The 122,252-nt window shown below is 47.1% G+C and overlaps 19 protein-coding genes, 1 long non-coding RNA gene, 1 other non-coding gene and 1 pseudogene across 21 annotated transcripts; 17 read left to right on the top strand and 5 right to left on the bottom strand.

Moving 5' to 3' along the window:
* Nucleotides 1-12,663: 12,663 nt before the first annotated feature.
* Nucleotides 12,664-13,881, top strand: LOC4349192 (probable glutathione S-transferase GSTU6). The gene is made up of 2 exons (XM_015758596.3): nt 12,664-13,199; nt 13,283-13,881. Exons 1-2 carry the CDS (start codon nt 12,864-12,866, stop codon nt 13,676-13,678), a joined length of 732 nt encoding a protein of 243 aa, XP_015614082.1. The 5' UTR covers nt 12,664-12,863; the 3' UTR covers nt 13,679-13,881.
* A 1,744-nt stretch (nt 13,882-15,625) lies between these two features.
* LOC4349193 (uncharacterized) lies at nt 15,626-19,237 on the top strand. The gene is made up of 4 exons (XM_066304579.1): nt 15,626-16,094; nt 16,177-16,566; nt 18,139-18,558; nt 18,673-19,237. The coding sequence occupies exons 1-4, from the start codon at nt 15,765-15,767 to the stop codon at nt 19,054-19,056; spliced, it is 1,524 nt and encodes a 507-aa protein (XP_066160676.1). The 5' UTR covers nt 15,626-15,764; the 3' UTR covers nt 19,057-19,237.
* A 956-nt stretch (nt 19,238-20,193) lies between these two features.
* Nucleotides 20,194-21,390, top strand: LOC4349196 (probable glutathione S-transferase GSTU6). Its single transcript, XM_015759217.3, has 2 exons — nt 20,194-20,585; nt 20,729-21,390. Exons 1-2 carry the CDS (start codon nt 20,262-20,264, stop codon nt 21,107-21,109), a joined length of 705 nt encoding a protein of 234 aa, XP_015614703.1. The 5' UTR covers nt 20,194-20,261; the 3' UTR covers nt 21,110-21,390.
* Nucleotides 21,391-22,990: 1,600 nt separating this feature from the next.
* LOC4349197 (probable glutathione S-transferase GSTU6) lies at nt 22,991-24,998 on the top strand. The gene is made up of 3 exons (XM_066304981.1): nt 22,991-23,296; nt 24,086-24,425; nt 24,500-24,998. Exons 2-3 carry the CDS (start codon nt 24,096-24,098, stop codon nt 24,890-24,892), a joined length of 723 nt encoding a protein of 240 aa, XP_066161078.1. The 5' UTR covers nt 22,991-23,296; nt 24,086-24,095; the 3' UTR covers nt 24,893-24,998.
* Nucleotides 24,999-26,803: 1,805 nt separating this feature from the next.
* LOC136353765 (probable glutathione S-transferase GSTU6) lies at nt 26,804-28,304 on the top strand. The gene is made up of 2 exons (XM_066304982.1): nt 26,804-27,207; nt 27,325-28,304. Exons 1-2 carry the CDS (start codon nt 26,881-26,883, stop codon nt 27,709-27,711), a joined length of 714 nt encoding a protein of 237 aa, XP_066161079.1. The 5' UTR covers nt 26,804-26,880; the 3' UTR covers nt 27,712-28,304.
* A 2,236-nt stretch (nt 28,305-30,540) lies between these two features.
* LOC4349198 (probable glutathione S-transferase GSTU6) lies at nt 30,541-31,632 on the top strand. The gene is made up of 2 exons (XM_026020658.2): nt 30,541-30,932; nt 31,025-31,632. The coding sequence occupies exons 1-2, from the start codon at nt 30,606-30,608 to the stop codon at nt 31,400-31,402; spliced, it is 705 nt and encodes a 234-aa protein (XP_025876443.2). The 5' UTR covers nt 30,541-30,605; the 3' UTR covers nt 31,403-31,632.
* A 1,433-nt stretch (nt 31,633-33,065) lies between these two features.
* On the top strand, nt 33,066-34,350 carry LOC4349200 (probable glutathione S-transferase GSTU6). Its single transcript, XM_015759043.3, has 2 exons — nt 33,066-33,623; nt 33,722-34,350. Exons 1-2 carry the CDS (start codon nt 33,297-33,299, stop codon nt 34,100-34,102), a joined length of 708 nt encoding a protein of 235 aa, XP_015614529.1. The 5' UTR covers nt 33,066-33,296; the 3' UTR covers nt 34,103-34,350.
* Nucleotides 34,351-39,934: 5,584 nt separating this feature from the next.
* Nucleotides 39,935-40,706, top strand: LOC4349201 (probable glutathione S-transferase GSTU6). Its single transcript, XM_066304580.1, has 2 exons — nt 39,935-40,264; nt 40,314-40,706. Exons 1-2 carry the CDS (start codon nt 39,935-39,937, stop codon nt 40,704-40,706), a joined length of 723 nt encoding a protein of 240 aa, XP_066160677.1.
* A 1,790-nt stretch (nt 40,707-42,496) lies between these two features.
* Nucleotides 42,497-43,890, bottom strand: LOC4349202 (probable glutathione S-transferase GSTU6). Its single transcript, XM_015759042.3, has 2 exons — nt 43,213-43,890; nt 42,497-43,094 (listed from the first exon to the last, which is right to left on the bottom strand). Exons 1-2 carry the CDS (start codon nt 43,543-43,545, stop codon nt 42,702-42,704), a joined length of 726 nt encoding a protein of 241 aa, XP_015614528.1. The 5' UTR covers nt 43,546-43,890; the 3' UTR covers nt 42,497-42,701.
* A 1,683-nt stretch (nt 43,891-45,573) lies between these two features.
* On the bottom strand, nt 45,574-46,732 carry LOC4349203 (probable glutathione S-transferase GSTU6). The gene is made up of 2 exons (XM_015759044.3): nt 46,257-46,732; nt 45,574-46,163 (listed from the first exon to the last, which is right to left on the bottom strand). Exons 1-2 carry the CDS (start codon nt 46,578-46,580, stop codon nt 45,786-45,788), a joined length of 702 nt encoding a protein of 233 aa, XP_015614530.1. The 5' UTR covers nt 46,581-46,732; the 3' UTR covers nt 45,574-45,785.
* A 5,384-nt stretch (nt 46,733-52,116) lies between these two features.
* LOC4349204 (probable glutathione S-transferase GSTU6) lies at nt 52,117-53,121 on the top strand. The gene has a single exon (XM_015759041.3). It carries the CDS (start codon nt 52,254-52,256, stop codon nt 52,983-52,985), a length of 732 nt encoding a protein of 243 aa, XP_015614527.1. The 5' UTR covers nt 52,117-52,253; the 3' UTR covers nt 52,986-53,121.
* A 1,041-nt stretch (nt 53,122-54,162) lies between these two features.
* Nucleotides 54,163-55,351, top strand: LOC4349205 (probable glutathione S-transferase GSTU6). Its single transcript, XM_015758869.3, has one exon. The coding sequence runs from the start codon at nt 54,270-54,272 to the stop codon at nt 54,999-55,001; it is 732 nt and encodes a 243-aa protein (XP_015614355.1). The 5' UTR covers nt 54,163-54,269; the 3' UTR covers nt 55,002-55,351.
* Nucleotides 55,352-57,013: 1,662 nt separating this feature from the next.
* LOC4349207 (probable glutathione S-transferase GSTU6) lies at nt 57,014-58,077 on the top strand. The gene has a single exon (NM_001404053.1). The coding sequence runs from the start codon at nt 57,093-57,095 to the stop codon at nt 57,801-57,803; it is 711 nt and encodes a 236-aa protein (NP_001390982.1). The 5' UTR covers nt 57,014-57,092; the 3' UTR covers nt 57,804-58,077.
* Nucleotides 58,078-62,812: 4,735 nt separating this feature from the next.
* LOC136353572 (uncharacterized) lies at nt 62,813-65,654 on the top strand (annotated as a pseudogene).
* Nucleotides 65,655-69,053: 3,399 nt separating this feature from the next.
* LOC4349210 (probable glutathione S-transferase GSTU6) lies at nt 69,054-70,053 on the top strand. The gene has a single exon (XM_015758872.2). It carries the CDS (start codon nt 69,118-69,120, stop codon nt 69,823-69,825), a length of 708 nt encoding a protein of 235 aa, XP_015614358.1. The 5' UTR covers nt 69,054-69,117; the 3' UTR covers nt 69,826-70,053.
* A 4,145-nt stretch (nt 70,054-74,198) lies between these two features.
* On the top strand, nt 74,199-74,272 carry TRNAN-GUU (transfer RNA asparagine (anticodon GUU)). Its single transcript has one exon. It is a non-coding gene; the product is annotated as a tRNA-Asn (tRNA).
* A 1,104-nt stretch (nt 74,273-75,376) lies between these two features.
* On the bottom strand, nt 75,377-78,108 carry LOC9272367 (probable LRR receptor-like serine/threonine-protein kinase At1g12460). The gene has a single exon (XM_015758465.3). The coding sequence runs from the start codon at nt 77,996-77,998 to the stop codon at nt 75,590-75,592; it is 2,409 nt and encodes an 802-aa protein (XP_015613951.1). The 5' UTR covers nt 77,999-78,108; the 3' UTR covers nt 75,377-75,589.
* Nucleotides 78,109-83,878: 5,770 nt separating this feature from the next.
* On the bottom strand, nt 83,879-86,432 carry LOC4349212 (bZIP transcription factor 29). Its single transcript, XM_015758307.3, has 4 exons — nt 85,576-86,432; nt 85,328-85,460; nt 85,136-85,220; nt 83,879-84,311 (listed from the first exon to the last, which is right to left on the bottom strand). The coding sequence occupies exons 1-4, from the start codon at nt 86,328-86,330 to the stop codon at nt 84,082-84,084; spliced, it is 1,203 nt and encodes a 400-aa protein (XP_015613793.1). The 5' UTR covers nt 86,331-86,432; the 3' UTR covers nt 83,879-84,081.
* An 8,486-nt stretch (nt 86,433-94,918) lies between these two features.
* On the top strand, nt 94,919-101,487 carry LOC4349213 (NAC domain-containing protein 105). The gene is made up of 4 exons (XM_015758379.3): nt 94,919-95,071; nt 99,024-99,190; nt 99,305-99,576; nt 100,609-101,487. Exons 2-4 carry the CDS (start codon nt 99,028-99,030, stop codon nt 101,197-101,199), a joined length of 1,026 nt encoding a protein of 341 aa, XP_015613865.1. The 5' UTR covers nt 94,919-95,071; nt 99,024-99,027; the 3' UTR covers nt 101,200-101,487.
* A 2,209-nt stretch (nt 101,488-103,696) lies between these two features.
* Nucleotides 103,697-112,207, top strand: LOC4349214 (lysine-specific histone demethylase 1 homolog 3). The gene is made up of 9 exons (XM_015758932.3): nt 103,697-103,892; nt 103,997-105,925; nt 106,018-106,159; nt 106,478-108,763; nt 108,854-108,947; nt 109,250-109,737; nt 110,216-110,896; nt 111,167-111,241; nt 111,447-112,207. Exons 2-9 carry the CDS (start codon nt 104,259-104,261, stop codon nt 111,510-111,512), a joined length of 5,499 nt encoding a protein of 1,832 aa, XP_015614418.1. The 5' UTR covers nt 103,697-103,892; nt 103,997-104,258; the 3' UTR covers nt 111,513-112,207.
* A 3,493-nt stretch (nt 112,208-115,700) lies between these two features.
* On the bottom strand, nt 115,701-119,429 carry LOC4349215 (probable lysophospholipase BODYGUARD 3). Its single transcript, XM_015757905.3, has 3 exons — nt 118,396-119,429; nt 118,121-118,320; nt 115,701-116,434 (listed from the first exon to the last, which is right to left on the bottom strand). Exons 1-3 carry the CDS (start codon nt 119,293-119,295, stop codon nt 116,113-116,115), a joined length of 1,422 nt encoding a protein of 473 aa, XP_015613391.3. The 5' UTR covers nt 119,296-119,429; the 3' UTR covers nt 115,701-116,112.
* Nucleotides 116,286-117,983, top strand: LOC112936599 (uncharacterized). Its single transcript, XR_003238866.2, has 2 exons — nt 116,286-116,421; nt 117,511-117,983. It is a non-coding gene; the product is annotated as an uncharacterized lncRNA (long non-coding RNA).
* Nucleotides 119,430-122,252: the final 2,823 nt, after the last annotated feature.

The following is a 122,252-nucleotide window of genomic DNA, read 5'->3' on the forward strand; positions in this document are numbered from 1 at the left end:
ATATTTGGAAATGTATGTTTTAATGGGAATGTGTTTACAATATTATTTGAATTTTTTTCATGGAAATGACCAGATGTATTTCATTGAAAATGCAAAAAAAAAAATCAATACAACATTGTTGCCACAATCAAATGTTCCATGCAACATTGTTTTTGTGGGTGAAAAATGGGCAATGTACATATGTTTTTCGTTTGAATGAAAATGTGCACATATGTGTCTTCTTTGTATGAAAATGCTTAAAATGGTAGCATTTCAAATAATTAATCAGATCAAACATTAGTGTCACCACGCCTTTTTTTTTCAGTTGTAAGTATGCACCATCCTCTTGCTAGGTGTGGTGGAATGATTAGGTCATGTAGGTAGGGTCCAGTAGGGGGCTCTCATGTATTCCACATCAGAAAAAAAAAACCCACCCCTACAATGGTTAGTTGACTTTACATTAATACATACTAGTTAAATTGTCACACCCCAATCTGATACCGCCGTACAACGGCACCTGACAGGAGCGTGTCGTAGGGAAAACGGCGCAAACCGCTTCCTACGAAACCGCGATCTCAGTACCAGTCCCAGGACATAGTGCTGGTACCCACGGTGACAAATATGAATCATAGCAATCCTTAAAATAAATGGAGGACTTATTTACCTTAACTTAGGTTGCAGCTCAGACAGCCCGAGAATACAACCGACGACGCGGACGAGGAAACACCAACAGCAGCAGCGGAACCAACGGTCTAACACCCAACACCACAGGCGACGGCTGGGAACCAGGACGAAACCCAAATCTTCACTTCACTTTATCTTCCCTTCAGGGTGGAGGAACTATATATATATATTTATATAGAGCAAGGGTAAGTACTTTCGTACTCAGCAAGTCACGGGAACTTAGGTGTTTAATGCAAGCTTGGAAGAGAGGCAAGGTTGTTTTGCAAATCTTTTGTTTGAAATCATTTTGAAATCACTAAGTGATTTATTTCTTTCTAAGTTTGGGCCGAAAAGAGACTTGCGTCTCGATTTGACTTTAAGAGATGTTTTTCAACGGCTCATTTGGTAATGTACCGACCTCCCGGGTCAGATCATTACTTCTCGGCTCCCAGAGCCATTCCACTTGATTAATCGGCTCCCAGAGCCTTTTTCATTTTCTCGGACTCCCAGAGTCCAGCTGCCCAGCAGCACAACAATCCGCTTCCACTCGGAAAGCCTAGTCTATGATGCCCGCAGACATCCCGAATCACACAGATTCGTTTCTGACCACTCAGGTCGTCCATCTGACACATAGGCTGATTCTGGTTACGATTCCCACACCACAACAACTTTTCACAAAGCACAGGCAAACAAATCTACGCAACGGGAACCACCTCACATCCGCCCATGACCGTGGGCACGGCTGTTCGAACAGTTAGTTAACCTCTGCAGAGGGGTACACTTTACCCACAAGATACGAACTTATTCCGAACACCCGTCGGTATCGGAGGTTCGCAACAAAGCCTTTCCCAAGCCGACCCAGGGATACCTCATGCCACATAGAAGGATCAAAACCTCACATAAACATAGGCCATTTTAGGCGTTCACAAATCAAACTCCAACCACCTTGATCGGTAAGTGAGCAAGCTTCTCGTCCTTGCCTTACCAGGAACCCGGTTTGTCCGACCCCGCCCCGGCGTTCCCAACTATTGGCATGCGAGGTTTCCCTGAACCGACTAGTTACTTAGCCAGGGTGTCCCATTCCACCTTGTGGTTGCACTTTGATTATGTTCGATGAGTTTCCCACAGGAATCGGTCCTTATATGCGAATACGGGACAGTGCCACATAGGCACAACCCCCGCATCGCGAGTTTTCACAATTCATTTTATTTTCAAACACATCGACACCACATGTCTGGTTTTGAAGGCTTCACAAACCCATTTCCCAAGTTTTCGACAAACAACGGTGTATGTGGGATATTTGGTATACGCGCTCAGAGAGCACGAATACCGAGGTACCACAAGGGTGGAGCGACAAGGAATCAGGGTAGTACGACCTACGGAAATTAGTGCGACTACTGGGTAAGTCCGTCGGTTTGGCACGCAAACCGAGGCCAAGCAAGTTAAGTGTGTGATTCTAATAATGCAAGTTGTAAACAAAATAATAATGACTTTTCAATTATAGGGGCAATTGATCAAAGGGTGACTTGCCTTGCTCAAGGTCTTCACGAAGCTTCACGAATCTTCGAGAAAACCCGCGATCGACGAAAATCCGATAACCGCAACTATACGCAAACAATCGAAAACCTAAACAAAAGACCAAAAGAAAGATCCTATTTAGACTAATTAGTAGTGCCATTAAATAGATCTCAATTTACGGAATTATTGGAAGTGGAACGGAGTCAATCGGAGTTGCGAATTGGGTGATATGAATTTTGAAAGTTTAATTGGAGTTTCTGGAATAGGAGAGATGATTTATGGAATTTATAGAAATAATATTCTCAAGAATATTATTGACAGTCATTGAATCCGGGACCAAGGAAAATGATTCATGGAATTTTGGAATAAGGAATTGATTTATGGAACAAGGGTGGAAAAGGAAATCAAGGAGGGATGTATACTAGACTTGTTTCGGTGGCATTGGTGCGGCCCAAAGGCTAACGCGGCTCGGCCGAACCAAATGGGCCGGCGCGGGCGCGAGGAGGCGGCCCATGAGGGCGCGCGGGGAGAGAGGGAGGCCCGTCGGGGTGGGCGCGGTCCACCGCGCGGGACCCACATGGCGGTGGTTGGGTTCACGGTGGGGAGGGTGCACGCGGAGGCGGGCGCTAGGGTTTCGGATGCGCGCGGTTCGGGCGCGGCGCGCCGGGTGGACGGATGGCGGCGGGCCCACGTGCAGCCGCACGGCTTGCCGTGGACCGCGCGCACGGGAGGGAAGACGGAGGGAAGAGGCTGACTGGGCGCGACTTGACCCAGTCAAGCGGGCCCGGGGCTGAAGTGGCTGCCACGTGGTCGACCACGCGGGCAGGGGCGAAAGGGGAGGAGGAGGAGGAGGAGGCGCCCGGGATCGGACGGCCGACGACGCGCGAGGCGTTCCGGCGAGCGGCGGCGAACCGGAGCGAGCGGCCACCGCCGGCAGCTAGAGGAGGTCAGGGGGAATCTGTTTAACGGCACGGATTTGAGAGGGGAGGTACGACGGTGGCTAGCGGCGGCGACCAAGCTCGCCGGCACGCCGACGTGGCCGCGCGCGAGAAGAGCTAAGGGTGCGCGGGCTCGGGCTTAGCCGAACCGGTATGGTGTTGCGACGCGCACGCGGTGACGCGGGACCTGATGGTCACCGGCGGCGCACGCACGGCGGCGTTAGGCGGCGGCGGAAGCGGCGACACGGCGCGGAGACAAAGGAGAAGGCCGACGGCCTTGGGGCAGCCAGGGGGAGGTCATGGGGATCCCCGGGAGCGTGGCGGCGAGAGGAATCGACGCGAGAGGAGCCGACGACGGTGGATTGCGGCGGCGGCAATCACCGGAGATCAAAAGGGGAAAACACGACGAGACGACGAGGGTTCGATTCAAAGGGGTGGGAGCATCTCCGGGGTTCAAGGAATCCGTTTCCGGCGTCGGATTGGACGGAGCGGCACCGAGATTGGCTGGCGACGAGAGGCGGCCTCCGGGACAGAGCAAGAGCGCGTGGCGAGCTATGGCGAGCGGCGGCGGGCGCGACGCATCGCGCGGCAGGAGGAGGATTATGGTGGGGAGCTCACCAATCGAAGAGGAGGCAGCGTTGGCGGCGCGGTCGGTGTCGCGGCGAGGTGTTCGCGACGCCAAGGCGGCACGGCACCGAGAGGGCGCGGCCGGGGAAGAAGGGAGGGAGAGGTGGTGCCCGGAGCTCCTCGTCACGCGTCTACGCACGCACCGGCTCCTCCGGTGCTTCGGCAACGGACGGCAACGGCGAGAGCGGGACGAGCAGCAACAAGGCGGCGACGGTGGTTCGGCGGCAATGGCGCGGTGGGTGTGAGGACTGAGGCGAGTGAAAACGAGAGAGGAAGGGGTTTGGGGTGGTTTGGTTTTATAGCGGAGGCGAGGTCGGTTTGGGGAGGGGAGAACTGACCTTGGCGGTCAAGTGCTCGGCTGGCGGTAGCGGCGGTTTCGTGGGCGGTGCGAAAGCGGCGACGGCGTGGATGCGTTGAGTGGCGAAGGCGGTGGATCGAGCGGTGGAAATCGAACCGCTGGAGCGCGGGCTGGCGCGGTCGGTCAAGCGGCGCAGAGGTGGTGACGCCGGCAGTGGTCGGGAAAGGGAAAAAGAAGGGGAAAAAGGGGCTTGGTCCCTTGCCATAATGAGGGGAGGGAGAGTGAGGAGGAGGAGGAGAGGGAGAGCAGCTGCTTCTCCCACTCTTGGACGGGTGCGGCGTGGAGCGGCGGGGGGGCCATGGATGACGTCGACGATGACGGCGGCGGTCGGTTTGGCATGGAGCGGGGGCAAGGCGGCAGCGCATGGCGTTGGCGGCGACCGGCCGGTCGGCCACCTCGCGAGGCGCGCGCGGGAATGGGCGAAGGCGGTGGGGGTTTTGGGCGGCGACGGCGGGAAATCGGCGCCGAGGAGAGGGAGATGGAGCGAGAGAGAGAGAGAGAGAGAGAAACATAGAGAGAGAGAGGAGGAAGACGAGAGAGCGAGAGAAACAGAGAGAGCGAGCGACGGCTCTCTCTCGGCTCGCATGCGTGCAACGCACGAGCGAGGGGGGGAGATGATGGGCTGGGAGGGGAAATGGGCTGGGGGAGGAGAATCGGTCCATCCAAAAAAAACTCAGGGAGGTAAAGTAGACTTTTACAGAGAAAACTGATTTGGATAGAATTGGAGAGATTTAGGGTTTGGATTCGAATTCAAATTTGATATTCAAACTCGAGGGTTTAGGGATGTATCAGGGGAAACTCAAGGAGAAGTCATGGAAAAGATTCAAAAGAAATACTTGGGTATTTGTTCTCGGGAACATAGGGTGGAGTCAAGGAAAGGATTCGAGGCGGGATTTGAAAAATTCTGGATTCGTAGAAGTATTTGGCGAGGATTCAAAGGAAGGATTTGAATTTCAGAATTTGATTTCGGAGACTCGAATTGTAAGGGGAATTTGGATGAGGGGGAGGATTTTGATTTCGATGAGAGGGAACAACGGGATTAAATTGGGATCCTTGGCACAACTTAGACTCTCACGCAAAGAACGAAAATTTTCGCAATTAGGATTTTGCCGAGTTAGTTTTTAACGACTCACGAAAAGCGGAGCGTTACAGATCCACCCCCCCTTACAAGAATCTCGACCCCGAGATTCGAAGGTGGACCACACACACGAAACCAAAAAGGGATCTTCAGACTTCTTCACAACTTCAGACTCTGCTAGTCTTTCTTTATCTCGAGAATGCATACTTGCCACAAAACGGTCTGGTACTCTGACTCACTTAGCATTCTTCATCTTATTGTGGCTCTGCTCTTGCCTGTGGAACCTGTTCTTCTCCTGCTCTTTCAACCTGCTCGAGATTCACAACTTTTCCATTTGTTTCTACTTGCACATGGTTCAGACGACCTTGTCCAACGGGCGGTGAGGTCAACGAGGCAGAACCACTGTTTGGTGGCTTTGAACTTTTTGGTCCAGATACGTTGGGAAGGCTTGTTGTTTGTTGAACTTGTTTTGACTTGACTTTCTGAGGGCACTTCATCTTGGCTTTCTGAGGGCAATCCCACGAATAGTGTCCCATCTCATGGCAGGTGAAACATTCGACTCCTGCCTTATGACCACGTCTTTTTGAAGGTGTAGGGCATGGTACGGAGTTGCTTCCTTCATGGCTATTACTGTTGATCATTGTGGCTTGCTGACCAGGTTCTGACATAGTCGAAAGAGACGTAGAACCGGAACCATTTGAATGCTGAGATGCTTTCTGATAGTATTGTGTTGGCGAGTTTGTTTTTCGACACAAACCTTCTTTTGCTTGGATCCCTAGGGACATTACTTTGCGTCTCTTGTATTCTTGCATCTTTTTCTTTTCTTGGATGTCTTGGCACATGTCACAGGATGCTTTTGCTCTTTTGTCATCAGGGAAGGTTGGACGTACTGCATTAACATTTTGCAAATTCGGGCTTCCTTGGGGATAGAAGGGCATCCTTGAGGTGCTCATATTAGCTTGTAGTAGTGCATCCATATAGGGTTTTTGGGGGCAGTGTCTCATGTAATGGCCAATTTCGTGGCAAATGAAGCATATGAGTCCGGGAACGTGTCTGATCTTCTTTGATTTGAGGGTGGGGGACTTGGGTAAGTTTTGGCAAGATTGCATTGTCTGACATTGTGGGACATCTTGCATGTCAACTTTTGATGGCAAGGTCTTTCTTTTGTGACAACTTCCTTCTTTAACCATGCTATTTTCTTGCGATACGGATTTATTGATTGAGTTCTGAAGGTTGGGGCAATTATTAGCTCGAAGTGGGGTTTTCATCCCTATAATCATCACATTTAAGAATTCTTTGTTCTTCTCTTTATGGGTATCAGTGCCTTCTACTGATTGTGTTCCTTGTATTTCTGCGGCCTCATCCTTACTCTTGTCTGGATTCACCTTGGGCTGTGGTAGTAGCAGTTGTTGTTGTATAGAAGCCAAATTTTGAGCTATTTCTTGTAGTATCTAAGTCTGATTGGCTAGAATCTGATAAATATCCATTGAGAAGTGTTGATTTCTAGTTGCAACTTCCTTGTTTGGTCCAGGAACAGTATTATCAGTCTTGGCAACTTGGTTGGTGACTTGTTCAGCTAGTTGATTTGGATTTTCTGACAAAGCTAGGTCTTCCTTAGAACCAAGGTAGTTGCGGACACAAGTCTGACAGGTTGGTTGAGGCGCCATCTGCTTCAGAGGGACTGAGAACTGACCAACACAGAAAATAGATAAGAAAAGAAGGAAAACAAAAACACTACATCAAAACGGTTTTCGAAATCACAGAAGACATAGGTGGTGTGTTCCAGCCGGTAACCCAACTGGTCTAACACCTGAACACGGACTACCAAACAAAACTCACACACGCACTAGTTCACCACAACTCCTACCGAGCGGGTGACGGTTCTAAGGTTAGCCTACCAACAAGGGCTTAACTAAGACTCCTAGAGGCTTGAGCACACCTTTCTTCAACTGGGCGTGAAGACAGGTTTACTCTAGGATAAAAGTCAAAACGAACGACTAGCTTCTACTTTTGGACACAAAAGATTTTTCGCAAAACTAGAGCTAAAGGGGACAACGACACCTTAGCTTTCACAAATATTTTTGTACTCAAATAATGTCTTCCTATTAAGGGGTTTCGATCCTAGGGCCAACCTATGATCTGATACCATCTCTGTCACACCCCAATCTGATACCGCCGTACAACGGCACCTGACAGGAGCGTGTCGTAGGGAAAACGGCGCGAACCACTTCCTACGAAACTGCGATCTCAGTACCAATCCCAGGACATAGTGCTGGCACCCACGGTGACAAATATGAATCATAGCAATCCTTAAAATAAATGGAGGACTTATTTACCTTAACATAGGTTGCAGCTTAGACAGCCCGAGAATACAACCGACGACGCGGACGAGGAAACACCAACAGCAGCAGCAGCAGCGGAACCAACGGTCTAACACCCAACACCACAGGCGACGGCTGGGAACCAGGACGAAACCCAAATCTTCACTTCACTTTATCTTCCCTTCAGGGTGGAGGAACTATATATATATATTTATATAGAGCAAGGGTGAGTACTTTCGTACTCAGCAAGTCACGGGAACTTAGGTGTTTAATGCAAGCTTGGAAGAGAGGCAAGGTTGTTTTGCAAATCTTTTGTTTGAAATCATTTTGAAATCACTAAGTGATTTATTTCTTTCTAAGTTTGGGCCGAAAAGAGACTTGCGTCTCGATTTGACTTTAAGAGATGTTTTTCAACAGCTCATTTGGTAATGTACCGACCTCCCGGGTCAGATCATTACTTCTCGGCTCCCAGAGCCATTCCACTTGATTAATCGGCTCCCAGAGCCTTTTTCAATTTCTCGGACTCCCAGAGTCCAGCTGCCCAGCAGCACAACAATCCGCTTCCACTCGGGAAGCCTAGTCTATGATGCCCGCAGACATCCCGAATCACACAGATTCGTTTCTGACCACTCAGGTCGTCCATCTGCCACATAGGCTGATTCTGGTTACGATTCCCACACCACAACAACTTTTCACAAAGCACAGGCAAACAAATCTACGCAACGGGAACCACCTCACATCCGCCCATGACCGTGGGCACGGCTGTTCGAACAGTTAGTTAACCTCTGCAGAGGGGTACACTTTACCCACAAGATACGAACTTATTCCGAACACCCGTCGGTATCGGAGGTTCGCAACAAAGCCTTTCCCAAGCCGACCCAGGGATATCTCATGCCACATAGAAGGATCAAAACCTCACATAAACATAGGCCATTTTAGGCATTCACAAATCAAACTCCAACCACCTTGATCGGTAAGTGAGCAAGCTTCTCGTCCTTGCCTTACCAGGAACCCAGTTTGTCCGACCCCGCCCCGGCGTTCCCAACTATTGGCATGCGAGGTTTCCCTGAACCGACTAGTTACTTAGCCAGGGTGTCCCATTCCACCTTGTGGTTGCACTTTGATTATGTTCGATGAGTTTCCCACAGGAATCGGTCCTTATATGCGAATACGGGACAGTGCCACATAGGCACAACCCCCGTATCGCGAGTTTTCACAATTCATTTTATTTTCAAACACATCGACACCACATGTCTAGTTTTGAAGACTTCACAAACCCATTTCCCAAGTTTTCGACAAACAACGGTGTATGTGGGATATTTGGTATACGCGCTCAGAGAGCACGAATACCGAGGTACCACAAGGGTGGAGCGACAAGGAATCAGGGTAGTACGACCTACGGAAATTAGTGCGACTACTGGGTAGGTCCGTCGGTTTGGCACGCAAACCGAGGCCAAGCAAGTTAAGTGTGTGATTCTAATAATGCAAGTTGTAAACAAAATAATAATGACTTTTCAATTATAGGGGCAATTGATCAAAGGGTAACTTGCCTTGCTCAAGGTCTTCACGAAGCTTCACGAATCTTCGAGAAAACCCGCGATCGACGAAAATCCGATAACCACAACTATACGCAAATAATCGAAAACCTAAACAAAAGACCAAAAGAAAGATCCTATTTAGACTAATTAGTAGTGCCATTAAATAGATCTCAATTTACGGAATTATTGGAAGTGGAACGGAGTCAATCGGAGTTGCGAATTGGGTGATATGAATTTTGAAAGTTTAATTGGAGTTTCTGGAATAGGAGAGATGATTTATGGAATTTATAGAAATAATATTCTCAAGAATATTATTGACAGTCATTGAATCCGGGACCAAGGAAAATGATTCATGGAATTTTGGAATAAGGAATTGATTTATGGAACAAGGGTGGAAAAGGAAATCAAGGAGGGATGTATACTAGACTTGTTTCGGTGGCATTGGTGCGGCCCAAAGGCTAACGCGGCTCGGCCGAACCAAATGGGCCGGCGCGGGCGCGAGGAGGCGGCCCATGAGGGCGCGCGGGGAGAGAGGGAGGCCCGTCGGGGTGGGCGCGGTCCACCGCGCGGGACCCACATGGCGGTGGTTGGGTTCACGGTGGGGAGGGTGCACGCGGAGGCGGGCGCTAGGGTTTCGGATGCGCGCGGTTCGGGCGCGGCGCGCCGGGTGGACGGATGGCGGCGGGCCCACGTGCAGCCGCACGGCTTGCCGTGGACCGCGCGCACGGGAGGGAAGACGGAGGGAGGAGGCTTACTGGGCGCGACTTGACCCAGTCAAGCGGGCCCAGGGCTGAGGTGGCTGCCACGTGGTCGGCCACGCGGGCAGGGGCGAAAGGGGAGGAGGAGGAGGAGGAGGAGGCGCCCGGGATCGGACGGCCGACGACGCGCGAGGCGTTCCGGCGAGCGGCGGCGAACCGGAGCGAGCGGCCACCGCCGGCAGCTAGAGGAGGTCAGGGAGAATCCGTTTAACGGCACGGATTTGAGAGGGGAGGTACGACGGTGGCTGGCGGCGGCGACCAAGCTCGCCGGCACGTCGACGTGGCCGCGCGCGAGAAGAGCTAAGGGTGCGCGGGCTCGGGCTTAGCCGAACCGGTATGGTGTTGCGACGCGCACGCGGTGACGCGGGACCCAATAGTCACCGGCGGCGCACGCACGGCGGCGTTAGGCGGCGGCGGAAGCGGCGACACGGCGCGGAGACAAAGGAGAAGGCCGACGGCCTTGGGGCAGCCAGGGGGAGGTCATGGGGATCCCCGGGAGCGTGGCGGCGAGAGGAATCGACGCGAGAGGAGCCGACGACGGTGGATTGCGGCGGCGGCAATCACCGGAGATCAAAAGGGGAAAACACGACGAGACGACGAGGGTTCGATTCAAAGGGGTGGGAGCATCTCCGGGGTTCAAGGAATCCGTTTCCGGCGTCGGATTGGACGGAGCGGCACTGAGATTGGCTGGCGACGAGAGGCGGCCTCCGGGACAGAGCAAGAGCGCGTGGCGAGCTATGGCGAGCGGCGGCGGGCGCGGCGCATCGCGCGGCAGGAGGAGGATTATGGTGGGGAGCTCACCAATCGAAGAGGAGGCAGCGTTGGCGGCGCGGTCGGTGTCACGGCGAGGTGTTCGCGACGCCGAGGCGGCACGGCACCGAGAGGGCGCAGCCGGGGAAGAAGGGAGGGAGAGGTGGTGCCCGGAGCTCCTCGTCACGCGTCTACGCACGCACCGGCTCCTCCGGTGCTTCGGCAACGGCGAGAGCGGGACGAGCAGCAACAAGGCGGCGACGGTGGTTCGGCGGCAATGGCGCGGTGGGTGTGAGGACTGAGGCGAGTGAAAACGAGAGAGGAAGGGGTTTGGGGTGGTTTGGTTTTATAGCGGAGGCGAGGTCGGTTTGGGGAGGGGAGAACTGACCTTGGCGGTCAAGTGCTCGGCTGGCGGTAGCGGCGGTTTCGTGGGCGGTGCGAAAGCGGCGACGGCGTGGATGCGTTGAGTGGCGAAGGCGGTGGATCGAGCGGCGGAAATCGAACCGCTGGAGCGCGGGCTGGCGCGGTCGGTCAAGCGGCGCAGAGGTGGTGACGCCGGCAGTGGTCGGGAAAGGGAAAAAGAAGGGGAAAAAGGGGCTTGGTCCCTTGCCATAATGAGGGGAGGGAGAGTGAGGAGGAGGAGGAGAGGGAGAGTAGCTGCTTCTCCCACTCTTGGACGGGTGCGGCGTGGAGCGGCGGGGGGGCCATGGATGACGTCGACGATGACGGCGGCGGTCAGTTTGGCATGGAGCGGGGGCAAGGCGGCAGCGCATGGCGTTGGCGGCGACCGGCCGGTCGGCCACCTCGCGAGGCGCGCGCGGGAATGGGCGAAGGCGGTGGGGGTTTTGGGCGGCGACGGCGGGAAATCGGCGCCGAGGAGAGGGAGATCGAGCGAGAGAGAGAGAGAGAAACATAGAGAGAGAGAGAGGAGGAAGACGAGAGAGCGAGAGAAACAGAGAGAGCGAGCGACGGCTCTCTCTCGGCTCGCATGCGTGCAACGCACGAGCGAGGGGGGGGAGATGATGGGCTGGGAGGGGAGATGGGCCGGGGGAGGAGAATCGGTCCATCCAAAAAAAACTCAGGGAGGTAAAGTAGACTTTTACAGAGAAAACTGATTTGGATAGAATTGGAGATTTAGGGTTTGGATTCGAATTCAAATTTGATATTCAAACTCGAGGGTTTAGGGATGTATCAGGGGAAACTCAAGGAGAAGTCATGGAAAAGATTCAAAAGGAATACTTGGGTATTTGTTCTCGGGAACATAGGGTGGAGTCAAGGAAAGGATTCGAGGCGGGATTTGAAAAATTCTGGATTCGTAGAAGTATTTGGCGAGGATTCAAAGGAAGGATTTGAATTTCAGAATTTGATTTCAGAGACTCGAATTGTAAGGGGAATTTGGATGAGGGGGAGGATTTTGATTTCGATGAGAGGGAACAACGGGATTAAATTGGGATCCTTGGCACAACTTAGACTCTCACACAAAGAACGAAAATTTTCGCAATTAGGATTTTGCCGAGTTAGTTTTTAACGACTCACGAAAAGCGGAGCGTTACATAAATCGTGAATTTGCATATTTGATCTGAAGTTGCGTTTCTTCGGATTGTATAGCGCCCGTCTCTCCTCTCGTCTCCTTGTTCTTTTCGCTAGATGAGCCGATGTCGCGCCGTTGTCACCTGAAGCATCGATGTTTCCCTGCTCTCATTTATCTTTCTTCCATGTAAGCAAATTTGTCTAGGTGACACCAGAGAGAGACGGTAAATAATAGTAAATAATAGCCTTTGTACATTCCCTTATGTAGTTGTGCAGTCTATTTTTGGTGTGCGAGTTCGGAGTTCGAAGTGTTCTGAAGAATCTCTTCTTGTAATTTCTAGAAATGGCATTGAGGAAATTACCAGTCTTGGCTTAAAAACAAGTCTGTCTCGTCATTCACCGTGCTTATTTAGGACTTGTTCAACTCCTGTAGAAATTCTCGAAAATTCCTCGACTTTAAATGGAGCCTTACCATTTTTTAGCAGATGCAACAACTATTATACTCCTACCTGATGACTGATGAGGACTGTGCAGCGATCGATATGTGCATGTGGCCATGTCCGAAGCTAATTAAAGGACGGAAGGACCACAAGTTGGTGTATAATAATGGAGAGGGCATTGAATCATTGTTTCAATATCCCCATCAGATAATATTCAATAACTCCTATGGTGACGTCAAGCATCAATACATGAAGGTTACTTGTTACCACCATCAGACAAGCATATAATTGATTGCTCTGATCAAGCGATAGCAAAACAAAATACAAACCAGAACAGTCTCAAAGCTTCGCCCAAGCAGAGAAGAATGGCCGCCGGAGGAGGAGGAGGAGACGAGCTGAAGCTGCTCGGATTGTGGGCGAGCCCGTACGTCCTGCGAGCGAAATTCGCGCTCAGCTTCAAGGGCCTGAGCTACGAGAACGTCGAGGAGGACCTCCACAACAAGAGTGAGCTGCTCCTGAGCTCCAACCCGGTGCACAAGAAGGTGCCCGTGCTCATCCACAACGGCAAGCCCATCTGCGAGTCGCAGATCATCGTGGAGTACGTCGACGAGGCGTTCCCTGACGCCGGCGAGTCCCTTCTCCCCTCCGACCCTTACGACCGCGCCGTCGCTCGCTTCTGGGCCGCCTACATCAATGACAAGGTAAAAAACGACCAATTGCCAGAGAAATCAAGAGAGAATAGCTGATGATGAGGGGTGTGTGTGTGTTTGCATTGTCGTCGCAGTTCATGCCGGCGTGGCAGAAGGCGTCGTTGGGCCTCACGGAGGAGGAGAAGGCGGAGGCGGTGAAGCAGATGCTCGCCGCGATCGAGAACCTGGAGACGGCGTTCAAGGAGTTGTCCAAGGGGAAGCCCTTCTTCGGCGGCGACACCGCCGGGTACCTCGACGTCACGCTCGGCGCCGTGGTCGGCTGGGCGCGCGCCGGCGAGGTCCTGTTCGGGAGGAAGCTCTTCGACGCCACTAGGAGCCCTCTCCTGGCGGCGTGGATGGAGCGGTTCGTCGCGCTGGACGCTGTCAAGGCGGTGTTGCCGGACAATGCCGAGCTGATCGAGTATGGCAAGATGAGGATGGCGCACTACGCCAAGCTTGCTGCCGCCTTGGCTGCTGCGAACAAGAAGTGAGCCGGCGAAGCAAACCTGTAGTTGGTGTGTGTCCGTTCTCGTTGCTCGTGGTCTCGTGGAGGATGAAAGCTGGTGCACCATAGTCCTTCCACACCGTGAGGTTGAGTTGTGACTTTTTTTTTCTTCCAGTGATCCGTTCGATCGGATCGTCATGTGATTCTGGCGCATTTAACTCAATAAAAGAAAGGAAGAAGTTCAAATTACCCGCTTAAACTATTGCGATGGTCCAAATAATTCGTTAAACTAGAAAACTATAAATTCAATACACGTACTTTAAATCAGGTAAATAACTCTTTCAAAATTATTCTAGACCGGCTCGAGATAGTACGCGTGGCGTCAAGGTGACAATCCAATTAGAAAAAGAAAATCATAGCCCAGATATCTCATCCCTCTCTCTCTACATGTCTCTGTTGGGTGGGTGCGGTTAGAGGCGGAGATCGGTTAATTTGGAGCCGGGGCCTGACAGCATAGGTTGTTAGAGGTTGGAGGTGGAACTCGATTGGCGAGGATGCTGAAGGCTGCTAGCGGGAGCAAAGCTCGGTGGTATAGATGGCAATAAGGCCCGCCCCACCCAGGCACAGCCCGAGGCGATCGGGCCTGCACGGCACGGTCGGCACTTCGGGCCGTGCCGTGCCTGTCCACAGGCTGCACCTCAGGCCCAGGCACGCCCCACCAGCAGTCGGGCCGTGCCGGAACAAAAATTACCGGGGGTCCAATGCTTACTAATTATCTAATTTTTTACTTATATACTAATTAACACCATATAAGTTAGTTAGAATTAAATAATTTACCCGGGGTCCGAGGATCCCGGGAAAATGTACCTAGGATCGCCACTGGTGCCAGCCCGAAGGCACGGGTGGCCCATCGTGTCTTTTTTGAAATAAGTCTATTTCATATCCTTCTCTTTGGGCTATGATATATATATATATATATATATATATATATATATATATATATATATATATATATATATATATATATATATATATATATATATATATATATATATATATATATAGCTAAATAAGTTTAGGCCGTGCCATATAGTACGTCTATTTTTCCTCTATATTTTTTGTGTCGTGCCTTACATATGGTTGAAAATAAATCTGTTTAACATCCCTGAACTTCGTGCCAGGCTGTGTCGGCCCAGCGTGTCGAGGTAGCAGCCTAGGCACGGCACGGCTGTCGGGCACGGCCGGCACGAGCACGACCCGAGTCGGGCCGTGCCGTCAAGCCTTGAGCCATATGGCTATCTAAACTCGGTGGAGAAGTATTAATTAATATTCTACCAATATTAGCACCAATTACAGTAATTTTATTTGTTGATTGTTAAGTTTTACTTCTAGTAGAATAAATTAGTCTAGTACTAAATACTTAAAATATAGCTATATCTATTATATAGATTTATATTAGAAATATTAGATATATTTTAGAACAGAGGAGAGTACGTAAGATATAGTATAAGAGCAAATTCAATGTATATGTAACAGTTGATCATATCCGGTGGAAATGACATTAGTTAATACCAGCTCTACAATGTTATAGGGATGAAATGAAATTAAGGTGGGTTCTACCCAATCCCATCAAGCCATAAAAATCCGGTGAACTAGTGTGAATAATAAGTTAATAAAATAATTATATTTAATTTATTGGGCACAACTTAAATTAAGTTAAGATCAATTTTTAAATCTTAAAGTTTGTGGTGCGTTTGCGCAATGTTTTAAGTGTTGTATTAATTGTTTAATTTTTTTTAAGTAATGATGCCCTAATAAAAAACTAAAAAAGGAACGGTCTAGATTAACCTACAACCAATGGACCATATACTTATTAATTCTGCAGCAACTGAGCCTTTGTTTAAAAAAGAATAAATCAAAGGCAAACAGCATACGCATCTTTCTAGCTGGAAAAATCGGCACAAAGGTAGCATCATGGATGACGCTTTGATGCACGGCTCCATTCTCCACAATCACCCACAAGTCGAAAACCCAACCTGAAGTCCTGAACACAGAACACCAAGAGAACCCACTAACGCAACACACATACACACAAACATCGACACATCGTGTCCATCGGAGGCACAGGAGAGATGGCCGGCGCCGGACGCGACGAGCTGAAGCTGCTCGGCATGTGGGCCAGCCCGTATGTCAGCAGAGCCAAGCTCGCGCTCCAACTCAAGGGCGTGAGCTACGAGTACATCGAGGAGGATCTCGGCAACAAGAGCGACCTCTTCCTCCGCTCCAACCCGGTGCACAAGACGGTGCCGGTGCTCATCCACAACGGCAACCCCATCTGCGAGTCGAGCATCATCGTGCAGTACATCGACGAGTCCTTCCCCTCCTCCGCCGCCTCCCTCCTCCCCGCCGACCCCTACGACCGCGCCGTCGCTCGCTTCTGGGCCGCCTACATCGACGACAAGGTACGCGCGCGTGTAAATTGCAACTTAACTCTCGTGTATTTTCACCGGTGCGACGCCGCTCACCGGCGTGTGGACTGTGCAGCTAGCGGCGCCGTGGAGAATGGTGTACAGGGTGAAGACGGAGGAGGAGAGGGACGAGCTCATGAAGCAGACGCTCGCGGCGGTGGACGTGCTGGAGGGAGGACTGAAGGAGTGCTCCAAGGGGAAGGGATGCTTCTTCGGCGGCGACAGCGTCGGCTACGTCGACGTCGTGCTGGGTGGCCTCGTGTCGTGGGTGCACGCCAGCGACAAGCTCTCCGGCGCCAAGCTCTTCGACGCCGCCAAGGCGCCGCTGCTGGCGGCGTGGCTGGGGCGCTTCGGCGAGCTGGATGCCGCCAAGGCCGTCCTGCAGGACGTCGACAAGGTGGTCGAGTACGCCAAGAAGTTCCAGCCAAGGGATTCCGGCACGGCTGCAGATCGACAAGCAGTAAACTAGGCCGGCATTGCGACGTCCAAGAGAAGTACTGAGATCTGCTGCAGATTATTGAATTATTCAATGCCACTTTTGTTGACTATGTTAGCTGATTCCTATCAAGAACCTGATCCACGTTCTCTCAAAAGTAAAAGATGCGGAGTGTTGTGCCTGCCCAAACAGATGTGATGCGTCTCCCGGCTCCGATTTTTTTTTATTTTATGAACTTTAAATTTTTAATTTAAAAATAAACCCTTTCAAAAATATATTTTCCAGATCTAAACACTAACACTATCACAACAGTCTAGTTGGCATGACAGCGTGTTATTTGGTCACACCGGTCTGGCTGGCATGGCATTAGTTGATCACGCCACCCTCGTTGGCATGGCGGGACATAACTGTCACGGCCGCTATGTGTAGCGTGTCGATATTATTTTGCCACGGGCTGACGTCGCCAAATGGTTCAAATTCTGTAAATAAATTTTGTAAGAGTCTATTTTTAAAATTAAAAAATTCCCTAGCTCATATTATAGAAGTAACTTAAAAGAAAAGAAAAGAAACTTGTCACACGGCATTATAAGTAAATCTGTTATGGGGGTAAAAATATGAGTCTATCCAGAAATTAAATTTAATCAGTATAAATTATGAAATTGACTAAAACTGATAATAAAATAAACAACTCAGAAAATTATAAATGTATAAAAAGTAATTTAATTAAATCTAAAAGTAATTTTTATATGTAATAAAAATAACTTTTACAACATAGTTTTTTTATCACAATATAATTATATAAGATCTTATTGTAAAGATTTAATTGCAACGTACATAATGGTGTAATCGGATAAATAATTTTAGAGAAAAATTTATAAGAAGAAAAAATGGCATGTGCTGTTGTGTGTACTTTATTGGTTAGTTCTATAATATATTGATTAAATTTAATTTATAGATAGACTAATATTTTACCTCATAATAGATTTACTTTTAATGCCGTTGTTTTGTTTTAAGTTACTTCTATAATATGTGTGATGGGGAAAAGAATATGCCACCTCATTGGGCTTTTATCGCGGCCTTATTTATTGTTAGTGGGCATTTCGATAGGCCTAGTTAACTGAGGGCCCACAAGCCTTATTACTAACAGATCTTCCCCACAGGCCCATAACAAATCTTGGTTCATAAAGTGGTTTGATATATACTAACCCTGAATAAGACAACTAGAGAAACGCATAAAGTGGACAGTCTAAGTTCTTAAAAGAAATAGAAAGGGAAAATTTTGAATTGAAAATGCGAAGATCAACCTTTTTTTTTAATTCTTGCGAGCTATTTTATCCACATGTGACATGCCCCCGTGGCCTTATTTTAGCTGAACAGTGTTCTACGGTTCTACCGAACCCATTCATCACCTTGTAAATTATATTGGCACAAACCCAGTACTCGTGGAATCAACGGGAGGTTTGTATATTCCTGGCAAGATCCTCTCTCAAGTCAAACCGCAAATGCCTTCATGGTGGTAATTTCCTCGGCTTCTCGTGCAAGGAAGACATGTCTGCATCTCCATAGTCAAACCTCTGCATACGTTGCAACTTGCAACTTAAGCAACCGATCAAGTCGGATTTTATATACGCAGGCGCATACTTGATTTTGATTAGGAAATCTGAAAACTCCCCGGGCGTAGTGCAGGAAATGGCAGGAGGAGGAGGAGCAGGCGAGCTCAAGCTGCTCGGACACTGGGCGAGCGCCTACGTCACCAGAGTGAAGCTCGCGCTCCACCTCAAGGGCGTGAGCTACGAGTACGTCGAGGAGGATCTCCGCAACAAGAGCGACCTCCTCCTCGCCTCCAACCCGGTGCACAAGACGGTGCCCGTGCTCATCCACAACGGCAACCCCATCCGCGAGTCGCAGATCATCGTGCAGTACATCGACGAGGCCTTCTCCGGCGCCGGCGACTCCCTCCTCCCCGCCGACCCCCACGAACGCGCCGTCGCTCGCTTCTGGACCGCCTATATCGAAGACAAGGTAAATTCGGTTCTCTTCTGATCAATTTTTCATTTGTGTGTGAATAAATTCAGTTCTCTTCACTGCCGATGATCGGTGAGATGATACGTGTGTGATCTCGTGCGTGCCGTGCAGCTGGTGGCGCCATGGGAGAAGGTGTTCAGGGCCAAGACGGAGGAGGAGAGGGCCGCGTGGATGAAGCAGATGTTCGTCGCGGTGGAAGCTCTCGAGGGAGGCCTGAAGGAGTGCTCCAAGGGGAAGGGATGCTTCTTCGGCGGCGACAGCGTCGGCTACGTCGACGTCGTGCTGGGGGGTGGCGTCTCCTTCGTGCACGCCAACGACGTGATCACCGGTGGAAAGCTCTTCGACGCGGCGAAGACGCCGCTGCTGGCGGAGTGGTTGGGGCGCTTCGGCGAGCTCGACGCCGCCAAGGCGGTGCTGCAGGACGTCGACAGGGCAGTGGAGTACACCAAGGTGCTGTACGCACGGAATGCCGCCACTACCGCCGCAAACAACTGAATTTACTCAGCTTAAGCAGGCGTCGCGACGTGTCTCGGGCTCTCGGCTGGCTGCGTGCCTTGCTCGGACAAATGTACGGAGGACAGCTGTGGATTAGATTGTTCAGTATTTTCACTCGCTGTGGTCGTTATCTGTTGATTGCTGAAATAATTGCCATGAAATAAATCGTTTCCTAAGCAAATGATGAGCGGTTCGATCGGCGAGCAGGACGTCAACAGGGCGCGCGGTGGAGTACAACAAGGTGTTGTGCTTGTACCACGGGATATCCCGCCACCGCCGCAAACAACTGAGTTAGTTTAGTTAAGCCGGCGTACGACGTGTTTCTGGCTGTCTCGGACAAATGTACGGATGTCTGGTTTGGATCAGACTGCTCAATATATACTCCCTCCGTTCCATTTTAAGTATAATAGAAAAAGAAACTGTATAAAGAAACTTGAGCACTAAAAGAAATGCTCAGATCGTATCCATACCATAATATAAAAAACTGGAGGACGATGGTTCGACTGGAGAAAACCGAAACCAGACCTAAGCACGGTTTGGTTTACTTCAAAGACCGAACATGACTGCTTAGAACCAGCTGAACCGGTTTTTAGACGAATGGGACATAAAACCATTACTGGTTGGACCAGTCAACCTGCAAATGGGCTGACTGAAGGCCCATTTGATCAATGCTTGCTGCAATACCGCTACTGGTTGGACCGGTCAACCTGCAAATGGGCCATGATTTTATACTAAATTTTTTATACCTCCTCAAGATCTGTAAAATTGCTCTTGTTCTAAATAGAAGAATTTCCTTTGTTCTAAACATAAGAATTTTACAGTCCTTAAAAATGTATTTCGAGGTATTTTAATTTTTATTAAATTTTTTTATACCAGATATCAAATTCTACGCTCCAAAATATGATACCTTCAGGTTAAAGAATGATAGAATTACCCTTCTAAAAAAACAAATCAAAGGCAAACAGCACACGCATCTTTTTACATGAAAAAATCAGCACAGAGGTAACATCATGAATGACGCTTGATGCATTGCTCCATTCTCCACAATCACCCACAACCACAAGTCGAAAACCCAACCTGAACACAGAACACCACGCACTACATTGAAATGAGCATACGCATTTTTCCTCTCGTTCTGACCAAGAGGAACCCATTAACGCAAGACACACACATCGACACATCGTGTCCATCGGAGCACAGGAGAGATGGCCGGACACGACGAGCTGAAGCTGCTCGGCCACTGGTCGAGCGCCTACGTCACCAGAGTGAAGCTCGCGCTCCACCTCAAGGGCGTGAGCTACGAGTACGTCGAGGAGGATCTCCGCAACAAGAGCGACCTCTTGCTCGCCTCCAACCCGGTGCACAAGACGGTGCCCGTGCTCATCCACAACGGGAACCCCATCCGCGAGTCGCAGATCATCGTGCAGTACATCGACGAGGTCTTCTCCGGCGCCGGCGACTCCATCCTCCCCGCCGACCCATATGAACGCGCCGTTGCTCGCTTCTGGGCCGCATACATCGACGACAAGGTTTGAGCTCTTCTGAATTTGTGTGAATCTCTGCACTGCCATGGTGATGATGATCGAATCTTCTGAATTTGTGTGAATCTCTGCACTGCCATGGTGATGATGATCGAATCGTTGACGAGATGTGTGTGCTCTCGTGCGTGCAGCTACTGGCGCCATGGAAGAAGGTATTCAGGGCCAAGACGGAGGAGGAGAGGGCCGCGTGGATGAAGCAGATGTTCGTCGCGGTGGACGTTCTGGAGGGAGGCCTGAAGGAGTGCTCCAAGGGGAAGGGATGCTTCTTCGGCGGCGACAGCGTCGGGTACGTCGACGTCGTGCTGGGGGGTGCCGTCTCCTTCGTGCACGCCAACGACATGATCACCGGTGGAAAGCTCTTCGACGCTGCGAGGACGCCGCTGCTGGCGGCGTGGTTGGAGCGCTTCGGCGAGCTCGACGCCGCCAAGGCGGTGCTGCAGGACGTCGACAGGGCGGTGGAGCACACCAAGGTGCGGTACGCACGGAATGCCGCCACCGCCGCAAACGACTGAATTAGTTAAGTTAAACAGGCGTGGCTACGTACGTGTCTCCGGCTGGCTAGCTTGCTCGGACAAATGTACGTCTGGATTAGATTAGATTGCTCAATATTTTCACTAGCTGTTGTCGTTACACTACTATAGAAACACACATGCATATTGACACTATATAAGTGCCGGAACAGCCAAAACCGACACATATAGTGTTTCTCCCATCTCTACGGGCTGAAAATTAAAAAAAATAGGAACCTTTAAACAAAGGTGCTGGTTTTAGAGAAAAACCGGCACCTATACTACATGTATCTTTTTTTAAAGGTACCTACAATATATTATTGGTGTCGGCTTTTAATTAACCGACACCTATAATATACTGTAGGTATCAGTATACCATAGATTATTAGTTCTTTCAAAAACCGAGCCGAGCGCGACATCTCCCGTCCTTATCCGTACTTGCCTCCCCCACCACAAATCTCTCGTTCTCCCACGCCTCCTCTCTCTCCTCCCTCGCCCCCTCCTCCTCTCCCTCTCACCTCCCTCCCACAACGGATCCACCCCCGCGGCCGCCACTGGATCCACCCTCGGCCGCCACCAGATCCACTCGTGGCTGCCGCTGACATTGCCGCCACCACCGAATCTGCTGTGGGAGGGAGGCGAGAAGAGACAGAGGGAGCCACCGCCGCCGGATCCACCTGTGGCTGCCGCTGACGTTGCCACCACCGCCGGATCTGTTGTGGGAGGGAAGCGAGAAGGGACAGAGGGAGCTGCCGCCGCCGGATCAGCCCGTAGTCTCCACCACCGCTGCCGGATCCACTTGCGGCTACTGATAACAGCGCCACTGGCGCCGGATCTGCCGTGGGAGGGAGACGAGAGGGAGCGGAGGGAGCCGCCGCCGCTGGATCCACCCGCGGCTGCCACCACCGCCGCATCCACCAGCGCGCGTTCGCCGCCATCTGCCAATACTCTACTCTTCTCTGGAGGAGTATTATTTTAGCAGGAGACGGGTGTTCCATGACTTGTGCGGCAAGTACACAGCATAGTGTATTTTTCAATGGCAAAAGTTTGTTAATTCATTCCTTGCTGATTAATTGGCTCCCCAAAGAACACTCAATGTCACGATTACTTGTAAATGTTAGACTTTGCTCTAGGATCACCTAGGTTAGATCTCCTTTTAGGGTCGGAATATCTTTAATGCAACCCATCAAGGAGGAGCCACCTGAAATAATCATGTGCGGTGAGAACAAAATTAACATTAAAATATTATGCATTAAGCCTATATCACCGTTGGGCAGAATTAGACATAACACATATCACCATAACTATAATATTGCAATTATCAACGTTGGTCAGAAAAATTACAACATCATAGCACATAATTAATGTTCCTAAAATTAAATTCTCCCGTTGGTTCGAAATTTAATTTTAGAAACACTAATTTTCATCAATTTCATCTATTTGCAGCAGAAAACTATATAAAAATCATATGAACAGTAGCAAAATCTCTGTAATTCTCTCTGTGAAAATTCTCCCGTTGGTTCAAATTTAAACAGAGGTAAAACATGCAAAAATCTATTCAAAGTTCTATTGAAATTTGCATGAAAAATTGACAAAATAAAATGGAAAAATTGCTACTGTTATCTTTTATTCATTTTCGGCCCCCGAGGGACCTCATATGGACTTTTTCCGGTCGGCCCGCGGCCTTTTTGGCTCGCGCGGGTGCTCCCCCCTCCCCCCAGGCCGCAACCTGGGCCTGGGCCGGGAAAGTTGCCGCGCGCGCTCTCCCTCTTGGGCCGTTTTTGGCCCGACCGCCGCCAGCCGTCCGATCTGCTAGGGCTTCGATCGGACGGCCGGGAGGGGAGATCGGGAGATCAAAACCCGACCCCCCAGCCGCCGGAAACCCTAGCTCCTCTTCTCTCGCGGGCGCGCGGCCGCGCCGAGCGGCGTCGCCGACGCCGGCGGCCCTCGCGCCGCCGCGCCATGACCGGCGCGCCTTTCTTTTCTCTTCTTCTCCGCTCCCCCCACCGTCTCTAACCCCCACCGTGTGAGAGAGAGATGGCGGCGGCCGAAAAGACGGAGATGGCGGCGCCGCCGCGGGCTCCCTCGCCGGTGCGCGCGTGCACCGGCAGGTGCGCGCACGGCCGTCGAGTGGCTCCTCGGTGGTGCCCTTTGCCCTCCCCCCTTTTGCCGGCGACGGCCGGCGACAAGGTAGGGTTAGGGTTTCGATCTTTTGATCCGTGCGGATCTTGTGCTTTTCTTTCTTTGGATTTCTTTTCCCGAACCGATCTAATCACTAGGGTTGCTCTGATACCATTGTTAGACTTTGCTCTAGGATCACCTAGGTTAGATCTAGTCGGGTGGTTCTATTTGGGATTGATGTTTGAACTATAGAGATTGAAAACGGGAGAGGGTTTAGATAGACCGACCGGTTGAGGTGTTGGAGGATGAAGAAGTGCCGGCCATCGTCGTCGTTGGCGCTCGGTTGTCGTGGATGCGGCGCCGGTGAGGTCGACGGCGATGACGGCTGCGGGAGTGACGGTCGTAGATGTCCCGGCGATGAGGTGTGGCGCGGCGGTGGCGCTTCCCGTCACTGGCTGCGCCCCCTCTCGATCGGATTAGGGTTTGTAGGGTGGAGTTGGCGGCGGCGGTGAATCTCGTACTCTGTGCCGTGCCGACCTCCACCCCTCTTTTATATGGCGCAGTGTGACGGGGGCTCACCAGCCATTGGGCTGGACGCCCCCGATCAGAGCGTGGTCAAGGTCCGTTGTGCCGTTGGGCCCGACGGGTGGGAGATCTATCTAACAGTAAATAGCTAGTACTAGTAATCATATCCATCAAACGTTATAGCATGAGCGTCATGGATGATGCATTGTAATGTTTCGTGCCTTTTCCCTCGCTGCATATTTATACCGCTACTCAAGGCGATCTCGACACCAAACAAGCACAATTAATCTGAATAATTGAAGTTCAGAGCAGCAGATTAATACTCCTAATTAGTCCTACCGAAATGGCCGCAGAAGGTGAGCTGAAGCTGCTGGGAACATGGGCGAGCCCCTACGTCTCCAGAGTGAAGCTCGCCCTCCACCTCAAGGGCCTGAGCTACGAGTACGTCGTCGAGGAGGATCACTTCAACAACAAGAGCGAGCTCCTCCTCAGCTCCAACCCGGTGCACAAGAAGGTCCCCGTGATGATCCACAACGGCAAGCCCATCTGCGAGTCGCTGATCATCATGGAGTACCTCGACGAGGCTTTCCCCGACACCGCCGCACCTCTCCTCCCCGCCGACCTGCACGACCGCGCCGTCGCTCGCTTCTGGGCCGCCTACATTGACGACAAGGTTATCACTTTGATCGGTCTGCGTGTTAATTAAACTGATCAGAAGTTGATGTATATATACGAATGCTTCTGCAGCTAGTGCCCTCGTGGAAGCAGGCGTTCAGCGGAAAGACGGGTGAGGAGAAGGCAGAGGGGATGCGTCATATGCTCGCGGCGGTGGATGCGCTGGAGGCGGCGATGGAGTGGTCCTACAAGGGGAAGCCCTTCTTCGGCGGCGACGCCGTCGGGTTCCTGGACGTCGCGCTGGGGGGCTTGCTCTCCTGGTTGCACGGGACAGAGGAGCTGTGTGGCGCCAAGATCTTGGACGCCGCCAAGACCCCGCTCCTGTCGGCGTGGGCGCGGCGCTTCGGCGAGATGGACGCCGCCAAGGTGGCTTTGCCGGACGTCTGCAAGCTGGTCGAGTTTGCCAAGATGAAGCGTGTTCAGCTGGAGGCTGCAATGGCAGCTACAACAGTTTCCCGCAACTGAATGTGTTGTCAGGTTGTTGTGTTGATGTGTTCCTACAAGTGAATAAACCGTACTTTAAAATTTAAATAACTAAATATTTGACTAATAATATTTTATTATAAATTAAGTTGTGTTTGATAAAAAATAATATCATTGAATTGGATTGAAATTTGAATTTACTTTCACAAATTTGTGAACATTATATATTTGAGAAATTCAAAATATATTTAACCGTGTCAAGTTTAATCGCGCCTTAAACAATGTAATAGATTAGTGTGATAGAGGGGAGTAATACGGGCTTGTTCACTTTGATGCCATTTTTAACCATACCATTTTTTTTTTGCAAAGTTGTCCAAAAAAAGTATGCGTTTATTTTTTTTGCCAAATTTAGTTAATACATAAGAAAACTGGCAAAATTTTAACAATATTGTTATTTTGTCAAAATTTTGGCATTGCTAAAACTTGGTAAAGTTTATTTTGGCTACAATCTGAACAGGCTCTACGTATGGAGTAGCTCAGGGGTCATGGCTAGTTTGGATTGCTATCTTACCAAAATTTTGGTAGGATGACAAACCAAAAATGTCTATTAAAACACTATATTTGTCGCAAATTTGGCTTTGCCCATGAACTTGTTTCTTATGGGTATATTTTGGCTTCAATCCAAATGAAGATTATTAACTTTATCCTATCAAAGTTGGTAGTACCAAAACTTATCTACGATTTGGTACTATTAAAATTTTGTTAAGATATCAATCCAAACATGCACCAATAATCTCTATGGGAACATCTAATAATTTCACCAATCTAATCTCTTCTTTCTATAAAGCTAATACCCACTACACTCCTAAAGCTCAACATGCAAGCATAGTATTTATTAGCACTACTAAGATCTACATGCAATCATGCCACATCAACCAATTAAGCTTATAAAACTCAACATGCAAACACATAGTAATTATATCTACAATTCATTTTATTCTAATACTTAACATACACATGTTAAATCATCATCTCAAATCGTTTTTATAATATTTCAATCTAAATCATTCATCATTTCTCCATTATCTAACATATATACCGCAGCAAAGCGCGGGACTAGTGGATTGCTAAAGTCTGTATGCTGTGGCTTGTTAGAGAGAGAGAGAGAGGATCTAATAGTCCGTCCGCGTTGGGTTGGGCCAAAAGTATTTGGTCACATAAGATTGGGCCTAAATTGCACAAAGTGTCGTCTCATCTGTGCTCTGTTTCGGCCTAGATCGCACACCGCCAATTCGTCATGTTTGACGTACAACAGCAAGACACCCAGTTGTTGACTTCTAATCAGTACTCTGCTTCCCCAATCCCAACCTGCGTGCGAGATTGGGAGAAATTGCCGCTCCGTTTTGTGTCGTTTTGTGTATTTTCTCCACTCAAAAGAACAGAAACTATTGTGCTACTATCATACTACAGATACACGCGGTCAACCTGTAAGATTGTTTCTTTGAAAACGAAGTTGCACAAATCGTTGTGTGTAATGCAGACACCCGTCAACCTACAAAATTCAAACAATGGTTTCTTTTTTCTTTTTTTTTACTGGTGAGAGCAATAGATTAGCCTTCGGATCAATGACTCGGTGTACTTTCAAAGAAAAAATTTGCAGAAAAAAAAATCGACATTATATTGTCAAAGATCTACAAGCTTTCTTACTAGCTTGATTCACATGCCCACTGACAATATTTTATCATTATAGCAGAAGAAGGGTTCTATAGCTTGAGCAGCAAGTACTACAACAGAGTAATTTTTAAATGGCTAGTTTCTTAATCTACTCCATGCTGACTGGCTCCTAGGTTCAACGTCACAATCTCTTGCAAATAGGTGTGGAAAATTATATCCATCAAACCATAGCATGAGCATATCCTTCCCGAACTGCAATGTTTATATAGATACTGCAGCAAGCACAATTAAGCATTTAAGCTGAAGAAGTAGTTCAGACTTGTACACTATTAGTGAAACACGCATCAGTATAGGAAATGGCTGCAGAAGATGAGCTGAAGCTCCTGGGATTTTGGGCGAGCCCCTACGTTTGCAGAGTGAAGCTCGCACTCCACCTCAAAGGCCTGATCTACGACTATGTCAAGGAGGATGTCTTCACCAACAAGAGCGAGCTCCTCCTCAGCTGCAACCCGGTGCACGCGAAGGTCCCCGTGCTCATCCACAACGGCAAGCCCATCTGCGAGTCGCAGGTCATCGTACAATACATCGACGAGGTCTTCCCCGACGCCGGCGTCACCCTCCTCCCCGCCGACCCCCACGATCGCGCCGCCGCTCGCTTCTGGGCCGCCTACATCGACGACAAGGTTTGCATGATCGATCACTCATTGGCTTGATCAGTGAAGTTAACTTTAGCATTTTGATCTGCCGATGTGCTGAACTAATCAAAGATTGACGTGTACGTGTGCCGTGTGCGTGTGCAGCTACTGCCCCCGTGGGTGCACGCGTACAGGGGAAAGACGGACGAGGAGAAGGCCGAGAGGATGAAGCAGACGCTTGCGGTGGTCGACGCGCTGGAGACGGCGATGGAGGAGTGCTCCAAGGGGAACGCCTTCTTCGGCGGCGACACCGTCGGGTACGTCGACGTCGCGCTGGGGGGCTTGCTCTCCTGGTTGCACGGGACCGAGGAGCTGTGTGGCGCCAAGATCTTGGACGCCGCCAAGACCCCGCTCCTGTCGGCGTGGGCGCGGCGCTTCGGCGAGCTGGATGCAGCCAACGCGGCGCTGCCGGACGTCGGCAGGTTGGTCGAGTTTTGCAAGATGAGGCATGTCGAGCTGGAGGCTGCAGAGGCAGCAGCTGCGCGCAACTGATCAATATTGGGGAAGCTATTTTGATGCTTCGAGGGGATGTCCACTCGTTGTTTGCATGTCACTTAAATGGTTATAAAAAAAATTATAAAAAATATATTAACATGTGATATATCACTTCATAAACATACAAGTTTAAATTCAACTTCTATATCTTACAACGAAAAAAAATAAATTTGACTGAGAATATACGTTAACTAGCTGATGTAGAAGTTGAATTTGAACTTACATGTTTATGAAGTGATATATCATATATAAATACATCTTCTCAAATTTTTCATAATCATTTGAGTGACATGAAAACTATATAGGGATATTCCCTTGAGAGATCAAAATCCACTCCCACAATATTATCACTCTTTCCGTTGGTGTTGAGCTGTTGGAGACTTGGAGAGTTGGAGCGCGTGCTTTGCACCTCCATCTGTCCATTTCTTTCATTATACACAGTAGTAATACGAAGTATCTAAATATGGGTAATTTTAGCATTTTTAAAAAGATATATGTAAATACATCTTCTCAAATTTTTCATAATCATTTGAGTGACATGAAAACTATATAGGGATATTCCCTTGAGAGATCAAAATCCACTCCCACAATATTATCACTCTTCCCGTTGGTGTTGGGCTGTTGGAAACTTGGAGAGTTGGAGCGCGTGCTTTGCACCTCCATCTGTCCATTTCTTTCATTATACACAGTAGTAATACGAAGTATCTAATTATGGGTAATTTTAGCATTTTTAAAAAGATATCGGGTGTACTATATTTTCTATTTTCTAGTATAAAACTTATTACCTTCATAAACTAGAATTAGATTGAATAAAAATAATATGTTTGGATTGTATTGACATTTGAATTTACTTTATATAATTGTAACTTTTTACAACAAACATCGTAGTATTTGAAAAATTCAAAGTATATTTAACTATGTCAAGTTTGATCGCGTCTTAATCAGTATGACAGAGAAAGTAATATATATGGAGTAGCTCAATAATCTCTATGGAAAAAAAATTTAATAATATCACCAATCTAATGGATGGCTGAAGTCTGTATATATGGCCATGTTTGGAGAACTAGTCAAGAGTTATTTTGAGAGCTATTTTTTAGCACAAGAAAATAGCCCTCTAATAAAATAGCCCTAAGTTGTTTGGATCCAATGGTTATTTTGAGAGCTATTTAGCATTTAATGCACTTTCCTATGGAGAGAGAGAAAATACACTTTTTAGTGGGCCCTACCCGAAATAGCCCCAATTAGCACCCCTTGAGGATAGGTTTTTTTATGGGTTATGGCCCTGTTTGGATCTAAGGGATATTTTTTAGCTCTCCCTCAAATAGCCCAAATAGCCTAAAAAAATCCAAAAGGGTAAGTTATTTGAGGGCTATTTGGAAATAGCCCACCCAAAAAAACTATCCCACCCAAGGGGTGCTAATTGGAGCTATTTTGGGTGGGGCCCAAAAAAAAGTGGCTTTTCTCTCTCCCACAGGCGCACGGGATCAGAAAACCCAAAGGAAAAAAGCTGCCCGCTCCTCCCTCTCTCTCCGCACAACCTTATCCGCGCGCGCAGGGGCCTCTCATTTCGCCGCCGCCGCCGCCTCCACTCCTCGCCGGCGAAGCGGCCGTCGCCTGCCGCGCCACCGGCCCCCACCAGCGCCGCTGCCTGCACTCCTCGCCGGCACGGCGGCCGTCACCCGCGGCGCTGCTGGCCCCCACTAGCGCCGCCGCCCCAACTCCTCGCAGGCACCGCCGTTATTCCTCCTCCCCACCAGCGCCGCCGTCCCCACTCCTCGCCGGAGCAGCGGCCGTCGCCCGCCGCGCCGCCAGCCCCCACCAACACCGCCGCCTCCACTCCTCGCCGGCGAAGTGGCCGTCGCCTGCCGCGCCGCCGGCCCCCACCAACGCCGCCGCCTCCACTCCTCGCCGGCGCGGCGGCCGTCACCCGCGGCGACGTCGGCCCCCACTAGCGCTGCCGTTATTCGTTCTCCCCACCCGAGCCGCCGCCGGCCGGCGAGGATTTCCATCATCTGCACAACTACGGCCGGCCACACCAAGACACATGCGCAAAAGATCCTGTGGAAAGAGAGAGAAAAGGGGTAGTTATGATTGGAAAAGTGCACTAAAGGCTAAATAGCCCTGGGATCCAAACAGCTCAAGGGCTCTTTCATTGGAGGGCTATTTCTTGTGTAAAAAATAGCTCTCCAAATAACTCTGGGCTACTTCTCCAAACAGGGCCTATTTCCAAATAGCCCTAACAGCTCACCTGTCAAGAACTTTTAGGCTATTTGGACTATTTGAGGGAGGGCTAAAAAAATAGCCCATCGATTCAAACTGGGCCTATGTTGTGGCTTGGAGGGAGGATCTAATAGTCCGTCCACGTTGGGTTGGGCCAAAAGTATTTGGTCACACAAGATTGGGCCTAAATTGGACAAAGTGCTGTCTCATCTGTGCTCTGTTTCGGCACACCGCCAATTCGTCATGCTTTGACTTACAACAGCAAAGACACCCAGTTGTTGACTTCTAAAGTTCTAATCAGAACTCTGCTTCCCAACCTGCGTGCGGGCTTGGGAGAAATCGCCGCTCCGCTGCCGCCTGCCGCACCCATTTTACCGCCGGATAACGTGTTTCCAGCGGTGAATGACTCACGGGATTCGAATACTATCTTATGGGTTGACAACCACCGCGCCGGTCGCCTGCGGTTTCCTCACTTTCGATGGACCGTGTGCACTGTTGCACATCACCAAGTATCCTTGTCGACGAACAGTGAATCAATGCCACTGATTCAGACTTTGATGCATCCATATCCAACCATATATACCTCTCTACATCCTCGTGATCAACAACACAAACTGCAAACAAATTAAATCGAGTAGTAGCTGATACTGCCGGACTTGGTCGGATCGGAGATGGCCGGAGGAGGAGATGAGCTGAAGCTTCTTGCGACATGGTTCAGCCCGTTCGCTTCCAGAGTGAAGTTCGTGTTCCATCTCAAGGGCCTGAGCTACGAGAACATCGAGGAGGACCTCAAGAACAAGAGCGAGCTCCTCCTCAAGAGCAACCCCGTGATCAAGAAGGTCCCCGTGCTCCTCCACAACGGCAAGCCGCTGTGCGAGTCCATGGTCATCGTCGAGTACCTCGATGAGACCTTCGCCGCCGTCGGCCCGTCCGTCGTCCCCGCCGACCCCTACGAACGCGCCGTCGCTCGCTTCTGGGTCTCCTACATCGACAACAAGGTGAAATACTCTCTTGTGTACAGTGCATCTCCCGTGTCAGAGCATATGAAATGGTCTAGCTGATGTCAAGCATGAAACGCATGGCTGTGCAGCTGGTGGCGCCATGGTTCCAGGTGTTCAGGGGAAAGACGAAGGAGGAGAAGGCGGAGGGGCTGAAGCAGATGTTCGAGGCAACGGCGGTCATGGAGGTGGCATTCAGGGAGTGCTCCAAGGGGAGGCCCTTCTTCGGCGGCGACGCCGTCGGGATCGTCGACGTCGCGCTCGGCAGCCAGCTTGGGTGGCTGCGCGCGTCGGAGACGCTGTCCGGGATCAAGCTGTTCGACCCGGCCAAGACGCCGCTCCTGCTGGCGTGGGCGGAGCGCTTCCTCGCGCTGGACGCGGCGAAGGCGTCCATGCCGGAGTCCGGTAGGCTGCTCGCGTATGCCAAGATGAGGCAGGCCGAGACCGATGCCGCCAATGCAAGCAAGTGATCACCTGCGAGCTGCGACGTCGCTCTACTGCGAGGAACGAACCCCTGCACATGTTTTTTTGGGGGGAATCGAGTTAAAATAATATGGCACGTGCACGGTGGTGGCACGACTGTTGCACGACTGGAAATTGTGTTTTCCTATGACCAATAAAATAAAATATTCTGCACACAAAATAAAAAGGCGACAGACCTTAAAAAATGAACATGCCAAAAGGTTGACACTTAAACAAATCTCTCTATCTGCCTGCCTATCAATTCCTGTGTGTCACAGTATATTATAAGAGCATGTTTACCGTCCAGCAAGTTTTACCCCCCAGTATAGGTACCCGTTGTTACCAAAACTAATCCGACCGTTGAATCCGGGATGGGTAGGATCGGGAGAGAAAATGAGCAGGGGTGCGCTCAATCCCGGCGCCAACGGCGTGTGAGTAGGAGCGGCGGAGTTGAAGTCATCGTTCCCAGTGTCGACGGGCGGAGAAGGAGGATTCCTTCCTGGTGCCGACGGAAGGAGAAAGAGGATTCTTTCCCAGCGCCAAGGGGCCTAGGAGGATAAGTCCTTCCCGGCGGCAAGGGGCGGACGAGGAGGAGTTCTTTTGCGGCACAATGCGGACGAGATCGACGCACTCCAGGCGGCGATGGCGTTGGTGGGAACATCACCCTATCCGCCCATCTATTCCTCCCATCCATCTATTGCACGTGAAATTATATTTTTGCCCTTCCACCTCTATTCTCCAAGAGGCACCGTATCAGGGACAGAATTGGTACCTCACGGTACCAAACTCTACCAGATCCAATGGCCGGGATTTGATACCGTAAGGTACCATTGGATGGAAAAAAAACTCATATTATAAAGAACTATTTTGCTAAAAAAAATATATAGTGCCATATTTTGTACTTGATTTCAGTTTTTTCTTAAAAAAATTGATATGTTCCATGTTTTTTTTTTACTAAATCACGGGGGGGGGGGGGGGGAGAGATTCCTGAATTTATCATTGCAATTAGAGGTAAGAAGCTCATTACAAAAGATTGATAGATTGTAAGGGGGAGGAGAAGATCTGTTTCCAAACAGAGATTACAAATCGATCATCTTCCGTTAAGTTCTCTGCCCAGAGAGCTGCCTCGGTGATGCATCGGATATGTTCCATGTTATATTTAAGTGTGTGCTTTTTATCCAGTGTGGCCATCTCGCTCGGCCAACAAGCGACACCGAGGCCGGTCTCGCATTTTCGCCTTACGAGTTTGCCCGTGTCATCACGCTTCCATCAGTATCACGCGTTCGTCCTACGATTTCGTCATGATTTCGCACTACCCAACCGGGACAACGGTTTATTTGTGTAAATCCGTTCTCATCTCGTATATTTCTGAGGAAATAAAACTTCAACGGTATAATTTTAAATTTATTTTTCTTATATTTTGTGGCGCTCGTGAGGACTATGGAGTGATGGTTCTGAATTTTCTATAGAGATTGGTCAACCGATCAGGAGTATTACCGAAAACATATTCATCGAGGAAAGACGTGCCGGGTGGTTATGGCCTGATTAGGTGAACTTGTTACAGCTTAAGCACATGTTCTGGCCATATTCAATTAAATAATTAAAAGGATTGTAGCAAATCCGGAAGATTACATATACTAGGAAATGAATCGAGTTGCCAGCTATACATATCCTCTCCAAATCAATTGGATCAGAGACGAATTATATCTTTCCCGGTCTCCTTATCGAACAAGTTCAGTGTCAATATCTCAGGCTTTACGCACCCAACTCCAACTATATATACATCTCCAAACCATTCGTTGTGATCATCAAGAACACAAACTAGAAACACGAGCAGAAGTAGTAAGAGGTTCAAATCTCTAGCCACCCCCACAGCCGAGTTCCTGAAACTGATCGACAGAAATGGCCGGAGGAGGAGATGAGCTGAAGCTTTTGGGCACATGGTTCAGCCCGTTCGTTTCCAGAGTGAAGTTCGTGTTCCACCTCAAGGGCCTGAGCTACGAGAACATCGAGGAGGACCTCAAGAACAAGAGCGAGCTCCTCCTCAAGAGCAACCCGGCGATCAAGAAGGTACCCGTGCTCTTCCACAACGGCAAGCCACTCTGCGAGTCCATGATCATCGTCGAGTACATCGACGAGACCTTCGCCGGCGTCGGCCCGTCCGTCGTCCCCACCGATGCCTATGAACGCGCCGTCGCTCGCTTCTGGGTCTCCTACATCGACAACAAGGTGAGATACTCTTCTACAGCGTCTGGAGCTTGAGCTTGCATGAAATGATTGGATCGGAGCTGATGTCAAGCATGCTTGGTTATTGGTTGCGAATGCAGCTAGTGGCGCCATGGTTCCAGGTGTTCAGGAGCAAGTCGATGGAGGAGAAGGCGGAGGGGCTGAAGCAGATCTTCGTGGCGGTGATGGTGCTGGAGGAGGCGTTCAAGGAGTGCTCCAAGGGGAGGCCATTCTTCGGCGGCGACAACGCCGGGATCGTGGACATCGCGCTCGGCAGCCAGCTCGGGTGGGTGCGCGCATCCCAGGCGCTGTCCGGCATCAAGCTGTTCGATCCCGCCAAGACGCCGCTTCTGGCGGCCTGGGCGGAGCGCTTCCTCGCGCTGGACGCGGCGAAGGCGTCCATGCCGGAGTTCGGCAGGCTGATCGAGTATGCCAAGATGAGGCAGGCCGAGTCTGACGCCGCGAACGCAGCAGCCAACTGATCACCACTCACCAACCAACTGCGATGAGCTGAGCAGACTCGCCCCTGCAAGTGTCGATTTGGGGAAAGCGAGTTAATAATTTGTGTCCTGTTTGTGTCAAGTGTCAACTGCTTCATTGTTGCTCTGCACCTCTGCCTACGTTGCGCAACTTGTTCCATGCCAGTGTTTTGTTCAGTCAGTCTGTCGTTGTTCCATGTCGTGTTTGTTTATGACCAATAAATATATTTGTATCCTTTTATTTTAAAAAACGCACAGACATTATATATCCTTGTAAAACAATACATGCCAAAAAATATGAAATTTGAACAAAGTTTTATTTTCTTGGTCAGCGGCGAAGAAGTGCCCTGACCAAATTTAGTAAGATTGAGAGAAGGAAAAACATTTTGAGTAGAGTATATAGGTGGTCCTTAAACTTGTAAGGTTGTGTCAATTAGGTACTTAAACTCTCAAAATACAGATACAGGTCGCAGAACTTGTCAAAGTATATCATGAAAGTCACAGATCGATACAGCCCCTCTAGAATCGTACGTGGCGTTGATGTGGCATGCCACATGGACGTGACGTGTCATTTTCTCTTTTTTTTTCTTCTTTTCTTTTTATTTTTCGTTTTGTTTTCTTCTATTATTCTTTTATTTTTTTTCCTTTCTTCTGCTCGGGTCACAGAGAAACGAGAAGAAAGGAAAAAAAACAGAGAAGAAAAGAAAAAAAGAAAAAAATAAATAGGTCCTATTTGTCAGTCAAAATGATGCCACTATTTGTCCGTGTGGTATGCCACATCAGCGCCACGTAGGATTCTGAAGGGGTTGTGGTGATTTGAGACCTAGATGACACAGTATGACAAGTTTTGTGACTTAGATATGCATTTTGAGAGTTTAGGGACCTATATGATACACTCCTACAAGTTTAAGAACCGCCTGTGCACTTGTAACGCTCCGCTTCTCGTGGGACGTTAAAAACTAATTCGGCAAAATCCTATATGCGAAAATTTCGTTTTTTGTGTGCGAGTCTAAGTCATGCTGTAGATCTCAATTTAAATCTCCTTGATCCTCCTCCTCCTCGAAATCCCTATTCCAAATCAAGTCTCCGAGATCGAACTTCGAAATTCAATCGCATCCTTTGAATCCTCGCCAAACACTCACTCCCAATCCCCAAAAATATCAAACACTACCTTGAGTCTTCCTTGATTCCTACCTGAACCCTCGAGTTTGAATATCGAATTTGAATCCAAATCCAAACTTCAATTCTCTCCAAATCAGCCCTCTCTGTGAAAATCTAAATCGCCTCCCTCAAGTTTTGTGGGTCGATTTTGTCCCCCTTGGCCCATCTCCCCTCTGCCTATCTCCTCCCTCCTCCTCACAAGTGCAATGCATGTGCGCCGCCCGAGAGAACGTCGTCTCTCTTCCTCTCTCTCTCTCTCTCTCGCTCGATTTCTCTCTCTCGCCGGTCAACCACCGCCGCTTTGCCGATTCCCGCCGCCGCGGTTTGAACCCTCCCGCCGCCGCCATTCGATTTTCGCCGCCGCCCGTCGGTTTCCCGCGCACGCGCGCTCACGCGTGGCCAGTCGCCTGGTCGCTGCCCGTGCCCGCGCTGCCGCCTGGTCCCACTACTCCACGCCGCGTGCTTCCAAAACCGAGACAGAGCGCCTCTCTCACGCGCTCTCCCCTCCTTCCTCTGCTCGCCCAAATCGGCAAGGAGCAGAGCTCCCCTTTTTCCCTCCCTTTTCTGCTTTTTCCCCTGACCACCACCGCCATGCCCTATCGCCGCCTGGTCACTTGCGCCCGTGACCGCCAGCTCGCGGTCCTTGCACCCTTGACCGCCCTGTGTCAGTTCCCCCTCCCAAACCGCCTCTTCTCCATCTATAAAGCCCAGGCCGAGCCTCCCCATCTCATTCTCTCTTGGCATCTCTCTTCCACCGCCGCCGCGCCATTGTTGCCGCCTCGCAGCTGCCGACCTCACATCCCTTCGCCATCGCGCGTGCTGGTGAAGCCTGCTTGCGCGCGAGGAGCCGAAGAGGACTCCAGGCACCCTCCTTCTTCCCCTTCCCCGGTCCGAGGCCGGAGAGCCCGCTCGCGCCGTCGGCCATCTCCCAGCGCCCGTCCTGACGCGGTAGCCTTCCGTTCCCCTTCCTCGCTCTCTCTCGCCACCTCCAGCTCGCGTGGTAGCTCGGCTAGCCTCTCGAACACGCGTAGACGAAGCCCCAAGCCCCGCCGCTGCCACCCGGCATGGCCTCGCCGCCATTGCCGCCCGCTCCAGGAGGCCGCCGCTGTCGCTAGCCCTCCTCGGTGCTCCTTCGCCCCATCCGGCGCCGGAAACGGATTCCCCGACCCCCATAGATACTCCCACCGCTTTGAATCGAGCTCTCGTCGCCCCGTCGAGTTTCCCCTCTTATCTTGCCGCCGGCCGCCGCCGCCGCAATCCGCCGATTCCGGCCATCCCCCGGCGAATCAGAGCCTATGGCTCGCTTTCTCTTGTCCCTCCCGCCACTTCGGTGTACTCCCCCTCCCTTGAACCCTCGCGAATCGCTCCGACGAACGCCGTCGCCGTCCGCCGTCGGATGCCGGCGCCCCCTTCTTCCTCCTCCCGCCGGCCCGCGTGGCTGCCACGTAGGCGCCACGTCGGAGCCACATCGGCCGCGACCGGGTCAGCACGACCAGCCTGCCGCCTCCCCCTCCCTCGACTGGTGTGCGCGGTCCACGGAGAGCCCTATGGCTGCGCGTGGGCCCGCCGCCTCTCGGTCCATCCGGCGCACCGCCCGTGCGCCATCTTCACCAAACCCTAGCGCCGCCCCCGCGTGAACCCATTCCTCCATGAACCCAGCCGCCGACAGGTGGGCCCGTCCCGGGACCCCGCATGGTGGACCGCGGTCCACCCGGTCGGTCTCCTCCCCCTCCCACGCCCCATTGGGCTGCCCTCCTCGCGGCCGTGCCGGCCCATTAGGCTCGCCCGAGCTGCGCAAGTCCCTCGGGCCGCGCCAATGCCACCCGAGACAAGTCTGATTCACATCCCTCGTCCATTTCCTTTTCCAAAGGATTTAATAAATCTTTTTCCTTTAGACAGAAAATCCAAATAATCTTAGGAAATCCATATCTCCTCAACCGCTCGTCCGATTGACCCCGTTCCACTTCCAGTAATTCCGTAAAATTGAGATCTATCTAATGGCACTATAATTTAGTCTAAATAGGATCTTTTATTAGTCTTTTGTTTAGGTTCTGATTGTTTGCGTATAGTTGCGGTTACCGGATTTTCGTCAATCGTGATTTTCTCGAAGATTCGTGAAGCTTCGTGAAGACCTTGAGCAAGGCAAGTCACTCTTTGATCAATTGCTCCTATAATTGGAAAATCATTATTATTTTGTTTGCAACTCGCATTATTAGAATCACACACTTAACTTGCTTGGCCTCGGTTTGTGTGCCAAACCGACGGACCTACCAGTAGTCGCACTAATTCCTGTAGGTTGTACTACCCTGATTCCTTGTCGCTCCACCCTTGTGGTACCTCGGTATCCGTGCTCTCTGAGCGCGTATACCAAATATCCCACATACACCGTTGATTGTCGAAAACTTGGGAAATGGGTTTGAGAAGCCTTGAAAACCCGACATGTGGTGTCGGTGTGTTTGAAAATAAAATGAACTGTGAAAACTCGCGATGCGGGTGTTGTGCCTATGTGGCGTCGTCCCGTATTCGCATATAAGGACCGATTCCTGTGGGAAATTCATCAAGCATAACAAGTGCAACCACATGGTGGTATGGGACACCCTGGCTAAGTAATTAGTTGCTTTTGGGAAATCTTGTATGCCAATAGAGGCGGAAAGCCGGGATGTGGGGGTAGAGGCATCCTGGGAGTCCGAAACAGAGGAAGGCACCCGGGAGTCCTAAGGGAAAACCGGAGTTGGCCCGATGTTGGTCAGGGAGACCCTCTATGTGGCATGAGGTGACCCAGGATTGGCTTTGGAAAGGCCTTGTCACGAACCTCCGACACCGGCCAGTGTCTTGAGTAAGTTTGTGTCTTGTGGGTAAAGTGTACCCCTCTGCAGAGGTTAACTAACTGTTCGAATAGCCGTGCCCACGGTCAAGGGCGGATGTGAGGTGTTTCCCGTTGCGTAGATTTGTTTGCCAGTGCTTTGTGAAAAGTTGTTGTGGTGTGGGAATCGTAACCAGAATCAGCCTATGTGGCAGATGGATGACCTGAGTGGTCAGAAACGAATCTGTGTGATTCGGGATGTCTACGGGCATCATAGACTATGCTTCCTGAGTGGAAGCGGATTGCTTTGCTGCTGGGCAGCTGGACTCTGGGAGTCCGCAAAAATGAAAAAGGCTCTGGGAGCCGCCTAATCAAGTGAAATGGCTCTGGGAGCCGATAAGTAATGATCTGACCCGGGAGGTCGGTACATTACCATTTGAGTTGTTGAAAATCATCTCTTAAGTCGAATCGAGACGCAAGTTTCCTTTCGACCCAAACTTAAAAAGAAATAAATCACGTAGTGATTTCAAAAATAATTTCAAACAAAGGATTTGCAAAACAACCTTGCCTCTCTTCCAAGCTTGCATTAAACACCTAAGTTCCCGTGACTTGCTGAGTACGAAAGTACTCACCCTTGCTCTATATAAATATATATAGTTCCTCCGTCGTGAAGTGAAGATGAAGTGAAGTGAAGATTAGGGTTTCGTCCTGGTTCTCAGCCGTCGCCTGTGGTGTTGGGTGTTAGACCATTGGTTCCGCTGCTGCTGTTGTTGCTGGTGTTTCCTCGTCTGTGTCTTCGGTTGTATTCTCAGGCTGTCCTGAGCTGCAACCTAAGTTAAGGTAAATAAGTCCTCTATTTATTTTAAGGATTTGCAATGATTCATATTTGTCACCGTGGGTACCAGCACTATGTCCTGGGACTAGTACTGAGATCGCGGTTTCGTAGAAAGCGGTTCGCGCCGTTATTCCTACGACACGCTCCTGTCAGGTGCCGTTGTACGGCGGTGCCGGATTGGGGTGTGACAGCACTTTACTCAAACATTTTCAGCAAACATAACTGTTAAGATTACAACACTTCCTATGGACGAACTGATGCTAATTTTGTTATACAAATAAGTGCCAAAAGAACATCCTAGCGGTCAATGGCGATGCTAATTAGGAATAATTGTTGACATAGAAGAAAGAGAAATAGGAGAGACAAAACATCGTTGTTATACATAACAACGGCTTAACGACGACTCTTAATTACTGTAATATGGAAATATGGTTGTATGGGTGTAAAAAAATGGAAAGAATATTAATAAAAGGAATATTTTTTTGAGTTAATGATTAGAGCCTTTGTCGTCACAACTATTGTAAAGACACGGTCTCTAAATAATCTTATATTGTTTAAGAGAATATACTCGTCTCTACCATTTAACGGAGGAACCAGAATTTCAGCTATTTCAGAAATTTCCTTCCAAAAGGGAATGTACAGTACTTCGTTTCACAATATAAATCATTCTAGCATTTCCCACATTCATATTGATGTTAATGAATCTAAACATATATCATTAACATCAATATGAATATATGTTTAGATTCATTAACATCAATATGAATGTGGGAAATGCTAGAATGACTTACATTGTGAAACGGAGGGAGCAGTATAGACTGATATGTCTGGAATGGAACTAGAGATAGATCATTGGTTCGAACGGACAGCAAACCTTCTGCCAACTTCCCGGAACATAGTAATAATCATCGCCGTGCCTTGGTCTAAACGACACGAAACTCTGTCATTATTCTCTGGAAAAGCTTGCATGTAAACGCCATCAGATCAATCTCCCTCCGTCGCCAACATCACCTTGTTTGTAAATTGTAGGAGCAAAATGGCAGGGCGAAACAACCACGAGCTCAAGCTGCTGGGCACATGGCCGAGCCCGTTCGTCGTCAGGGTGAGGCTCGCGCTCGGCCTCAAGGGCCTGAGCTACGAGTACGTCGAGCAGGACATCAGGGACAAGAGCGAGCTCCTCGTCGTCTCCAACCCGGTGCACAAGAAGGTGCCCGTGCTCATCCACGGCGGCAAGCCCGTCTGCGAGTCGCAGATCATCGTGCAGTACATCGACGAGGCGTTCCCCGGCGCCGGCGCCTCCCTCCTCCCCTCCGATCCCCACGAACGCGCTGTCGCCCGCTTCTGGGCCACCTACATCGATGACGAGGTAGATCTCTCTACTTGTTCTACAACTTCCAATGGAAGTTCACATGCAGCTCCTAATCATGGACATGTGTGCGTTACAGTTTGCTACGAAGTTCCGAGCAATGGGAGAAGCGAAGGAGGAGGAGGAGAAGGACGAGGCGGCGGCGCAGGTGTTCGCCGCGCTGGAGACCTTGGAGGAAGCCATGAAGGGGAAGGTCTTCTTCGGCGGCGACAGCGCGGGGTACGTGGACGTGGCGCTCGGTGGGTTCCTGGGGTGGATCAAGGCGGCGGAGGCGTTGGCCGGCGTCGCGTTCCTCGACGGGGCCCGGACGCCGCTCCTGGCCGCTTGGGCGGCGCGGTTCTCCGCGCTGGAGGCCGCCAAGGAGGCGATACCCAGCGTCGAGCGGCTGCGCGAGTTTCACGGGGCGATGCACGCCGCCGCCGCCACGGTCGCCGGAAATTGACGGGTCGGAATCTGTGAACTGGGCCTTCACCCCTTGTATAGCATGGCCCAGGCCCAGTAGGAGCGAAATAAACGGGACGTATTAGGCCTGAGAAGTACTTGCCACAAAAATACGCTGGAAACAACTAAAATGCTTCCTATCGGTAGCATAACGGAAGATAAAAAAAATGGAACGCAGCTAAGCTACTTCCTGCTATACTGTTATATTATTACTTTACTTCTCACCATTCCATCCATACACACATAAATAAATATAATAAATATGAACATCTTAAAAAAAAGCGTCTAAACTATAATTTTTAATTCGATCATACAGTTATATTTGTTATAATTAATTCTTTATAAAAGATATCTTATGATTATATTCTGATAAAAGAATAGTATGTTCAACTCATCAATGTTTATATGTAGCGATATGTTTCAGTGTGTTTTTTATTGTGTTTTTCAAAAAAAATCAAATAAATGACTCAATGGCTAGCAAACATACATGTCCATTCTCTTTCTCATGTCATATAATTGCTCTCTCCTCACTTCATCCATATATTCATCCATATATGTATGCATGTAGTAATCTTCAAAACAATTTTTCATCTAAACTATTTATCAATCTATATTTATAATAAGATATCGTGTGATTATATTCTAGTGAAAAAAACATATATTTCAAATTATTGGAACATATTGTTCCGTATATGATAACGACATGTTTTAACGTATGTTTTCCAGTGTTCGCTAATCCTATCTTTTTATATAGTTGATACCCACTAAGGGACATTTACTCCTAAAAAGCAAGACATGCAAGAAGCCACATCATCAACAATTTTAAGCCATTAGATCAGATTAGTATAAAGATAATAACCGTTGGATCAAGAAACTACTTATTCATCCAATTCAATCATTTATTAGTTATCAATTCACCTTCCTTTGCTCCACCTCACAGTTACACATAGCACTGTTACATATTATGTATATAACACCATGTTTTCCGAATACAGCTCAAATTATTGTTTAATATATGTGTTTTGTTTTATTATGCATGATAAGATAGCATATAATTATTACATACCGTTATCTGAATCTATTTTCAGAAAAAACTTGAGTGAAGTAGAGAAATGAAAATTGTCTAACCCTAACGATACCCATATTGCGCATGAAAATAATATTCATATATTATAACAATACACAACGACGCTTGGAAAAATAAAATTGTATTGTAATAACATAAGACATATATAAATCCACATTATCATATATTTTGTATATATACGTAGAGTTGCATATAACCATTTAAAACTATGATTTTATTTGATGATAAAACTACAAAACCCGCGGTAAAGACGTGGGGTGACAATTAATTTTTTAAAATGATTCACCACGTACTATTTAATATTTCACTCCGTAGTAAACTAAAATATTTAACCATTAATGTATTTTGAAAAAATCGGACGCTCAAGTAGTGGATCGGTGGAAACAACGTCACGAACCACGCGGTGCAGGGCCCGACGAAGGCGGCCTGCCTTGATAGCTGTTGTTGATCAGTCGCTACAACGCTGAATGGACGGCGTACGTAGATTAGTCTTACGACCATCGACGCCCGGCATCTTGGGCGTTGTCACCCGTTGACATCGTGGGGTCTCTCTGTTGTGGACGGGATCTACTCTTATTCTGCACGCTAAACTGGGTAGTTGTTTCTCATGTGCAATACAGTGCCATGTGGCCTCTCTTTTCCCCACGCATAAATGTGTGTTTGAGAGAGAGAGAGAGAGAGAGAGAGAGAGAGTAGAGCAGCAGTACAATGGCAATAGCACTAGCACTGTATGTCTGTATAGCTGCTTATGATCGATGAACCAGAGAACATAACACGCATACATGTCCAGACTTTACACATTAATAACCCCACAAATAAACTAACCATGACTTGAAAATGGCACTGTAATAACACGATTTTTTCTTTATTACAAGAAACCCAATGATCCAATCGAAAACGATTTTCCACTCACTTGGCAGCGGTGGAAGCAGCAGCAGCTGCTACACGAGCCTGGACTTTCCTGGCGAACTCCACGGCGTCGTCCGCGTCCGGCACCACCCCCTTGGCCGCCTCGACCTCCACGAACCGCTCCGCCCACGCCGCCAGGAGCGGGGTCTTGCCGGCGTCGACCAACGCCACGCCGTGCAACCTGCGGATCGCTTCGAGAAAGTGCAGGTTGCAACCGAGCGCGAGGTCGACGTACCCGACGGTGTCGCCGCCGAAGAAGGGCTTCCCGTTCTTCGCGGCCACCTCGGCGAACGCCTTCTCCAGCTGCGCCATCGCCGCCAGCGTCTCGTCGGCCTTCGCCGCCCTCTCCTCCTCCGTCGCCGCCCTCAAAACGCCAACCATACCAGGGACCATCTGCAGACAAACAAGCAAGCATGCAAAGCATATTCACCTGCTCATCCAAGATCCAACAGAAGCACAGATCGAACACGAGAGCTACACCACTATAGTACAGTGCTCTGTACGTACTCACCTTGTCGTCGACGTAGGCGGCCCAGAAGCGGGCGACGGCGCGGTCGTAGGGGTCGGCGGGGAGGATGGAGGGCGACGTGGGGGAGGGCGCCCAGGCCTCGTCGACGTACTGCACGATGACGAGCGACTCGGAGACGGGCTTGCCGCCATGGATGAGGACGGGGATCTTCTTGTGCACCGGGTTGGAGCTGAGGAGGAGCTCGCTCTTGTTGGCGAGGTCCTCCTCGATGTACTCGTAGCTCACGCCCTTCAACTTGAGCGCGATGCATACGCGGATCGCGAAGGGGCTCATCACCAGGCCGAGCACCTTCACGTCGTCGTCCTTGCCCGCCATTGCTTTTCCCCTTCTCTTCCTTTGATTTCCTCTCGGCTGGATACTGAGATGAGGTCTTGTCTGATACTACGGTGTTATCTGTGCGACTGACCGATTGTGCAGGATAAACACCACACGTCTTGGGCCTTTATACAGCCACAACTCCAAGTCCACTGGAGTGCTAGGAAGAGGATGAAGATGAAGGGGCTCCGCTCCGGTCTCCAACTTAATTAAAGATAGAAATATGTTGGAAAACTGCCTCTCTCGTTTGCCTTTCCAATTTTTTTCCTTGGAAGCGGAAACAAAACTGTAGAGTCAAAAACGATAACGACATCGATACTATCCATAGGGAAATCGAGACCGAGACTGAGTTATACTGATATCAGTAGAACGCCGATCTTAGATGTTGGATAACCGAATTTTATTCGATCAATTCGATCACCACTCTCAGTAAACCTAAATTGGCCGAGAAATACACTGCTATTAGTAGGACACCGGATATTTATATTAGAAACAACGAACTGTAACATCATTTATTTAACTACTCCATCTGTCTCTAAATATTTGACACTGTTGACTTTTTAAAAAATATTTGATCGTTCGTCTTATTAAAAAAATCAAGTAATTATTAATTATTTTCATATCATTTTGTTCGTCGTTAAATATACTTTTATGTATACATATAGTTTTACATATTTTATAAAAGTTTTTTAATAAGACGAACAGTCAAACATGTTTAAAAAACTCAACGGCATCAAATATTTAAAGGACGGAGGGAGTATGTATGACCATACGACTTCATCCTCACAAAATATCATACTCAAGATTTATTGAGCACATAAATATAGCCGCATAACACCGCTATTATATTTTTTAGTGGAACGTCACTATTTTTGTCATAATAATCTCCTACAGTTCTTTTTAGTGGGAAAAAGGACTTAGGAGGTTTGATTTTTTTGTGGAAATTACCGGTCAAAGGCCCATCTGATACTGACCCCTGTCCAGGAATCCTAATTGGCGCGTACACGCTGGCCCACACGGCCTTATAGGTGGTTTTTCCATATATGTGTAAACTTTCAACCCATATTTGAATACTTTCAACTCCGACTTCAAAACTTTCAATTTCGACTTGAAAACTTTCAACTCATATTTGAAAACTTTCAACTCAGATTTAAAAATTTTCAACTCGAGATTCAGAAACTTTCAACTCAGATTCGAAAACTTTCAAATCGGATTCTAAAACTTTCAATTCGAGATTTGAAAACTTTCAAGTACAGATTTGAAAAATTTTAAGTTAAGATTTGAAAAAATATGAAACTTTCGACTCAGATTTAAAAACTTTCAACTCGAGATTTGAAAACTTTCGACTTCGATTCGAAAACTTTCGACTCGAGATTTAAAAACTTTCAACTCAGATTCGAAAACTTTCAACTCGAGATTTGAATACTTTCAAATCAAAATTAAAAATTTTCAAGTTAAGATTAAAAACTTTCAACTCAAAATATTTTTTAAAAAATAAGTTTGCTAAAGATTAAAAAAAGTAATCAGAAAAAAACGAAAAAAAAAAGGAAAAAAATCGCAAAAAAAAAACGAAAGAAAAAATCGGCGATAAAAGAGAAAAAAAAAGGCCGTGGGCCGGGGGGGGCAGCTGGCGCGCGCAAGTTAGCAACACCCGGGCCGTCAACCACTCGCAGGCGCGCGGCCTGAGACTCCACGTGCGGTAGTGACGGGCTTCACGGTTTAAGCCCGGCACAATATGCCAAGCCTATGGGCCGTGCGGAGCCCGACGAAGGCGGCCTGCATTGGTAGTAGATCCGTTGCCATATCACCGCAGAATCCGTTACCGACGTTTTGCGCCTTCGTGGGACGTCAGCGTGTTACTCTGTTCAGGAATCGTAGCACTGTATCTGCTTATCATCTTCTGCACTCTCAACTCAATTCAGTAGTTGTTTCCCTTTCCTGCAGTAACCAATACAGTGCTACGTGGCCTCTCTTTTCCCCACGCATACAGTGTGTGTGTGATAGAGCGTAGAGCAGTAAAACGTCAAATAACACAACAATAGCACTGTATATCTGCAAATGATCGATGAATCAGAGAGCATACATATATATACACACGCACGCATGCTTAGACTTTACATAATAGCCCCACAAATGAACTAAACAAGACTTCAAATGGCACTCTAATATAACGCACGGTTTTATCTTCACATGAACCCATCGATTTGATCCATCCGAAACGAATAATTATTCCAAGCCACTCAGGCAGCGGTGGAAGCCGCTGCTGCACGAGCCTGCAGCTTCTTGCCGAGCTCCACCGCCACACCAGCGTCCGGCACCACCCCCTTGGCCGCCTCGGCCTCCACGAACCGCTTCGCCCACGCCGCCAGGAGCGGGGTCTTGCCGGCGTCCAGCAGCGCCACGCCGAACAACCTGCGGAGCGCCTCGAACCAGTGCAGGTTGCTCCCGAGCGCGAGGTCGACGTACCCGATGGAGTCGCCGCCGAAGAACGCCTTCCCGCCCGCGCACTCCGCGAACGCCTTCTCCAGCTGCGCCAACGCCGCCAGCGTCTCCTCGGCCTTCGCCGCCCTCTCCTCCTCCGTCGCCGCGAAAAGAACGCCAGCCATTCCAGGGAACATCTGCAAGACAACCAAGCTTATTACCAGCAGCTGCTCATCGAACAGCTTTGGAGACATGGCCATGGCCAGTACAGTGTACAGTACAGTACTCACGTTGTTGTCGACGTAGGCGGCCCAGAAGCGGGCGACGGCGCGGTCGTAGGGGTCGGCGGGGAGGACGGATGGCGCCGCGGCCCAGACCTCGTCGACGTACTGCACGATGACGAGCGACTCGGAGATGGGCTTGCCGCCGTGGATGAGCACGGGGACCTTCTTGTGCACCGGGTTGGAGGTGAGGAGGAGCTCGCTCTTGTTGAAGATGTCCTCCTCGACGTACTCGTAGCTCACGCCCTTGATGTTGAGCGCGATGCGCACGCGGATCGCGAACGGGCTCACCACCACGCCGAGCACCTTCACGTCGTCGTCTTTCCCCGCCATTGTTTTCTTCTCTTCCTTACCTCTCAGCTCGATGCTCTAGATGAGGTTTTGTGATGCAGTGCAGGATAGGCCACCCGTTTTGGGCCTTTTTATGTCGCCACAAGCTCAAGACTACTGGGAGGAGCATGAAGGAACTCCAGCAAGCGTAGACTGGGGTTAATTTGGTCAGTGCAATATTAATATACTAAAAATTGATAGATTAATTGTAAGCTAATGAGCATTTTAAGTGCAACTGCAAGAACTGGATTTTCTTGTTACTAATGTTGGTTGCCCAAAATTAAACTAATTAACCAACATCAAATATTTGGAAATGGATGGAGTAGTAAGTAAGTAATGAAATTGTGCAGACCCTCTGTATTTTTTTCCCCCCGACTCTGCAAAAAAAAAATCTCTTGGGTGTAGTGGAAATCCCAAAATTTAGTACGAGTTGGTGTAGTGATCCGAAAAGAGATTTTTTTTTTCCATTTGATTTGTACTAGAAATGGAAAACGGATCGGTTTGATTTAAGACTTGCACTTTCGCAAATCTGACTCGAAGTGGATGGCTTTCAGAAAATTCACTACAGTTACTGGCCACCTAACGCTTTAAATTTCTGAAATGGCGTTGATGCAATGCAACAAATTAAGACCCGCCGTTTAGAATTGACACTTCTCACGTCGTAAAAGGCAGCTGCTGTGACAGAGGGACGAAGAACATGAGAGTATGAGACCAAAAGCTACCATCCTAGGGCTTGTTTAGATCCTTGACAAGTTTTTTCACCCTGTCGTATCGAATGTTTAGACACATATATGAAGTATTAAATATATAAAAAAACTAATTAATCAGATTATGTGTAAATTATGAGACGAATCTTTTAAGCCTAATTGCTATATGATTTGATAATGTTGTGCTACAGTAAATATTTGTTGATGACAGATTAATTAGGTTTAATAAATTCGTCTCGCAGTTTACAAGCGGAATCTGTAATTTGTTTTGTTATTAGACTACGTTTAATACTTCAAATGTGTGTCCTTATATCCGATGTGACATGACAAAAATTTTCACCCCTAAATCTAAACACAGCCTAAATTGTCAGAAATCTGGCGGCATGTACATAAGTGACGTTTGATTGGAGCTTAAGCCTATACAACGTTTGACTTGATTTAGTCGTGCCATAATTTCTTGTACTATAATTGTTTTGTAAAATGTTATATATGATATCTTTAATTACCAGCTGACTTGAGGCTTATCCGAATTATTTCGTTGCATTTTGTTCATTGGTTAGGTGAACTACATTTTTAGGTTGCAAAAAATAAAGAATTATAACGATTCGTAAATTTAACAAAAGTTTTGTGACGTCTCTCTTAAAAAGACAATTTTTATGATGGTCCGTACTAAGTAGCAGAATCAATTAGACCTTTCATCTTTTCTTACAAATTAGTGGACCATAGAACTATTGATTATTGGTAGGATATTTTTTTTTCTATTTGTAGTAGAACTCATAAACCAGTAGTTTAGATTGTTTCCATCGGTGATAATAGTGGTAGTAATCCATAGAAGTATTCCCTATAAATTAAAAGTGAGAAACCAAGTATACAAAGTACACAAGTTTCTCCCATTCTAATTTGAAGGCCCAATAGAAATCCTTAACCAATCTGATTCCCCATTGCTAAAAGCCCAACCATTGCTCATCCACATGCTTTCTGTTTCTTTTTCCAATCAACTTCAAAAATAATGGCCCCCAAGTACACGCTGCCAGAGCACCACATATCGCATGGCCAAATATTTGCGAATAACACTATCTCCCCGATGTGACAAATGAATCCTATCACACCACACAAACTTATTGGCATCACCAAATAATCTGGGCCTTGAAAAAAAATGAGAGTATGTTTTATTGGTGACTAATACGCGCGCAACACTCGAAATTAGAGAGGAGAGGGAGAAGTGGATGGTAGTTGGTTGTCACATTAACCAGAATATATATAAGTCACTAGAAGAAAAAACATTTTCCCCAACGTTGAGGTATTATTTTCGCAGACGGACATGACTTTTGGAGCCAAATGACTGCCTATAAAAATATAAATTGGGGTGATGTTCACTGTCCGCCTGCGTAAATCTATTTTCGCAGGCGGACCACTTAAGCGTCACCTGCGAAAATCATTTTCGCAGGCGCACCTTATATGCTCCGCCTGCGAAAATGAGGAGCAATATAAATAGACCCATTTTGGAGCAAATTTTTTCTAAGTCCCATTCTCTCCCTCACTTATCCTCTCCCTCACCTCTCTCTCCCTCAGATCCCTCTCCCTCACTGACTCTCCTCTCCTCTCCAGCGGTGCGGCGGGAACGGCGGCGCGGCGGGGACGGCGACTGCATGCGGCGGCGCGACCAGCGGCGGCGGCTCCCCTCGCCCCCTCCCTCCTAGATCTGGCCAGAGGAGGGAGGGGGAGGCCGGCGGGAGCGACGGCGGCGACGACGGCGCGGGGTGGCCGGCGGTGGCTCACGTCGCCCCCTTCCTCCTAGATCTGGCCAGAGGATGGAGGGGGAAGGCCGACGGGGGCGACGGTGGTGACGACGGCGCGGGGCGGCGCGGTGCGGCCGGCGGCGGCTCCCCATGCCCCCTCCCTCCCAGATCTGGTCGGAGGAGGGAGAGGGGAGGCCGACGGGGGCGACGGCGGCGACGACGCGCGCGGGGCGGCCGCCGGCGGCTCCCCTCGCCCCCTCCCTCCCAGATCTGGCCGGAGGAGGGAGGGGGGAGGCCGGTGGCGGGGACGGCGGCGTGGAGCGGCGGCGACGACGACGACGGCTCCCCTCCCCTCCCCTCTCTGATCTGGCCGGGGAGGGGGGCGGCGGCGTGGCGGCGGCATGCGGCGATTTTTTTTTTGTTCGTTTTTTTGCATTTTTGCAGGCGGGCCGTTGCCCCGACTGCGAAAATCGATGATTTTCGCAGTCGTTGTGGCGCAGGTGGACCTCCCTCCCGCCTGCGAAAATTAGTTTTGGCCGCTTGGGAAAATTGGTTTTCTAGTAGTGAGTGGTGGATAGGAAAAATATTATAACAGATTAGGGTTATGTAGAAAGTAGGACCGGAGGGGAGGGGAGAAGCTGAGGATGCTTGAATTAGTTGTTAACACGTTGTGTTTGAACTAGTAGTTCTAATGATTTATTTATATTTTATTTGCATTACAAAAGGTTCAGAAACAAGCTAGTACCATTGTACATCTGCCTATTTGTCACAGTTGTGGTTATCCTCCCGAAAGAAAAAAAATTATTTACATGGATTTTCAAAGAAATATATTCCAATAAGATTTTTTTTAATACAACACACACACCCCTCAATGTTCCTCAAAGGACAATCGTGAACTATATGACGAGCTCTATCCTAAGAGGCAACTTCTAAGCTAGAGTAAAAGAAAAAAATCCCCAATCCCCCCGACCCCTTACCTTCCATCCCCTGTGACTTCACCGTCACCAGTGAAGCCGGGGGGGGGGGGGGGGTGCTATTTAATTCCTCCACCGATGGACTTTATATTAGGTTTCACCTGGTCTCTACCATAGTCAGGTTAGTCCTATTTTGTAAAGCTCGAGGGGTTGTCAATGTCAGCTCCATCATCACGACGATGAAAGGCAGAGTATTATACTAGAGATTGAGATCTGAAGCCTCACAAGATGCTCAAGACCATAAGTGAGGAGGCTGATCTTGGAGGCAGGAGGGCTAGCGTGGCAGTGCTCGATCAGAGTTATTACCTCCATAGGCGGTGGGTCTGACAAGACGGTAGGCGATGGTCACATCAGATCGGGTGAGGCCAATTCTCGAGTTCGATGGAATAGCGGGTCCATAGATCTAGCGCTATACGTGGTAGACCTAGAGAGATCGATGTCTTTAGCAGTCACCCGTGCTCTCCCTAAGTGTCATAGGTGGCAAGCTTTGCAGGAGGGGACTTGTAGTTTTGGCTAGAGACATTGGCTTGGTGGAGGTTGGCAAGGTGTGCACTACTCCAACCTTGATGGTGTGCATGCTGTAGGATTTAGCGGTAACCATATTGAGGTTCTTTTGACAACAAGGACTCCTGAAAACGGCATTGAATCGAACTCACCACACCTACACTACCATGTTGAGGTTTTGCCTTGCTCAGGCCTGAAAACGGTATTCGCCCAAATCATTCACATGTTGAGCTTCTTTGTGACGCCTAGGGTCTGAAAATAGTGTGGACCCAACTTATTCATACGTTGAGGTTCTTTGTGACGGCCAGGACCCGAAAACGTTATTGGACCTACTTCATTTAGTTGAATCATACTTACACTGTACTTTCATTCTCGCTTCAAAGAAAAAAGTTTGAACCGGTATTATAGATCAACTGATAGCTTTTCTATTTAAGCTGATGTTGCTCGAGGTTGGCAATTATTCGTGTTACGCTGCTGGCTGCTGCTGCCGGCCGCTGATGCTGCAGTGCTATTACTGCTGCTGGGCTGCTTGCTTGGTTGGGCCTGCTTTGCGGCTTGGGCTGCTAGCTAGCTTGCTTTGCTCTTTTTTCTTTTCCCCCAATTATTTGCGGGGTTACATTCTTGTTCGACTCTAGTCGATAGGAATGCAGTAAATGTTCCTTAGATTTGACAAAGATTTCCATGTCAATTTTTATTTGAGTCCGATAAAGCGCGTCCAGGAAATCCACGACTGGACAACAAGCTTAAAAAAGTTCAAATTCCAGGCAGCTATAGAAATCTGTCCGCGAGTACACTAGGGGTATGTTTAGTTTGCGTCAAAATTGGAAGTTTTGTTGAAATTGAAACAATGTGATGGAAAAGTTAAAAATTTATATGTGTAGTAAAGTTTTGATGTGATGGAAAAGTTGGAAGTTTGAAGAAAAAATTTAGAACTAAATTCAGCCTAGAAAAGGTCACACGATATAGTCATTGCAATTATCACGGATCCAGGTCCTATACAGTACAGCAGAGAAGAACTGTAGCTACAGCGTTCTCTCCTCCACTGCGGAGGATCCAAATTGAATTGTCACATGTCCCCAACGATACTGTTGTGTGGTGTTATCCGGAAGTTTGCTCCCTATTGTCTTAAAGAAAATTCTAGAAGTTCTCTTCCATAATTAGCTTTCAATCCAGTTTTAGAGGATGGTTGTCAGTATGTTAAATCATAAAACGCCATGTAGTGGGACATTTCAATACCCTACTCTGTACTTAATCTTCAATAAATTTGTGTCCTTGATAACGTGCTCACCCCCCCCCCCCCCCCCCAAAAAAAAAAAGTACAGAATGAAAAATCATCCCCGGCGGCTACTAGGCTGCCAACCTTTCATTATGCTCGACCAACGTGGCGAACACGTGCGTACGCGCAGGAGCAGGGCGGCGCATCACATCACAGCGAATAGTTGGCAGCCTATTTCAATAGTTAAATATTTGGAGTATCATTTTAGCAAACACACGACAATGCTGGCGCATAATTGGAAATGGATTTTGTCCAGCCGCACAGCCTGACGGTATCACTCACGCACACCAACTGCTCGCTGCTTATATAGCCTCAGGTCATTGGATACGTAACATACTGTTCGCAACGCTATATATATCGCTATCTTGGCAGCCACGATCCCAGCATTCCAAATAAGCTATATAGATCATCATCAAGACTACGTATTATTCACTATTCAGGGCATCCATCGATCAGAGAAGAGAGACGAGCGATCGATGGCTGAGGAGCTGAAGCTGCTGGGGTCGTTGTCCGGCGTGAGCCCGTACGTGATCCGCGCGCAGATGGCGCTCGCCGTCAAGGGCTTGGCGCACGACTACCTCCCCGAGGACCTCACCCGCAAGAGCAAGCTCCTCCTCGACAGCAACCCGGTGCACAAGTCGGTGCCCGTGCTCATCCACAACGGCAAGCCGGTGTGCGACTCGCTGGTCATCGTCGAGTACGTCGACGAGGCGTTCCCCGGCGGCGCCGCCGCGCTGCTCCCCGCCGACCCCTACCACCGCGCCGTCGCTCGCTTCTGGGCCGCCTTCATCGACAGCAAGGTGTTCCCTCCGTGCCTTGCCATTCTGAAGACGGCGGCGGCGGAGGCGGAGGAGGAGAAGGCGGCGAAGGTGAAGGAGACGGTCGAGGCGCTCCAGCTCGTGGAAGGGGCCTTCGGTGAGTGCTCCAAGAGGAAGCCGTTCTTCGGCGGCGACGCCGTCGGGTACCTCGACGTCGTGCTCGGGTGCTACCTGTGCTGGTTCGAGGGGGTAAGCGAGATCGCTGGCGGTGTGTCGCCGCCGCTCCTCGACGCGTCGAGGACGCCGCAGCTGGCCGCGTGGGCGGCGCGCTTCAGATCAGCGGCCGATGCAGTCGGATGCTCGGTTCCTCGGGTGGACAAGGTTGAGGCTTACCTCAACAACGTGCTCAAGCCGAAGTGGAGTGCCGCCGCCGCGGCGTCCAGCCATTAAAATTCCAATCCGTATTTGTATTTTGAAAAGTTTTTGAGCGTACCGTCAAGTACGTTATTGACGGCAGGAAAATGCCAAGAGTTGGACGTACTACTGCTATGAATTATTATTTCAGTGGATTATAGAATCTTGAACACGCGACCTGTCTCTGCTACAAATTGAGATCCTCTGGTTTACTGAAGCTATAAGTAGAGGTGCTACAGATCTATCTGAACTGTTCGATGTACACTTGTACAGTGAGCGGATCAGACTTATCGGTACAGTATTTGTTGATAGCTCCAGTGGTACTATTATATAGTTGGGCCGGTCAGAAATGAACTTCGACGGCGACGGTCCATTATATTTGGGCCTGAACAGGATAGCGCCAGATGTGCGGCCCATATTAGTTGGGCTTGAATGGGATTGCGACTGATGTGCGGCCCATATTAGTTGGGCCGGGAATGTAGTTTCTTCGAGTTGGGCATTTGGCGGCCAATTGTACCACCAACTGCATACCGATGGTGCGCGCATCTACGCACGCATGATCGAATGCATGATGTTGCTAAAGTGGCAATCAACATCAAATTCATTTTTCCAACACTGTAAAACCTTTAATATCCTCCTTGATTATCTTGGCAACCGAATAAAAACCAATCAAGGAATCTACTTACGTGAGCACAGTGCAGACAAATGCAACCAAGAAGAGAAGCTAATCCTATGCTACCAACTACAGGCTTCCGGCCTTTTTCTTTTCATTCTTTATTTTTTCCTTTGCATGTTCTACAACAAGCGTGACCCGCGCTAGCTTGTTCTAATTTCTAAATGTAATAGTAATGTATAGGCGTGGCCTAATCTGTTTCATTTTTTTTCATCAGCGATTAAGTTATAACTGGTGGTCCTGCATTGTTCACCCTCCCGCTCCCGATCCCCACCTGATTCGCCGGTCTATTAACGGTCAAGATTGTTCGGGCTTTGGAATGGACGAAGGTCATTGCGCCGCGTAGCACAAAACAAAATTTCCCGAAGGTGACAGCAGCACATCACATTCCGACGTAAGAGTAACAACCTACCTACCGGAGCACTACTCAAGCTATTATATATGTCCACTCACTCGATTCCTTCGACCAAAAAAATTCAACCACCTTATCTATCCGTCTCAAAAAAAAAAATCATGACCGATCGAATGAATGCGTACCACCACACGAAATTAAAAGCTCAGTATAAAATCAAAATGAATTGGCAAAGCGCTTGGCAAAATCCAATCAAATTCTGTCCTCTCCTGCGAACCAAAGAGAGCTTGGCAACATGGTGGTTGGGGCAGGAGGAGGAGACGAGCTCAAGTTGCTGGGCGTGTGGGATAGCCCGTACGTGAACAGGGTGCAGATCGTGCTCAACCTCAAGGGCCTGAGCTACGAGTACGTCGAGGAGGATCTCATGAACAAGAGCGACCTCCTCCTCGGCTCCAACCCGGTGCACAAGAAGGTCCCCGTGCTCATCCACAACGGCAAGCCCATCGCCGAGTCGCGGGTCATCGTGGAGTACCTCGACGAGGCCTTCGCCGCCGGCGCCGGCGGCAGCACGGGCGCCTCCGTCCTCCCCTCCGACCCCTACGAGCGCGCCGTCGCCCGCTTCTGGGCCGCCTACGTCGACGACAAGGTGGGGTCACCGTGGTACACGATCCTGTTCGCCCGGGAGAGGGGGGAGAAGGTGGAGGCGGCGGCGCGGGCCATCTCGGCGCTGGAGACGGTAGAGGCAGGCGCGTTCAGGGATCGCTCCTCCGAGGGGAAGACGACAAACGCAGCGGCGGCGCCGTTCTTCGGCGGCGACAGCATCGGGTTCGTCGACGTGGTGCTCGGCAGCTACCTGGGGTGGTTCAGGGTGATCGAGAAGATGATCGGCGTCAGGATCATGGACGCGGCGAGGACGCCGCGGCTGGCAGCGTGGGCGGAGCGGTTCGAGGCGGCGGACGCCGTGAGGGGCGTCCTCCCCGACGACGTCGACAAGGTGATCGACTTCTTGCAGGCGTTCCTCCATTAGATTTTAGGGTCGTGTTCGTGTTCTGCTGTCAACGGCTTGGATTGCTCTGTTCCGTTTACTGTGTAGGGCTGGTAAAAATGTCCCATCGTGTTTCGTGTATCTTGGCCCTAACGGAATTTTATCGTTGTGAATAAGTAGGCCTGAATTGTGCAGGCTTCAATAACTGATGGGCGAATTTGTCATGATGAATTGGGTCAGACCAGCAAGGAATAAGTTCAACTAACGTCCCTCAATTGTACGTTGAGTCTGTATGTGGTCTCCTAACCGCAATACCAAAAATGTGTATCCCTTAACTATGTAAAACCATTTAAAAAAGGTCTTGAGACAATAGAGATATCTGGTTTCGTTGATGTGGCATCCTAATCAGAAAAAAAAAATGTGAGGCCCACATGTAAGTGAGAAGAAAAAATTCGGGTCAGCAATCCTCTTCAATTTTCTTTTTTCTCTTCTTCTCTTTCGTTTTTGTGTTTGCCCCAGAGGGGGAGCGGCAGCGAGCGACGACGCGTGGCTGAAACAGGCGGAGCGTCCGCGTCGGCGGGCGAGCGGCAGCTCCCGGCGCGGGTAGAGCAGAGGGGCGGGGGACGCGGGGGGGGGGGGGGGGGGGGGGGCACAGCGGGCGAGCAGCAATGGGCGAGATGTCGACGTCAAGACCGCTCTAGCTACGCCGCCTTGTGCCAGCGCTCCTCTTGCTCGTGTATGTCATTGCGAGAAGGAGCGCCCCCTCTGCTCCTTGTCTTCTCGTTGGCCCCTCGCCTCCCTTCTCTTCTCGATCGGGCTCGTCGGCCGCCGCGCCCCCCGCTTCCCCCGCCCCTTTGCTTCGCCCGTGCCCGGAGCCGCGCTTGCCCGCCGCAGCCGACGCTCCGCCTGCTCCAGCCACATGCCGCCCCGCTACCGCTCCCCGTCTGCGGCAAACACAGAAATGAAGAGAAGAGAAAAAAGAAAATTGAAGAAGATTGCTGATCCTATAGTTTTTCTTCTCACTTATATATGAGTCCCACATATTTATTTATTTATTTATATACTAGGATATCACGTCAGCGAAACCAGACATCTATACTGTCTAGGGATATTTTTTAAACGGTTTTATATAGTTAAGGATATAAAATATAGTTAAGGATACATATTTTTATGGTTTGGGGATCTTAGACAGACTCGTGTACAAGTGAGGAACGTCAGGTAAACTTATTCCGATAAGCAATGACGCCAATAATATTTGGGCTTTGAACGGGGACTGTGATGTGCTTGCGGGCCACAATTTTTGTGTAGGACGTGAAGGTCATCGAGCCGTCTCTGCTATGCTGACCGGTGACCAGTTGCCGCTAATCAGTGACGCAGAGTCACAAATGAACACCATGGCCAGGAGCGCCCTTTTCCGTTGAATGAGAGTGCGTTATACAGAAGAGGAAGGAATCATGTCATCATGTGCGCACTAATCTCTGAGTCAGTGACAAATTGTTGAGCTAAATTGTGTCCTTCGCACGGAACGAAAGGGCCACGAAAGAGAACATTGAAGACATATGTACCTTTCTCCACATTTTCTAAAGAGAAACAAGATTCTCAATGACATGCTGCTAAATGGTGTGGCTGCTAACAATCGTTCTCCCTCTCCTCTATTATGGCTGCTGCTACTACTTCCCTTTCAACAAACAGTGCATGATTCTTTTCAACAGTACAGGCGTTTCATCCAGCCGCCTATATCTCCAAATATCTTCCGTTAAACAGTCATTTGTACTAGTAAACTGAACCCAAAAAAACAGCACGCACTAGCACAGAGGCCTCTAGCAGCCAGCTACTCCAGTCTTGTTGCCACGAGGCAAAATTATCGTCCTAATAAACAAAAACAAAAGGGAGGAAAGAACTTGACCTTCTCCATCATCAGTGACGACCATGCTCGCGACATCAACCGATCAGCTTGGTTCGAAGAACGCTCTCATTACCATCAAGCTGGCCAGGTTCATCGGTACAAGTCTGTCATATCCGGCTATATAACGCCATGGCCAGAGTCGTATAACGTCATAAGCAAACCAAACAAAAAAACCTCACCATCATCGACCCACTTGTTCCTAGCGATCTAGAACGAGAGACTTGGCAATGGCGGGAAGCGGCGAGCTGAAGCTGCTGGGCGTTTGGAGCAGCCCGTACGCGATCAGGGTCCGCGTCGTCCTCAACCTCAAGTCGCTGCCGTACGAGTACGTGGAGGAGAACCTGGGCGACAAGAGCGACCTCCTCCTCGCCTCCAACCCGGTGCACAAGAGCGTCCCCGTCCTGCTCCACGCCGGCCGGCCGGTGAACGAGTCGCAGGTCATCGTGCAGTACATCGACGAGGTCTGGCCGGGCGGCGCCGGGGGACGCCCGTCCGTGATGCCCTCTGACCCCTACGAGCGCGCGGTGGCGCGCTTCTGGGCCGCCTACGTCGACGACAAGGTCCGGCCGGCGTGGCTGGCCATCCTGTTCGGGAGCAAGACGGAGGAGGAGAGGGCGGCGGCGGTGGCGCAGGCCGTGGCGGCGCTGGAGACGCTAGAGGGCGCGTTCGGGGAGTGCTCCAAGGGGAAGCCGTTCTTCGGCGGCGACGGCGTCGGGTTCGTCGACGTCGTGCTCGGCGGCTACCTCGGGTGGTTCACGGCGATCGACAAGCTGATCGGTCGCAGGCTGATTGACCCGGCGAGGACGCCGGCGCTGGCCGCGTGGGAGGAGCGGTTCCGCGCCACCGACGCGGCCAAGGGAGTCGTGCCGGATGACGCCGACAAGCTGCTCGAGTTCAGGCAGACCCTGCTTCGCTGGAGCGCATCCAAAGCAAAGTGAGATGACATGACACGACTGTTTTCGCCATGGTGATGCTGAATCTAAGTATGCTGTACGTGTGTTTGTATAATAACAAGGAGAAATGCTGCTGCACGATTGAGTTTCCTTGATCGATTCCTCAGCATAGTTTCTTTTTTTTTTATCTAGCTATATATTTAATATATAGCGCCATGTTCTTCATAATAAAAGGGCTATTTTAAGCTGTAAATTGCATACATTTGTATTTACATAATAAAAAAATGAATCTTACGTTGTGTTGTTTTTCTGGTTCGCACTTCGCACTGAACAACAGAATTAGGATAAGACAATAAATTGCCTATCAGGAGATAAGAAATATTGAAATATACTTACATAATGGAAGTACTAGCAATCATATAGGAAACAACTGGATGAAATAAACCCAAAATAGGGAATAGTGACTGAAATAAAATAAAAAGTGATGGCAATTTTTTAGAAAAAAAATGTTCTTTTGTCCTCAGCGAAGTGTCAATATCACATTCTTTCAGCTTAGCTGAACAAAGATCTACCGCAAAGAATCCTTCCGATCTTGCTAACTTCACTGAAATCTGACGAGCGTCCTGGCGCAATAAAATAGGCTATTCGGCTGGAAGCTGCAGCGCTAACAGCCTAACATACGCTGAACGTAGCTACGAGACGCTGAAATTTGTATGCTAGCCAGAAAGTTTTGAGACGGGACTGTTTGATTCAGATTAGAATTATTATAATTTGGATTATCAGTAGTAAACTAAAATAAATAGATAGCTTATTATGATAGATTATTATAATCTATAAGCCAGATTACTATAATCTGAAATTACTATAGTCTGGTAAGCCACTCTAAAGATGCTTTTTTAGATTATTGGGTAGTTAATAACTAACAAACAGATAATAATCCAGATAAACAAATAGCTACCAGCTTATTCTATGTCGGCTTATTATAATCCAGCTTATGATAATTTAGTTCTACAATCTATTATAATCTAACTTATGATAATTTAATTCTACAATCTATATTATAATAATCATAAGTTGAAACAAACGGGACCTTACTTTCTTCACCACCGGAGACCAAACACACGTTTTGATGCAGAGCATATTACCTCTGTTTTTCTTTTGGACTAGATCTCTCTCTTGACTTTCTTACGGCTGCCAAGCGGCGTGAGACAAACTGTGCGTTGTGCAGTTGGCACGTCCCACTCGCCTTACACTTTCTTTATGTCCTTAGGGCATGTTTTGTTCCCGAAAAGAAAATTTTTAGATGTCATATCGGACGTTTGACCAGATGTCAGAAAGGGTTTTCGGACACGAATAGAAAAATTAATTTTATAACACGCTTGGAAACCACGAGACGAATCTTTTGAGCCTAATTAATCCGTCATTAGCATATATGGGTTACTGTAGCACTTATGGCTAATTATGGATTAATTAGACTCAAAAGATTCGTCTCGCGATTTTCCCCTAACTGTACAATTAGTTTTTAAATTTATCTATATTTAATACTCTATGCATGTGTCCAAAGATTCAATGTGATATTTTTTGAAAAAGTTTTTGGAAACTAAATATGGCCTTATCTAACTAGGAAATTAACCACGTTAACCAGAAAAGATTTACTCCCTCCATTCTCAAATACTAACCATTTCTATTATTTAAATTTTATACATAATATAAATATTTCTGAAACTTTTCTTTGGACGAACAACGTCTTGTGCGTTGTTTTATATTGATATAAATGGAAAAAAAATTATGATTATAGTCCTGAAAAGCTATAATAGGAAAGGAAGAAACAAACGACCACCATAGCTGTGTTTAGTTCCATTTAAACTTTCAAAAATTCCGTCACATCAAATGTTTGGATATTTGCATGAAACATTAAATGTGGACGAAAAAAACCAATTGCACAGTTTGCATGTAAATTGCGAGACGGATCTTTTAAGCCTAATTACGCCATGATTTGATAATATAGTGCTACAGTAAACATTTGCTAATGACGGATTAATTAGGCTTAATAGATTCGTCTCGCAGTTTACAAACGGAATCTGTAATTTGTTTTGTTACTAGTCTACGTTTAATACTTTAAATGTGTGTCCGTATACTTAAAAAAAATTTGAAGTGGAACTAAACACGGCCCATATGTGTAACGTCCCGCCTTCCCCCAGGCCGGGCCCACTTATATCTGATAGCTTTCATAGGTCATAGACTGCCCTCACAGACCAACACATGTCTTTTCTGCACACTTCACCCATCCCAAATTGCTCCAGGCCAACCCAAATTGCTCCAGGCCAAGCACGCTTAACCCCGGAGTTCTTTGGAGATTGGCTTCTGGAAAAGAAGTTGCAACTTGTTGATATGAGTATTCTATTAATCCTATTAAGCCCTAGGCCGGGATGTTACACCCTCACCCCCTTAAGAGAGATCGACGCCCCCGTCGATCAACCCTAGGCCAGGAACGTCCTCTCTTGGCCACGTCCATGTGTCCAGTGCCAGCGCATGGCGCATGTGCCATGCTGTGTAACCACTCCCGGTCTACACCAGCCATGCGCACCATGCCTACGCAACTGCGACACACGCGCCCGTGAAACCGCGAGTCAACCCTAGGCCAGGAACGTCCTCTCTTGGCCTCGTCCATGTGTCCAGTGCCAGCGCATGGCGCATGTGCCATGCTGTGTAACCACTCCCGGTCTACACCAGCCATGCGCACCATGCCTACGCAACTGCGACACACGCGCCCGTGAAACCGCGAGAGTCGGCTCTGATACCATTTTGTAACGTCCCGCCTTCCCCCAGGCCGGGCCCACTTACATCTGATAGCTTTCATAGGTCATAGACTGCCCTCACAGACCAACACATGTCTTTTCTGCACACTTTGTCCTCACTCGTGTGCACCTGGGAAGAATTTCCCGGTCGGTCACCCATCCCAAATTGCTCCAGGCCAAGCACGCTTAACCCCGGAGTTTTGGCTTCCGGAAAAGAAGTTGCAACTTGTTGATATGAGTATTCTATTAATCCTATTAAGCCCTAGGCCGGGATGTTACAATATGCTGACTGCACATAACTAGACCAAAGGACTAATAGCGCACCAATCGCTATGCGAGATCGGAAGCCACCAGAACCACAACGCAGCCACAACTGAACTGCCCACCAACACGGACAACAGAAGCCAAGATCTACCAGACAACCACCGAGAGGGGTTGCAGAGGGAAAGGGCAAGAGAAAAAAAGATCCATTCCTCCCTCACACAGACCCGCCATCGTCCAAAAACTTTTGCCCAACTGCTCGAAGGCTGAAGGCGGAAACAGGACCTAGGCGACGCCTCTAAGAAGGAAGGATAAGACACCAAAGTACCATCGTCGCCCGCCCAGGAAAACTGAAAATGGTTTTCACCCGAGGTGTCCTACCAAGGGGAGACCGGGAGAGCGAGGTGCCTCAATAACGCCCTCTAGAGATATAACAACACTCAAAAGTGTCATCTTTGTTGGCCCAACAAGCCATTGGGCTAGACTCTCACCTGCCGCATCCCCCTGCAGCTGTAGTCGTACTGCCACACCAACCTCCATTGTCGTTGGCATGAGAATTCCGTTCATCAACGCCCCTCCACGGGCCATCCTCAACCTAACTGTGCACCCTAGGCTATCGTAGGATAAATCCACCTCAAGGACCGAGTACACCTGCCCTCCCCTTAAGTGGATTTGTCCTACCTCCATCGACCTCACCAACCTATGCCATGGGCCAGATCACCACCGGGCCGAACACACCCTCTCTCCCCACGCTAGATCTGGTACGTAACTGTAGCCTGGTGCTGTCGTAGTCTCGATTGTCGTAGGGATTGAGCTCACCTGCCCTTCCTCGGCGTGCATCTAGCCCACGGCGCCATCTCCGGTTGATTTCTTCCTTCACATTTCTCCTCCTCTGTGCTACACCGGGCGCCTAGTATGGAGGGTGGACGCACCACTGCCTCGCTTGCACAGGTCGCTGGCGTGCCGCAGCAGCACCGTGTCGCCTCCCTTGGTCACACCCCGCCACGATGCCACCTGGACTCCAGGTCACCGGTCGTCGGAAAGCCCCGATACCGACATTCACATGGACGCATCCCCATCACCTCCACTCCACAACGCGCCGTCTACTCGCTTTCCTAGCTACATTCCACCACTACCATCATAGCGAGCCGTTGGCTTTGCTGGTTGCTCGCTCTGGTGGCAGTGAAGTAGATGAAAGAGGGGATAGGTGGCAGTGGTGGCTAGGGTTGCGCGAGGGTGACGACGCGGACGTGGGGGAAAGGGGACTAGGTTTATTTCTGAAACATTGATTCCAATATACGGTAATATAACTATTTTCAATCAATTAAGTGCTTAGGAAGAAAATCTAAGCCTTTTAAAATTCAACGAATTAGGTGATTAAAATGATTCTTTCTTCATTACTTTAGTATAGTTGCTATAAACAATTTAGATTTGCTTATATTTAAGAACGAAGGGGTACTTATTAGGTGGAATGTAGCCCATTTAACTTCGGCTTAAAACCTGACTGTGATCTACATGCGTTTCATTTTATTTGGGCCTAAATAGGTTGTGATCTACGTCCAAAGCCATTGGTTTTTGGCAAAATTTGCTACAGGACACACAAAAAACGTGTAATTGGCTGAGGGACACCGCGAAAACGTGGAGCTGCCCCAGGACACTACAAAAACTGTGTAATTTGTTGTAGGACGCTAGCGACATTATTTTATCATTTCCCTATTGAAAGTGGTCTCTTTTTTTTCGAAATGCCCAGATTACCCCTGTCGCCATCTATAGCTGACTCGGTCGAGTCGAAACGGGGTCGGTCTCTTTCATCGCCACACACCACCGAGGAAAAAAATCCCCAATCCCTAACCCTAGCTTGCGGCGGCGGCGGTGGCGGTGGCGGCGAAGGTGGCGGGGGAGGCTTCGGCGACGGCGGCGACGAAGACGGCGGCAACGACAGCGGCGACAGCAGCGGCGACGGCGGGCGATGGAGAAGTGACATTGGCAGGGAGGATGGCGACGCCGAGGAAGAAGTTAGCAGTGAAAAGGGCATCAATGCGGTTGATGAGTTGTGAGCTTCCTTTGAAGGCATTGGACATGTCTTGGGTTCCTGAAGGGTAAGCTTTGTGAACTTTAGTTAGGAAATAGGGTAGGAAGAGTTCTGATTTCCACTGATATGTGTTGCGATGTTCTTTGGGATTTGATTGAAATGTGTTCATTTTATTTGGGTTTTTTTGCCGCGTAGGATGGACGCTAGCTCAGCTTGCAGAGTTGCTATTCGGGTTTGTCCATACGTTGAGTTTCATGACAATGGTAGACCAGAATTTCATGTTTCTCGTGATATTAATTGGGTATTAGACAAGGATACAATTTGCTGGATTAACCTTATTAATGATCTCGTTGGCGAGGTGAAACATAGTTGTTAGCAGGAGATAAGTGTGTCTTATTGAGACAAAAGTGCTAAGAGGTATGCGGAGATAGCTTTCGATAGTTCATTGCTTGATGCATTTGACATGTACTGGGAGATGAGGAGGCTCCCATTGATTGTTAATGTGAGTGATGACCCACGAAATAGGACCGAGCCTTGTACGGATCAGGGCAATAGTCAAGGGCCGGCTAGTAATGAAACAGGAGATGGACATGTTGCTTGTACTGACCATGTATTAGCAACTCAAGAGAGCCAAGTTGTTGGTCATAAAACTATCAAACCTACTAAGGCATCTAGTAAGAAAAAGGCTGATGATTGGGGTGAGAGTGATGAGGTTGAGTATGTTGGTGTAGATGATGAGAAAGAGAAGTATAACGACTTGGTGTCAGACGATGAGGCAGTTGATCCTGACTATGAGCCAGATTCTGACGAAGACCGAGACGATTTAGCCGTTGACGACGAGGAGGGTTGTGAGTCAGTGGCACATGTAACTGATGTAGACAATCCTAAGATAGCTATTGATGTTACATTTGAAGATGGTAATTGTTTTAAAAGGTGCATTAGACAATATGCAGTACTGAAAGAAGTTGAACTTGCAGTGCCTTATAGCGAATCAAGGAGGTATAGAGCATACTGTAAGGCTCAGCGATGCAAGTGGAGGATTCATGCTTCTAGACGCCGGATGGGAGAACTTGGCAAGTAAGTAAGCCTACTTGATTTGGAATTTGTTGTTCTCTGATTTTTTTTTCATGAAAGTTATAATTTGATTTGCTATTTTTTCAGATAAAGAAGCTTCCTTACCCACATAATTGTGCTAGCATAGCTGGTGTGGAGAACAATTGCATGGCCACAAATTCCTGGGTGAGAGATCGTGTGATCAATAAATTGAGGCAAGAACCAACTATTGGTGCTACTGCTTTAAAGAAGGTGTTGGAAGAGATGTACAAGATAAAGATTTCCTACTACGTTGTTTGGGACGATAGACAAATGGCACTTGATGAGATCCTAGGAAAATGGGAGGATAGTTTTGATGCAGCTTACAGCTTCAAAGCAGAATTAGAGAGGATAAGTCCTAGATCCATTGTGGAAGTTGATCATGTTTCAGTGAATGGGAAGAACCATTTCAGTAGGATGTTTGTGGCACTAAAACCTTGTGTTGATGGTTTTTTGAATGGTTGCAGACCATATTTAGGGATTGACTCAACAGTACTAACTGGAAAGTGGAGGGGGCAATTGGCATCGGCAATTGGTGTTGATGGCCATAATTGGATGTTTCCTGTTGCCTATGGGGTGTTTGAGTCTGAAAGTACAGAAAACTGGGCTTGGTTCATGGATAAGCTTCACATGGCAATTGGGTCCCCAGTGGGTTTGGTTCTGTCCACAGATGCTGGCAAAGGCATTGACACAACTGTGACCAGAGTATTCAACAATGGAGTTGAGCACAGGGAATGCATGAGACACTTGGTGAAGAACTTTCAGAAAAGGTTCAGTGGTGAAGTGTTTGAGAGGAATCTATGGTCTGCCTCAAGAGCCTATAGGCAGGACATATATGAGGGTCACTACAATGAGATGAAAGAGGCATGTCCTAGAGCCACAGAGTGGATTGATGACTTCCATAAGCACATTTGGACTAGAAGTAAATTCTCACCTGTTAGTAAGTGTGACTATGTCACAAATAACATAGCAGAGACCTTCAATAGTTGGATCAGGCATGAGAAATCACTCCCTGTTGTTGATCTGATGGATAAGATCAGACATATGATCATGGAGAGAATTTCTATTAGGAAAAGGCTTGCTGAGAAGCTGACTGGACAAATTCTGCCAAGTGTTATGAAGACACTGTATGCTAGGAGTAGGGACCTTGGATATAAACTGTACTCAGCCCACAAGCACCTAGGGGAGATAGGTGGCACTGGTAGGGACTTGAAGACATGGAGGCACACTGTTGACTTGAACACTAGAGAATGTAGTTGTAGGCAATGGCAGATAACAGGCATACCTTGCACACATGTAATTTTTCTGATCATTTCAAGGAGGGGGCTTGAATTGGAACAATTTGTTGACGAGTACTACTATGTTGCAGCATTCAAGAGGGCATATGCTGGTCATGTGGTTCCAATGACAGACAAGGCCCAATGGGCTAAGGGTAATATTGGATTGAAGTTACATCCACCTCTGTTGAAGAGGTCAGCTGGTAGACCTAGAAGCAGAAGGATTAAGGGGGTGGAAGAAGGTGGAGTAGGGAAAAGAAAGTACAGATGCAAGAGGTGTGGTCAATTTGGCCACACCAAGAAAACCTGTAATGAGCCAGTTCATGACCCAAATGCCCCACCACCAGCCCCACCAAAGCCCAAAAGGAAAAGAGTGAAGAAAGTTGTTCTATCTGTGCAAGATCCTCCATTACAAGAATCAACAGCAAATGTCTAAGTTCAAAGCTGTGCATTTTTTTACAACTGAAATGTTTAGATTCAAATGTGTAACCCAAACTAGACTAAAAGCTGATTTTATTTGGCATTTTCACATTTTGCAGGTCCACACCTACAAGATCTAGACCATCTGTGGTCACTACTACAAGCCCTATAACAAGGAGCAGGGCAAGGGCTCTCAATTTGGATGTTGCAGCTCCACCCACAAACCAGGAGAAGAATACTAGAAAATCTCCAAGCAAGAAGGCTGGTGGTGGCAAATGAAGTTTATTTTCGCTTTTGTAGATGTGGGTAAGCCTGCTAATGGACTGGATTGGAATGGGTTAAATGGATTGGTTTTGTATTTGGGTTTGCTTTGGTTGGATTGAAATGGGCACACGCTATAAATGGGTTGGATCAATTTGGATCCACCGGAAAAGAGGATTGGGGCGGTTTGGTGATGGTTATGATTTTTTGAGTATAATGTGGATTCAGTCCATGGATTGAGCCCATGGATTGTGAATGGTTTCCACTAAGAAGGCTAGATCAGGTCTCAGTCGTGGACAACACACTCCAGCGGTCGATGAGACAATGCATGTTCCCTGGTCGATTAACAAGCTGCATCGCGGCCGCCTCCTCCTCCGCTCGCACTGGCTCCGGCACCGATTCCTCCACAGGCGGCCTTTTCACATCCGCGGAGGACGGCAACGGCGACACCACGGCTTTGACTGAACAACCGCGTCCACCTGCCTCTCTACCTCCTTCTGCCTCGCCGCCTCCACCAGAAAGGGAGGCGGCGGCGGCGATGGCAGCGGCTTCTGCCTCGCCGCCCTGGGCGCCGTCGCCGGCGAGGGGGAGGACGAAGGCGGCCGTTGCCCCTGCAGCAGCTGCTGCTGTTGTAGCAGCAGCATCTGCTGGCGGCGGAAGTGAGACGGGCTGTAGAACCGGTCGCTCAACATGTAGCCTCCACGGGACGACGACGACGCCAGACGGGTGGACCATGGCGGCGGCGCCAGAACAAGCTGCATCGCGGCCACCGCGTGCTCGGCTTGACAGACGGCGAGGTCGACGCAAACATGTCGCTGACGCTATGAACGCCGGCTTGCTGCTGCCGTTCAGGTTGTGCGTGACGAAATGCATGTTCTGGTTGATGGTGAATCAAATGGGTTTGTGGTCGGGGTGGATTCTAAATGGTCTGAAATGGTTTGACAGGGTGGACTGAATCCATAGGAAGGGAATGGGTTGGTGCGGTGTGGACTGAGGTGAGAAATGGATTGGATTGGTTTGGATTCTGAAAGGAGATTTGCGGGTTGGGTTGGTTTGAACTATTTGAGCTAACTGCTGTGGTGTGGATTGGGAATGGGGCGGGTCTTAGGGCATCAGCAGGCTTAGATGTGGGATGCAAACATGCCCCTTTAACCTGACTGTATGGCACCATGCCAATATGTGCTATGTGCACTTCTTTTGTATAGCTATCTGCTCTGGGCAGTGTGGTGGCCAATATGTCATATGTGGCTTTTGTATAGACCAAGTTTAATGGCTTTTGTGCTATGGCTATGTGACAGTTCATCATGACACTATATCTTGCTGTGCAATGGAATTGAATTTGCCCTTTTGATATGTGATTATGACATGTGATTGTACAAATTATGCACAGATGCTGCCAAAATTTCTGCCAATTCTATCTATATTTGAGTTACCAGTTAAATTTACAGCTAAAATGCTGCCAATTAAATTGGGCATTTTTGTCAAATAAAGCAAATACACATACAAATCAACACATCTCTCAATATCATTTCATGATTCATTCTTCAAACAAGTCAATTTCAGACAACCACATTACATCAACCAGATTCACATTACATAGGTACCAACATACTCTTTGGTTGCTTGCCTACTTGCTAATGACAACTACCAATATCAACAGCAACAACAAAGCTTGCACAACTGCCAGGTACACTAACATTCGTCCCAGTGCTGCACATCCCTTCAATGGTAAGCCCTCAATCCCCATCGACGACAGTGCTTCAACATTGAACTGCTCATATCCTGTCTGATATCCCAGACCTACATGGCCATCGGCCAAAAATTGCTCATATTGACCTTCCCACATAAAAAATCTGCAAGCGTATGGTGTCTGCAAAAAATTTTAATTCATTGGATCAGCAGACCGAACAACAAAAAAATCGAATTCAACTGATTCTAAAGCATATACTCACATTCTCAAGATTAGGGCACTTCACAAAATTCTTGTTTGGATTCTTCGGGGTCCTCGAGGTCCGAGCCACCAGCTGGGTCCCGCACAATGGACATTTGCCCAAGAACAACTCACCGGTGCGGCGACGTACTGCCAAAGAAGAAGCAGAGCCATCCATCTTTACCGCCGCAGCCACCTAAGCCGAGTAGGTCTTCGTCGCCGCTGATGTCGCCGCCGTCGCTAAAGCCTCCCCCGCCACCTCCCCCGCCACCGCCGCTGCCGCCGCCGCAAGCTAGGGTTAGGGATTGGGGATTTTTTTCTCGGTGGTGTGTGGCGACGAAAGAGATCAACCCCGTTTCGACTCGACCGAGTCAGCTATAGATGGCGACAAGGGTAATCTGGGCATTTTGACAAAAAAAGAGACCACTTTCAACCGGGAAATGATAAAATAATGGCGCTAGTGTCCTACAGCAAATTACACAGTTTTTGTAGTGTCCTGGGGCAGCTCCACGTTTTCGCGGTGTCCCTCAGTCAATTACACGTTTTTTGTGTGTCCTGTAGCAAATTTTGCCTTGGTTTTTTTAGGAGATGCAGCCCGTTATGTCTGGGACGGAACTGGATTGTGAACATCCCATTTCAGCCGCAGGTCCGTTTGTGAAATTGTTTTAAGAAATATACGTTCTCCCTCCGTTTTATATTATAAATCATTTAACTTTTTTTTCTAGTCAAATTTTATTAAGTTTGATTAAATTTATAGAAAAAATTAGCACTATCTAAAATTTCAAATTAGTTTCATTAAATTGAACATCAAATATATTTTTTAAAGGAACATCGAATATATTTTGATAATATGTTTGTTATGTATTGAAAATACTATTATATTTTTTTATAAACTTGATTAAATGACTTATAATACGAAACGGATAGAGTATATCTTTTCAAGAAAAGAAAAAAGGACAAGACTTGACCGATGAGTGACGACTGTGCTTGCGACATGGATGATGGATCGGATCAACTGATCAGCCGTCTTGGGATCGAGAGATCTGGATGACAACACACACGTTCCCATCAAGCTAGCTGCTGGCTCCGACCTCCAGCGCCAGGTACATCGGTAATACTGTACAAGTCAGTCAACTGCACGCTCCCAAGTTCCATCCAATCCACGCTCCAATTGCTGTTGCTGCTATAGCTACATATAACCCAATTGCCCGACCAAATATAACCGAGCCAACGACTACACCTCGGGAGGGTACACGGCGATCGAGTAGCTCGAGAACGAGACGTGGCAATGGCGGGAGACGGCGAGCTGAAGCTACTGGGGATGTGGACCAGCGCGTTCGTGCTCAGGGTGCGCTTCGTCCTCAACCTCAAGTCACTGCCGTACGAGTTCGTGGAGGAGAACCTGGGCGACAAGAGCGACCTCCTCCTCGCCTCCAACCCGGTCAACAAGACCGTCCCCGTCCTCCTCCACGCCGGCCGCCCCGTCAACGAGTCGCAGGTCATCCTGCAGTACATCGACGAGGCCTGGCCCGACCGCCCCCCCGCCGTGCTGCCCTCCGACCCCTACGAGCGCGCCGTGGCGCGGTTCTGGGCGGCATACGTCGACGACAAGGTGCGGCTGGCGTGGCTGGGGATCCTGTTCCGGAGCGAGACGGAGGAGGAGAGGGCGGCGGCGGTGGCGCAGGCCGACGCGGCGCTGGAGACGCTGGAGGGCGCGCTCCGGGAGTGCTCCGGGGGGAAGCCCTTCTTCGGCGGCGACGGCGTCGGGCTCGTCGACGTCGTGCTCGGCGGCTACCTCGGGTGGTTCACGGCGATCAAGAAGCTGATCGGGCGCAGGATGATCGACCCGGCGAGGACGCCGGCGCTGGCCGCGTGGGAGGATCTCTTCCGCGCCACCGATGCGGCCAGGGGCGTCTTGCCGGATGACGCCGACAAGATGCTCGAGTTCAGGCAGACGGCACTCGCCTTGGGCGCCTCCAAAAAAATCACTCTGTGACACTAAAGACATGTATGTGGCACGCCATGCGTATCCAAGCTAAGTTTGTGAGGCTGCGACAGGCAGCCATATACATCTAGTTTTGTTTCTTCCATGGCCCATGGCGTGCTTAATTAAATTGTTTTCTTCTCGATGCTACTTTTGACTTTGTATCAAAGACAATGTAATAAGTGGTTGTAAAGGCTTGATTTTATCCATTATAAGAACAAATGGCATGCTTAATAATTATGTAGGACATCCATTCATCCATCTATCTATCCCAGTTGAGCTCTCTGGTGCTCTCTACTGGTAGTATTATACTACTAGTATTATTAGAAGTAAATTAGTAGTACCACCCAAATGACGGTAAAAATCAAAGCTGTGGAAGCAGAGGAAAGAATCCATGGCCATGCGGAGCTTGCTACTAACTTCTTTCTTCCGTGAAGAACGTGCTGAGGCTATTCGGCTGCAAACTGCAGCGGCAACCTGTGGGCGAGGAGACGCCGTAATTCGGACGCTTGACAGAAAGTTCAGAACTTGAGACCCACCGAACCGAAGACCAAACACGTCCCGATGTGATCATGTTAGCTCTGTTTTTCTCTCGGATTAGATCACAATCTTGACTCTTCTAACTGCAAGCGTACACTGACATCGCATCTGGGCTTGGGTCATGATCGCGAGTTCGCGACCAACAAACGGTCTCTTTTGATTGGGCCGTACCGGATGGCGACGAAGATGAAGCGGGCGGTACTCTAACTGACGTAGAATAAGTTCACTTACTTTCCTTCAGCTTTGCGTCGAGTTTGTTTGATATCCTTAATCCTTGGTACCAGAAATCTTGACCGTGCAACTTAGATCCCATAGCAGTATAGATCCTATTTTACCCTGTTTTTAATGACGTGACAGATGTCTAGGCCCACTTGTCAGGCATGGTGCCCCTCATCCCGACCCCACCTCGCGTCTACCTCGGTGGCTACGCGCCACCACCGCTGGAGCATCCCTTTCGCCCCCACACCACCTTTGTTGTCATCGCTTCCCGCACCTGACAAAGATCTCATTCCCCTCACCCCTCACCACATCATCCGACCAGCTCTACCACCTGTTCCACCCGCAACTGTTCCAGCACAGGGAGAGGAAGGCTGTGGAAGGCGCGGCCGGCGAGGTTGAGGCAAGGCGGGAGGAGGTGGACACTGAGGACGACGCGACTGGCGAGGTTGAGGCGGGATTAGCGGAGGCGGACGCTGAGGACGGCGCGGCCCGCGGCATCGAAGACGAGGGCGAGAAGAAGGGTCATTGGAATGGGCATGCGCGGGGAAATTGAGAATTAGGACTGAGCCACCACGAGATCGAGGCAGAAGATGGTTGATCCGCACCGCCAGCTACTGCCATCGTCGTCTCTCCCATCACCCGCGTCACTCAAGAGAGAGGAGTCAAGGCGGCCGCTCGAGCTTGGTGACGTCGGAGCCACCCTTTCCCTCTCTAGCTGATGTCGTGCCCGGGAAACGGGAGCCGTCACACCGTGTTGACTCCGCACTAGCAACATGAACTAGCAGCAACAGATTCAATTAATAATGGCGGAGCAGTAGAAGACATCTGCCGGCGACGCGGGACAACAGGAGCTCAGCCGTGCTCACCAACCGCCTCCCCCCCTCTCCCGCCTCTGCCTCCCTTGCATGGAGGCCGAGCGAGCTCGGACAGGCTTGTCGTACGTAGGGCTGGACGAAAAGCTCGTGACTCGTTAGCTCGCTCGACTCGTGACAAGCTCGGCTTGGCTCGGCTCGACTCGTTTCGTTTTATTAACGAGCCGAGCTGGGATTTTAGCTCGTTAGCTATAATGAGCCAGCTCGAGCTGGCTCACGAGCTGCTCGCGAGCCAAACGAGCCAAGCAACAAAGCAGGCGGCAACAGCAGCGCCCTATGCGGCTAGCAAGCAGTAACGATCGTGGGCCAAAGAAAAGCCCATTTGGCACATCTCCAAGGTACATTTTATAACCCTAAATCGTCTCATCCTCTTCGTCCTCTAGCCGCCGCCGCTAGTTGTCGAAACTCTCCGCGTCCATTAGCCCACCAGCGCCGTGTTCTCGTCGGCTGCTGCTCCTCGCCTCCTCCTCTACATACATCAAAGTGCAGCAGTGTTGGTGCCTGAAATAGAAGCAAAGCACAGCCTTGCTCTCATCGCGCGTCATTGGGATTGGACTTTCCGTCCATGGCTGCTTTCAATATTGAGGATTTTTTCAGGAAATCGACAAGATTCAATCAAGATTCTGGAAAGTTGGTTGTGCACTTGCATGTTGTTGATATCTCAGCCCCTGTGCTTCAATCTTGCTATTCCTGTCCCTTGAATCTTATTCTTGAAGATTTGAATGCTTCTTTTCTCATGGTGCTCTTGATTTGATTTTGGCATCCATCTTCCCTGTCACCTGAAACTCCTGAACTCAACTAGCACTGGTGAGCTCACGAGCCAAACGAGCTAGCTCGAGCTTTTCGACGAGCCGAGCCGAGCTGCAGTTATAGCTCGTTTGCTTATCGAGCCGAGCCGAGCTAGCTCGCTATGTTAACGAGCCGATGCGAGCCGAGCCGAGCTGAGCCGAGCTAGCTCGATATCCACCCCTAGTCGTACGCCTCCCCCTCCCTCCCAAGCTCACCGGCCTCTCCCCCACTCTCCCGCCGCCACCTCCTCCTCTCCTGGGAAGAAAAGGACGCTGACACACGGGCCCCTTTTTTTCACTAACTCGGATGCCACGTCATGAAACTAGACATCCATATTGCAATAGGACTTAAATTTTGTATAGTTTAGGGGTGAAAATTTTTTGTATTGGAGATAAGAGATGTCAAACGATTTCGACGTAAATATGAGGTACGACAAGTGGACTTACCCATATAGGCCGAAATGGAATCGCAACTTACGTCAGGCCATATTAATTGGGCCAGAATTGGATTTTAACGTACGTGAGGTCCATATTAATTAGGCTGAACGGGATCGTAACTTACATGCGGCCCACGTGAACACGCGCACACACACTATTCATATAAGCACCTCCAAACGACTGGATTGTCATATCTTAAGATTAACGAAGTCACGCTCGCTGTCGATGGGTACGTCACCTACCACTTAAAGAAAATTAGTCCTAAAAGCCAGCACCCATCTCAAGTCTATCATTTGAAACAATATGGGTTGGTTCCACCACAAGTAACTTAATCAATTCAACTACGTTCACATCGCTTATTGTGTTTTTTTTAGGATTAGTCGATTGGATTACTGTTTTCGAAAACATGCTTAGGTCGGGTTTGATTCAACTACTTGGTTGAGCTACTTTCTCGTTTTATATGTTCAAACTGCTAAATGTTGTGTTTCATGAAAAACTGTATATAAAGGTTTCTTTAATAATTAATTAAATTAAAATTTTATTTAAATTATTTTTTAAAATTTATCATACTTAATACTTAATTAATCTCTATTTTGCGTGAAACATGTTAACCCAACCAAACCTTATTTTCAAAGGCACCGTAAGTAGGTAAGTAGGGATGAAACTGGTTCGGATAGCTTCCGTCCGTCCGGACCATTTTTCGGATTCGGATAGTTTCGGTCGGAATTATCCGGAAATTCTCGGATTCGGAAACGAATTCGGATATTTTTTCTCGGAAACGAAAACGAATACAGTAAGGGTACTATCCGTCGGAATCGGAAAACGGTCGGAAACTATCCGGATTTTTTTTTTTGGATATCCGCATACATTGAGAAAATTTTAGAAAAAATACGTATATATACATAACTTTTTCATACGGAATCAGATGAAGACAAACTTTATATCAATATTGTAGAGCTCGATGAGATCTACAACTTTATTATTGACTACTTTATTAAAAATAATAAGCGATATCTCTTTCTTGATTAAGAAACTCAATTTGAGGGGGTTTTTATATACCGGTAAATATTTGCTACCGTATTCGTTTCGTCTCGTATTCGCTCCGTATCTGTATTCGATAATATTCGATTTCATTTCCGTATCCGAGTTTTCGATTCCGATTCCAATTCTGAAAAAAATATGAAAACGAATATGATAAAGCAATTTTCGATCCGTTTTCATCCCTAACCGTAAGTGCAGTAGAGCATGACGTATTGACGTGCAGTACTGTACACATCCTAATCCTACTACGCAGCCGCGTAGCCATTGCCCGGCTACCACAAACAACTGGGCTCAACATTGAATGCACCATTATTTTTCTCAAAAGAATTTAAAGTTAATAATTTTATAGTAAATACTAGGTATGTTTAAGTTTATCCCGGCTCGAAAATTTCTCGGCCGCTGTAAGTATGTGATTGTCAGTTTGGTACAAGCAATACTTCAAAAACGTACGCAATATGTATTAGTGCATTACACATCTACCCAACAAGCTGGAATAGCTCAGTTGGCTAGAGCGTATGGCTGTTAACCATAAGGTCGGAGGTTCGAGCCCTCCTTCTAGCGAGTTTTTTGTTTTATTTTTTGCAAATTCAGATTTTTATCCACATTCAATTTCATTTTTCTCCTATTCATATTTTCTCCATTTGTTTTATTTTTTGCAAATTCAGATTTTTCTCCACATTCAATTTCATTTTTCTCCTATTCATATTTTCTCCATTTTTTTTGTTTTATTTTTTGCAAATTCAGATTTTTCTCCACATTCAATTTCATTTTTCTCCTATTCATATTTTCTCCATTTTTTTTGTTTTATTTTTTGCAAATTCAGATTTTTCTCCACATTCAATTTCATTTTTCTCCTATTCATATTTTCTCCATTTCTTTTTTATTTTTTGCACATTCAGATTTTCTCCACATTCAATTTCAATTTTCTCCTATTCATATTTTCTCCATTTTTTTGTTTTATTTTTTGCAAATTCAGATTTTTCTCCACATTCAATTTCATTTTTCTCCTATTCATATTTTCTCCATTTTTTTTGTTTTATTTTTTGCAAATTCAGATTTTTCTCCACATTCAATTTCATTTTTCTCCTATTCATATTTTCTCCATTTCTTTTTTATTTTTTGCACATTCAGATTTTCTCCACATTCAATTTCAATTTTCTCCTATTCAGATTTTCTCCATTTCTTTTTTGCATATTCAGATCTTTCTCCATATTCAATTTTCTCATGTGTTATTTGTTTTTCATATTCAGATTTTCTCCATATTCAATTTTCTCCTGTGCTTTTCTTTTGAAAATATTCAGATTTTTTTTTTGCATATTCAGATTTTTCTCCATATTCAATTCACTCCTGTGTATTTTTTGAAAATATTCAGATTTTTCTTCTGTGCTTTTTTTGCATATTCAATATTCAAATTTCTCCTGTGTTTTGCTATGTTTTTTTTCGGAAGGGAAGTTTTTTTTTTTGCATATTCAGATTTTCTCCTGTGTTTTGTTTCTTTGCATATTCAATTTTCAATTTTCTCCTGTGTTTTTTTATGTTCTATTCAATATTCAATTGTCTACTGTGTTTTGCTATGTTCTTTTGTGTTGTTTATTCATTTTTCTCAAGTGTTTTGCTATGGCTCTTGCATTTGCATCTATGACCCGTACATTCTGCACATGGATAAGCCTAAAACAACGTCCCCTATTACAGTGACAAATCTGAACAAAATGATAATGACACGTGACAAAGGGACTGTGAAATCGAGGTGACAAACACACCAAAGAATGAAACAACGGGGTCACAAATTTGGTATCCTCTGATCGTATCACGAACGCCCTAATCCTCCTCTGCTGACAGTGACAGGTGAGCATGTCCAATCAATTTAATTATAGTTAGTCATGAACTGCCTCTAATGGATTCCAAGAATTGCACCACCTCGGCCATGCTCGGCCGCCGCGACGGCGACTCGGAGGTGCACACGAGGCCCAGCTTCAGCACCTGCACCAGCTCAGCCTCGACGAATCTCCTCATGCTCAGGTCGAAGCAGCCTGAGACCGTGCCGCTCTCCACCATCTCCCTCACGTAGTCGCGCAGGACCACCACCAACACCGTGCCCTGCCGTCCATGGCGGCTGCTCACCGGCTTCCGCCCCGTCACCATCTCCAGCAACACCACCCCGAAGCTGAACACGTCGCACTTGTCGCCGCCGTGCCTCGAGCTCATCGACGACGACGCTAGCTCCGGCGCCACGTAGCCTGGTAGGTTGCTCGGTTCGGGCAGAAGCTTGGATAGCCCGAAATCTGAGAGCTTCGCTTCGTGCTCGTTGTCCAGCAGGATGTTTCTTGATTTGATGTTGAGGTGAAGTACCTGAGGTTTGCAGTCATGGTGAAGGTACGCGAGCGCGCGCGCCGTCGCCACCGCGATCCTGAACCGCCGTTCCCATGGCAGGCCGCCGCCATCACCGCCGGTGCTCGCCGGGCCCGCACGGCGACGGCTGCCGTGGAGGTGATCGTACAATGTGCTGCCATTGTCGACGAACTCGGAGAGAAGAAGCTGGGTCGAGGGTGACCAGTAGTAGCCATGGAAGGTGACAAGGTTGGGGTGGGTGAGGCCACGTAGCCTGCCCATCTCACGCTCGAACTCCTCCTGGCTCGTGATTCTCCCCAGCGTCTCCAGCTTCTTGACGGCGATGGAGGCGCCGCTCTCGAAGCTGGCCCTGTACACGGCGCCGACTGACCCGACGCCGACGAGGCAGTTCCTGTCGAGCACCGCCTTGGTCCCGGCCTCCCAATCCTCGTACCTCGATGCCGAGCTGTTCTTCCTGAAGAGCACCAGCTTTCCGGTGATGGCGGTTGATCCCGGCGACACGATCGCCGCGCTGTCGGAGACGAGGATCTCCTCCTCGTCGTCGTGCTGCTGCTGCTCCCTCCTCCTCTTGTTCTTGTATGCCTTGATGTTCATGGCAGATACGATGCAGATCCCGACGAGTATGGCGGCTGCGATGACGATGGCGACTATCACCGGCACTCCCAATCGCCTCGCGTTCCGGCCTGGACAGGCATGGTCCAATGGCGGACCACAGAGGAATGGATTGCCCATGAATGCCGTTGGGCCGAACTGCTGCAGCAATGGAGAAGATGGGATTGAGCCGGTGAGGTTGTTGAAGGACACGTTGAAGTGTGCCAGGTTGGAGAGGTCGCCGAGCTCCGGCGGGATCACGCCGGTGAGCGCATTCTCCGAGAGGTCAAGGAAATTCAGGTTCTTCAGCTGCGACAGCGCCGCAGGGATGCCGCCGGTGAGGCCCTGTCCATTGGCCCCCAAATTGAGTAGCATCAGGTTGCGGCAATTCGCCATGGTTTCCGGCACCGAGCCGGTGAGCTTGTTCCTGGACGCGTCGAGGTAGGCGAACCTGTCGCCGCATGTCGGGATGCTCGGGATTTCGCCGGCGAAGTTGTTGGAGGAGACGTTGAAGTAGGTGATGTTGACGAGGGCGAGAAGGCCGAACGGTGCGGCGCCGGAGAAGCTGTTGCTCCCGACGTCGAACAGGTCGAGGCTTCGGCAGCCGTCGAGCTTGCCGTCAATGGCGCCGGAGAGCGAGTTGCTCCGGACAGAAATGTAGCTCATCTCCGGCGGCGCGCACAGTTTATCGGGCAGCTCTCCGTCGAGGTTGTTGTAGGAGAAGTCGAATCCGGCGAGGCGAACGCAGTTGCCGATGCCCGGCGGGACGCGGCCGGTGAGCGCGTTGTGCGCGAGCGACACGTAGCGGAGGCGGGGGCACTCGCCGAACAGAGTCGCCGGGATCTCGCCGGAGAACGCGTTGTAGGAGAGGTCGAGCAGCCGCAGCATAGGGAAAGTGCCAAGAAACGCCGGTATCTCCCCGGAGAGCGCGTTCCCGCTGAGGTTGAGCTTGTGGAGCGTGGCCGCGAGGCCGACGAAGCTCGCCGGGATCACGCCGGAGAGGCGGTTGCCGAAGAGCGAGACGGACTCCAGCGCGGGGAGCCGCGCGAGCGACGGGGAGAGCACGCCCTCCAGGCCCTCGCCGTGGAGGCGCAGCCGCTGCACGGCGCCGGACGCGGGGTAGCAGGAGACCCCGCCGAAGTCGCGGCACGGGTCGCCGCCCAGCGTCCAGTTCGCGAGCACCGCGCCCGGATCCGCGGTCACCGCCGCCTTGAACTCCAGCAGCGCCCGCGTCTCCGCCGCCGTCGCCGCGCCCACCGGCGCCGCTGCCCAATTCAGCAGCAGCAGCAGCAGCGGCAGCAAAACCGGCAGCACCGCCGCGGCAGCCGCGCGCGGCGAACGCCTCATGTCCGCGTCAACCGACGCGCCATGCCACCGCGCGCATTGCTCCGGCCACGGCGCAATTAGCTTCTTCTAGCTCTAGATATGTGTAATCTGCAGCGAAATAGCGGCGGTGCAGTGCTGCAATTTAAGCTCTGCTTTAGGAATTTATAGTGGAAAATTGGGCTTGTTTAGTTGGGAAAAAAATTTTACCCCTCATATCACATCGTATATATGGATACACATTTGAAGTATTAAATATAGTTTAATAACAAAACAAATTACAGATTCCGCCAGGAAACTACGATACCATCATTAGAAAATATTTACTGTAGCACGATATTGTCAAATCATGGCGCAATTAGATTTAAAAGATTTGTATCACAATTTTCTGGTGAATTGTGTAATTATTTTTTTTTTATCTACATTCAATACTTCATGCATGTATATATTCGATATGACAGTGTGAAAATTTTTTGTTCGTGAACTAAACAGTTCCTTAGGAGATAGAAATGGCCGTTGCATTTCTTGGTGGGAATTGGAGGGAAATAAATCCAAGGTGACCACATCAGGAGAGAGACAGGAGTTGATGACACTGTTCACAGTGCCACTTCGCCCGTTGCGAAGCTGCAATTTACTCGAAAGTACTCCCTCTGTCAAAATGACCGAATTCTTCGGTTGTTTTTGTGTTCAACGTTTGACTGTCTATCTTATATGAAAAATTTTTATTAGTATTTTTATTATTGTTAGATGATAAAACATGAATAATACTTTATGCATGACTTATCTTTTTAAATTTTTTCATAATTTTTTTAAATAAGATGAACGGTCAAATGTTAGACATGGAAACTCAGGAATTGAGTTTTTCTTGGACGGAGGGAGTAAGATGCAGTGCGATCCGAGGGGTTCATCTTTTAAGTAATCACTAACCAAGTTTCGACCTTTCTTCTGAATTTTCTGGTGCAAAGTGTAGTAGACTAGTGGACACACCTGCAAGCCAGGAGCATGTGAGTCGCTTTGCCTTTACGTTGTATGGAACAGAGAACCAAACCTGCAAAGAGCTCTTGGAGACAAAAGTGCAAACGATTAGATAATAATCACAGTCAATCAAATTGCTGCAGTACTATTACTCCCTCCGTTTCAGGTTATAAGATGTTTTAACTTTGATCAAAGTTAAATTGTTTTAAGTTTGACTAAATTTATAGAAAATAATAATAATATTTTCAACCCAAGACAAATTTATTATGAAAATATATTCAATTATTGATTTGATAACACTAATTTAATATTATAAATATTATTATATTTATCTATAAACTTAATTAAACTTAAAATAGGTTGATTTTGACAAAAGTCAAAACTTCTTATAACCTGTAACGGAGGGAACACTTCTTACCACTCCTGATACTGAATTACTGATCAAGCTGCACCATCTAGCCATTCCGGATGGCCACATTCAGTTTCAGACAATCAACAAGCTGATCAAACAGCAAACTCGAACTAGTAATTGAATCGATCGGTTGGCATTTGAATGCGAGCATTAAGGCCCCCAGGCTGGCGTGAGGCGTCCCCTCACCGTTGGAAGTTATTGTGTGCTCCGATGTGGGGAGATCGGAGCCCCGGACGCAATCATTCTGTCACCGACTACTGAGAACGCATGGCAGATTGGGCAGGCCCGCCAGAGTGACAGAGTCCATATGGATGCATTCTTCAGTTTGTCATGCGTCCGAGGGAGGTGGCAACGCAGAGGCCGGGGAAAGCGGCATCGCGACCAGAAAACCTCGACCTGTCGATTGTCCGTGGCAGTACGCAGCATTTGCACAAGTTGTTCCCGTTGTTTGCGTCGTGCTGGCACTGCGTTACTGCAGCTCTGTTTGTTTCTGCTGTTCTTGTACACTCTGATACTGTGGTAGCACTGTAGCACTGTGACTCTAAGAAGATAGTAATACACTATTAAGGATGTTTTCTTTAAAAGTAAAACCATGAAGAGCAATGAAGGCAGAGTGAGAAAGAAGATACTTACTGGGCCTTGGGGATAGCTAGCTGTGTACATGGGCCAATTGATTTGGGCCTTCGATCCGGATCCGGTTGACTTGTTGCACACCTGAGCATTCGGTCACCAATTGCCTGGGCCGCATGCAATTGGGATTCTGACAAATTTCAGTAGTCATTTTTAACCATACTATGGGCTAGTTTAGTTGGTAAAAAAAATTTATCCCTGTCACATCGAATATACAGACACACATTTACAGTATTAAACATAGTCTAATAACAAAACAAATTAAAGATTCTACCAGAAAACTACGAGACGAATTTATTAAGCCTAATTAATCCGTCATTAGCAAATGTTTACTTAATCACCACATTGTCAAATCATGACGTAATTAGGCTTAAAAGATCCATCTCGCAATTTTCTGGCGAACTGTGTAATTAGTTTTTTTCCTACATTTAATACTCCATGCATGTGTTCAAATAATTGATGTTACAGTGCGAAAAATTTTGTTTGGGAACTAAACATGCCCTATTTTTGACAAAGTTGTTAAAAAATTGCCTACATTTAGTTTGTTGCCAAACTTTGATAAATACATAAAAACTCATGCCGAAATTTTGGTAATATTGCCAAATTGACAAAATTTTGGCAGATGCTAAAATTTGGTAAGGTTTATTTTGGCTACAATCTAAACAATCCCTCAGTTTTTTATTTGCATGCTTTCAATTGCACTTGCAGCACAAAAAAGCGATTGGAACTAAATCTGCCATGCATCATGTTTGAGGCCTTTGGTAGGGCTGCAAACTTCAAATCACAACTCTAAACTTCAACTTCAGTGGAAGCTGGCTCTTATAGAAACTGGAGCTGGTATGAAGGTGTTTAGCTACATTGGTCACCTTCATATCACTACGTCTTGCGTTACCATTTCGTCGAACACCTCGTTAACGTCCGCGGTCTTGCCAATGCCGTCGTCGTGAGCCACTGCTCATCGCCCCTGCCGACACCAATGCCACTCAGCCCGCCCGTTGCCCTGCTGCCCTCGTGCGCCGCCTGGCAGCCACGCCATCCAATCGTCGTTGCCCAACAGCCCTTGAATCATGTAGAGGATAGAGAACAGGGAGAGAGGAGGAATGAAGGGAGGAAGAATCATGTAGAGGACAGAGAACAGGGGGAGAGGACGAGTGAAGAGGCCGGTAGTTTAGTGGCATATCATGTAAATATATATATAAATAAAGATAATGGGTCTTTGGATATAGTGGAGCGGTGGAGCGAAAAAAAAAACCCAGCTCTACACCCTACAGTTTCGTGGAGCAACTATGCTAACTCTGCTTTAAAAAAAAATCTATATCGTTTGGCACAATTCTAATTTTAGATAAGTTGAAGTTGAGAGCTAGAGTTTTATCAAACGGAAAACTAAAATGCTATAAAGGGTTGAATATAATTTCATTGCATATATCGATCGACTAGCCGATCAGGACTCAGGACAAACAACGGTCAGGTTAATTCGAAATCGTCAGAGAAACAAACCGAACGGGATCACGTCGCGGTCGACGACGACGGCCGTCGGCCGGGCCGTCCGAATCCGAGAGGCGAGAGCGGCGTCAACCTGAGAGTGAGGAGAGAAAGCTAGCTATCTTTTTTTTTTTAACGACTCGCTACGGTGCGAAGTTCTATTGATATTGATAGAGCAGAAAAAAATTATAAGATTACAACCCCGGAGAGTCTTAACCAGGAAAAGGAAAAAAAAATAGCACCACCCACGTGCCGACATCGCCAACACACACGCCTAGGAGAAGGCTAGCACCGGATCGGCCGCCGCTAAGCGTGACCGACCGCCACTAGGCCAACAAAGGGGCACATACGAGATCGAAACCATGGCTGACGCACCGATGCTCCACCACCACACAAGCTTTGCCGACATGTGGGACCCCTTCACCGACGTCCCCCGCTGGCCAGCCTTCGTGCGCCGAAGGCCGCGCCACACCCACCGGCAGCTCCTCCTCACACCTAGGTCGCCTCCTCCACCGCCGGCCGCGCCTCTCTGCGCCAAGCCAGCCTCCTCCACCGGACGCGCCTCTCGCGCCAATCCGGCCTCCCTTCATCGGCCGCGCCTCTTGTGCCAAGCCGGCCTCCATCTCCGCCGCCCGCGCCTCTCGCGCCGAGCCGGCCTCCGCTGCCATCGGTTACGCTTCTCTGCGCCAAGCCGGTCTCCGACCCCTCCACCGAACGATGCCGCGCCGACCAGATGCAGCCGTCTCCCACACCCTCGGCTAGTCAACCGAGGCCGCCATGCCTCCGGTGACCGCAAACACGGTCACCACCACCGTAGTCGCTGCTGCCGAACACCCAGCCACCTCGCTGGCGTCATCCTCACCTCGCACCCGACTCCTTCCCCGCCGTCGACGTCGCCACCGCCTCCAGAGTCGCAGCCACCGGTGCCGCTGCCACCGACGCCAACCACCGCCTCCGCAAACCGCCGCTGCGCTGTCGCCCTCCACCACCGAGCAGCTAGCTGCCCGATGCCATGTCTTCCACCGCCGCCGCCAGTTGGCACGGCAGCCACCACATCCACGACCGCCGCCATCGTCGCCAACTGCCGCCGCCGCCGTCACCACACCACGGTTGTCGTCGCCAACTGCTGCCGGCGTCCAGATCCGGCCGAGACCGCCATCGCCACCTGCCGCCGGCCAACTGTCGCCACCATCGTCGCCACACCACCGCCGCCGTTGCCAACTGCCGCCACCCTCCAGATCCGGCCGAGAGGCGCGGATCTGGGTGGCACTGCCGCCGCCGCCGCCGCCGCGCCCTCGGCCAGCTCCGTCCCCGCCGCCTTCCGCCACCGCCGCCCAGCACCGCGCGCCCCCGCCGCCTCGCTGCCTGGGGCCGGAGCTTGGCCTCCCGCGCCGGATCCGGACAGGAGGGGGCTGGATCCGGCCACCCTGCCGCCTCCGCCGCCTCCACGCGCATCACCGCCGGCGGCGGCTCGGGATCCATCCCCCCGCACCAGATCCGCGCAGGAGAGCGTAGGAGCCAGCACCGCCTTCTCGTCGTTGTCGGCCCGGTCATCTACCTCTTCAACCGTCGTCGACACCGCCACCTCGCCAAAGCCATGCGCCACCGTCGAGCTCGACGTCACAGCCGCCGAAGTCGCCGCCCCGGAGCTAGGTCGGGGTCGTGGGCTCCGAACGCCGCGACCTCGGGGGGGGGGGGGGAGGAGGCCCCGCCGCCGCCGTCCTTGCGGCCGTGCGGTTTCCGGTGGCGAGGTGGAAGAAGGGCGGTGGGGGTGGTGCGGCGGCGGCGGCTGAGTCGCCTCCCGTGTCGCCCCTGCCCTGGGAGCGACGCGGGGGCACCGAAACAAAAAAAATTCTAAAGCTAGCTATCTCAACCCCGGCTAAAAGGCGGCGACCTTCCCGGAGACCCTGGCGACGGGCGCCGTCCGCCGGATGAAGGCGCTGACCCTGCTCGATCTGGATCCCAAACCTCACCAAGCGGCGGCACCGTGGCGGCGAGCAGATTTAGTAGCAGCGACGGCGACGGCGACGGCGGCGCCGGGCTCTGTCTCGATCGAGACTATCGCGTTCCGTCTCCGCTGCTCCATCGGAACCGCTCGATCGGCATGGAAGGGGATCCGACGGCCTCAGGATGGGCACGCGGTTAATGTCTTCTTTGCATACTAGTCCTTGATTTGTATTACTGGTAGCGTCCAACTATTCCGCCAGAATTCGCAAAGTCGTCCACAATCGGTCGGATTGTTTCAAACTAGTCCTTATTCGAATATCAAAGATCCGAACAACACAAACTGGGGGAATTTTTTTTTCTTCCAGAAGACTTCAATCGTTTCGTCCCCCATTGAACAAATCGATGTGTTCTGATAGTTTTTGGTGGGGGTGGAGGCAGTTTGGTGACTGACAAACAGGTGGTTGTGAAAGAACGAAGAACATTCAGAATATTACTGGGTGTTTGCCCGGACATACAAGTTACACAAGCAAATTTACGGAGACATCAATGCTGAAAACAAATGGGTTAGGAAAAGGAATTTCTTCAGATCGTCTAAATTTCTACTAGTGACATTTTTTCTGTATGGCCCTGATGAGCACCTAGACGCAGTCCCCGCGAACAATCATTTGGACTCGTGATTCCTCGCCGTGCCATTCTGCTGCTCTGGCAGTTCCAGTTGATAGAATGGTATCTGCTCAACCTGCTGCTGCTGCTGCTTGTGCAGATCAAGCATCTGGTTCTGACAGCGGAGCTGGATTTGGTGTGCTAGGTTGCTGGACGAGCTCGTGTCGCAGACCTCATTCGCCGCGAGTTTCAGGCGCTGCACCTCAGCTGTCAGTGCCTCGTTCAATGCTGTTCAATGCGAAAACGAACAATAAAAGCTGGTCAGAAATTCAGAACAGTTTCCGGTTCCTAGCATGGATGATGATGCACACATGTGCTCCTACAGTTCGTTTGATGTGTAACTACAGGTTTCCCATTGAAAGTTCTACTTAACGCATGCTCCCAATCTTGTGGAGCTGTCAATTGACAAAGAAATAAAACATGGGATTTCATAGTGCCAGCACTGAAGATTAATCCATTTCAGTACCTGTGCAGTTGAGTTTATCTTTAGACTTCCTGTCTCTTGTGACAGGGCTAGTGCCCATCAACATCGTGGCATGAAGTCATGAACTAAGCAAGGTTATTTGTCTGTATTAACAAGTGGAGTGTTCTCTTGATTGATACGAGAAGGACCCAAAAGATGGCGACGAAGCCGATGTCTGACGAAGTCGCCTCGGAATTTGATTACCCACAATACTACAACATTCTAAATTGCTCCCCACTACATGCTGGCGACTAACAGCATCAGAGCACAATGCAGCCTCGATTAAAAAACAACCAAATCTTGGGAGAGTTGCTAATTGTACTACAAGACTGAGTACATGGTAACGACTAAGTGCCAAATGCCAATATCCAAGGCAACCACGATGGTACATACGCCTAGCCACGATCAACAAGGTTTGGAAGTTAGGCGTAAGCAAATTGACATGAGGTTTCAAGTTGGTATTCAGGCCTCTGAATTTCGTATCGTGTTTTATCCTAGAAAGCAAACAAATCAATTTTGTGTACAATTATTTAGATCACATTTATGCAGGTGAAGAAAAAAAAAACTTTCTGAAGATCTCATTGCTCACCATCGCGTAGCTGCGCCTGCTGCTCCATGGACTGCAGCCTGAACTTGAGCTCGTTGTTCTGCGTGGCCATTCCCGACGAGTCGCGCTGCAACGAAAAAGAACCAAAATTGAAATTTGTACACCAAGTTGGTTCTGAAATTCTTGAGTCGTGAAGCAATAGCATTGGCTTCAGACCGGAGAACAAAGATTTACCTGCAAAAGAGTCAGCTGAGCGGAGAGGGTTGTGGCCTCCGTCTGCAGGATCTGCACTTTCTGCTCCAGCTCTGCAATGTACCGCATCCGCCGCTCCTTGGACCTCGCCGCCGACTGCCTATTGGCGAGCACCCTGCACACGCAAGAACAGGCACAATTTCAGCTCAGATCATTGCAGCAATGCATCATGTTTGATACGTTTGTAGTTGTATGCCAATGTGTAAGCAAGATGGCAAAGAAAGACTTGCCTCTTTACGCGCTTTGGGTCGGCGAGTGCCATCTCGGCGAGCTTCTCGTCGGCCATGATCCGCTTCATCTCGGCGGGGGTGAACTCGCCGCTGCCGAACTCCAGGCTGAACTTGGCCGGCTCACCATTGGCGGCGAAGCTGAGCTTCCCCATGAGGCTGTCCATGGAAAGGCTCCTCGCGTGCCGGGCCGCCTTCTCGCCGGCAGCGTTATTCCGTCTCTTCTTGCCCGCAGCCTCGCCGCCGCCGGCGCCGCCCCAGAGGAGGGCCTGGCTGTCGGCGCCGACGTAGTCCTCGGACTCGTTCTCGCTGCTGTCGGCGCCGTTCGTCCGCATGCTGCTCCCGCGGCTGTCCCCGTCGGAGTTGTTCAGCCCGTCGGCGCCGCCCATTCCCTCCAAGCTCATGTACGCATTGAGCAGGTCGACGTCGCCGGCGCCGCCGCACCCGGGGAGTGCCCAGCCGCCGCCGGCCTCCATCTTGGGCGACGGCGGTGGCAGCGGCTGGAAGTACCCGAACGGCACGTCGCTGCGTGACCTCCGGTGCGCCTTGCGCGGCGGCAGCAGCCCGCCGCGCGCCGTGTCGTCCATGCACACGTCGCCGTGAGAGGAGTGGGAGCTCGCCGCCGCAGGTGGAGGTGGAGGCGTCGGTGGCAGCCCCGGCGCACGCTGCTTGCCTCCTTGCTGCTGCGGCGCCGCCGCGTAGGGCGCGGCCTGGACGTGGCGGTGCATCATCAGCTCGTTCGCGGACGTGGTGTTCATCACGCACGCACGCCTATGGTGTAAGGAGGTGAGGTGAGGTGTTGGGGATGCGGTGGTGGTGGTGGTGGCGTTTTGCTGCGCGCACGGACGAGCACGATCGACGCGGTTTCGAGCGGAGGAGTGCACGTATTTAATTGTTGCGTGGCGGAGGCTGAAGAGGCTTTTCTGCCGGGCGGTGAGGCTGAGGAGGCCCCCTCTCCATTTTCTTTCTGGGATTCCGCAGCGGCAGCCGGCAGCGCCAGCATCTTCGGTCTGCTCGCCTATCGAGTTGGATCCTTGGAATGTTTGATATTTTCTCCGATCACCGTAGAAAAAAATGGAACTCGTTTGTAAATAAATCCTACTCCATCCTCCATTTCAAAATGTATAACGCTGTTGTTTTTTCGTATAATGTTTAATTATTTGTCTTATTAAAAAATTATATAAATATCATTTATTTTATTGCGACTTGTTCTATCATCAAATAAAATATAATCTTAATTTGTACTTTTATATATTTATTATACTAAATTTTTAATAAAGCGAATTGTTAAATATTATATGAAAAGTCAACGGCGTCATACTTTTTATACGAAGAGAGTATAAACTTTTTGCCTCCTTAAAAATATAAGGCATATTCTGACCATAAATTTCTCTCGTACTATTTCGCCTTTTTAAGTACGTACTCCCTCTGTACTTGTAAAGGAAGTCGTTTAGGATAATGTCTAAATTAAACCTTAGGAATATAAATCATGAATAACTCTCAAGTTGTTGAGTTTGAAAATGTAAAAATTATATGAATAGATTTGTCCTAAAAAATACTTTCATAAAAGTATACATATATCACTTTTTAATAAATATTTTTATAGAAACAAGAAATCAAAATTGTATTTTGGAGATCGTGTCACTGTCCAAAACGACTTCCTTTACAATATCATAGTCTACATTCGAACAAGGATCGAATAAATATCATCCTTTTTAGTAAACATGAGTATTACTGCACTAATAGTCAGTCCATTCTCTTTGTCCTAAAAAGTTTAAATCTGAATCCGTGAAAAAAAAATTACTCCCTCCATCCACAAAAGTTACACCTATTTCACATTTGAGTTTTTTCAAATAAGTTGTCCATATTTATAGTCTTTATGTATTCAAAACTTAAATAAAGAGATAAATTAAATATTTTATTAGAACACAAGGAGTCATCTAAATACTCATTGGTTGTATGTTTGCATTCACTTTTTGATCTTATAACATCCAAGGCGATTTAATTTCTTCTTAGCCTTGATGTCAAAAATAATATGCGTAACTTTTATGGATGAAGCATGTTTTTTTGGATGGAGGACTATTACGTTTTTGAACGGTGAGAATAAAACTAGTTAGAATCGATCGGGATAAATTGGCGTATGAATGCATTGTTGGATCGGAAGAAGTTGAATGTGCTGGTGTGTGCATCCTGCATAGTGCATACCATACTAGTCCATGCTTGTCAGAATAAGCTGCCATGTTGCACAGGGGTATACTTAGGGTGTGTTTAGTTCACGCTAAAATTTAAAGTTTGGTTAAAATTTAAATGATGTAATGGAAAAGTTAAAAGTTTGTATTTGGGGGAAAGTTTTGATGTGATAGAAAAGTTGAAAGTTCGAAGAAAAATTTTAGAACTAAACTCAGCCTTAGGCCGTGTTTAGTTCCTCCCAAATTCCCAACTTTTCATCATATCGAAAACTTTCCTACAAACATAAACTACCAACTTTTTTCTCCAAACTATCAATTTTCTTCAAACTTTTCAACTTTTCCATCATCTATACACAGCCTTACTGCATAGTGTATACTTACTGTTTCAGTATTAGGTACTGAAGTTTGATTTTGTCACTGGCGATGGTGGGGCATTGCCTTGGCTGGGAAGCGACGCAGTCCGTGAACAGGGGCACTGATATAATCTGTTTCAGGACCACTTTTTCCTTGACTAATGGATATAATATTTTTAGACGTCAATACAATCTTCGAGATACTACTTTGACCAATAATATCTATAAAAATAGAATATTTTAAATAAAAATATTTGCATATTATAATAGTTTGATTAATGATAAATCTAGTAGCATCAATTTTATATTATTGATCTTTTTTTAAAAAAAATTCTATTACCAGTCAAATTTAAAAATGGTTGACTTAGCACTATACTAAAAATGCTTATATTTTGGGACGGATGGAGTATATTTTTTCTTAATTTTTATTATTACGTCTTTTAAACTGTTAAATGGTGTATTTTTTGCAGAAACATTTTTATATAAGTTGCTTTAAAATATTAAATAAATCTAAATTTTCAAATTATAATAATCAAAACTCACTTAGTAATACGCTAATATTTTTCTTGTTTTACGTGTGCTAATTTCATTTTACGTTAATTTGTCTCAAACACTATCGGCGGTAGTGTTTGAGATCAATTCAATCGAGGTTACTTCCGTACATAAGTTGCAATCAAACTGTTCTTTTATACCGGAGTACCATCATAACAAGCTCTTATCGCATCTTCCTCCTGTTCGTTTGGTTCGAACTGGTATATACTTCTCCAGCAAACTAGTTGGAAGCTTTCAAAATCATCAATTCTTGTTCATTCCATTTTCCACGGGTACTGCATCTCCATGGTCGTCGTCACTTTCGCTTTCTCTCAGCCGTCAAAAAAAAAAACACCTTGTTTGGCCGTGGATCCCTGGTGCTCCTGGTCGACACATCACGTGCCAAATGGTGCCGTGCTATTACCTCATCGAAAATGCCGGGGGGTGACACTGTTACAGAGCTGAAAAAAAATAAAAAGAGACACACCTAGATCGATATGCCATCATCTGATCGAGACCACTTCACACAAATTATACCGGTATTATTTACAGTGCATCACATTAGCATTCACCTCACGGTGTTGAATTTTGTTGGGTTGGGGAGAATAGGTATATATGTATCGTGCAGGAAGCGTGCATGTCACATGCATTTGATCAGAAGAAGCCCGAAAGGAGGAGAAGCAGGATGCTCTGCTCGGTATGGAAGGCACTTTTTCATGGCTGGAAAAGCTACAGCTCCCTCCCCTGCCGATCGAAAGTGTCTTTGGAAAACCGTGTGGAGCCCATTGCATGCAGGGATACTCCAAAATGGTGGGCCATCCGGAGGCAATCTTGGTGTCTATTGCATGCAAAAACTGCGAAGTCCGGAGGTCAAAGAGAGAAAGAGAGAAGCATCATCGTGCTCGTGCAGAGGATATGGTCTTGACTTATCTTGTTCCATCTCGTGTCAAGCAATAGCAGCACTACAACGTTACTCATCACTATACTGTTCATATGAATCTATTTTATACGGAAGTACTGTGCGTACTCAGTGCTACTACTACTCTGGATCCCCTGATTGGTCGATGTCGAGGAGGCCGTCGAACGTTCTATAACGCCATGCCGTGCCTGCCGGTGTTCTTCGCCGCAGGGCCACGATGCCAACGATCGACGACAAATTGTATACTCCGTAGTAGTACAAGAAATTAGGCTTCCGGGCACATGGAACGGGACGGGTGTGCCAATGTACGATTCGCCAGGACGGTTTCTTCGCGTCGGACAAGTAAAAGCCAGCAGGGTGGAGCGTCCCAACGCCGCGAATGGTGGTGTCACCGATGCTGCCTCGCGTACGTACGTATCGCGCTCCTCCGATTGATATCCCAAAAGAGACTTTTACAGACAGCGACGCGGCCACAAATCAAGCCGTGTGCCGTGCCGCGACCGTGCGTGCGCCATATGTACGCGCGCGCGCGCGTGCGTGCGTCCCCCGTCGGCGTCGGCGTCGCGTCGTGTGGTGAAGAGGAGAGGAGAGGAGAAGCGTCGTCACGACGTCCGCGCGCGCGGCGACGCCGTGTGGCGCGGCTCGATAGTGAGGGGGACTGGGGTGGTTTTGGGCGGAGACGGGGGCGTGGTGGCGAGATGGATGGATCTGTCCGGGCGTGGGACAGGTTTCACTGTTGCCATTTAGGAGGGCCACATGGCGTCTGTAGCGTCAGCTTTCTCTTGATGTGCCCCAGGAGTGTCGGCGAAAAAGGTCAAGACGTTGCATGGCCTAACTGTCGCTATAGGAGGCCCAAAAGCACGGAAGGCAATTTTGAGCCGTGGCCTGTGGGCTGATTTTAGCAAAGTAAAGGCCCAATAAGATAGTAGTAACTTGAGCGGCCCATCAAACAACCTCACGTGAGAAACAGCAGAAAAACATCAAAAGCATTACAGTATTCACTGTTCAGGCTGTTGTTGTGCTCGTGGCAAATAATTACCGCGCGTCTGGTGGTGGAAGAGTTGCAGTGAAGAAAGCAGGGCGTTCGATCGCCAGCGAGAACCCTTTTATTTCACCGCCACGATTGGCGTGTGAATGAATGCAGACGCACACGGGTGCCGCCCGTACCAAACCTGAGGAAATCACATGAGTGGTCACAACCCAAAATATCATCTCCGTCGTCTCCGTGCGCGCAACTGCGCGTGCACTCGATGGAAATCGACGGGAATTGCGCACGTCGCACCACGTAAATCTCCAACGAGCAACGGTGTCGGCAACGCGGCTGCGGCGCCGGCCGGTGCGTGATATGATCCGACGGCCACAAGCTCGCGATCTGACGCCGAAACACGCTAATCCGATGGCTCGAGCTCGAGCTCGAGCAGACGATGCAGAGATCGATCCGTATGATTCCGATCGACAGCGTGCGTGCGGGGGAATGATCGCCGGAGAATTGGCACGCCATTGCAATGCATCGCCGGGACGGAGTGATGCCTGACGCTAGCTAGCTCAGATCGATCACATGGATGTGTCCAAAGTCGAGTGAAGAGTGAGCAGCAAGCCGTGCAAAATGTATCCTGTTCCTGCTGCATCCTTCACTCGTGCTTGCTACTACTATCCGATCATCCCTACTTTTGTGCTTTTCCGGTGACCAACGCGTGCATGCTGTGCTGTCCCTTTCCATTTACCAACCTCCATTTTGTACAAACAGTTTGTTCGATCTGTCTCCTTGTTGACCAGTCAGTGACTCCATCTCCAGTGCTACGTGGCCAAACGAAACTATACAATAATACGAGTTTTTTTTATCATAAAAAAGACCTGGAATGACAACGTTAACAATTTACAATGTTGCAACCCGATGCACGCTTGATTCCCTCATCGGCGTACTGCCGAAGTAACCAGCACCACTTACATGCTGCACCCAAGCATCTACTTATCTCTGAATCAACGAGCAACGAGACCCATTCTGATATGTTAGTGCAGTATCGTACACTTGTATGCTAAAAGGTTGCAACTTTGCATCTGAAAATATAAACTAGCAGCACAAGTAGCACCAAACGAAACGAGTTGAGGCTCCTAGCTAAGCTTAGCCTTTTTGCCGCTTACGCGAAGGATCTTCCGAATGCCTGGCTTGCGATAGCACCTTTTTTTCCCCTGCACCAAACAAAGGAGGAGAAAAAGGCTTCCACTGTCAGGGAATAAAGGGGGAGGGTGGAATGAGCTAGCTGAATCTGCTTGTCTGAATGTCTGCAGACTGCAGCTAGCTTGCTTGCCTTAAACCGGTTAATAAACCATCGAGGTAAGCTTAAGTAACCTCGCGTTTACGTGGGTCAGCGTCTTGATCACTTGTGGCCGCCGGCCGCCAAATGCACCGGCGTCCGCCGTGTAGCACGACCGTGGTGGCGGGGCCCGGCGGCCAATGCGTGCACGTCGCCGGCCGGGGAAGCTCGAGAAGCTCGGGAATCCGGGAGTGGGGTTGCCGGGATCCCCGCTGCCCGCCGGCCGGACATGCGTGGGCCGACGTCGCCATCCATCTCTGGCCGCCCCACTCTGGCCTTGCAGTTTCTCTGCAGAAGCTACTACTGATCTTTCTTGTCCGGGGACGACGCCGACGTAGAGTGGTGTCTAGCTAGCTAGCTGCAGATATTCTCCAGATCTAGGTTGATGACTGGTTATCATCTATCGTATCCTCATTATAAACAGCTCGCTCCAGTATGATCTTTGATCGATTAGTTAGTCTTGTCAGTATAGCCAAGCATTTGCATGAACAAGATCAAGGTTACTGATGGCAAAGCATGTATATATGCAGCTAATGGACTTCATTGTTGTGTGGATCAATGCATTTAGCCAGCTATAACCACGTCTAAGCTGGACCCAGTCATTTTGTCCTAATTGAGGACAAAGCATCAGATCTACGGTGATCACTACCATGATACTGTACCAAAATCTGCATCATATATACTGTACCGTGCTTTGGAATAGATGGAAAAGTGGGCCTGAAACTAATAAGGGTACAACCGAGAGCTGCAGGCTTTGTTCTAGAGTTATGATCAGTGACATCTCTGCACTGTTGATTAGTGCCTACCTGGCCATTTCAGGTTTTGTCTACATACATGCACAGGAATCTAGCATAGCACAATTGCAATTTGCAAATCTGCATCTTGTGTTTTGGTTGGAATGCATGCCTAGCAGATGTTTTGCCAAGAGTTCAAATGCAGGTGAAATTAAGGGCCTTGCTGTTTGATAAATCAAATCGGTACTACTTCGAATATCAAGAAGTCACATAATGGAATACAGTTCTCGAGACCAGATATATGCAAGGGTCAAAAGGATGATCAAGGTTTGCCAAAAGTACACAGTAAGAGCACCCGCAATGGTAAAGTAAGGTGCTCTCTATAAAACATGTACATCTTAGAATAGACTAGATTAATAGTAAACCACCTCAATAGTATGTCTACATGGGTATCTATAGCTCTCTAATCCATTGCTTCGTTTTTCTTTATAGACTATCTCCAGGTTAGTAGATAGCTTTGCTCTCTCTCTTCATTTAATCTCTTCCAAGTAGGAAAATATGCTGACATGTATATCTTATAGAGAGCCTATAGATAACCATTGCAGGTGCCCTAACATCTTGCAGCAACACACTTTAGTATTGAACACGCGCTGAAGTACAGTAACATTTCTGAATTCTGACTTTGCAACCTGATCATTAGGCTCCTCACGGTCGTGTCGATTGGATAAGTAAAGTGATCAAAGCGTGAGTAATTACTAATTAGTGTTGCGCTCCAGTGTGGCCGGCCAAAGTAGGCCTCGGGATCGGTGCGCGTGAGATTGTCTTTCTGGATAATTTTGACCTCTCTCTCTCTCTCCCTGGAAAGAACAGTTGTGATGAACAGCAATGTAAAGGTCAATAAAAGGCTCAGGTCTAAGGTCATGTGGAGTTGTTGTTGAGGACTCTTAATTATAGTGTACTCGCCCACAGGAATGATGCATGCCAGGCAAACAGGTGATCAACTGCTGAGCTTTTGTGTCTAATGACACTGAATATTTACAAATCTCTCAGGTTCTACACATTAATTTTTCCTACTATATATTTTCAGTCCACTGTTTGTCAGGATTCAGGAACAGATATTTCTTAATTAAGTGAAATGCACAGTGTGTAATTAAGTGAATTTCACAAGTGAAATGCATATAGAAATGTAAATTTGCAACGTTAAGTGAAATGCACAAGTCAATTTATATATGTATGATTTTTTTTCCATCTGAATTTGCAGGGGAAAGCTAGGTGTCTGTCCACTTCCAGGTTTGTTAATGTAACTTTGGAGCTTCTTTGCTTGACAAAAAAGAAAACATCTTCTTATAGTAACATCCTACTCAAGAATTTTGACCAATCTTTCATATATATGTTGGTGATCTTGTTGGGTTGATTAATTCATTTCCACTAGTAATCATGAATTCTCCTTAATCATATCATACTATTCTTCATGTCATGCTCCCTACCTTTTCCTACATTGTTCATTATACCGGTGGTTATAGTTGGATTCAGGTGTATAAAGCTGTTATAACAGAGTGCACGCACAGTAAATTTCAAAAGAAAACACAGTGTCATGAGTGCTTAAGACCACATTCGGTCATCGATATATGGTCTCACCATGATTATCATAGAATTTGCACACAATTTTTTATCTTGGAATTTCAAGGCAACACATTTGCACAGATTAGCACACTGGAAATCAATGAGCACACATACATATACAGTGGACAAGGTTAACTGAACCTCTCAGTTTGAGTCACTTTCATAGCATCATTGTAAACGATCGAAACTACAATGATGTAATTTGGTTCACTATATGATAAAAGGGATCGATGGATGCACATGTCTCCCTACTTAAAAATGTACTATAAAGGTCTTGTTAGCAGTAGCAAATGTATATTGCAAATTTCAGCGGCGAACTTATCGAACTTCTATCAGCTCTCAGAAAACCATCTGACAAACAAACAGCAGATCATATCCCCTATAAGTTTCTTCTGAGAAAATGGGGGGCTTCAATTTCCTGCCCAAAATCTGATTAACATATATTTCATTACTATATCCTGTTCCGGAATGATCATATGTCATTATCATCCAAAGGAGCGTGATTTTTGTGTGGAACAGTAATGTGGCTTACTGGTGAAGACTGAAGAAGAGGGCAAATGTGACATCAGCTATGTGGCCAAAAGGGTCCCCTAGGGCCCAGGGGCTTCATTCCCCCAACCCACGCGCGAAGGAAAGAAAGCCTCCTCTCTTTTTTTATACCTCCTCCATCTTTCTCTTCCTCAACAATTTGCTTCTCATCTTTCTTCTCTACTCCTCTCAAATACAAGAGCTCACACTGCTCCCTAGCTTCCTTCTTCATCCCTTGAACTAGTTGTCAGCTACTGACCAGCCTGAAGATAGATGCTAGTTTGTGTAGAGAATTCGATCTTCTGAGGTGAGTTGCAGTGATCACAAGTTTGCGGTTTCATCGATCAATTGATTTGGTGAATGAGTTGCGAGTTGGATCCACATTTTCATGTTCTCTGTTCTTACTTTTTTTTTTAAAGAGGCTGTATGCCGTTTCTGTCTTTGATCTGTTCGGTTATCCGTTTTCATCTCTCAAAGCTATCCTTCTTTCTTGGTTTGGTAGCGATTGATGTGTCCACTCTATTTCCATCAGATCTTTGTCATGTCTTTAGAATTTGAGTGACTGATGTGAGGGAGCACAATCTCCATGCTACGATCTAACTTAGCTTGTAGTTTTTTCAACCGTTTTTTAATCTCTTCCAATTAATTACTGGTTGGATACATATGTGATGAGAACTTACTACCGGATTTTTCTTGATGTTCATGTGCTGATACATCTCAACAAATAGGTTATAATATTGACAGGAATCGACGGGATATCTTCCCAGTTCCAACGTTTGATGTACTACTCTATTAGGCCATGCTCGGTTTGAAAGAGATTAAAGAGTATTGAGCTATTGGGCCATGTTCGGTTTGAAAGAGATTGAAGAGTATCGAGGGGGAATAATTTCACACCACAACAGGTGTGAAATAAATTCCCTCCAATCCCTAACGGAACATGTTCTTACTGCAACAAGCAGTAATATGTTAACAAGAGGAAAACTGGAAAATTATCTTTAGACTTTGTTGATATAAACACCTTTTTATAAGTCAAATTTGACATTGGATCAAAGAGGAAAGTAGAATTAGTCGCTATATATTGGATATATAGACTTAATTGATTCTATCTATTCCTATGATAAATACATGGTCCAAACCCAGAAATGATTTCATCTAGAATTTAAATCAGTCCAAAGGACAAAGGTTGTATCACAAGAAGATGAAAATGTAGAGCACCCCATTTTTTGTGCAATATATTTTCATAGAAAATACCAGACTCCCCCCCCTCCCCACGGGAAAAAAATGTGGATATAGACCTAAAATGTTGATATTGATGATTTTTTTTTCTTGAAAAGAACTGATATTGATGATTGATTCTGGTATTTCGAACTAGATTAGTTTTGTTTGTATTCCTACATATTATGTATCTTCATATTGATTGTGTCACTCTCAGCAGAATGTTTGTTTACCAGAGCAGAATCTACTACAAAATGGTTTGAACCATTTTAATTTCCTAAAAAAAATTATGCCACATTAAATCAAGATAGAACAAAAAAAATACAGAAATATGTTTATATAACCATATGTAGCTTTTTGTTGAAGTAGGGAGCTGATATAATCGTTATACTCCAGAGAAGTAATTCTCATGGGTCTTGAGTGGAGTGCAACTGTGTATAGTAGATCGAAAATCCAAACTTTTCTTATTTTCCTATAGCAATGGAAATGAAGTACTCCCTCCGGGCTGATAATACTTGTCGTTTTAGACAAAAGTGAGATCAAACTTTAAAATATTTGATTATGAATCATTTTAAAAATATTTGTCTTTCAAATATGGTAACTATATGTATATATTAGTCTTAAAAAGTACTTTAATAAAATCATATATTTGTTAATACTTATATATATTATAATAGAAAATAATGGTCAAAGTTGTTATTTGAATATCGTGTTCTTATCCAAAACGACAAGTATTATCAACCCGGAGGGAGTAGGAGTAAGGAACGAGAGTACCCCTTTTCCATTATTATTTTCCTAAACTTTTGAAAGCGGAATTTATAATGCATACAGTAACACGTTAAAACATTAACCATCATTAAAAAAAAACTTTAACCATCAATCTCAATTTAAATAATTTGATTCAACTTTTGAATGTGATATCATTATGTTATTTTTCAAAAATAGTTTCAAAATACTCACTTCGTTTTTTAATATATGAAGCCATTGACTTTTGACACAATGTTTAACTATTTATTTTGTTAAAAAATATAAATGTCATTTATTTTGTTGTAATTTGTTTTATCATTAAAGAAACTATAATCTTAAGTTATACCTTTACATATTTACACTAATTTTTTAATAAAATGAATGTATTATTAAAATTTTATATAAAAATAGGTGGTAGTATTATACCCTTGGCATATAATTTTTAAAATTTTATACTAGTAAATAATACTCCCTCCATCTATTTTTGATAGTCATATTTCCAAATATGAAAATTTTATTTTTGATAGGCATATTTCAATCCAACAACCTATCATCATAATGACTTTCTCGGATTTAATGCATGACTCTCCATTCTTTCACACTAGATTGGCTACATGGGCATTGAAAATGTAAATATTAATGAATCGCATGTTTACGAGAAATGACTAGTAACATGTTTAAATGGATGATAAGTAGAATTACTTATCTTTGGTCTGTGTGCTAAGATAAAATATGACTATCAAAAGTAGATGGAGGGAGTAATCAATAGTGTCTTAGTGACTGCACTCTCTATTCCAGAAAAAAACCAACTTCTGGCTAGATATCATCTGAGGTTGCTTTTTTCTAGAAACAAATCGAGGGAGTGTAATATAAATGTCGAAAATGTCACTTGTTTGTGGCTAGAGGGATTATATAACTTAGGGGATTAGTCAGGCATGCAACAAGTTAGTTATGCATCCCCATAAAGGGCACAGGACCAGAGATGTGCCATGGAATTCCTAGACAAAGGGACAGAATGGTCAGAGGCCGTGCAAAGAACCAATGGTTGTGCAATGCCCTAGCTGCTTGCTGCTTTATAGAGCTAGCCCCTCAGTCCCCGGTGCAGGCAGCAGGCCTGATCGATCACAAAAGGGGCTCTCCCATCTCCTACTGATCTCCATTTCTATTCCTACATGTCTACTGCTACAACAAATGCATGCTGATCTCTGCATGGCGTATTGCCAATGTCATTGGCATATATTGCCTTCTCTCAGTGTATTCTAAAAAGGATTTCTGTTTTGTTGTGACGATACATTGGCATATCATATTACTGAATCTCTGAATCCCTGCCTTCTCTGTGTATTGCTAACCACTAAAGAGTACTCCAGTTTGCAATGCATCCATGAATCTCTGTCAAATTCTTCGTGCTAAAGTGCATGACTGTCTGTAGTAGAAGACTCAACTAGCTAACATATACACTTTGTTGAGGAAAAAAGCAAGCTCAAGTTATGACAGATCCTATATTCAGAAACAACATGTCTGCATCCATCCATATAGTATGTGTTACACTGGTCCATGTCTCTGTAGCAGCTATGATTCACTGCTGACTATATAGCCAATATGCTCCTGATCACAGAGTCGACACTATCATTCACAGCCTGCAACTTTGCTGCATCCAGGCCCGCCCTGGAGCTCAGGCTTTGCCGTACTTTGCCAGTAGTAAAATTGTTCAGACTTCACCATACACTATTCTACTACTACCTCCGTCCCATATTACTTGTCTTTTTGAGTTTTTGTTTATCAATGTTTGATCATTCGTCTTATTCAAAAAATTTTGGAATTATTATTTATTTTGTTTATCATTTGCTTTATTATCAAAAGTACTTTACATATGACTTATCTTTTTTTATATTTGCACTAATTTTTCAAATAAAATGAATGGTCAAACGTTGCAAATAAAAAGTCAAAAACGTCACCTATTATGGGACGGAGGGAGTAGTAACTGTCCTAGAAACCAGAAAGCAAGAACTAAACCCCAGCATGGCGCCTGCGTTAAACTTTTCTGAAAGCACTGAAACCCATGCACGCGCTTAGGCAAGTTCATGGATGGTGGTTTAGTTCACATCCAACCAGTAGTCAAGTATGCAGTACTGCACTACTGTCTCCTCCTGCAAACTGCAACTGATGAGAACTAGCTAGCTAGCTTTGCTATATAGAAAAATGCAGCTTCGAATGATTCTACCACTCGATCGCTAGCTGTGTGCATGTCTGCTTGGAGATATAAAGATTGAGTTGTTTGCTGAATTTTATGCATGCAGGCGTATGGTGATCATGGAGTCATGTGTGCCTCCTGGGTTTAGGTTCCACCCCACCGACGAGGAGCTCGTCGGCTACTACCTCCGGAAGAAGGTGGCCTCGCAGAAGATCGACCTCGACGTCATCCGCGACGTCGACCTCTACCGCATCGAGCCATGGGATCTCCAAGGTTTAATTAATCTTCATACATATATACTTAATTTCATGCATGCATAGCTAGATCAATCGAGCTAGCTATATATAGATCGATGCTGATCATGCATGGATTGGGGTGGGTGAGAAGAGCATTGCAGGATAGGGTACGAGGAGCAGAGCGAGTGGTACTTCTTCAGCTACAAGGACAGGAAGTACCCGACGGGGACGAGGACGAACAGGGCGACGATGACGGGGTTCTGGAAGGCGACGGGGAGGGACAAGGCGGTGCGTGAGAGGAGCAGGCTCATCGGGATGAGGAAGACGCTCGTCTTCTACAAGGGCAGGGCACCCAACGGCCACAAGACCGACTGGATCGTCCACGAGTACCGCCTCGAGTCCGACGAGAACGCCCCGCCTCAGGCAAGATCTCCATTTATCTCTCTCTCAATCAACAAGATCGATCTACAGTTTCTAGAAAAGATTAATTAGCTAGATCTTGGTTTCTTACGGCATCCAGTAGATTCAGTGATTCACATGCAGCAGTTTGCCGCGTAATAAAAAAAATGCACGCTAGCATGAGTATATGGTACAGTAGAACAGTAATGCATGAACTGATCGATGAGCATTGGAAATCGTTGTGAATCTTATTGCCTTGAGGCGTGCGTAGTTTTGGCTTCTAACCTGAAGGCCGAATTCATCATGGACGCGCGCGCTCCTCCGATCCGCATGCTGCTGATGATGAGTTCAGCGGCGAACCAGTGATGGATAGCCACGTCGGCGGGAGGACTGGACTTTGGCGGAGTGTAGCGGCGGCGGCGGCGGCGGCGGGAGGACGGATTGATCGGAAGTTACAGAGACGACGGCGCCTCGTGGATTGGGCTTACTAGGCCGAATTTGCTTTTTTGTTTGGCCCGGCTTATTTCTAAGAATAGCCCAATAGCAGCCTTGAAGGCCCAATTGGTTTAGCAAACTCTTACTCTCTCTTCTCTTGACACGTTTAGCAAACCGCCCGTCAAAACTAACGCAAGATTCGTGACAACAAAACCACTTCGAAAAACGGGAGTTTTTTTTCCCGGATTTCTACTGATATCCAACTGTTTAATGTATAAGGGCATGTTTGATAGAACTTCAACTTCTAAATTTAGCTCTAGGAGTTGGGTTTGGAGTGGAATTGTGGAGCTGGCTAAACCCAGCTCCACCTCTATAGATCATTTTGTGAGAGAGCTCCACCCAGCTTCGCTTCTATTTTTGTTGGAGCTGAAACTATTTGCCTGAGCTCCAACTCCAGAAGAGATAGAGCTGGAGCTGGAGATGTGCCAAACAGGCCCTAAATTTAAATGTTTTTCAAACATGGGGTCGAATGTTTTTCAAACATGGGGTCGATTTTGTTTCACAAGTACTCCTTACTATTGATCATCGAGTCATTCACCATGAATGGTGCGTGCATTGCAGGAAGAAGGCTGGGTGGTGTGCCGCGCGTTCAAGAAGCGAACCATGCAGCCGCCGCGGAGCTCCATCGGAGCATGGGAGGCGAGCTACTCCTACCACGACCCCGCCGTCTTCGTCGGCGGCGGGGAACACTTCAAGCAAGAGGCCGCGGCCGAGCTGGACGGCGTCGCCGCCGCCGCCGGAGCTAACGCCTTCCTGCGGTACTCCACCCGCCTGGCCGAGCTCCCGCAGCTGGAGAGCCCGCCGCTGCCAAGCCAGGGGAGCCAGGCGGCCTCGGCCGTCGTCGACGGCGAGGAAGATAACGCCGATTCTAGCAGGCGCCCTGGCGGCGGCGGCGGCGCCGCCGCCGCGGTGACCACGGACTGGAGGGCGTTCGACAAGTTCGTCGCGTCCCAGCTCAGCCCCGAGGAGCAGCACACCTGCCGGGCCACCGACGACGACGACATGGCAGCGCTGCTGCTCCTCGACGGCGGCGGGCAGGAGGACGACGCCGGGAGGTGGCTGGGCTCCGCCGGGTTGCTGAGCGCCGTGGCGGCCGACGCGACGACGGACTGCGGCCTCGGCACCAGCTGCGTGCCTGGCGACATCAACTGATTCAGGGCCAAGCCGATCGAGCTCTCACTTCTCCTTAGCATAAAGTGTGAGATATCTACGAATTGTATGGATGGCTATATATACGTACGCCTATACATATGTAGCTGGTCAAAGCATCGTTTCAGTTTCAGTTTCAGTTCTTGGAAGTCAATGGATGTTGACCATTATATAGCTCCATCTATCACTGCACAGATGTTAAAAATCAACCATACATCTCTACTTCCTCCATAAGATGAAACGGAGGTAGTACCTTGTTATCGATGGCAATGGCATATATGCTTGGTAATAGATATGGTACATACGACCTGAGTTAATTAGTTGTCATATTGACAATGCTCCCTGGCATTGTATTGATCATATAATTGCGCTGCAAATTTTAGACATGAGAAACGCCTAGGGGTTTTCCGCCTAGGGGTTTTTCGGCTAACTCCATAATATGGTGGGCTAGACGACCTGGTTGGTTCGAAGCCTCACCCTTTCTAATTATTTGATATTAGGTCCATTCCTAATATTTGTGTCTTTTTTTTTTAATTTTGGACATGATATTGATAAAATTTTATGTTGTTTCACCAATTTTTTTAGACGGGAAAATATAGTTTCACTTGGAGTAGATTGTAGAGTACGCTGATAGGTACTAGAAAGTAGTCCGTGACTCCGTGTCCATTGCCTATGGATAGTAAATAGTAATCTGAAGTATGGTTTAATACATTATGTAATGCATGCATATATATTAAACTTTTTGTATCAATAATGTTTGCAAGTTAGTTGTTTAACTTAACTACCTTAATTTCCTTTTCGCTACTAAGGCTACACAATTTTTTTTATTCTACGTATTTACTAACTTGCTGCCTTCATGTCCTTATGCTCTGATCATGTTTATCCGTAATTTACTCTCTTTTATCATGCTCTTCAAGAAATCAATAACTATAAATGATTGTATCTCACTTATGTGTAAATAACGTACGTTTACGTACTTATGATTCAATTCATACTCAATTCGATGCACTTAGATAATATATAGTTGTGCTTGTAAACCGACTTTTCCGTGCTTTGTTATAGAAGGAGAACTCTCTATATATGAAGAACCTATAGAACTTACTTTTTATAACATGGCTATGTTTATATTCTTAAATGGTAAAACAAACCCTATATTCTTATTAACGTAGTTGATAGACGTTTTTCCCGCGCATTATTCATATTCTCATGCAAAACACCTTGACAAGATTTGTTTTGCCTCGAAAGGTTCATGTTAGCATTATCTTAGTTTTAGGAAACAAACACAAATAGAGATGTTGCCCTTTTTACCATGAACATTTTTGATATGTAATAAATGAAATAGATTAGGAATACATTAGTGAATTTCCAAAATAGTCCTCTCTCCAGATCCTTCCATACCACTTAAATACATAATACCACTTATCTTTTTATCAAGCACCTACATGATATTTATAAAAAATGTGGAGAGAATACTACGAAAATTGTGACAATAAACCAAATAAATAGTCATGACACCAAAAAGGCAACCCAACAAAGTTTTTTTCTTAGGAAATATATTATCACCATATTTGGTTGGAGTAGACAAGGTACCCACATAGTCATCCGTGTCAGTTGCTCATCGATTATAAGTAGTAAGGTGAAGTATGGTTTAATATATTAAGTATTTCATACACATTAAACTTTTGTATGAATAAAGTTTTTCAAGTTACTAGTAGTTGTTTAACTAGCTACCTTACCTTTCCGTTACCAAGGTTACATAATGTTTTTTTTATTTACTAGCTTGCCTTCACGCCCTTATGCTTCAGTCATGTTTGTCCGTCTATTACCTTCTTTTATCGTGCTCTTCAAGAAACCAATAACTACAAATGATGCATCTCGCTTATGCGTAAATAATGTTCATGTACGTAGTTCATGCTCAATTTAATGCATTTAGATAATATAGCTGTGCTTGTAAACCGACTTTCCCGCGCTTTGTTATCAGAAGGAGAACTATTAATTCATCAAACAACACATTTACGCTCTTAAATTGTTTTTCTCCATGCAATGGATGCTTAATTGAATAACGTAGAAAACTTACCTCTTATAAAGTGGGCTACGCTTTTTAAATGATAAGACAAACTCTTTATTCTTATTTACGTAGTTGATAGACGTTTATCCCGCGTATTGTTTATATATTCATCCAAAACAATCTAACGAGAGTTGTTTCACGTCGAAAGGTTCATGTAATCACTATCTTAGTTCTAGGAAATAAACACAAATAGGGATGTTGCTTTTCTTTTACCATAAACATTTTTTATATGTAGTAAATGAAAAAGATTAGGAATACATTTGTGAATTTCCAAAATAGTCATACTAGATCTTTCTATACTATTTAATAAATACAATACCACCTATCTTTTCAGCTAGCGCCCACTGAATACCCATAAAATACATACAGAATGCTACGAAAAACTGTGACAATAAACCAAATAAATACACATGACACCAACATAGCCAGCCCAACAGAGTCCAAAGTCGAAACCGAAATAAGCCCTCGTCCACCCCGACCTTCTTCTCCACCTCCCTCTTGCCGAAGCAAACATCCACACTCTCCCCGTCGCGGCCACCTCGCCGCCGGCACGCGCCGCGCCGCGCCGGCCGTCACGTCGCGGCCGTATCTTTTGCTCGTCGTCGCGCCGCCCCGTTTCATCGAACAGGTCAGTGGCGACTCGCACATGCCTTTTGCTCCCTATCTCCCCGTGCCTCTTCTTCCCCTGTCTCTCTCAATCATGCGCTCTGTCTGTGTGTGTCCAATCTGCAGCGGGGCAGCGGGAGCCGGAGGTAGGATTCGCTCACTCGCGCGGGCGGCCGGAGAGGAGACCCGTGGGCACGGCGTGGGCGGCGGCGGCATCCTCCTCTTCCCCGACCCCTGCCCTAGCCTCCTCCTCATCGCGCGCGCGGCCGGCGAGCGGGTTTGGAGGGGGCGACGCGGGCGACCTCCTCCCGCCGGGGCGTCCTACCTAGGTTCGAATCGCATACTAGCTTGTGTTTCCGAAAAAAATTGGGGGTTCAGTTGAACCCCCATGCCCGACATTAGGTCAGCCCCTGGGCGGGGCAAGTCCGACGAGGACGAGCGGCGGCCGATTGGGTCGTTGTTTAAACTCAAGAGGAAGCGCAGGGCACCGGGTTCGGCGGAAGCCAAGGGGGATTCAAACCCTAGCGTGGAATCGGAGGCTCCCGATGGTGTGGTGCCAGGGGAGATGGATGATACCTTGGCTATTATAAAGAGGAAATTGAGGAAGCCTAAGAAGGGCAAAGAAGGGGGTGATGCTGTGGTGGTTGGATCTGGAGCCGAAGGCGAGCTCCTGGTGGAGGAAGAAGATGTGCAGGGTGGTGTTAATGTTGGTGATGGTGTTGCAGAGGATAAGAGCAATCTGGAAGGTGTGAAAGTAGAGGTTGATGAAGTCATTGGGGGTGAGTTGAAGGATTCAGGTGGTCTAGGGTTGGAGGACTCCTTGTCGACGCTGTTTAAGAGATCTGGTCGAAAGTCTCGACAGGTCTCTGTGAAGGAGGAAGAAGGTGTGGAAGTTGCTGGTTCACATGGTGAGGAAATTCTTGAGAAGGGATCTGGTTTGGTTTCGGATAGGGTTGCCAAGGGCACTAAACGGAGAAGGCGACGCACAAAGGAAGAAATGAAAAATGCTGCTGCAAAATCTGAAAGTGCAATGGCCCATGAAGGATCGCCCAATCGGAAAGTTGGCACCTCCTTGCCTAGAAAGGCAAAGGCAGAGGCAAAGGTGAAGATTAGTAATTCCAATAGGCGCTCAAAGAAGTCTGATGAGAAACCGAAGGCTTCAGATGATGTGTTATGTCACCGATCATTGGGAGAAACAATTGAACAAGACGCGGAGACCAGGACAGTACTGGATGATGGATCTAGAAACTCATCTGATGGGGCCAGTCATCGCATTGAAGTTTCAGCTTGTTTAAGCAATCAGCCTTGCTTGAAACCTTGCTCAGGAGAGCTTGCTGAAGAAGTGTCTCTTAGTGCAGCAAATGCAGCCACTGATGGTGTTTCTAATGAACACACATATTCCGAAACATTATTGAAGGAAAGAAATGATGATGCAGGTTGTTCCCATGGCAAGCCACCGACATTAGCCATAAAAAGCATACCTGGTAAAAAACCAATAGAGATGCCCAAGAAACCTGTCCGACAAAAGGATCAGTTATTATCTACTGATGTTGACAATAAATGCGTGGTGGGCTCAGGTGACACTAAAGATGTCAATATCGAAAATCAGCCAGCTTTTGGGATCCCTGAGTCCCATGTGACTGGGAAGGGCTTGCATCCTCATAAAATGGCAACATCTGTGAAAGAGCTGGATGTAGTTGACGTGGTAGCACCCACAGATTTCGAGGACATGGAGAATGCATCAAAATCAAAGCGTGTGACACGTAGCTCCAGAAAACGCAAGCATGGTGACATGGCATATGAGGGTGATATTGACTGGGAAACTCTAATGCAGGAGCAGGGGCTGTTCTCAAACCTCTCAGCAGCCTTAGTAGATTATCCTCTCAAATCAAAAGACAAAATCAAAATCTCGGAAGTTCTCGACAATGGAGATGGTAGCGGTGTTGCTGCAGTGCGTGCTGGCCTAAAGGCAAAGGCTGTTACTCCAATTGAAAAGATAAAATTCAAGGACATATTGAAGCGCAGGGGTGGCCTTCAGGAATACCTGGAATGCAGGTATGTCAATGTTTTTATTTGCACTGTGATGTTTGCTACCTTTACTAATTTCCTTTATGCATCATGAGTTACCTTTTATGTTTGCATTCCAGGAACATGATTCTAAGTCGATGGTGCAAGGATGTTAAACATATATTGGATCTTGCAGAGTGTGGTGTATCTGATGTTTGTTTGGATGACGAGTCACCACGTCAAACACTTATACGTGACGTGTATTTATTCTTAGATCAAAATGTAAGTTGCATTGCTTGTAGCTCGGTACACTTTCATGATTTGTTTTGTATTATTCCCGAATTAAACCTAATTTGATCGAGCAGTAAACTTTCTCTGGCAATAGCTATAGCCAACGTACCTCCTTAAAGGCTTGCTGAATAAGTTTTTGAAATTGTTGACCATTTTTCTTTCCTTTTGTCTTCATATGCTTACAGGTTTCTAATTACTTCCAACCTATTGTCTTGTTACAGGCTGTTGTTTTAGCTCATATGTTCTGCTTCTGCTATATACCAAATGTGCCTGGGCACTAACACTCCATAATTTTTTTTTATTTCCCAGGGTTACATAAATGCCGGAATCGCCTCAGATAAGGTGAAAACAGACCATGAAAGTCCTCCTGAAGATGTAGAAGTATCCAAGCTAAATGAATCACATGAAAGGAAATCTGTCAGTATTCAAGATTGCATTGTCACTGAAGCAGTCCAGGATAAGAAAGCTGTTGTTAAACAGACTGATTGCGTTTTGACAGAAGCATCAAATGAAGAGAGTAGCTCTGCTGCCATTCACTGTGATGCTCAAGACTTGCTGCCTCCCTTGAAGTCCGAAGAGCTGATATTCAAGGAAAAGAATCAGGGTGTATTAACTGAAGGTAGAGATGAATCAGCACTTCCCAGCAATTCCGATATCCACTCTAAGTCTGACCTTGATGGTTTCATTTTAAAAGTTGAAGGTGGCAGTCTTCATCAAGCAGAAGCAGCTGATATAGAACATTCTGAAAACAAACATGAAGCAAGTGATAGAGTTGAATCTGGTGGGTATGGAAAAAAGATAATAGTTGTTGGGGCTGGTCCAGCTGGCTTAACTGCTGCACGACATTTGCAGCGCCAAGGTTTTTCTGTCACTGTTCTTGAGGCACGTAATAGGATTGGCGGTCGTGTTTATACAGATCGTGTGTCTCTTTCAGTTCCTGTGGATTTGGGTGCTAGCATTATTACAGGTGTGGAGGCTGATATAGCAACAGAAAGAAGGGCTGATCCATCATCTTTGATATGTTCTCAGCTTGGTCTTGAACTGACTGTGTTGAACAGTGCTTGCCCTCTCTATGATGTAGTAACTGGCGACAAAGTTCCTGATGATTTGGATACAGATTTGGAATCTGAATACAATGGTCTTCTTGATGAGATGGCACAGCTTTTTGCACAAAATGGTGAAAGTGCAGTGGGTTTATCCCTTGAGGACGGATTAGAGTATGCACTTAGGAAGAATCGTGTGACTCGATCTGAACAGGATGATCAGTTAAGAAATGTATCTAGTGCTGGAGCTGTAGACATTTCTGAAAGTGCTTCCACAGAAAAGGAGATAGCCCACTGTGGAAAGGAGGATAAGACAGATGTTCTCAGCCCCCTTGAAAGAAGAGTTATGAACTGGCACTTTGCACATTTGGAATATGGTTGTGCTGCAATGCTCAAATCCGTTTCTCTTCCATATTGGAACCAGGATGATGTGTATGGAGGGTTTGGAGGAGCTCATTGCATGATTAAAGGTGGCTACGACACAGTTCTAGAGAGCCTTGCAAAAGGACTTGATGTTCAGTTAAATCATGTTGTAACTGAAGTACTTTATGGATCTGAGGAACTAGGTGCCAGTGGTAATAGCAGGAAATTTGTCAAAATTTCCACTTCAAATGGAAATGAATTTGTGGGAGATGCTGTGCTGATCACTGTTCCTCTTGGTTGCTTGAAAGCACAGACAATTAAATTTTCTCCTTCGTTGCCAGACTGGAAATTGTCTTCTATTGACAGGCTTGGATTTGGTCTTCTCAATAAAATTGTCTTGGAGTTTCCTGAGGTCTTTTGGGATGATAATGTGGATTATTTTGGTGCAACTGCTGAACAAACTGATTTAAGAGGACAATGCTTTATGTTTTGGAATCTCAAAAAGACAGTTGGGGTACCAGTTCTGATAGCACTACTTGTTGGGAAGGCTGCTATAGATGGACAGAGTATCAGTTCTGATGATCATGTTAAGAATGCTATAGTGGTTCTCCGTAAGCTCTTTAAGGATGCTTCTGTACCAGATCCAGTTGCATCTGTTGTGACAAACTGGGGACTTGATCCTTTTAGCAGAGGAGCTTACTCTTATGTTGCAGTAGGAGCATCGGGAAGGGACTACGACATTCTAGGAAGGCCTGTTTCAGACTGTTTATTTTTTGCTGGTGAAGCAACATGTAAAGAACACCCAGATACTGTTGGTGGTGCAATTTTAAGTGGTCTTCGAGAAGCTGTTCGGATCATTGACTTGGTACACAGTGGTAAGGATTATGTGGCTGAGGTTGAAGCTCTACAAACTTACCAAATGCAGTCAGATAGTGAAAGAAATGAAGTTAAAGACATGTCAAATAAACTTGATGCATGTGAACTTTCAACTGCTCTGTGCAAAACCTCATCTGATGCATCCTATCCACTATTTAGCAAGGAGACTTTACTGCAAGAAATGTTCTTTAGTGCAAAAACAACATCAGGGCGTCTACATTTGGCTAAAGAGTTATTGAAGCTTCCTCCAGATGTTCTGAAATCATTTGCCGGGTCTAAAGACGGACTATCTACGCTGAACTCATGGATACTTGTAAGTGGATTGTCTAGTGAATTCTATATCCACAATTAACAGGATAAGGGCTTCTCCTAAATTCTTTTCCATTGCTTTCTAATTTGGCAGGATTCTCTTGGGAAAAATGCTACTCAACTGTTGCGACATTGTGTACGCTTGCTTCTGCTTGTTTCAACCGACCTGCTAGCTGTTCGCTTGTCTGGTATGTATTGCGCCATACCACTTTTAGTTTAACAGTTCTTAAGGAATGCCTGTTATGTCAATTTTCTTTCTTGCTGTTTCCTTTTGGAAGGGGATTATGTTATTATTTATGCAATATCTGTTTATCTATCAGCTTACATAAAATTTGCAGAAAAGAATAAGGAGAAATATGTCTGGCATTATTGAAATAACATAGCACTTATCTATGTACCATTAGATCAATTAATATATACATGTATTTCCAAATTGAGCGTTATTACAGCCTGGTGTGATGCCTTATTCTTTCTGCTTGAAATCATGCAGGAATTGGGAGAACTGTAAAGGAAAAGGTTTGTGTCCATACAAGTCGAGATATACGTGCTATAGCTCGTCAGTTGGTTAGTGTGTGGGTAGAAGTTTTCCGTAAAGAAAAGGCTAGCAATGGTGGACTCAAATTGCTGCGTCGCATGCCATCAACTGAATCCAGTAAGCCCAGGAGTAAGGATCTACTGTCAGGAAAGCCTATTGTACGTGCGCCAAATCAAGTTTCATTTAACCCTAAAGTTGCTTCAAAGAATGCAAGATCTGCTGGAAACCATTCACCACACACAGCAATCAAGAAGCCTGAGAACAAGGCTGCAAAACTGGAGGCTATGACGGCTACCAGGTCTGATGGTAGTTCGCTTCGTTCCCAAAAGCAACAACATGCTCTAGAACCTAAAGTTGATAATGGCCTAGCTATGTCTGAAGAAGAAGCTGCTGCATTTGCTGCTGCCGAGGCTGCTCGAGCTGCTGCCATAGCAGCTGCACAGGTCTGTGACTAACAGCTTTATTTTGATTCAGTTTTTTTTACTTGCTCTGCTTATTAGGTTTTCTCATCTTAATATGGTAATGTGAACTTGAATATGGAACACACAAAATAAAAGAAATGAGAAAAGGTGTCATAGGCCACTCAGTATTGTCATTCTTCTGGATCTTAGTACCTGACATTGCAATGCTCGGAAATTTTCCGTACACTAATCTGAACTGTGTTCCCTGCATTGCAAAATATGGGTTCTATATTTTTTTCTAGTCCTGTTGAAAAATATGGATGTATGAAAAAATAATGACAATACTGTTTTGCTCTTATTAGTTTTACCTGCACTCAAATATTTTAGTTAAAAAAGATCTGACAGATCAACAGTCAATAATTATCACATGGCTTAGAACTGTTTCTAGAGTGGAATATGCAAAACTTTCAACTTTTATTGGTACAGGGTTACACATCACTTATACCTTCCTTTTGTGTAGGCGTATGCATCTGTAGAGGCAGAGATAAATGCACCTCGTGAACTTCCAAAGATACCATCATTCCATACTTTTGCAATGCGTGACCATTATTTGGATGAGTCTGATACAAGAAAGAAGGTGTTAAGTGACAACCTTGTGAGACTTGAGTGCATATCAGAAATTGATTCCAGGAATGACAAAGCTAAGAACCCATCAGTTGACCATGCCAATTGTGCCGATGTTGACAGCTCAAAAATGACTGGTGATAACTGTACTCAGAGGAGCTACTCAAATGAGAATGCCTGCCTAATAAATATTAGGGATCATTCTACAGATAGTGGAGCCGTAGACAGTCGGTTCACAAGGGCATGGGTTGATACAGATACAATCTTCATTGATGGTGTCAAGGATCCTCTAGCCATTGAGAGGTGGCAACAACAGGCAATGGAAGCAGATAAAGAATTCTACAGTCGGATACGTATACCTGATGAAGAAGACTCAAGTAGCCAAAAGCAGACATGTAGGAGTTCTGCCTCACAGGTTGCAGAAAGCAAACCTGCATCAGATGGGCAATCACGAGGTGTAGAACATTTAAGGCAGGGTCTTATAAATTTCATATCCACAGTACTGATGCCACTATACAGAAACAAAAAGGTTGACAGGGAGGGGTACAAGGGAATAATGCGGAAAGCTGTCACCAAGGTATATATCTTTCTTTTTGAAGCAGCGTAGTATTTGAACTGTTAGCTTGATGAATTATTGCCTCAGCATTTTTTAATATACTTTTATGAATAAAATCCTTAAATTGTTTGCTTGTACTTCAGAATATTTAGAATAATATTTGTGTTGCTTTATTCCATTATATCGTTATTTTGAGCAGCCTTTTGCAACTCATTCAGGCAACTGAAGAGTGCATCAGGTCATATAATAAGTAATAATACTCACAGTCTCTGTTTGTTCTTGTCTAAACAGATCATTGAGACATGCACAGAAGGAGAGAAGATGATGACTGTTCATGAGTTTCTTGATTCGAAAAGGAAAAATAAGGTGAGCAAAGATCAGTTTGTAGAGAAGTATTTTCATAATTCTGTTCTTGGTCATCCCAATGGCCTTTGACTTCTGTTTTATTCATTCATGTAACTTGGATTTTGGTTCTTCATAATAACATGTTCATATAGCATGTATTTGACGGTAGAATGTTTCTCTTGTCTCTTCATAGATTTTGACCACGATTATGTTACAAACATTGCAGATTCAAACTTTCGTGGATAAGTTGGTTGAGAGGCATTGCCATATGAATCGGCCTCCCAATTCATAACCTGCATAAGCTTATCTGGGAAGCTGTTACATGTGGAGGGAGCAAATTGCATTCATCAGAGCAAGCTGTCCTTCATCAGGCATCGACTCCATATGAGCTAAAGTTCGGTTCTAAAGCAGGCATCATTGGCCCTGCAGTCAAAATCACCTATGAAGGGGACTGCCCGGGACATCATTGATCAGATCAGCACATTCGTTTTTGTGATCGTTGCCATCATCATAGCAGCGGTTAATGGTCTTTCTGGGACAATCGAATGTGTAAACTTCTGTGCATCGACTGGCATGTTGTGCTTGCAGTTGGCTTGGGTGCCAAATTGAGCTATATGGCTTGACTGAAGTGCCATATGAAGATATGGGATTCAGCATGGTTTCATTTGCAATGGACACCCATATACCTTACAGGACATTAGTTTAGTTCATGTGTTACAATGTTAGTGGATTAAACCAGTTCATTGTTCAGAGATAACATCAAAGTAGATCCAGTCTTGTTTGCTCTTTAATGTATAGTTCTTGTTGTTTCTAGCAAGTAGCAACCATCTAACTTAAAGTCGGCGTCATTTAAAAGATGCAGCAGTTTAACAGGGAGGGTTGTGTAGCGTTTGTATATCCTTTGGCCTTGTCTGCTTAAAGGTGAACTCCTCTATTGACTGCTGAGAGCAAAGTGATCGCAAATGAGAGTTAAGCTTCACCTACAAAGTTGTCTATTCTACCCTAATTTCACATATTTGTTTGTTCCAATGCAAATGTATGGCTATTTGCTCTGGCTTCGAGCATGTTCAGGCCTGACTTTTTACACGGCCTTGAAGACAGCAATACAGTTTCTTACATTACAGCAGTATATTAGTTCCTTTGTAACATTTTGCAACTAGAGGTATAAGCTCTCATGATTGAGCCTAATTAACTGTCTTTGGGTGGTGTTCACTTACAACACAGGTAAGGCTGCTTTCTTCGACATGCAAGTCACATGATGTTCACTTTGGCATTCAACAGGTTTCGGTAATTACTCTACTACATAGCTTACTTTTATTCCGTCTTACTGTTTGTTTATCATAACACAATAATGTTCACATGGTTCAATATCTGCTATGCATTTGTTTCTCAGATGCTACACTGCTACATATCATTCCTTAATAACTTATTAAGACTGCTCTGATAAGACCTCTTCAGGATAACCTTTTTAGAGCCGCATATCCTCGGGCCCTTTATTTTTTACTTCATTAACAACATGCCAGGCAGGTTGATGTGACCTTTTTCATGTACTCCCTCTGTCCTAATAAAATCAATTCCCTAACATCCCAAGAAGTTATTAAGGAAAGAAACAAAAGACCAAAATACCCTTAATTAATGTAAAAATTCTATTGGTTGATGGGTAGGTGAGGAGTATTGGAGTGATAAAATTTCTCGATTTGCGGATTGGTGGTAAGTAAGAAGGTAGGAGTTAGTTTATTTTGGGACAAATTTCAAAATTCAAACTCTAGGAGCTGGTTTATTTTGGGATGGAGGGAGTAGAGTGTTTATATATTACTATGGTAGCTTCTGTCTCGTGCTGCTTGCAAATGTTGCACACTTCTCTATGCTCTTTCCTGAGAAATGTTGTAGCACGGGCATCCAGTAACAAATGTATCCCAATTTTAATTCGAAGTATACGGGAGTTTCTTTGAAGGGAGGATTATTTGATAGTTCAATTTTATGACTTATTTGCTCAATGATGTCGGCTCTACTCAATGGTACATGTGAGAATTCCAGATTGGTTTTGCAAGAGAACATCCCCTCTAGATGAATGCGTAATTGTCCATTGAAAATAGATTGGATGTTGCAAATACATACATATTGAATGTTGAAGTTATGAAAAGGTCTCGAATTTACATATACATTGGAGTTCCATGTTATGTACTTCTGCAAATTCAAAACTAAACTCAAATCTCATTTGACTAAGTATTGTCCAGGTATATCACAATCGTGATTACTGATTAAGCTTGATTTTGAAGTTTAGCAGACCATTTCCCTCCCTACATCTAGTTTTAGAAAAAGGAATACAGAAAGTTATATACCTGATAGTCACTAATCAATTTTATACATGCAAACTTTTCCTGTTTATCTGCAAAATTGCTAAAATCTAACTTAGATGATACTCTTTTATTTGGGTGCATAAATTCAGCTGATACTTCAGGTTTGTCAATTCATGATTCTTGCGCAAAGCCAAACGGTATGCATATATTTATCTGAACACGCCCTTCATATGAATGTTTTATCACCATTGTTGTAACAGATTATCCCAAGTTCCCAACAGCATGGCAAGGAACAGATTATCCCAACAGCATGGCAAGGATCTCCCTTATCTAAAGTGGAAGTCCTTGCTAGTATTATGTGGAGAGGAAAGGATGAGAGTTGAGGTGACAATGAAGACGGAGAGGGACGGAGAGGGTGGATCCCCCTTCCTTTGCCCCTTGGGGTCTCTTTTTATTAATATGCAACGGGAAATTACATCATTGCCCTTGGCTCTTTACATGAGAGTGGCATTGCCCTGGGGTGTCTTAGTCCTTTATTACATTAGTTAACACAACACCCAAGAAGTTATAGCTAAAGATCATCTGCTCCTCCTGAATCTTGGAACTAGCAGATAAGGGGGTACTGTTGGAGTATAAACCCCATTCCTAAGGTGTTGTGTTAACCAATGTAATAAAGGACTAAAACACCCCCAGGGCAATGCCACTCTCATATAAAGAGCCTAGGGCAATGATGTAATTTCCTGATGCATATGAATAAAAAGAGCCCCAAATGGTCAAAGGGAAGGAGATCCACTCTCTCTATCATAACTGTCATCTTAACTCTCATCCTCTCCTCTCCACATAGTACTAAGCAAGGACTTCCTCCCTAGAGGAGGGAGATCCTTGCCATGTTGGGACAATTTGTCCCAATAACCATGCTTACCATCATAAATCTTGCTCAAGAGCAACAAATCTTATGTAGTAAATGGTAATCACTGATTTGTATTTTACCACAAATGAGATCATTTCCTTTCCTCTTTTACGCACAAATAAGGGGACAAACTGATAGCTCTTTTAAGTGTCTTGCATTCAAGCACTACTATTCCAAATGCCGTATATATAGTCTATGGGGGTCCCCTCAGTTGCTGTTGCCATCTGTCGCCCTGCCTAATGGCTATGTAATAAATCGGGCACAACACAATAACCATCTTTTACCAAGACTGCAGCAAGTGGCATAACCGGGGTCCAGATCTTAATCGCTGTCTTAACGCACTAGTCAGTCAGACGAGGCCACAGCGCTGTTCACTTTCATATGTGTTCTTGCGCGGGCTTGCTTTCTGCAGTTCTTAAATACATGGGGTGGGTGACTGGGTGGTGGTGGATTGAAGGAAACACTGCAAACGTGGAGTACTTGTATTCAATGAGGAGATTTCAGGTCATTGAACTACCCCGATATAACATTTGCACTGCTCATTTCAAATTTCCCTTGCTGCTTCAGTTAACTTTTGGCTGATTTTATACCATGTGAAAATGGTGAATTTTGTTGCAAAACAAAGTTAACATCATGTGGTTCTGACGGTGTGGTTAGATTTGATCCTTTCCTTTTGCAAGCAACTGTAACACATAAAGTACAGTAACCTGCTGGCTGAATCGCTAGCTGGGGTAGCATTTGTTTTCATTTGCTTATTTCGCATCAAATAAATGGTGAGAAATTGACCAAGTAGCTGACTGCTGAGTTGTAAGGACCAAGTGAACAGGGGTTTATTTTCTTATGCCGTGAGCGCGTGGATCGTGAGAGATGCAAATGCGCCATTTATGGGGGCACCATTGCGATCACTGAGCCACGGTCTGCATGGGGGTACAGTAACAGCAGGGTGGTGCTATGACATTGCTTTAAATCTTTGCATGTGCTGTAAGAATTTTACTATCTCCTGGTGGTGTACAGATTGGAATTCGGCCGCTCACAGCCAAGTCATGGAATGGTGATAAAGTGGACGAACATAAAGATTCCCTCTATTGATGTTCTTTGAATCTTCTTCCCATCGGCTACATTTTTTCTTTGCCAAGACATGAGATGGGCTGCTGAAAGCATCAGGCAACAAAGGCAGTCCTAGGTTTGTGAGATTTATCAGGCAAAGGTATCTCTGTACTTTTGCAATTTACAATATAACATGGTAATAATCATATTTGTAGATTTCATATAGAACAAGAATTGTATTAAAAAATGAGAATGGACTGATAACAGAAGTAGGAATTTTCTAAGAATCCCCACAAGTTAATCATATCACATTCTGTTCCACAGGTTTACAGCTGAAAGCCTGGAGCCACTCACCATTTATCATAATTATACACAGGACCCGGTAAGAATTTTCCCAATCTTCAATATGAATACTTGAGAAGGAAAAAAAAGGTGAAAAAAAAAGTAAAAGTAATCAGGTAACCTTCTTCACATTTCTGTCGAGCCTTGTTTGCTCTTCAGTTTCCTATTGAATTCAGAAATGTGTTTGTTCGTTGCAGTCTTGCTCTTCTCTGGAAGACCCAACTTCTCTCATCTGGTGAGGTGCCCCTTTTAACACACTTTGTGATTTCTCCTATTTACTCATTGTGATCATGTCACCGTTTTCTGTTCCAGATCTCCTCCAGCTCCATGGCTAGTTCTTTCTGCCTTCTGACAACAATGGTGACATGATCCTTGCCGTCGACAACCTTAACACGGGCACGAGGTATTTTCGCCTTCACTGCATAACTGCATTGCACAGGAAGGAGCTCATCATCCCTACCATGGTAGATGGTGACATCGCAGGTGAGCTGATCCCTGACGATCTCAAGGCATTTGTCGATCTTGCCGGCGCTGCCACAGATGATGTTGTGAAGGGTATGCCATGAAGCGATGTGAGTGTGGCAGAAGAAACCATCCATCAGGTATGTTCTGACCCTGTCCATTGGATAAGAATGAGTAGTTAGCAATTGTTTTTTCAAGTCATAAAGAGTGCTAGAACAGTTTGGTTATGTCAAAGAACGTTTTCATGGTCATATCAGAGATATCATAATTTTTAGAGCTCCTTTGGAAAAAAGAAAAAAAAAGAAAACTAAAGGAATTTATGAGGATTTGTTTCCTATGAAAAAAAAAATCCTATATGATCCTTTGGAACAAAGAGATAGCTCTCTCCAATTTCTACGGAATGGGCTAATGGTTTTCTCTTCCAATGACACAAAGTTCCTGTGTTAACTCTTCGGAGTACCTCCTGACATATTGTCCAGTTGCGTAATCAGGGGCGTCCAGGGGCCCGTGCGGGCCATGCGACCGAACAGGGCCCCCAAATTTTAAGGGCCCCTAAAATATTAAGTATGCCATATATATAATAATATTAGAGGCTTTAATTTTGTTAATTTGCAGTCCAAATAGTTGCAAACACAAGGCCCAAAACTCTGCAGAAGGTGAATCGATCCATCTTCCATCGTACTCCCGTCCAGGCGTCCGCGTCGTTGCGTATCGCCGAAGTCCCGATGCCGCAGCCGCTTCATCTCCTCTCCCCAGTTCCCTCCGGCCTCTTCATCGCTGATGATCGGCTAATTGCCACGCCCGTTTTTAATTTTACTAAAAAAAATTTACTAGGCTACTAGAGCCCATTTTAATATTTCGCATGGGGACCTGACTTGGCTGGGGCACCCCTGGCGTAATTAGAAGTAGCTATATTTTGGGACAGTGGTAATTCCTCCTCAAGCATCATTAAAAATAATCTTGGGGGCATTTCCTGGTGAACCACCATATAGCTATGTCAGCCATCACGTTGGTGAAACCACCTTCAAAAGTCAAATAACACAAATCAACCAGCTGGGTCGTCAAGGTCGTGGGACGATCCTGCTTGGATTGAATGGCTGGGTCCTGAGGATTGTTCTGTCGTGGTGATTAGGAGAGTGGGCTAGCAGACAGTAATCAAGTAGTAGCTGGTACAGTAGATGGCCACCGGTTTGTTTGAAATTTCTCAAAAGTTCTACAACGATTTGCAGCAACCACATGAATTCCATCCGAAAATCTGGCGTGACGCTGGAACAGCAGGTCGTGCGCATGTCGCTTCACCCAAGTACCACTGCTACTGTTGAGCCCCCAATTGTTGACCGGAGTCAAGCACAGTTCACAAGTCTCGTAGTAGTAGTATTAACTCCTAGCTATGGATGGCATCAGCATGCAGGCTGCTTTGCTCGCAGCGAACGCAGATGGACCCGACCGGCATCAGTAAATACCACTCGAATCCTGCATCGCCTCGACGGGAAATCATCCCATTCAATTCATGTATTGAAATTGCTTTTTCATTTCAATTTCATTGGTGTTTACCAACTGCTTATGCAGCTAGATAGCTAGCAGCCCAGTGGAAATGGGAAAACAGCCAGTCCCCAAATCCGCTGGCAGATATAAAATCTGTTCGTTGAGCTGAGCCGGTTGCTTACCTAATTTCACCAAAAAATATTTGACGCTAATTTGTGCTGTTATGACTTCTGCAGGCATTAGTCTGCTGATGTTGGTCTTAATTTGCAGATCAAATTATCTAAAAATCAGTACTAATTAAATACTGGGATTAGCAAAACCAGGGGATTTTTTAGGTGGGGGTTTAGGATTTACCTGTACAAGGTGAAGACGCGGAAGGCGAGCTCCCAGAGGCGGTGGTGCTTGCAGAGCACGATGCTGACGGTGCGGCTGAGGTGCTCGTACCAGCACGCCACCGACGCGCCGAACGCGATCGGCGGCCACACCCGCCGCGGCGCCACCGTCCGTAGCACGTACTGCGTCCCGACCTCCCCTCTCGGCACCGGGAAATATGGCTGCACGCACCACCCCCACACAACGTCAAACACCTACGTACACGAGATGTGGCCAGCGAGGTTAGCTTAGCTTACCGGCGCGACGAGCGTGAGGGAGCGGACGGCGGCGGGGTACTTGACGGCGAGGGCGAGCGCGAGGATGGAGCCGAGGGAGTGGGCGACAATGTGGAACGACTTGACGCCGTGCCGCTCGATGACGGAGCGCTCGATCATCTCCACGTGCTCCCGGAGCGTGTACAGCGAGTCGGCCGGCTTGGGGCTCCGGCCGAAGCCGAGGAGGTCGACGGCGAACAGCCGCCGCCGCGCGCGGGCCTCGGGGCTCACGTTCGGGAGCACCGTCTCCGTCCAGAACCCCGACGACGAGATGAACCCGTGGATGAACAGCACGTCCTCCTCCGTCGCCGCGCCGCCGGGCGGCGCCTCGACGTGGACGAAGAGGCGGCCGGCGTCGGCCGGGTTGCAGTTGGTGCAGTGGCAGTCGGACCACCTCGGCGACGGGTACGGCTTGTGCTGCTTGCCGTCGCCGTCGGCGCCGATCTTGCCACGCAGCATCTGCACGATGGCGGAGTGCACCGTGACCGTGGTGGCTGGCGGCGCCCTGACGCCGCCGCCGCCGCGCCGGGAGGAGGGCGACCGTGTCGTCGCCGACGCGGCGCCGGCGAGCACGGACGGGCGCGTGTAGAGCGTGTCGGAGATGTCCTCCAGGTGCAGCTTGGTCGACGACAGCATGCTGACCACCTTGGACCCGCCGCGCTCCGACACGACGATCTTCCCCGACGCCGCCGCCCCCGCCGCCGTCGACGACGACGAGCAGTAGCACGGCCGCCACGCCCCCTCCAGCATGTAGTCCGCCACCTTGTACACCACGCACAATAGCACCTCCACCACGTCGAGCACCATGAACACCACGAAGCTCACCGCCTCGTTCGCCGCACGGCCGGCCGACGCCAATGCCGACCGCGCCGCCGCGGCCATCTGCGTCGAGCTCGCCGCTCGCCGGCCGGAGGGTGGTGGTGGTGGTGGTGGTCGTAGACTGGTGAACTGAGCTGAACTGACGACGGTAAAGTAGAAGCAGCTGCGAGGCCGGTGAGAATAGGAGAGTGACGAGTGAGAGAGTGAATTGATGGCGGGTCGCATTAAAACGTAGGGGTTGGTGGTTGGTGAACCCCTCGCGGCTAACACCACTGACTGACATGACATGGCCGGCCAACTAGTGCTCTCTCCGGTTGGGCTTCGGACCAAGCAGCCCAAAACCATGCATTGAAACCCTTTCAGGGCAGAATCTGCATGCTGTGTTAGAGCAAGGTACGATAACACCCTATAAGCGAAAAAAAAAAAAAAAGAGAGAGAGATAATCAGCGGGCTACATATTTATAATTAGCTGTAGCATAAACTTTAAGATATAATATGTGTATGATAAGTGAGATCATATATTAATAGTGTAATACATATTTATATGTACTTATTATATGAATTAGCTATTAAGTTTGACTATAGCTGATTTGAGTTATTTATTGGCTATACTATTAAACTTGCTCTTAATATAGGAGTACTAAATAATCCATTTGATGGCGACAAGAAAGCATCTGTATTTCTACCTGGAGGCGACATGCCATGTGTATCTACACCGTAATTTAGTACTACCTCCGTCCCAAAATAAGTGCAGCCGTGGATATCCGTATCGAACGTTTGACCGTCCGTTTTATTTGAAAAATTTATGAAAAAATTAAAAATATTTAATCACATATAAAGTACTATTCATGTTTTATCATCTAATAGCAATAGAAATACTAATCATAAAAAAATTTAAATAAGACGAACGGTCAAACGTTGAACGTGAATAGTGTAAAACTGCACTTATTTTGGGACGGAGGGAGTATTTGTACTCTCTCTTATTTAAACCCAGGAATTAGAGAGCTGGTCCAAGATCGACGGGTTGGTGAAAGCTCAAGCACGTTTGCGTCGTCAAGAACACACTGACACTTGTGCTTCCTAAGCGGCGGTCACAAGGTGCAAGTATCGTGTGTGATTACATTGATTCGTTTTTTTTTCTGAAACTATTACATTGATTCGTTTATTCCAGCACTTATTTTTTCAGTGATTACATATCCACATTATCACTTATACGCGGGTTAGCTAGAGATTGTTCAGACTTAAATTTTGCGGTCACCGTACATAAATATTTCAGTGCTGTTCGGTTCGCCCAAGTATGGCTGCTGTTTGTTTCACTTCAAACACCTGAACAAGTGTACAAGAATGCAATCTCTCTGCAACAACAGAAACTACGTTATGGATCATAATAAATACTCCCTCCGTTTCTAAATATTCGACGCCGTTGTCTTTTTAAAATATGTTTGACCGTTCGTCTTATTCAACAAAATTTAACTAATTATTAATTTTTTTCCTATCATTTGATTTATTGTTAAATATACTTATATGTATACATATAGTTTTACATATTTCAAAAAAAAAATTGAATAAGACAAGCGGTCAAACATGTGCTAAAAAGTCAACGGTGTCAAATATTTAGAAACGGATGGAATATTACTCTAGTAGGAGTATAAACTTCTCTGTGAGAGATTCTTTTCCTATCATTGTTAAATATACTTATATGTATACATATAGTTTTATATATTTCAAAAAGAAATTGAATAAGACAAACGGTCAAACATGTACTAAAAAGTCAACGGTGTCAAATATTTAGAAACGGATGGAATACTACTCTAGTAGGAGTATAAACTTCTCTGTGAGAAATTCTTTTCCTATCATTGTTAAATATACTTATATGTATACATATAGTTTTACATATTTTAAAAAGAAATTGAATAAGACAAACGGTCAAACATGTGCTAAAAAGTCAATGGTGTCAAATATTTAGAAACGGATGGAATACTACTCTTCTAGGAGTATAAACTTCTCTGTGAGAGATCGGTGTATCGGGTTCAAAATTTTCTGAAGTTGCAAAACATCATATTTTAGATTACAAAAAGAAGCTTATGCCACTTCATTTTATACCATAAACTTCATATTCAGCAAGAATCCAATGACTGCCAAAGCAGACTCATAATGAACTCATCCTACCTGCTTGCTGGTACGGTGAATCTCATCTACCTCTTACTATAAAACCACTCCACGTTTTTATCAGTTACAAGTTACAGCAAGAGCACATGTTTTGTAGATAACTAGCACCTTTAAGATATCTAATATGACTTGACCTTTCTGCATGTCTTTACTTATGACGAGGAACAGTAGTACTTCTGTTTCTTCCATTGTCACGGCGCATGTGTGCCTCACCGGACATGAAGGCGATGCCGACGACGCCGCCGGAGCAGCGGTAAATATTTACTCAGGGCCGGCGAGGAAGGGACCGGAGGTAGTACAAGCTAGGGTGTGTTTAGTTCACGTTAAAATTAAAAGTTTGATTAAAATTGAAACGATGTGACAGAAAAGTTGAAAGTTGATGTGTGTAGGAAAGTTGTGATCTTATAAAAAAGTTGAAAATTCGAAGAAAAACTTTGTAACTAAGCACGGCGCAAGACGCTTCGTGTGGTGGGGCTCTAGCGAGTTCCTCGTTGCACTAGTCAATGCTGCTGCGTGATCTGAAATCCTTCGATCCATAGTGCAGAATCATCTGCACAGATCGAAGCCATTAATTGTTTGTGAATACTACAGTTACCGTATATCTCTCGACAGCATAATCGTTTTTTTGTTAGTACTTAGTACATGATCAGCTCACCAGAAAGATTACTGTATTTACCGTGGAGAGAGTAGATAAGTACTAGTACTGGATTTGATCTTATCTCGCAGTTTTACTTTCATAAACTGCAGTGACAATTCAGGCGTCAAAAGCTGCAGAGGCAAATTTCAACACGGACAGCCGTTGAGAAGCATGTAAAATATAAGTCTCATCTTTTCGCTTATATTTGTGCTTA

The sequence above is a fragment of the Oryza sativa genome, chromosome 10, assembly GCF_034140825.1.
Source record: "Oryza sativa Japonica Group chromosome 10, ASM3414082v1".
Taxonomy (NCBI): domain Eukaryota; kingdom Viridiplantae; phylum Streptophyta; class Magnoliopsida; order Poales; family Poaceae; genus Oryza; species Oryza sativa.

Bases quoted from the DNA above. Each gene is read 5' to 3' on its own strand.
- LOC4349200 (XM_015759043.3), top strand. From the start codon at position 33,297: ATGGCCGGAGGAGGAGATGAGCTGAAGCTTTTGGGCACATGGTTCAGC. The intron at 33,624-33,721 runs GTGAGATACTCT...TTGCGAATGCAG, and splicing joins TCTCCTACATCGACAACAAG to CTAGTGGCGCCATGGTTCCA.
- LOC4349203 (XM_015759044.3), bottom strand. From the start codon at position 46,580: ATGGCGGGGAAAGACGACGACGTGAAGGTGCTCGGCGTGGTGGTGAGC. The intron at 46,164-46,256 runs GTGAGTACTGTA...GTTGTCTTGCAG, and splicing joins CCGCCTACGTCGACAACAAC to ATGTTCCCTGGAATGGCTGG.
- LOC4349210 (XM_015758872.2), top strand. From the start codon at position 69,118: ATGGCGGGAGACGGCGAGCTGAAGCTACTGGGGATGTGGACCAGCGCG.
- LOC4349214 (XM_015758932.3), top strand. From the start codon at position 104,259: ATGCCCGACATTAGGTCAGCCCCTGGGCGGGGCAAGTCCGACGAGGAC. The intron at 108,764-108,853 runs GTAAGTGGATTG...CTAATTTGGCAG, and splicing joins CGCTGAACTCATGGATACTT to GATTCTCTTGGGAAAAATGC. The intron at 110,897-111,166 runs GTATATATCTTT...TTGTCTAAACAG, and splicing joins TGCGGAAAGCTGTCACCAAG to ATCATTGAGACATGCACAGA.
- LOC4349202 (XM_015759042.3), bottom strand. From the start codon at position 43,545: ATGGCGGGCAAGGACGACGACGTGAAGGTGCTCGGCCTGGTGATGAGC. The intron at 43,095-43,212 runs GTGAGTACGTAC...GTTTGTCTGCAG, and splicing joins CCGCCTACGTCGACGACAAG to ATGGTCCCTGGTATGGTTGG.
- LOC4349193 (XM_066304579.1), top strand. From the start codon at position 15,765: ATGGCCGGCGCCGGACGCGACGAGCTGAAGCTGCTCGGCATGTGGGCC. The intron at 16,095-16,176 runs GTACGCGCGCGT...TGGACTGTGCAG, and splicing joins CCGCCTACATCGACGACAAG to CTAGCGGCGCCGTGGAGAAT. The intron at 18,559-18,672 runs GTAAATTCGGTT...CGTGCCGTGCAG, and splicing joins CCGCCTATATCGAAGACAAG to CTGGTGGCGCCATGGGAGAA.
- LOC4349205 (XM_015758869.3), top strand. From the start codon at position 54,270: ATGGTGGTTGGGGCAGGAGGAGGAGACGAGCTCAAGTTGCTGGGCGTG.
- LOC4349204 (XM_015759041.3), top strand. From the start codon at position 52,254: ATGGCTGAGGAGCTGAAGCTGCTGGGGTCGTTGTCCGGCGTGAGCCCG.
- LOC4349192 (XM_015758596.3), top strand. From the start codon at position 12,864: ATGGCCGCCGGAGGAGGAGGAGGAGACGAGCTGAAGCTGCTCGGATTG. The intron at 13,200-13,282 runs GTAAAAAACGAC...TTGTCGTCGCAG, and splicing joins CCGCCTACATCAATGACAAG to TTCATGCCGGCGTGGCAGAA.
- LOC4349213 (XM_015758379.3), top strand. From the start codon at position 99,028: ATGGTGATCATGGAGTCATGTGTGCCTCCTGGGTTTAGGTTCCACCCC. The intron at 99,191-99,304 runs GTTTAATTAATC...GTGGGTGAGAAG, and splicing joins CGAGCCATGGGATCTCCAAG to AGCATTGCAGGATAGGGTAC. The intron at 99,577-100,608 runs GCAAGATCTCCA...CGTGCATTGCAG, and splicing joins ACGAGAACGCCCCGCCTCAG to GAAGAAGGCTGGGTGGTGTG.
- LOC4349212 (XM_015758307.3), bottom strand. From the start codon at position 86,330: ATGAACACCACGTCCGCGAACGAGCTGATGATGCACCGCCACGTCCAG. The intron at 85,461-85,575 runs GCAAGTCTTTCT...TTGCGTGTGCAG, and splicing joins GACCCAAAGCGCGTAAAGAG to GGTGCTCGCCAATAGGCAGT. The intron at 84,312-85,135 runs GTGAGCAATGAG...CGCATTGAACAG, and splicing joins GCAGGCGCAGCTACGCGATG to CATTGAACGAGGCACTGACA.
- LOC4349215 (XM_015757905.3), bottom strand. From the start codon at position 119,295: ATGGCCGCGGCGGCGCGGTCGGCATTGGCGTCGGCCGGCCGTGCGGCG. The intron at 118,321-118,395 runs GTAAGCTAAGCT...TGGTGCGTGCAG, and splicing joins CCCTCACGCTCGTCGCGCCG to CCATATTTCCCGGTGCCGAG. The intron at 116,435-118,120 runs GTAAATCCTAAA...TCCAATGGACAG, and splicing joins CGCGTCTTCACCTTGTACAG to GGTCAGAACATACCTGATGG.
- LOC136353765 (XM_066304982.1), top strand. From the start codon at position 26,881: ATGGCTGCAGAAGATGAGCTGAAGCTCCTGGGATTTTGGGCGAGCCCC. The intron at 27,208-27,324 runs GTTTGCATGATC...GTGCGTGTGCAG, and splicing joins CCGCCTACATCGACGACAAG to CTACTGCCCCCGTGGGTGCA.
- LOC4349207 (NM_001404053.1), top strand. From the start codon at position 57,093: ATGGCGGGAAGCGGCGAGCTGAAGCTGCTGGGCGTTTGGAGCAGCCCG.
- LOC4349201 (XM_066304580.1), top strand. From the start codon at position 39,935: ATGGCAGGGCGAAACAACCACGAGCTCAAGCTGCTGGGCACATGGCCG. The intron at 40,265-40,313 runs GTAGATCTCTCT...GTTCACATGCAG, and splicing joins CCACCTACATCGATGACGAG to CTCCTAATCATGGACATGTG.
- LOC4349196 (XM_015759217.3), top strand. From the start codon at position 20,262: ATGGCCGGACACGACGAGCTGAAGCTGCTCGGCCACTGGTCGAGCGCC. The intron at 20,586-20,728 runs GTTTGAGCTCTT...TCGTGCGTGCAG, and splicing joins CCGCATACATCGACGACAAG to CTACTGGCGCCATGGAAGAA.
- LOC9272367 (XM_015758465.3), bottom strand. From the start codon at position 77,998: ATGAGGCGTTCGCCGCGCGCGGCTGCCGCGGCGGTGCTGCCGGTTTTG.
- LOC4349198 (XM_026020658.2), top strand. From the start codon at position 30,606: ATGGCCGGAGGAGGAGATGAGCTGAAGCTTCTTGCGACATGGTTCAGC. The intron at 30,933-31,024 runs GTGAAATACTCT...ATGGCTGTGCAG, and splicing joins TCTCCTACATCGACAACAAG to CTGGTGGCGCCATGGTTCCA.
- LOC4349197 (XM_066304981.1), top strand. From the start codon at position 24,096: ATGGCCGCAGAAGGTGAGCTGAAGCTGCTGGGAACATGGGCGAGCCCC. The intron at 24,426-24,499 runs GTTATCACTTTG...ATGCTTCTGCAG, and splicing joins CCGCCTACATTGACGACAAG to CTAGTGCCCTCGTGGAAGCA.